Genomic DNA, 118,358 nt, shown 5'->3' with positions numbered 1-118,358 from the left:
TTTCACTATCTGTACATATTACTGTTAAGTTATCTGTTTGACAATGTATAATCAATACTGAATAAAGGAATATGAATATGAATATGAATATTGTTGTCTGACGTCACGACACGACAGAGCCACATGCCCCGCGCCCGTATGCGACATAGATGGTTGCGGACTCGCACACCACAAGATACTACACTGGAAGAAGCCTACGTCATCACAATCAGCTGACGCGGTCGTCGACCCGCCGCCCGAGCCGGCCCCAGCGCGGGCTCAACCGCCGGTCCCCGAGCCGGCACCTTCGGCCCCCGACACCGTGGCACACGTTACATCGGATTGTGGTAAACCTTCTTCTGTGGATAACGTCATGGTAAAAGTAGTGTCAATGCGATTGCGTGGACCTAAAGGTACCGTAAGTACATACGCGCTTCTGGACGATTGCTCTTCTGTGTCCATGATAGACTCTGACCTAGCAGCCGAGTTAGGTCTTAAATGTGAACAACCGCGTTCTATAAAGTTTACCGACGCGTTTGGACTAGAAGTGTACCAGTCAGCTGTACCGACCGTTATCGCTCAGATAAGTGGACAAAACAATAACAATAGTTATGACATTAAGTTGCGTAAAGTGTCTAAATTACATTTACCAGCACAAGATTTATCTGTAATTAACAGTTTAAATTGTAAACGATTATCTCATATTAAGGATTATGTGTGTAAAAGTCGTGTTATACCGCGCATTCTTATTGGGGAAGATAATTACTATTTAATCGCACCGATTGAAATCATTAATGGTAGTGAAACCGAACCCTATGGATCTCTGTGCAAGTTAGGTTGGTCAATTCATGGCAATTGTGGTCGCACTCACTCTAACGCTGCCAACGTGTTCCATCTCAGTCACACAGACAGCGAGAATATAGGTGAATTAAATGATTTAATTAAACATTCTTTTTCCCTAGACTCCATAGGAATTTCAACCTTACGCCGTGAAAATAGCGATCATTTAAGGGCGTTGCAGATACTAGAAGATACAGCACGCCTTATCGGGAATCAATGGGAGGTTGGTCTGCCGTTCAAGAAGGACGTATTCACCATGCCAGATACACGCGAAGCTGCCTTTACGCGACTACAGTCTTTAATGCGTAGATTTGCTAAAGACAACGCGTACGCAGATCGCTACCGAATGGAGGTAAACAAGCTGTTTGCCGCTGGTTATGCACGTGAGCTCAAGGAAAATGAACTTTCGGCCGACCGCATATGGTATCTCCCGCACTTCGGAATACAGAATCCCAACAAACCTGGTAAGTTGAGACTTGTTTATGATTGTGCTGCAAAAGTAAATGGGAATTGTCTTAATAGTTATTTATTAACGGGACCAGACTTATATAACTCACTTATGGGAATTATGCTCAGGTTTCGCGAGAATAAAATAGTTATAATTGGGGACATTAAAGACATGTTTTTAAGGGTGAAAATAAGGCCGGAAGATCAACACGTTCTTCGTTTTTTATGGCAGGAATCTCCGGGCGCACCCGTAAAAACATGTGTTATGCAAAGTCTATTGTTTGGTGCTACTTGCAGTCCGTTTATAGCTCAATTCATTAAGAATAAAAATGCATCTAAGTACGATGATTTATATCCGGAGGCGGTAAATGTTATTGTAAATAGTCATTATATGGATGATTGTTTATATTCAACTAGCAGTGTAGAAAATGCAGTCAAGTTGGTTGAACAAATTACTCTTATTCACAAAAGCGGGGGATTCGAGATACGAAACTGGTCCAGCAATAGTAAGGAGGTATTGAAAAATATACCTACCGATGCGCTCGCGCAATCAGCTGTTCACTTCAAAGACGGAGTCATAAATACAACTGAGCGCACATTAGGGTTAATGTTTCATCCTTCAGATGATACTTTTGGATTTAGAATTTCATTTAATCGTGTCCCACGGGAGATATTAAATGGATCTGAGGCTCCCACGAAAGCAAAAATGCTTAGTGTCATAATGTCGGTTTATGACCTTCACGGTTTTTTGTCACCTTTTATTATAAAGAGCAAAATAATATTTCAGAACGTTCACCGCAGTGGCGTAGATTGGAGCAGCCGCATCCGACCAGAGGAGCACGCGTGCTGGGTAAGGTGGCTCGACGAGCTTAAACTACTAGCATCGCTGCGCATACCACGGCACTACGCTGACGCGGGAGCATGGACGTGGTGCTATGACGATTCGGCGGATGGGGTAAGTGACCCCACCATTATAAGTACCGAAGTGCATGCGTTTTGTGACGCCAGCAGTAAGGCATATGCCGCTGTTGTTTATTGGCGTTTTGTTCGCTCAGATGGAACTCTGAATGTATGTTTTGTGGCGAGCAAAAGCAGAGTGACACCTCTTCGTCCGGTATCCATACCGCGATTGGAACTTCAAGGTTGTTTGCTGTCTGCTCGTCTTGCCGCCACAATACAGAGCGAGCACAAAGATATTAAGCCAAACAAGAGGTATTTCTGGACGGATTCTAATACCGCCCTTCAATGGATTCGCAGCGACCCTAGGGACTATAAACCATACGTCGCTCACCGCCTTGGTGAGATTGACGAGTTGACCACTGCGTCAGAGTGGCGTTACGTGCCCACGGCCTTAAACGTAGCCGATGTGGCCACTCGTGAGGATGCGCCACCTCTGCAGTTCGATGATGTATGGTTCCAGGGGCCTAAGTTCTTGCGTGAACGTGAAAGTGAGTGGCCCAAGGATCTCAAGGGTTCTAAGCAGCTCGAGGAAGCGCTCTGTGAACGTAAGATTGTTAATGTCGTGTCCTCGGCCGACTGTACTAGCACGTTGCCGGTACCTAACGAAAATAACTTTTCGTCGTGGATTCGATTACTTATGACAACTGCACGGGTATTGTTATTTATTAAAAAATGTCAACGTAAATGCAATCGAATCGACACCGAGCTGTTACAAGCGGCAGAGGACCTGTTGATTAAAAAATGTCAAAATGATTCTTTTCTTTCAGAAATTGATTGTTTAAGGAAAAATAAGCCATTATCGAAAGATAGCCGGCTACTGCAGTTAACACCTTATCTTGACGATGCGGGCCTACTACGGGTAGGAGGTCGTATCGACAAGACTGTGGGTGTCATGGAGTCTACGAAGAGGCCAGTGATTCTTGATGGCAAACATCGAATCACCAGACTGCTCGTAGAACACCACCACAGACGGGCACTGCACAGAGCTCAAGAACTAGTAGTTAATGAGCTAATGCAGCGCTATTGGATTCTGCAACTGCGATCAACTGTACGCGCAGTCGCAGCTCATTGTCTGTTATGCAGATATCGTCGTGCCACGCCGCAGCCGCAGCGCATGGGTGACCTGCCGGCTGCTCGGCTGCAGCACCACCGGCGTCCGTTTTCGTTCACCGGAATTGACTTTTTTGGCCCAATGGAGGTCACAGTAGGTCGTGGTAGGCAAAAACGCTATGGCATGTTATTTACGTGTCTGACAGTTCGAGCTGTTCACGTTGAAATAACGGAAAGCCTGACCACCGACTCGACCATTATGGGTTTAAGACGGATGATAGCACGCAGAGGTACCCCTACCGTGATATACTGCGATAATGGGACAAATCTGAAAGGTGCCGATTTAGAATTGAAACGCAGCATCGCTGAACTAGACCGCGACGTGCTGCGCAATAATGGACTCGTGAGAGGAATCGAGTGGAAGTTTATTCCGCCAGGCGCTCCAGAGATGGGAGGCGCGTGGGAGCGCATGGTACGGACTGTAAAATCAGCCCTGCGAGCAGTACTCAAGGAACGCGCACCACGCCCAGAAACGCTCTCAACATTGATGGCAGAGGTTGAAGCCCTGGTCAACAGCCGTCCAATTACGTACGTATCGACGGACCCTAATTATCCGGAAGCTCTGACACCCAATCATTTTTTGATTGGTACGTCATCAAATGGACCAGCTTTTGGTAAGTACGACAACGAGGATCTCCAGCTGAAACGGCAGTGGCGGATAGCACAACGTCTAACTGATATGTTCTGGGCACGTTGGCTTAAGGAGTACTTGCCAACACTTCTTCCGCGACAGAAGTGGACGCGCGAAAGGCGTTCCTTACAGGTAGGAGATTATGTTATTTTAGTCGAACCTAACTTAGATCGTGGATCATGGCGGCACGGAATAGTGAGTGCGACACACCCCGGTAACGATGGGCGTACTCGCGTAGTCGATGTCCGCACGCGCACGGGAATTTTACGCCGTCCCGTAACACGCGTCGCCTTACTTGCACCAGAGATGGCTCGTGATGACTATAGTCATCACTAAGGGGGTGGGATTGTAGGCGACGCATGTATGTAACGTAGACTGTATCCTAGATTTATTACTTTTAATTGGTTAAATTTGGTACATGCAATGCCATCTAGTGTAAATTATTCTAATTAAAGCTACATAAAAACAATGGAAGGTAGCGAGCCCAAGTCATGCGCTGCACCTATATGTAACTGTAAGGTAGTAGTACATTTCCAAAATTCACACCCGCCGCGTTGGCTCCTCGCTCGTACCATAGTTTTGGCCTCAGATTTTGCGAAATTACGGCTTTTATTTAACCTGTCACCTACAATCACTGATAATTATCCTATCGAACCCTGCTTTCAGGTGATGATGGTTTAGCCGAGCGTGCCATGTAGTGTTATTATACAGGGTGTCTGGTACATCGTTTGCCAAATTAAAACGGCAGATAGGTTGTCATTTGCTATCTTCTCATGCCTAGAAAATAAAATTTGCCATGGTTTTTTTACTACTGCGCAAGTAATAATTTGACAAATTTACGAAAAACTGGCATAGAGCTGATAAAAAAAACGCGTGCAAATTATGTTTTTCTAGGCATGAGACGATCGATAGCAAATGACTCAACCTATCTGCCGTTTTAATTTGGCAAAAGATGTACCAAACACTCTGTTTAGTGAAGTCCCTGTATGTATGTCTCTGTTCGGGGTATGATGTCCTAGTCTCTCGTGCCACGTAATATCATAGCTTGTCGCATGTATAGACCCTTTTGGCGGCTAGGGAGGTGGCTAAGGCACTCAAGCGTCCTCAGAAGCATCCCTGCATAAACATTTTTAAGTCCTTATTTATTGTGAGCCTACTGTGTCCCACTGCTGGGCAACCCCCCCTCTTTTTCCATTACAAAGCCCCCTCTTAAGTCCTGGATTGATCACTGGTGACGTCACATGTAGTGTGTGGTTATATAGTGATACCACAGCACCTGTCAGGTATGATGTCCTAGTCTCTCACGTCACTCGGTATCACAGCGTGTCGCAGGTGTAGTGTAACTCTAGCGAGCCGTCGGGCAGATGCGTGGCTCGCAGCGTGCAGCGCGCGGCGGGGGGGAGGGGCGCGGCGGGGGGCGGGCGCTAGGGGCGCGGGGCGGGGGGCTTGGGGGGCAGCCGCGGCGCGCCGGAGTGAGAGTTGGACCTGCGGGGGGAGACGGTTGTTACTTACATTTTTTTCTACTCGTCGACTGTAATTCTTGAATTAAGATTTCGTGTACCAAACTGCAATTGGGTACTTTTGATATATGGGCTCCCAACTCGACTATAATATTTATTTCGAAACGGTTTAGTCACCTATAATGAAATTGGCCAAATTAAATTAATTATTTGAGGTTATATAGTAGAAACAATTGCTTCATAAGTCAGAAACGCGCATGTGACACCCTTAATACAGCAACATCCATAGACTACGAAAACTACTTAGCGTCGCTCGTTAATGTACATAGGCTACGGTGTCGAAAATCGAAAAAAAAAACTCTAAAAATAGAATTTAGCGCGTGGCAAGTACCAGGGCCTCATGAGTTACTCACGTGTTGTGTCTCCGCTGCAGTATGGCGGAGTGTGCGGGGCGCAGCAGCGCGGGCGCGGGGGCGGGGCGCGGCGGCAGGGGCGGGGGCGCCGCCGAGGGGGTGGTCGCGGTGGCAGAGTCCCCTCCCCCGGGGCCCGGCGGGGTGGTGTGAGGTACTACTCACGTGTTGTGTCTCCGCTGCAGTATGGCGGAGTGCGCGGGGCGCAGCAGCGCGGGCGCGGGGGCGGGGCGCGGCGGCAGGGGCGGGGGCGCCGCCGAGGGGGTGGTCGCGGCGGCGGAGTCCCCGCCCCCGGGGCCCGGCGGGGTGGTGTGAGGTACTACTCACGTGTTGTGTCTCCGCTGCAGTATGGCGGAGTGCGCGGGGCGCAGCAGCGCGGGCGCGGGGGCGGGGCGCGGCGGCAGGGGCGGGGGCGCCGCCGAGGGGGTGGTCGCGGCGGCGGAGTCCCCGCCCCCGGGGCCCGGCGGGGTGGTGTGAGGTACTACTCACGTGTTGTGTCTCCGCTGCAGTATGGCGGAGTGCGCGGGGCGCAGCAGCGCGGGCGCGGGGGCGGGGCGCGGCGGCAGGGGCGGGGGCGCCGCCGAGGGGGTGGTCGCGGCGGCGGAGTCCCCGCCCCCGGGGCCCGGCGGGGTGGTGTGAGGTACTACTCACGTGTTGTGTCTCCGCTGCAGTATGGCGGAGTGCGCGGGGCGCAGCAGCGCGGGCGCGGGGGCGGGGCGCGGCGGCAGGGGCGGGGGCGCCGCCGAGGGGGTGGTCGCGGCGGCGGAGTCCCCGCCCCCGGGGCCCGGCGGGGTGGTGTGAGGTACTACTCACGTGTTGTGTCTCCGCTGCAGTATGGCGGAGTGCGCGGGGCGCAGCAGCGCGGGCGCGGGGGCGGGGCGCGGCGGCAGGGGCGGGGGCGCCGCCGAGGGGGTGGTCGCGGCGGCGGAGTCCCCGCCCCCGGGGCCCGGCGGGGTGGTGTGAGGTACTACTCACGTGTTGTGTCTCCGCTGCAGTATGGCGGAGTGCGCGGGGCGCAGCAGCGCGGGCGCGGGGGCGGGGCGCGGCGGCAGGGGCGGGGGCGCCGCCGAGGGGGTGGTCGCGGCGGCGGAGTCCCCGCCCCCGGGGCCCGGCGGGGTGGTGTGAGGTACTACTCACGTGTTGTGTCTCCGCTGCAGTATGGCGGAGTGCGCGGGGCGCAGCAGCGCGGGCGCGGGGGCGGGGCGCGGCGGCAGGGGCGGGGGCGCCGCCGAGGGGGTGGTCGCGGCGGCGGAGTCCCCGCCCCCGGGGCCCGGCGGGGTGGTGTGAGGTACTACTCACGTGTTGTGTCTCCGCTGCAGTATGGCGGAGTGCGCGGGGCGCAGCAGCGCGGGCGCGGGGGCGGGGCGCGGCGGCAGGGGCGGGGGCGCCGCCGAGGGGGTGGTCGCGGCGGCGGAGTCCCCGCCCCCGGGGCCCGGCGGGGTGGTGTGAGGTACTACTCACGTGTTGTGTCTCCGCTGCAGTATGGCGGAGTGCGCGGGGCGCAGCAGCGCGGGCGCGGGGGCGGGGCGCGGCGGCAGGGGCGGGGGCGCCGCCGAGGGGGTGGTCGCGGCGGCGGAGTCCCCGCCCCCGGGGCCCGGCGGGGTGGTGTGAGGTACTACTCACGTGTTGTGTCTCCGCTGCAGTATGGCGGAGTGCGCGGGGCGCAGCAGCGCGGGCGCGGGGGCGGGGCGCGGCGGCAGGGGCGGGGGCGCCGCCGAGGGGGTGGTCGCGGCGGCGGAGTCCCCGCCCCCGGGGCCCGGCGGGGTGGTGTGAGGTACTACTCACGTGTTGTGTCTCCGCTGCAGTATGGCGGAGTGCGCGGGGCGCAGCAGCGCGGGCGCGGGGGCGGGGCGCGGCGGCAGGGGCGGGGGCGCCGCCGAGGGGGTGGTCGCGGCGGCGGAGTCCCCGCCCCCGGGGCCCGGCGGGGTGGTGTGAGGTACTACTCACGTGTTGTGTCTCCGCTGCAGTATGGCGGAGTGCGCGGGGCGCAGCAGCGCGGGCGCGGGGGCGGGGCGCGGCGGCAGGGGCGGGGGCGCCGCCGAGGGGGTGGTCGCGGCGGCGGAGTCCCCGCCCCCGGGGCCCGGCGGGGTGGTGTGAGGTACTACTCACGTGTTGTGTCTCCGCTGCAGTATGGCGGAGTGCGCGGGGCGCAGCAGCGCGGGCGCGGGGGCGGGGCGCGGCGGCAGGGGCGGGGGCGCCGCCGAGGGGGTGGTCGCGGCGGCGGAGTCCCCGCCCCCGGGGCCCGGCGGGGTGGTGTGAGGTACTACTCACGTGTTGTGTCTCCGCTGCAGTATGGCGGAGTGCGCGGGGCGCAGCAGCGCGGGCGCGGGGGCGGGGCGCGGCGGCAGGGGCGGGGGCGCCGCCGAGGGGGTGGTCGCGGCGGCGGAGTCCCCGCCCCCGGGGCCCGGCGGGGTGGTGTGAGGTACTACTCACGTGTTGTGTCTCCGCTGCAGTATGGCGGAGTGCGCGGGGCGCAGCAGCGCGGGCGCGGGGGCGGGGCGCGGCGGCAGGGGCGGGGGCGCCGCCGAGGGGGTGGTCGCGGCGGCGGAGTCCCCGCCCCCGGGGCCCGGCGGGGTGGTGTGAGGTACTACTCACGTGTTGTGTCTCCGCTGCAGTATGGCGGAGTGCGCGGGGCGCAGCAGCGCGGGCGCGGGGGCGGGGCGCGGCGGCAGGGGCGGGGGCGCCGCCGAGGGGGTGGTCGCGGCGGCGGAGTCCCCGCCCCCGGGGCCCGGCGGGGTGGTGTGAGGTACTACTCACGTGTTGTGTCTCCGCTGCAGTATGGCGGAGTGCGCGGGGCGCAGCAGCGCGGGCGCGGGGGCGGGGCGCGGCGGCAGGGGCGGGGGCGCCGCCGAGGGGGTGGTCGCGGCGGCGGAGTCCCCGCCCCCGGGGCCCGGCGGGGTGGTGTGAGGTACTACTCACGTGTTGTGTCTCCGCTGCAGTATGGCGGAGTGCGCGGGGCGCAGCAGCGCGGGCGCGGGGGCGGGGCGCGGCGGCAGGGGCGGGGGCGCCGCCGAGGGGGTGCGCGCGCCGGCGGAGCCCCCGCCGCCTGGGGACGGCGCCGGCGGGGTCGTGCTCGGTATCGACGAGGATGGCTGACACAAGGGAGACATATATTAAACGGCTAAATTTTTCTTCGCGATTTCAGGGTCGGTCCCACAGTAAAAGTTGCTCAGTACAATCCCAAAACCGCCCTGGGAACAGGAATACACTTAATTTTTAGCCACCCTGTATAGTATAAAGTTATACAAATACTTTCATACGTAGAAAATCCTTACACTTACAACTTGGGAACAAATATTTACAATAAATTTATTAATTTCCGCTACCTAAAGGTTGTCTGGAAGAGATCGCTTTTTAGCGATAAGACCGCCTGTTGTTTAACCTCTTCTTCCTGTATTATCCGTATTGTTTTCTGTAATGAGGTGTGCAATAAAGAGTATTTGTATTGTATTGTATTGTAAAAACATGAATAAATGCCCTCGCTGGGGATCGAACCCGGGACCTGTCGCTTCGTAGACAGGGGTCCTTACCTGTAATAAAGGTGTGGGCAGCTGCGCTTGGTCGCGCGGGCGGCGCGGGGGCAGCGGCGGCGGCGTGCCGCACACGCCCGCCGCCGACGCAGACCCTCCCCCCGCTGTGGACAACGATCACAGATTCACGTGGAATAAGGCACGGCTCGGAAGGATAATTATCAATTATAGTCAATGTTGATAATTATCGTGACTTTTATGCCTGATAATTATCGATTTGATAATAACCAAAAATTTTAAGGTCCAAAATATAAAAAACGCCGCTATCATTATTTTTTACTATCAAATAGAAAATAAATATATCTGGGATAATTATCGCGATAGTTATCAAAGACTATAATTATCTGGATAATTTCGAACACTGAAAAAAGGTTACAATGGTAACTTCGATATATGGGTGGATCAACTATTTCTTGTTGTTATTCTGTCCGGTCAGCCAAGAGACAATAGTAGCATAGTTTGTTAGAAGACATTGTACACCACCTTCTTCTGATACGCTTGGTAGACGAACCTCATTGGAAAGGGTTCATTCATAAGACTTTTATGTGATCAGGCGAAAGCGGGTCGCATCTCTTCTAAACCGCATCCGGCGCAGCGACAACAGGATACTGAAGGTAATCGCTGACAGAGCAGATAGTTCCATCCTGTGCACTTGGGTCAAAGTTATTAATTGATAATTTATCGCCGTATTTTAATATTTTTATTTTTATTTTAGGACATTTGTTTATTTCTATTTGTACTTTTGACATGAAATCATTATTTATATGTATAACAATGTTGTGACATCCTTAAATTCAATTGTAGTCAATTTTATTTTACTTATTTATTACATATTCATGATTCCAATTAATTTTAATTTTATTATAAATCTTGATATCATTGTCAAAATGTTGTGTTATGTTAATGATTAATTTTATTGTACTTACTAACATGTAGCTGTAATGTATTACTAACAATATTGTATGGAATTTTTAATTTTCTGAAATAAAGATATTTTATTTTATTTTATTTATAAGTATCACAAAAAAGCGTGTTTAGTGAATTTAAATGCCTAAAAATCTGGTTTTAAAGAGTTACCCAGGAGAACGTAACCATGGCAACGAGTGACAAGAAAAAGTTGATTCACCCATATTCCATTTGGCAAATATTTATCTGACTGAACAAGTTTTTTAAAGTTTACACAATTTATTAATTCACATGGCGACCCTGCAGTATACTCACAGACGGGCTCGTGCGTGGGCGTGGCGGGGGCGGGCGCGGGCGCGGGGGAGGGGAAGCTGAAGGCGGAGGCAGGCGGCGACGGCGGCGCCGGCGCGGGCGACCGCTTCGGCGACATGCCCGGCAGTCTGGGGGGCACAACCGTTTACTACATGGTAACACTTTTATTAAAGAAAATAAGCATTAATACACAAATATATCAACACATTTATTAATATCATCATCATCAAAAGTTGTAATTTGTTTATTTTATACATATCAGCACTTACAGATAAACCTTACGTGCTAAATGTAATTCACCAGTAACTTCCATAGGCTACGGTGAATGCTTACCATCAGGCGGCCCGTATGCTTGTTTGCCACCAATGTGGTATAAAAAAAAAACTTGCCACCCTGAACTAAAAATGAATTCTATTCACCTATAAACAGAGTTCATTTTAGTATAAGGTGGCTAGTTATTGAAGGGTGGCCAGTTATTGAAACCTTATATACTACAATGAATTCTGTTTATAAGTGAATAGAATTCATTTTTACTTTATTGAAGAAAATAAGCATTTTTGTGACGTCCCGTCTGGCCTATAGCTCGTTTTTTTAGCATTAGAAAAAGACTACACGATCTTGACGTGTCTTTTAATTGAAAAACGCTTTTTAAAAATCAGTCTCTATTACTTATGAAAGCAAAAGAATGTAAATACCTAATCGTATATGATTCATAATTATTACATATTTGCCGTGAATTCTTTTACAAAAGTGTTTTTCAATAAACAGACACGTTAAGATTGCAACTCAGCTGAAACGTCGGAATTTAAGGTAAAAATAATGAAATTATATCGCGGTAGACCCGTTTGTGAAATTAAATATGTATACACGCCAAGATTGTTTACCTTTTCTCTAATGCTATAAAAAAAACGAACTATAATCCAGTCCTTTAATAAAAAAAAATGTAGTTTCGCTCGCAGACGTCTCTCTCTCAAAGCTGTATTTATTTGTAATTATTTGTCTGGAGGAATGTGAAACAATGTTATGCAAGCAAAAAAAAAGCAAATTGAATGTACTTTCGTCAAGCAGCAGTTTCGTAGCGTTTTGCTAGAAAAAGTTATACTTAAGTCTACAAATAATAGGGTAATTCACCAGTAACTTGCCGCCCTAAACTAAAAATGAATTCTATTTATCCATAAACAGAGTTCATTTTAGTATAAGGTGGCTAGTTATTAAAGGGTGGCCAGTTATTGAAACCTTATACTAAAATGAATTCTGTTTATAGGTGAATAGAATTCATTTTTAGTTTAGGGTGGCCAGTTACTGGCGAATTACCCTACATGATAACAACTTTATTAAAGAAAATAAGCATTAACACAGTCAGTGACGAAAACCCGACTATCGGGTATTTTATGATTTCGTTCCCAGGCCGGACGACCCGATAGTCGGGATCGTGGTACTACAGCTTTATATGACGATATTGTTGTGGTCTGGCGCGGATGTCTTGTTTGGCTGGGTGGCAATGAATGTGTTAAATGAAAGTGCGATTGCCCGTATTTATTATAAAAGTGGAACAATTTACTATCTTGGGTGAGACTTGAACTCACGGCTACTGGATCTGCACTGAGCTCTGCTTGATACAAAATTAATCTATTCAAAAAAAGAGGCATGGATGTGCTCAATATACATTAACTTGTGAATAAATATTTTCCATAATGTCTCAATATCCAGGGAGTAAAATGGGGATTACCTTTGTGTGGAAAAGCGTTCGTCCATTATCGTCTTAAATCTACTTTTATTTTACTTTCATTTAAGTATCTGGGTTATAAAGAACGTATAATTTTAATACCTTATTACGATTACCAAACTTAATAATAACAAAACAACGGACGTACCTCGAGAGCAGACAAAACGCGAAAGACAGACAGTCTGGCAGACTGTTATCATCGTAATATTATATGTGTTGTATAATCTAATACGCGCTTTCATTTTGTTACATTTTACAAGATTTTATTTAACAATGTTTGTATGTAAACTCCGAGTCGTAATTAGATTCCAAAAAAAGTAAGAGAATGTTGCCACTTTTTACTGGCGCGTCTTGGATTTATGTAAAAATAAGTAAATAAAAGTACTTTTTTAAATCGTAGGAGTAAAATTACCAATAAATAAATTATCTTGGCGTGTTTATTTATAAAAAGGAATTTACTATTTTACAATCAAATTATTGCAGTGGCAACATTCTCTTACTTTTATGTTATTTATGGTGACAATGCAATATTATGGTACCATCGAGTTGATCTGATGATGGAGACAGGAGGTGGCCATAGGAACTCTATGACCAACGCAACCTAATTGGTGTTTGGGTTAACCTGCTCAAGAGATTTAGGTAAAATTTGGTATGTAGATAGTTTGAGGCCCGGGCAAGGGGATTCTATTGTTTCCCACAAAGTTTCAAGTCATAATGTATTGTTCTGCCCGCATTGTCGTTAGTCATAATTTATTTGGTTCAGTAACGCGTCACTTTTCAGGATTGCCATAAAACAAACCTATCGTAACCTATATAGGATAACATTACGTAAATCCTGAAAAGTTAACGGTTTCAGTTTTAGGACTAATGATAATATCACAAACAATATATTAGGACTTAAAACGTCATCGGAAAAAAAGGGACCCCCGGCACAGAATAAATAATAGTACTAAGTACAGAAGACTCACTCTCTAACAAAACGCGTCTGTTACGATCAGCACAGATATGGCCGCTAGGTGGCGACAGCGCCACGCGCGGCTTATGGCTTTCCCCAAAATTGGGGCCGAACGGTACTTTTAGCTACCTGTAGCAAAGCGACGAAATCGCGGAGTGAGACACGCTTGCCCCCGGGAAGGACATATGATAGTTTTATCATCATCATACCACGCAGACAAAGTTGCGGACACAAGCTAGTATTTAATTATGTAAGTTGATACAGTTCAGTGAGAGCCAGATGGCAGCTGAGGTGCGCGTGCGCCGATAAACTATATTTTGGCTGGAACATGATACTCTCGGATGAAATGTTTTTGTTTAATAGTGATTACAATGTAGGTATGTTATTTTAATAACAATACCTCCGTGAGTCGCAGACATGGTAACTCACGTATTTTAAGTCGAAAAAGCTCGACATGTTGAGTCTGCGCCGGTCCGTCACCGTCAACGCAAGTTCCTGATGACGCTCCTCGGTATGGAGTGAAACATGTCGAGCATTTTCGACTTAAAATACGGGAGTGACCCGTTTTTAATATATTTAATAGGTATTTTATGCAATGTTTTTTTTTTAATCAAATCAAAAATCATTTATTAATTAGCCAACAAATATCCATAGATACTTAGACAAACATAAAGTAAAACCAACATAAGTCTGCAACGATTTTGATAGCACACGCAGTGCAAGTGTTATTTATACGTCATAATTTCATAAAAGTTTGACGTTTCGAATAACACTTGCACTGCGTGTGCTGTCAAAATCGTTGCAGACTTATCTTCGTCTAACTCTACCTTACCTTACTTACAGACTAACATACATACAATAATTATAACCTTAGAAACTAAAAATTATTTAGGCGGCATAACAATGTTCGATGAAGGTTATATCTCGTCACAATTATTTTTTGGTAAGGTCAACCGAGGTAAATGCGTCTTTTAAAGATTTCTTCTAAACGGAACATTTTAGAACTATAGAGAAGCGCTGGTGGCCTAGCGGTAAGAGCGTGCGACTTTCAATCCGGAGGTCGCGGGTTCGAACCCCGGCTCGTACCGATGAGTTTTTCGGAACTTATATGTACGAAATATCATTTGATATTTACCTGTCGCTTTTCGGTGAAGGAAAACATCGTGAGGAAACCGGACTAATCCCAATACGGGCCTAGTTTACCCTCTGGGTTGGAAGGTCAGATGGCAGTCGCTTTCGTAAAAATTAGTGCCCACGCCAATTCCTGGGATTAGTTGCCAAGCGGACCCCAGGCTCCCATGAGCCGTGGCAAAATGCCGGGACAACGCGAGGAAGATGGAACATTTTAGAACTATTGCAACCCTCTCTGTTTAAAGTGTGGTCACTGAACTTTTAATGCAGACGGCTATAATAGTTATAATATGTTGCGTTTCGAAGATATCTTTAAATGACGCATTTACCACAAGAGACGCATTTACCTCGGTTGACCTTAACCATAGAGAAAAAATACATAGAGTGCTCACTCCATACATCAGTTTTAGTACCAAAAAGACTATTAGCATCTAGCATCGAGTAGCGGAACTATCAGTACTGCTACTTGACAATAGATGTAGCACCGACCGGAAAGTCTTATCTCAACAGCATAAGACTTTCCGGTCGGTGCTACATCTATTGTCAAGTAGCAGTACTGATAGTTCCGCTACTCGATGCTAGATGTAGACACTGAAATTAATAGTCTGAACTGATGTATGGAGTGAGCACTCTTGTCTTACTATATTTCTCTATGCCTTAACGTACTTAATAGAATACTAAGGTGTGTGTAGGGGTAGGTGTGTCACAGTCTATAAAACAATACAGTGATTCGACGAAGTCGTCTAGGCAGGGCAATCGTGAGGGTGTACCGCGTGCACCCGAGCTGCATACATTCGCCATTGTTAGTAGCTCGGTACACGTCAGACGTCGGTCCAATGTATACTTGTGTGTGTGTGTGTGTATATGCGTGTGCGTGTGCGCGCGGGCGTGCGTGTGTGTGTGTTGTGTGACTTGTGTGTGTGTTCGTGTGTGTGTGTGTGTGTGTGTGTGTGTGTGCGCGTGTTACCTGGCGCGGTCCCGGGCGGGCAGCGGGGAAGGCGGCGGGCGCCGCTCGGGCTCCGGCGCCGCTGCGGGGACATGCATCATTAGCGACGCTCTTGTTAAACACAAAAGTTTTTCACCACATCCACACAATGAAAATACTAACTGTAATAGTAGATTGTTAACCTGTGCCTTTCACCCGAGTTAAACACTCTCATTTTCATTTAGAATACGAAGAAAGTAAAATGCATATGTTTTTATAAAAACATTAATGAGTAAGTATACATTTTTATAGTATTTCTTGAGGATACTTTCAGTTAACAATATAGGCAAGTGTCGTTATTTATGGAATGGGCAGTTAAATATCAGAATGGAAATTGTATAACAAATCCATTTAAACCCATATTTAAACCGCATATAGTAAAAAAGCTTACAAAAATCGTACTTGGAACGTAAAATGTTCAGTGCAGAAACGTATCACTTTCTGCACACCTTTCAGAACAACAATGACCCTCTTTCAGATCATGAGAAATGAAAATAAATTTACGTGTATGCGCCTCCGGTTTGGTCTTCGGCGAGTGTGACGTGTGCGTGTTGCTGGTTGTACTGTTGCGAGGCAACAATGGCGGCACCCGCTCCAGCATCTGTCACAAACAAAACTCCTGTACAATAATATGACTCACAACGAAAGCGGGAAAAATATCTGACACGATCTTATTTGTAGAGCCATAAGAGCGTGTCACATATTTTTGCGGCCTTCGAAGAGTAACATATTGCAGGTAACTGTATCCCACAGACTACACAGCAGACACCACAGTATGAGGCGTTCCACCGGATTCGAACCGGCGACTTTGCGGCTAACGTTCAGGCCGCGTAGCCAACATGCCAATCGCTTACGCTCCGTAGCGATCGAAACGCAACTGCGAACTGTCACTGTCGCACTAATATGGAAGAGTAATAGAGAGATACAAAGCGTTTCGTCGTCGAAGCCATTTTTTTTACTATATACCATTTTAGAAAGACTAGGTGTCATTGCTCAACTCTAAGATCGAGTAAGAATAGAGGACATTATTTCAGTTTACATTCAATTATTGAAGGAACGTTTAGTGTTTAGTTAAAGTAGTCAGGGCCGCTTCAGGCACAAGGGCTATTCGAGGTTTTCATCGATTTTTGACAAGTTTTGAATCGTATCTCCTACATTTGCACTACAGATAGTATTATAAGAGAAACGGCTATCGGTTCTTCAATATTTTATCTTCATTTTTGTCTACCGGATTTTGAAAGAAATGAATACTTATTTTCGTAGGATTTTTATAACATTATTTAAAAAAACACTTTTTTCGTATCTAGTTTGCTGTGAAGGATCTTAGATATACGAAACCTACATATTTGGGTTCGTCTTTGACGTCTCGAAAAACGCATCGAGGATTTTAATTTTAAACTGATTAACACAAAAGTTATGGCCAGTTTTTTGGCCTAAAATTGTTCAACTTCGATGCCAAATATCTCGAGGACTATGAACTTTGAAGTAAATATGGGATACTATATTGCTTAAAGCCGTTGCTGTTAATATTATAAGCTACAAAAAACATTAGAAAACTAAGGGATTTAGATCGAAGGTAATTGGCGTGGGGGATCCCCTTAAGTGTGCACTCACCAGGTCGGGGTGGTATATGGGCGCGGCGTCGGCGAGCGGCCCGCGCGGCGATAGCGCAGGCTTGCGCTCCGAGCCCGAGCCTGGCGGCTGCAGCGGCGTCCTGAACACACCAAACTCTTAGCGCCCCTTGCACCGTCCCACTAACCCGGGGTTAACCGGTTAAACCCTCAACCCGGTGTCTAATTGCACTGGTAACCATTGTATCTCCATGATTAACCGGTTAACGCTGGGTTAGTGAATGGTGCGAGTGGCCCTCACACCCTTCCAACATCGGCGTCGGCGTTCGCACCGTCTATCTGTCTGTCACCAGGCTGTAACTCGTGAACTGTCTAGGTACCAAGACGGTTGAAATTTTCACAGATGATGTATTTCTGTTGACGCTATAACAACAAATACTAAAAATAAAATAATAATAAATATTTAAGTGAGCAGCAAACGTGTTTTTTTTTTTGCCGTTTTTTGCGTAATGGTACGGAACCCTTCGTGCGCGAGTCCGACTCGCACTTGGCCGGTTTTGACGTAATAACGTCTTATAAATCGATGAACACCAGTAGCATGCACGAAAAAGTGTCACGTTGTGGACAGATCTCCATGGTAACGTTGTAGACAGATCTCCATGGTAACGTATAAAAGTATACAATTTTTCATCAATGTTTTTAGGGTTCCGTAGCCAAATGGCAAAAAACGGAACCCTTATAGATTCGTCATGTCTGTCTGTCTGTCCGTCTGTCTGTCCGTCCGTATGTCACAGCCACTTTTCTCCGAAACTATAAGAACTATACTGTTGAAACTTGGTAAGTAGATGTATTCTGTGAACCGCATTAAGATTTTCACACAAAAATAGAAAAAAAAACAATAAATTTTTGGGGTTCCCCATACTTCGAACTGAAACTCAAAAATTTTTTTTTCATCAAACCCATACGTGTGGGGTATCTATGGATAGGTCTTCAAAAATGATATTGAGGTTTCTAATATCATTTTTTTCTAAACTGAATAGTTTGCGCGAGAGACACTTCCAAAGTGGTAAAATGTGTGTCCCCCCCCCTGTAACTTCTAAAATAAGAGAATGATAAAACTAAAAAAAAATATATGATGTACATTACCATGTAAACTTCCACCGAAAATTGGTTTGAACGAGATCTAGTAAGTAGTTTTTTTTTTATGCGTCATAAATCGCCTAAATACGGAACCCTTCATGGGCGAGTCCGACTCGCACTTGGCCGCTTTTTTTTATGACGTTATCACGTAAAATTATCGTCCGTAAACCGACTTTACAGACAACCATATTTTTTTACAAAGTATGTTTTTATATATTTATATCCAAAGCTCACCTTTCGTGTCTGGGCGAGTGTCGTTCTATCGCTCGCGGTGAGGGCGGCTCTTCGCACCGACTACTGCTCCTATACAAATATTAATACAATATACAGGGTGGATTTTCTTTTTGGGTCAGTGAGGACAGCTACCAGATCCCGTGCTGCTACGAGAAAACGGTCTAAGAAGACCTTCCCTCGATTTCAAATTAATGAAGATTGGCTTTTACAGATTTTGGAAAAAACATACAGGGTGCGAGAAAAAGGTCATTTTTGACAAACTTTTTTTTTGATGCCAATCGATCCCATTCCTATTAAGGATCAAAAGCTTGTATGGATATAAAAAAAAATTTCCGGCTAGAAAAGCCACTAATCGAGGAAAACTTTTCCCATACAATTTGTATGAAAATGAAAACTTTTATTTTTCACATGCTGTTTTTGTATGCCAATCGATTCCATTCCTATCCAGTATCAATAGTTTCCTAGGGGTCAACTTACGGTAATGTACTAAAAAGCCACAAATCAATAAAAACTTTTTCCATACATTTACTATGGGGAAAATGTGAAATGTTATTCTCAATTTTCTATCTCGCCCATGGAATGGAATGGGGAATGGGATCGATTGGCATCAAAAAAAAAGTTTGTCAAAAATGACCTTTTTCTCGCACCCTGTATGTTTTTTCCAAAATCTGTAAAAGCCAATCTTCATTAATTTGAAATCGAGGGAAGGTCTTCTTAGACCGTTTTCTCGTAGCAGCACGGGATCTGGTAGCTGCCCTCACTGACCCAAAAAGAAAATCCACCCTGTATACACATACATATAGATTTAATATTTATTCATTGAGGAGATAACACAGAAAACATGCATAGAATGAACAATAGTTATTTGCCCCCGAGTGAAACACAAAAATTTTCACCGCACCAACTCGAAGCAAATATTAAATGTAAAATATCAAACAAAATCAAATTAATGTTATTAAATATTTATCATCCAAAATAATTTAAAAGTCAATTCTACCAGCAAACATAAGAAAACAACTCAAAATAAATATGTTTGAAAATTGTGACCTGTAATACATTATTACCAATAAATAATGTCTATGTCTATGTCAAAATTTGCATTTGATTACTTTGCCTCGCATGTGAATTACTGATAGCAAAGTGCAACTTTGCAAAAAATATTGAAAAAAAAAAAAACAAATTCAAAATATACTTTATTCATGTAGGCCTAGCAACAAGCACTTATGAATAGTTTTTATTCATGTGGAAATTTTAAGCTTATTTTTTAACCCCACATCGTTGGCGGCGCGTCATCGTGAACCTTATTTGAATGCATGAAGGTTGATATTGGTCTGTAGACGCGCGCGTCAGTTGACGTCTTTGGCGGTCAAAATTGCAAAAGTCTGAAAGAGCCACGTATTTGTATGATTCCATGTACAGTATATCTATATTTTTTTTTAATCAAATTTCTATTACACCTTATGTGTATAATTGCATGAATTCTATAGTCATTTAAATTGTATTATTTTTACTTATTTTCTCGTAATGCATGTTAATTATAAGTAATTTTTTTTTTAAAAGATGTGTCCCGCCGAGTTTGTTGCCGGTCCCATATTGGGATACCCTCCTCCAATGAGGGGGGATTTAAATCTTCTCGGGGCAGAGGTGTAGGGTTGGAGCCGGTGTAGCTTTATTTGACGTTCATAAGCGCATTGTAATATGCCTACCTGAATAATCTTTTATCTTTATCTTAAAGGTTAATCATTCAATATACTTACTTGGCCTTGTCAAACAGAGCTAGTCCTTTGTCAAACAGGCTCAGTTGACTGAACGTATTGCTCGCAGAACGTTCTAGTCTCGGCGACACCAGGGAGTTTCTACCGTCATCCCAACGCGACCCTGTTTACATACATATAAGAATAAGAATGATTTATTGCGGTACTGTGTACATTTATAGATGGTAATCATGGTATACAATTTGTTTCAACAGTTACCCATTTCGGGTATGCAATACTTAATTAACTTATGAACTAGACTCAAATAACATGCAAAGATTTACATAGGTACCAATTAATGTTCAAAATATTCTTTCAGACTATAAAATGTTTTATCTAGAAGCCAGTTTTTCAACCTTACCCTGAATCGGTTACCTTCAAGTGCCTTAATATCAGCTGGAAGGTGATTAAATACTCGAATAGCTGTTACAAACGTACTCTTTTTGTATATAGATGTGTTTGTTTTTGGTAGTACAATATGGGATAATCTTACGTAATTAAAACCAGGGATGTTGCGAATATCCGCATCCGCAACCGCGGAACTTCCGCATTATTTTCAACATCCGCATCCGCATCCGCATAAAATCGATGCGGATTTAATGCGGATGTGGATGTGGAACAGGCGGGAACGTCTTAGCATCGGCGTAAGTGCTAGACTGCTGGGTAATTTAGTAATTAACCAAAAAAACCTATTAGAAATGAGCAGTCAAGCGTGAGTGGGACTTAATGTACGGAACCCTTGGAACGCGAGTCCGACTCGCACTTGGCCGGTTTTTTGAAAAAATAATTACTAAAATGTAATATTTGACGTTTTTTATGGTACTATCTTGACATCCGCATCCGCATCTGTGAGCCTTTAAAAATCCGCATCCGCGGATGTCAAAAAATCGGCATCCGCAACATCCCTGATTAAAACTATACTCAAACACACCCAAACGGGGTTGGCAACTGTCAAAGGTTTGCATAGATGGCGCCATCATAGCTTGTCCCTTTTCCTATGAGATTTGGCTTAAAGGGCTGGCATCCAGGGCATTAAAAAAACAAAAATTTGAGACAATTCTAGGTATCATTACGCGAAACTCTGCGTAGGGGGCGTCACTACCACAATCACTCACAATTTGAGGGTCCACAGCAAACGAGAGAGTCGAAATGTTATCTAATCTCTCTATCACTCTTGCATATTCGAGCGATAAAGAGGCAGATAGCTGAGTTTCGATTTCGCGTTTCCCGGTAGACCCTTTGTAAACAAACCGCCTTGATGTGTCAATGTCATATTTTATTGTCTGTGATAACCAAAATTTAAAATTTTAGAAACCCCCGACTATAAGATTATAAGAGCTGATGATCTTCAAACGGCTGAACAGATTTTCATGAAACATGGCTAATAACACTCGGGATAACATTATCTATGACACAAAAAAACTAAACGAAAATCGGTTCATCCGTTTGGGGGCTACGATACCACAGACAGATACACAGACAGACACGATAAACTTATAACACCCCTCTCTTTTAGCGTCGGGAGTCAAAAAACAGTTTAAGGCACAGTATGTATAAGTTATAGTTTGTAGCTTTCTAATAGACCCCGAAGGCTAATCCTATTGTCTATTGTTAAGTAAAACCGCTCGTGCCACGTGCCACAACCACCTGCATAAAAAATCGGTACTTCGGTTACTGAGTGCCGGCGAGTCGAACGCTACAGAACCAGTCTAAAATGTGTCATCGAGATGCGTAACAAAGGCGTGTATCGGAGAGCGCACCTACACTGGTTGTTTGAGCGTTGGACTAGCCCGCGCTCGGGTGCCAAATAGAATAATTAGGACCCTTTTTTGTAGGTAAGTAGCACGTGCGGTTTTACTGAACAATAGACAATAGGATTAGCCTTCGGGGTCTATTAGAAAGCTACCAACTATACTCTATGGTTGACGATGGGTGCTAGTGCTGCACTCTGGCGGCAGAACATTGCAGTAATACTCCCTCTGCTTTAGAGGGGTATAGTTACCTCTGTGTTCGGAGAGCGAGAGAGACGACACGGACGCGCCGTCCCACGCGCTCACGCTACTCGTCGGCGACAGCTGCGACACGCCTGGGACACACACAAGCAACATCAATAAGGTTTCTAATTAATCACACTATAAATAAATATTATAGGACATTCTTACACAGATTAAGAGGCAACAGGAGTGGTAATTTCTCCATACAAACGTACTCGACTGTTTCCTCCGTGGGTTTTGAAGCTAGAGCAATGATTTTTTCAACACAGATTAATATTGTCAATATCTGTGTCGGACCGTTTTGCTTTTTTTGATATTTTTGTTTTTTAAGGCGCTAGAGCCCTTCAAAAATGGCCAAAATGACCTAATTGACTATGCCGCAATGAGAGGCGTGGTATTCAAAACTGATATCAATTAGCCAAAAAATCAAAACGGTCCGACACAGATAATTTCATAATCATTTAGATTTCCAAATTTGGTTACGATTGGTTAAGTTTTGGAGGAGGAAACAGTCGAGTACAAAACCTCGATTTTTGAGATTTTTACGCAGGATTTTTCGCCTTGTCCTTATCGCACTAGTTTTAGGAGCCGCTTCCGTTAGCGAGACGGGTATATTTACCTAAAATATTTAAATCTCAGCTCCTGTTTCGTCTTAAGTCCCACAGTAAGCTCGAGAAGGCGTGTGTTGTGGGTACACAGACAACGATGTATAAAATATACAAATACATAGAAAACACCCAAGACTCACGAACAAATATCTGTGTTAATCACACAAATAAATGCCCTTACCAGGATTTGAACCCAGGACAGGATCACTAGGTCAGACCAGTCGTTAAAACACACTGCCATTTAACTTTAGATAATGTAATGCATTTCAGACAAATTTTAATTTTACCAATGTATGTGTCAATTGTGAAAATATGGGTGCATACAACTTACTCAAAAATATGTCCCATTAGTTCTTAATTCGCTGACATAAGCGCTATGGGACATATTCTTGAGTATGATGTGCACTCATATTTTTACACTTGACCGTACAGAGTCTAATGGCCCGGCCACGACATTGCGCGACCGGCGGCGGTGACAACCATGGAGCGAGACACAGCGATTGGACCTTTCCCACCTGTGGTTTCGAAATGGTCGCGCAACGTCATGGCCGGGCCGTTTTTATCCTACTAAGGCCCACGGTCCTACCTATTGTACCTATTCAGTTCGATATAATTCAAACCATGTACAATTGGAACAGAGTCGCTTTTGCTTTGTTTCGTTCAATTTTCAAACAACGCAAAATCATCTCTATTTCCTACAGTTTAGGTTCAAATTTCAGTGGCAAATTTTGGATGTTACGTGTATATGGCTGGGCTAGGAAGAGGACATAGACTAGGAATCCTCTAGACGGAGTTTAGAGCAATTATTTCATGAAACCGATGCTGCCAAAAATACTGGGGTGCGGGGGACGAGGTGAGCGAGTCCCGTGCCGTGATTGGTCCGTTCAAACACACGGACGACACACAAAGACACTTTGACTCGAAAATGGAGTAAAACTACCGTATATTTGTGGCAGAGGGGGTAGCGTTACTACGCTCAGTCTAGAGCAGCGGTCGGTAACCTTTTAGCAGCATTTATGACTTTATCAGATATTGTCGTTTTTCAATTATACCATAGAGAAAAAATACATAGAGTGCTCACTCCATACATCAGTTTTAGTACCAAAAAGACTATTAGCATCTAGCATCGAGTAGCGGAACTATCAGTACTGCTACTTGACAATAGATGTAGCACCGACCGGAAAGTCTTATCTCAACAGCATAAGACTTTCCGGTCGGTGCTACATCTATTGTCAAGTAGCAGTACTGATAGTTCCGCTACTCGATGCTAGATGTAGACACTGAAATTAATAGTCTGAACTGATGTATGGAGTGAGCACTCTTGTCTTACTATATTTCTCTATGATTATACATACAAAATAGCCAGGGAGGCTCGCGGGCCGCAAGTGACAGGTTCGCGGGCCGCAGGTTGCCGACCGCTGCCTTGGGGGGTTATACAAGTGAGTGAAACAACTCACTGAGCGTGTCGTCGTTGTTGTTGTGCGCGTCGCTGTCGCGCGGCGCGTGCTGCCGCCGCGACACCTTCACGGGCTTCAGCGACAACTCCGGGTATTTACGGGGCTGCAATTAAATTCGATCCTCGATTTAACCCTTAAATGCATAGTGATGCATTTATACACACAACATAAACATCAAATGTTATGCATTATTAAACAAATTCTATTTGTTCTTGTATATTATTTCAATAGTAAAACTAATAAATTTTCCGAATTATTACATAAATTTACGCAGTATTTTAATTTATAAAAGTTACATTTGTTTATAGACGAAATGTCGGAAAACTTGGAAAAACCTGGAAGTTGATGATTTTTAGTATGTGATTTTGGGCAGATTTTTCGGGTTTTGTAATTATTTTATATTTACAAATTTTATCATAGGAACATCACAAATAGTGTACCTTTCTGTTGGCAGTTAAGATTTTTTCTATACCCCTTACTAATAGCTATATATTTCCAAAAATATGATTTAGACTATGCAACTTTTAACACTGATTTCCCAGTGAAAATCGATGATATATATTTTTTTACTATTTTTCCTAGAAACGGCAAACAATTATGTGATATATATATTAATTTCGGGCAAAACGAAAAAATCATGTATTTAAGGGTTAAAACACTCCATTGGTCGTGTATTTTTTATTTGTATTGTAATGTACTTATTTTACAGGTTGATGTTTAAATAGTACTAATATTGATACCCGTTTTCCCATAAAGTTTTAAGTCATAATGTATTGTTTGTCCGCCTAAGTAATCTATAGGAGAACCTTACGAAAATCCTGAAAAGTTAACGACAATTATAATCTGACAATCAAACAAAGGGATCCGGTTTCTAACATTGTAGTCAATAGGGATAATGACACATGTTGAATTTTATAACAAAATCCAGTAAAATAGATAGCAAACGAGCAATTTATCACAATAATGTGGATATTAAAATAAAATATGGAAATGTTACAAAGGACCTGAAAGTTTCAAAATTTAGGTTTTTTTTTAACTTCCAAAACGATAAAAGTAAGGGTACCATTCGATTCCTTACATTTCATCCAAAAAAATATTGTATAGCAATTATATACATAAACGCAATATTTCACCGACAAAAACGCAATTTTCTTGTTTTGTCAATACTACAACGTGGGCGATGACGTTTTGTATAGGGCGTTTCGCGAGTGAAGTGCGACTGTCGGCCTTTGACTACAATTTCTGACTTTTGTGTTACTTTAATGCAACGGGTCCCATATAGACATTTAATCCTAAAAACAAACCCGATCGATTGATACCATAAATGAAAATTAGTCATGTAGCCTATTGGTGGTCTAGTGGCCATAATGAAAATGTTCAATACTCACAAACTTAGGCATCTGTTTGACAGGCGGCCTAGGTTCTATCTCCAAGCTCTTCGCGTAGAGGTAGTTCGTGACTTCGTTCTCATCTAGACCTGGGAACGGGTCTAGTGCTTCTAGGAATGCCTAAAAAACAAGTACTCATTTAAAACACCTGTGTATTAAAATTAAAAATTGTTTATTCGGTTAAAGAATTACTTATGAAGTTGTAAGTTTTGGCGCCTCCTCTTAAGTAACAAATACCTGTGTTAAGAGGCACCGCTCTTCCTTAATCTTTTTTTAAACAATCGAATGAAATATTTATTCAATAAAAATCAAAATAAAGATACAAATACAAAAAACAATAGCTTAGTCAAAAAGACACACAACTAACTTCATTGTTAACAGAATACAAGCGTGTCAAGGTAATGTTCAAAATTACCTTGACACACTCTTATTCTGTTAACAGAAAAGTCGCGTCAAGATCATTTTGAACACCTGGCCCGCTTAGCAACTTCTGCTGCTGACTGTACTTATACTCACCCGTGTTTTAGGTTCAACCGTGAGACAATATGGCTGGTTCTGGTATTGCTGGATCTCTCCAGTTATTTCAGCAACTTTTCTTCGTTTCGAGAAGTTTATTAGTTTGTTGTCCGAGTCGGGAAGGAAATCTGAAACAAAAGGTATCAAATAAGACTCTTGTCGTAGTACACAGGAGGTTTTTAGGGTTCCGTAGCCAAATGGCAAAAAACGGAACCCTTATAGATTCGTCATGTCTGTCTGTCTGTCTGTCCGTCTGTCTGTCCGTCCGTATGTCACAGCCACTTTTCTCCGAAACTATAAGAACTATACTGTTGAAACTTGGTAAGTAGATGTATTCTGTGAACCGCATTAAGATTTTCACACAAAAATAGAAAAAAAACAATAAATTTTTGGGGTTCCCCATACTTCGAACTGAAACTCAAAAATTTTTTTTTCATCAAACCCATACGTGTGGGGTATCTATGGATAGGTCTTCAAAAATGATATTGAGGTTTCTAATATCATTTTTTTCTAAACTGAATAGTTTGCGCGAGAGACACTTCCAAAGTGGTAAAATGTGTGTCCCCCCCCCCCCTGTAACTTCTAAAATAAGAGAATGATAAAACAAAAAAAAATATATGATGTACATTACCATGTAAACTTCCACCGAAAATTGGTTTGAACGAGATCTAGTTAGTAGTTTTTTTTATACGCCATAAATCGCCTAAATACGGAACCCTTCATGGGCGAGTCCGACTCGCACTTGGCCGCTTTTTTTAAACGGGGACATAGCGGGAAAGTCTTATCCAGGTAATTGTCTTATCCCAACTTGCCAATTGGCAACTTTTTAACCTTTTGAACGCCAAACGGCGCATCCCTTTGCCGTGCCACTGACGCAGGGATAAAATTTAGTTTCGTGAATAAATAATGCCAACCTAAAAGTGGGGTGTTTTTCAGTAGATTTTCATCAAAAAACGATCGACGTCAAATGCCGTCTTTGGCGTCGTTGTCACGGTTTTGCGTTGACGTCAATTGCCGTCTGTATGTGGCGTTCAAAAGGTTAAATACATTTTAGCAACTTTTCGATATCCAATAGGGAAGCTTCCTCTACTAGGGAATATCACGCTAAATCTGCGTAGAGGGCGCCACTCCCACAATAAGTCACAATCTAAGGGTCTACCGCAAACGAGAGAGTCGAAATTTTGTTATCTAATCTCTCTATCACTCTTGCATATTCGAGCGAAAAAGAGGCAGATAGCTGAGTTTCGATTTCGCGTTTCCCGGTAGACCCTTTGTAAACAAACCGCCTTGATGTATCAATGTCATATTTGATTGTCTGTGAAAAGTTGTCAAAAATCAGTTTAAGGCGCAGTATGTATAAGTTACTCTATGGCAGTGGTTCCTAACCTGGGGGTAATTACCCACGTAGGGGTAAAACTGGTATTTTACGGGAGTAATAAGCTAACCTAATATAACAATACAACAAACGTACACGTTTTGCTTTTTATTACCATTGGGAGGAGGGGTAAAATCAGGTTCCCTAGTTAGTCATAGGGGTGACCGGACTGAAAAGGTTAGGAACCACTGCTCTATGGTTTACGAAAATGGTTTACTTACCTCTGTTCCCCTCCTCAATATTATAAGAGACATGAATGCCGACTTCGTGAAATGAAATACTCCATAGTTTAATATAATATATTAAGAGTAAATATAAGAGCGATTACAGCGGCAGTTAAGCCTCAGGGGGCTTTGTTCGCTGTCATAATTTTTTTAATTGTGTTAATAAATAAATGAAAAAAAAAAAAATGTGCAGTATGTTCGTGAGGTACATGCCGAAGAAAGGGACGCACGGGGGGTTGATACTTCTCAATCTTTCATTGTTACCAACTTATGTGTTCAATTTAGCAACTTTTTTAGCAACCTAGTGCTTAAACTTGCCAATCGACAACATTTTAAATAGAATTTATCAACTTTCGATCCACTATACATCTTTTAAATTTCTTTTTCTTCATAGAGAAGTCAGAGTTTAGAAAAAGGGCATTTTTATATCGGTAATTAATAATTATTGTTGAAACTTTTAATATTACTTACATAATACCCAAAACTTGCCAATTTGCAAGTTTTTAAATAGAATTTATCAACTTTCGACCCACTATACACCTTTTAAATTCCTTTTGATATATATATAAAGCTGCAACACGACTGACTGATGATCAATTGATCTCCCGGAAGGGGGTTCGGGGGGTATTTGACTATGGTACGGTCGTATAGAGGGCGGCTCGGTGACCTCCAGAAAAATCTGACATTTGGTCTACCGCTCTCGGTCAGAAAAATGTTTGACGGCCCGGCCAAACGGTCAGACCTAGGTGGGGGGTGCTCGACCAAATGTCATAGAGGGACCCTCGCAGTTTTCGAAGCCGCCATTTTTTTTCCAAACGGGCCGTCTTTTTTTTTTTAATTTTTTCAAGTTTGTCCTAGCGCGCTGAAATTTTGCTCCCGGAAATTCGCGGTCCCCTAGATTCCTATGAAGAAAAATTTTTTTGAAAAGTGTTTCAATTGCGGAAAATCTGGTCACTTTTATTTTGTATGGCAACTTTTAAACGGTGCCAGATAGGTGGGGGGTGCTCGACCAAATGTCATAGAGGGCCCCGAGACAAAACAAACTGCATTAAAAAAAATTCAAAATGGCCGACTTTTTTTTTAAATTTTTTCAAGTTGGTCCGAGCGCGCTGAGATTTGGCATGGCGGGAGATAGAGGCCTAAAGATTCGTATGATAAAAAATTTTTTTGGAAAAGTCCCAAGATGGCGGAGAAAATAGCAATTTTATTTTTGTATGGCAGCTCTAAAACGGTGCGAGATGGGTGGGGGGTGCTCGACCAAATGTCATAGAGGGCCCCGAGACAAAACAAACTGCATTAAAAAAAATTTAAAATGGCCGACTTTTTTTTTTTTTTTTTTTCAAGTTGGTCCGAGCGCACTGAGATTTGGCACGCGGCGAGCCTGGGGGCCCAAGATTACAATGTAAAAAAAATTTTTTGGAAAAGTCCAAAACGGCGCGGGCAGGGGCAAAAGTCAAATTTCCAAGTAGGTTAAGCGAGCCCGAAGGGCGAGCTTCAGGCTGGGAGGCCGGAGGCCGACCCCGCGACGGGCCGTCAGGCCCGGAGCTTCACCCCGGACGTCCAAGCGTGTCTTACCCCCAGTAATTTTGGGCGAGGCCGAAGGCCTCGCCGCGGGAATGACGAACAAAGCAAAATCCTATAAAAAAAGTGTGTTAAGCGAGCCCGAAGGGCGAGCTTCAGGCCGGGAGGCCGAAGGCCGACCCCGGCGGAGGGCCGAAGGCCCGGAGCCTTCACCCCGACTCCCAAGCGTGCAACCCTCAGTAATTTAAAGCGAGGCCGAAGGCCGAGCTGCGTGAATGCAGTGCTTCCAAGCGTTCTACCAAGTCAACTGTCTTGATAAGCGAGCCGTCGGGCCGAAGGCCCGGCGGCGAAGCGTCGAGGCTCGCGAAGGCCGAAGGCCGAGCTCCGCGTAGGGCCGAAGGCCCGAAGCGTCAAACGAGAGGGGGAAGTTGGATCTTAAACACGACCCAATAGTAAAAGTGGCTTAGACAAGCGAAACGGCGGGCCGAAGGCCGTAGGCCGTAGGCCCGACGTGAGCTTGTCAAGACACTTTTACTATTGGGTCGTGTTTAAGCTTCAACTTCCCGCTTACGCTCCCAAGCAAAACCAACCCTCCCCAAGTGTTTTAATAAGCGAAGCGGCGGGCCGAAGGCCCGACGCTGAGCTTCGAAACCCAGCGAAGGCCGAAGGCCGAGCTCCGCGTAGGGCCGAAGGCCCGGAGCGTCCCTTACGGTTTCCCAAGCACGCGAGGCCGTAGGCCGAGCTGCGGGAATGAAGTGCTCGCATGCGGATCTTTTCTTTCTAGCAAAAGTACAACTTTATTTCTTTTTCCCTTTGGAAAACAAATTACTACAGCACCAACAACAGCACCAACTACACAACAACAACAACAACAAACAGTACGCACACCGCGGGGCCCTCGGGCCCCGCGCACAGGGCAAAATCTAGTTCTTCATATAGAGAGGCCAGAGTTTAGAAAAAGTACATTTTTATGTCGGTAATTATTTTTCAAACTTTTGTTACTTATGTGCTAAGTTTAGCAACTCAGTAGGTACCCATTGCCAGTTGGTAACTTTTTGATTACAATTTAGGAACTTTTCCATGGGTCGTGTAAAAGGGGGGGAGGGGTACTTTTTAATTCAATTCAATTCAAAATATACATAATATACTTACTTACGCTTAAGTTGCTCCTGTGATGTTGCTTCTGTCCATGGGCGACGATGACCGCTTCCCATCAGGCGGCTCGTCTGCTCGTTTGCTCTGACTATTACATAAAACCTGCGCCTGTCGCCTGCGGTATTTCCGGACCGATACGACCTTCAAACCTTCAAGAAAAGAGCGTACTCCCATCTTAAAGGCCGGCAACGCGCTTGCAACCCTTCTGGTGTTGCGGGTGTCCATGGGCGGCGGTAATCGCTTACCATCAGGTGATCTGTCTGCTCGTTTGCCTCCTTTATCATAAAAAAAAAAAAAAAAAAAAAAAGTATTACCTCTGTTCCCCTCTTCAATGTGCAGTATGTTCGTGAGGTACATGCCGAAGAAAGGGACGCACGGTGGATTGATGCTTCTCAACCTCTCCTGGTACCGCCGGAAGTGGTCCGAGTTCAGTTCCCGGAACTCTTCCAGGTGCCTGAGTAACCGGGGCGGGACCATCTGTGGACAGAATACGTCATTCAGTCATTCGCAAGAATGTATTCACAGATACCGGCCAAGTGCGAGTCGGACTCGCGTTCCACGGGATAAGTACATTAAGTCCGACTCACGCTTGACATTTTGAATAGGTTTTCCTTTCATCTATAGCAGTGGTTCCTAACCTGGGGGTAATTACCCCCGTGGAGGTAAAACTGGTATTTTACGGGGGTAATAAGCTAACCTAATATAACAATACATCAAACGTACACGTTTTATTTTTTATTACCATTGGGAGGTGTAAAATCAGATTCCCTAGTTAGTCATAGGGGTAACCAGACTGAAAAGGTTAGGAACCACTGATGTATAGGTAGAATTATTTTGTGTATTTTTTTCAGAATATTAGACCCCGTAGTTTCGGAGATAAAAGGGGGGGGGGGGGGGGGCGGGGTCGGACAGACAGACGCACGAGTGATCCTATAAGGGTTCCGTTTTTCCTTTTGAGGTACGGAACCCTAATAAAAGTTGTTAAATACTATAAAAGCATGTACTCACTGCATGTGTCACTTTTTCTTTCATATATGACATCTATTTCAGTTTATAATTTATATATAGTAGTGTGACTACAAAAAAACACATCAATATATTTAATAAAATAGTTTGATTTGTTCCCAAAGTTGTGTATGTAACACAGTTTACCTAAACATGCCTAAACTAAGAGCGGTTTCGCACTACGTCCGATCCGAATCCGATCCGAACACGTGAAAATATGGGTCTAGAAAACTCGGACCGAATTCGGATATTCGCTTACGCACTAGTCCTATCCGAACCCGTGAAAACATGGGTCTAACTCGGACCGAATTCGAATATTCGGACGCAGTGCGCGAGCGTTCATACAAATAATACTAAGGCTACTTCGGTCCGTCAAAAATCTTCTCCGGAATGGAGATTCTAGAATGACGGATATCGAATGTAGTGCGTAACTTACCATAGAAATAGTTCTACGGCTACAACGGACCATATTTTCACGGGTTCGGATCGGATTCGGATCGGACGTAGTGCGAAACCGCCCTAAGGGTGACAGTGACATTTCATAAACATTATTGCAAATAAAGTCGACATAGAGCATTTAGTTAGTTGTTAGCAGTTCTAACAACTATAGTATACTGTGACTCGCCTGGAACGTGGCCCTGAGCCGGTGCACGGACGCGGAGCCGGCGGCCGCGGCCACACATAGGACTCCGTTAAAGTTGTTGAGGCCCCGTAATGCGCAGCCCAGTACTAACAACTATAGTATACTGTGACTCACCTGGAACGTGGCCCTGAGCCGGTGCACGGACGCGGAGCCGGCGGCCGCGGCCACACATAGGACTCCGTTAAAGTTGTTGAGGCCCCGCAATGCGCAGCCCAGTACTAACAACTATAGTATACTGTGACTCACCTGGAACGTGGCCCTGAGCCGGTGCACGGACGCGGAGCCGGCGGCCGCGGCCACACATAGGACTCCGTTAAAGTTGTTGAGGCCCCGCAACGCGCAGCCTGTTCTAACAACTATAGTATACTGTGACTCACCTGGAACGTGGCCCTGAGCCGGTGCACGGACGCGGAGCCGGCGGCCGCGGCCACACATAGGACTCCGTTAAAGTTGTTGAGGCCCCGCAACGCGCAGCCTGTTCTAACAACTATAGTATACTGTGACTCACCTGGAACGTGGCCCTGAGCCGGTGCACGGACGCGGAGCCGGCGGCCGCGGCCACACATAGGACTCCGTTAAAGTTGTTGAGGCCCCGCAACGCGCAGCCTGTTCTAACAACTATAGTATACTGTGACTCACCTGGAACGTGGCCCTGAGCCGGTGCACGGACGCGGAGCCGGCGGCCGCGGCCACACATAGGACTCCGTTAAAGTTGTTGAGGCCCCGCAATGCGCAGCCCAGTACTAACAACTATAGTATACTGTGACTCACCTGGAACGTGGCCCTGAGCCGGTGCACGGACGCGGAGCCGGCGGCCGCGGCCACACATAGGACTCCGTTAAAGTTGTTGAGGCCCCGCAATGCGCAGCCCAGTACTAACAACTATAGTATACTGTGACTCACCTGGAACGTGGCCCTGAGCCGGTGCACGGACGCGGAGCCGGCGGCCGCGGCCACACATAGGACTCCGTTAAAGTTGTTGAGGCCCCGCAACGCGCAGCCTGTTCTAACAACTATAGTATACTGTGACTCACCTGGAACGTGGCCCTGAGCCGGTGCACGGACGCGGAGCCGGCGGCCGCGGCCACACATAGGACTCCGTTAAAGTTGTTGAGGTCCCGCAAAGCACAACCCAGTTCTAGAAACCGACAGACAACGCCAACTCGCTCTTCTAGGTTCTCGCTCTCGACTATCCATTTCTCCATCCAGCGTGTGAACTGAGAATAAAATTATACAATTTTAAAACAAGGGACGAGAGGCAGACGTTTCTGTAGAGATATTTTGCCGATCAGAGTGAGTGTCAATGGCTCGAGGAAGACTGTACTTTTGTACACATTCTACTTTTAATTACGGATACGAGAAAAGTTAATTAGATTTATATTTAAAAAAAAATAGGAAGTATAAAGCAGGGATGTTGCGGATGCAGATTTTTTGACATCCGCGGATGCGGATGCGGATATTTAAAGGTTCACATCCGCGGATGCGGATGCGGATGTCAAGATTAGGTACTTAGAAAACGTCAAATATTACATTTTTAGTATTTTTTTTTTAAAAAAAAAAACGAAATGTTTAGTATTTGAGCAACAATATAGGTGCGTTATATTTAATAAACAGTAACTTGGCCGACTTTTCTGGATCTAGACGATTTCGTTATAGGTAATGACGAAATTACCTAGCACTTACGCCGCCGCTAAGACGTTCCTGTACCGACTTGTTCGACATCCGCATCCGCATAAGCTCCGCATCGATTTTATGCGGATGCGGATGTTGAAAATAATGCGGAAGTTCCGCAGTTGCGGATGCGGATGTTCGCAACATCCCTGGTATAAAGTTGTATGTCTGGAGCGAACTGTTATTGAATAATCGTCAAAAGTTAAGGCGACAGTAGAGGTGGGTAAATTTTCAGATTCTGTCAATTTACCCCATTTCACACACAAGCGCACTTCACGCACACTACCTCACTTTACTGGGACAGGTCATTGACCCATCAAGTTTATTTAAGATAGCGTTTTGAGTTTAGTGATAACCACTGACCTCTTTTGAGGAACAGAAACTGTAAAAACGTTCCATTGAAAGAAGAAAGAGAAACAATACATTAAATCTTGCTCTCCTTGTCTGTTCATGTCACACGTGACGTATTTAAATTCTAATTTAATTCATTTGATTGTTAACTATTTTCTGCATATTACGGCTTTGTCGAGATACGCGTTTTGTAAAGTTAAACCGAATAAACCCAGATGTCATTAAGTCAGATGTAAAATGTTACTTACTACTCTATACGGTTATTCATAAGGCGAAAAATCAATTCAATTAGAAATTTAAATAAATAAAGTTTCGGCAGGGTGGAAATTTATTTAAGGCGGACAAAATAAAATTTAATAATATATGTCGGCTGATGTACCCCTAAGATCTTTACAGATTTACTTGTACGAGTATCGTATATTCGCTATTTATTTTGCTATTAAATTTATAAAATTAAAATAAATAATTAGATATTATACTGGCATTCCACCGCTATTATTTCAGTGCTGAACTGATTATCTTCGATCGTAGCCTTGATGATGTAGTTGTACTTACACTTACGGCGGTAGGAGCGGCAATGAACCCCGCGCAGCGTAGAACGAGAGGTGCGTTGGGGTAAGTGCATATACATATAATTCTTCGTGCGTCTGTCTGTCTGTCCGTCCGTCTGTCACAGTCTATTTTCTCCGAAACTACTGGACCAATTCAGTTGAAATTTGGCACACATATGTAAATTTGGCACACTAATGTAAATTTGTGACCCAAAGATGGACGTGTAACGTAAATAAAATTTATTTTAGAGAATTTGAAATACGGCAGCCATTTTTGGGGGGGGGGGGGGGGGTAAATGAAAAAATTAAAAAATAATGTTTTTTAAACTATATAGTGTTACATATCAAATAAAAGAGCTCATTGTAAGAATCTCAAATAATTTTTTTTTTATAATTTTAGGATTAATAGTTCAGCAGTTATTCATGAAAATAGGCAAAAAATGATCATTCTCCGCCCACCTTCTCCGAAACTACTGGATCTAAAATTTTGAAAAAAATACACAAAGTAGTTCTTTACCTATATATGTCAGGAAAATCTATAAGAAATTTGCAGTCAAGCGTGAGACGGACTTAATATACGGAACCCTTGGAATGCGAGTCCGACTCGCACTTGTTTTTGTTTAGCTCTTATTAGGTTTAAGGAGTTTTATGAGTGAAAAAAGAAGTTTTTTGTTTTATGTGCCCGCGTTATTGCCGATCGATTGAGTTTTAAACGATAATTAGACAAAAAAACTTGTTTTTCACCCAACGAATGTAGATCCCCATGACACTTCTTCCAAGTCGCCTTTGAATAGGCTTAATTTTAAAAATAATTGAAATAATGTTCTATATCATACTTGCAAAAAAAATCTAAAAATAATTTACGTGACCAATGCTTATTATTAGTAAATATCTTATAATTTTATATCTGATATATCACACGATACAAAAAATGGCCGCAAAGTTAAAAGTTCATTTATTTACGTTACTAGTCCATCTTTGGATCACCGACTCTTTGTCATATGTGACAAATGTGTACCAAATTTCAATTGAATTAGTCTATTAGGGGCAGACACACGAGTGATCTTAAAAGGGATTTTTTTCTTGAATGATTTGTATGCACTTACCCCAACGCACCTCACGTTCCACGCGGCGCAGCGTAATCAGTAAGTACCTAATAATTAGTGTCCGACCGAAACACAAATTTCTGTATATATAAATATTGTTGTCCTACTTGCTCCCCAACTTTTGGTCTTTGTCACATAGTTTAGTTTCATAATACGAAGTACTATTTCGTATGTTTCGGCCAGGCCGAAAGATTCGGCCGTTTTTTGGCCGAAACCGAAATTACGGCCGAAACATGATTTTATGGCCGAAACTGGCCGAAACCGAAACCGAATCTTCGATCGGACACTACTAATAATCACAATGGTCTTAAGTACCACAGACCCTACTGCCGCTTAAGTCCTTTATGACAATCTCTGCCTATTAGAACTTATAAAAAAAAAAGAAACCGAGTAATTATATCCAACTACCGAACCTGCTTGCAAATTTTCTCGAGATATTTGAGAAATGTGATATGCAAAGGAGAACATTCGAACAAACGAAAGTATTTTTGCCCAAGCTGAAACGGAGACCTTCGCCTACGCTCGGTCAGTGATGGTTTAGGTACAGTCAGCTGCAGGTCACCCCTGCATAGAAGATTGTATGCAGGGGTGGTACCTTTTCTCTGCAGCTGACTGTACACCTATAAAAAATAGTTGTACCTGCTGTAATTTTATACCGGTACCGTACTTTATATTTCAACAGGTACAGGTACAGGCACATAGTACCTTCAAAACGAAGCGGTATTGATAAATAATAACGGTACCGTACAGCCTATAAATAATAATAATAATTCAGCCTATATACAGGGTGGTCCAAACCTTGACGTCCAAACATTTTTTTTTAGATTCCTCACGTCGTGGGCTATCAGAATATACCCCATGTATGTTAGCCGATTTTTCGTAGTTATCGAGTTATGATTTTTTTTTACTTTTAACTTTTCTTATGAAATTCCGGGGTTCCCATACAGAGTGGCTAAAAAATGACTGCATTTCCGTTGCCAGGGAGGTTTTGGGATTATACTGAGCAACTTTTACAATGGGGCCAACCTCGAAACCGCGAAAAAAAATTACCCTTCCATAGAAAATGGACTAGCCAAAATGTATAAAAAAACAAATTTTTTTTCGCGATTTCGGGGTTGGTCCAATAATAAAAGTTGCTCAGTATAATCCCAACACCTCCCTGGCAACGGAATGCAGTTATTTTTCAGCCACTCTGTATGGGAACCCCGGAATTTCATAGGAAAAGTTAAAAGCTTAAAAAATCATAACATGAAAACTACGAAAAATCGGCTAACATACATATGGGGTACATCCATCCATTCTGATGGATACATAGCAGAATGTCCAAGTCGCAAAATGTGCAGGCTACGTAAAATGAGCAAATCGCAAAATGTGCAAATCTCATAATGAGAAGATCGCAAAATGTACAGATCTCATAATGAGCAGATCGCAAAATGTGCAGATCTCATAATGAGCAGATCGCAAAATGTGCAGATCTCATAATGAGCAGATCGCAGAATGTGCAAGCAGATCGCATAATGAGCAAGTCGCAAAATGTGTAGATTTTGAAATAGAGCTCAGATTCTACAGGTCCAAAATGCGTAATCGTTGCCAATAAGGCTTCTGTTGATTACCGAATGTTAAAATATTTTGAAACAAACCTGCTATCTTTTTTATTATTTTGATACCTTATCGTGACCTTGTTTTATGAGCAAATAATTTATGAGGCAGTGCTTTGAAATATGCCCGTTGGACTTTGTACCATGCAGTTTAACTAGGGACGACACACAAAGCAAACGACATTACTATATGCACCTTTCGCGACCTGCACTTTTTACGATTTGCACATTTGGCGACCTGCGCTTTTTATGATTTGCACATTATGCGGCCTGCACTTTTTACGATTTGCACATTTCGCGACCTGCACTTTGTACGATTTGCACATTTTGCGACCTGCTCGTTTTACGATCTGCACGTTTTACTACCTGCACCTTCTGCGATTTGCACTAGTGCTCATTTTGCGACTTGCACATTCTGCTATGTATCCATTTCCACGATTTTTGGACGTCAAGGTTTGGACCACCCTGTATAGACAATAATCTCAACGCTAGCCCAATGCGGATTGGGGACTTCACACACAGCTTTGAATTTCTTCGCAAATGTATCCACTACGAGTATGCAGGTTTCCTCACGATGTTTCCTCCTTCACCGAAAAGCTAGTGGTAAATATCAAATGATATTTCGTACATAAGTTCCGAAAAACTCATTGGTACGAGCCAGGATACCAATGAGTTTTTCCTTACCGCTTATACCGTAAAGAAATAATGCAGTCTCTGCTTTGCACGATTATTGTGTGGACATAATTCTTATAATCACCGAAACATACATACCTCTACGCACAGAATGTCATTGAAATAAAACATTGTTTTTTATAGTAAATTTATATAACATTCGATTTATATTTATACACATAACAATAAGCAGGCCGGGCCGCAGCGATATTGGCCTGTAAGCTTCATCTCGGTCTCCAAATCCGCAAAACTCGCTGGTACTAAATGCTGATCTTGCCGTTATTAATTATCTTGATTCTTGAAGATTATCAGAACAGCACGTTACGTAATCGCATACATAGACGGAACGAACGTCAAGTAGGTGTAGACACTGCAAGTCTTTAGGTATTAAACGAATTACGCTTCGTATTAATAGATACTTCGATACTTCGATTTAAATGAACATATAATATTCTCTAACATAAATACAAGATTACAATTAATTGACATCAAAAGTCATTGACGTACAGAAGTCATATACATTTTTATAATGACGCAAAATTGATACCAGCATAATGAAAATCAATCCCAATCAGTAAAACGAGTCTTTAAACTTTTTTTCATTTTAAGCGGGTTTTGAAGGAACAAGTTACTTAAATTCGATTGTAATCGTATTGTTTTAGGATAATTTACTGCTGTTTTCGACCGTTACGACCCGTAAATAACAACAACTCACATTTAAAATTTGACTCGAGCTCGACGTGATTATATTTATTTACCCTATTGTATGAAATACAATTTATCTACTGGTATACATTTTCGTATGCGTATATGATGAAATGTCTATAAAAATGTCTAAAACGAGCTACAACGACGTACACGTCTGCTTCGATGCAAGGCCAACGGCCATCTGACTCGAAGAAGAGTTTTGAGTGATGTCGTCAATGTATGGAAATTATACGAAAGTTTACATTTGGGATTAAATTTCTGTGTTGTATTTGTGAGTAAAAATATAAGTAGATAATAATTTGGTAGTTTAGTTATCTAGCCTTCAAAATCCCACAACAACTCAATTACTGTCAAAGACAAAACTGTAATGCGTCTTGCTCAAACGGAACTCCATATTTTGATTTTTGGACAGTTTTAGTGTTGATTTGTAGAGAATTACAGCAAATAAAAAATATTATGGCGTGAAGATCCGGTACACGGCTTCTTCGTGAACAGATTTACGTATAATTTAATGCAGTTATTAATCATTCATTGAACAAATTGATTGCACAAAGTGAGGTCTAAATCGAAAACGTCATATACCGTCCCCTTAAATATCAAAAAGGTATTTTACGTAAAAAGTATTTATTTTTCTACGTGACAATAGATTAGTTATCTCAATATGTAGTGATGCATTAAAAAAAATCCCTGTATGTTAAATTAAGTCATTCTTGCGTCAACAGCATGACCTGTCCCGTAAATGTCACAACCTCATAACAGTCATATAACTGATCAAAAACAGTACTTACATTTGTTGTATGTTTGATAATTTTCAATAGATTTGGACTCGTCTTTTCCTTGTCTTTCTTCGTCCACACCGCGCCGACTAGCTCCGAAGGTTTTACCTAAAAAATAACATAAAGAATTACAACTAGGGAAAAAATCATAATATTTTACAATACAATACAAATACTCTTTATTGTAAACCTCAATAAAATAAAACAGCAGCACAAGCAGAAGTAAACAACAGGCGGTCTTATCGCTAAAAATGATCTCTTCCAGGCAACCTTTTACTTTATTGCCAGTTGTGTATCTCGGGATTGGCCACGTGACATCACCCGGGATGGGGTAACCAACATTACTGTTATACAGCTTGTGACCTGAAACTTGTCTCACCTGTCTATATAGCTGGAACTCCCTAAGGGTTAGTTGTCTGGCCAGTTCCAAGGGATGCAACGCCAGGGGATGCCAGTTGTGCAGCTCGGGGTTGGCCACGTGACATCACCCGGGATGGGGTAACCAACATTACTGTTATACAGCTTGTGACCTGAAACTTGTCTCACCTGTCTATATAGCTGGAACTCCCTAAGGGTTAGTTGTCTGGCCAGTTCCAAGGGATGCAACGCCAGGGGATGCCAGTTGTGCAGTTCGGGGTTGGCCACGTGACTAATGACCCGGGGTGGGGGTTTTGAGAACACGTGGGACACGCCAGCGTCGGATTCTGATTTTTCGCTCTGAAAAAAAAAAAGATGAGGTACAGTACCCTGCAGAGATAACTGACCCCCCTGCAAAAAAAGTTTCTATACAGGAGGGGTCAGTTATCTCAGCAGCTTACTGTACATTGAAGATCTGTGAAATTGATTAATTTTTACTTACAATATAATACAAATCCTCTTTATTGCACAACCTCAATAAAACATTTACAGAGAGACACACATAATACATAAATACAGAGGTAACAACAGGCGGTCTTATCGCTAAAGAGCGATCTCTTCGAGACAACCTTTAGTAGGTAGTTGAGAAATGATAATATTCATTCAACTATTTAGGAGGTGCAAAAAACTAAATAGCCCTTAAGATATGGTTACATATAAGTTTGACGTTTAAAATAATACTTGCACGGCGCAGGGTTCGAAAAGATAATTATCATTGATAGTTATTTTGACAATTATCGTGATTTTTATGCCTGATAATTATCGATTTGATAATAACCTAAAATTTCTAAAATGCGGTATCATGTTTAAGAACAAATCGCGCAAATAAACATATTATTTTTTAAGAAATATCATATATAGCACCATCCATACCTGGGATAATTACCCGATATTTATTGAATAGTTATCGCGATAATTATCAAAGAAGGGTATAATTATCTGGATAATTTAGAACCCTGGCACGGCGTGTGCTATCGAAATCGTTGCACATGCACTTTTCGCGGTCTAAGGGCCAGTTGCACCAACCACATTTGACAGACTGATCAACACACTCGGCAGAGATCTCTCATACAATAAAATTTAGCGAACGCTTTAACGGTGACAGGCGGTTTGGTGCATCCGACCCTAACTCTATTTACCTTTCTCTGCACGGTCTTGAGCACGCTCTGTATGTATGTATGTATTATATGTATGTATGTATGTATGAAGTGAACCTTACCTTTCTCTGCACGGTCTTGATCACGCTCTGAACCCACTTCCTCATGGGCCGCCCGTCTACAGACTCCAGGAAGGCCCTCAGCCTCTCTAGGAGCGGCGGCTCGCGCTCAAAGTCGTAGAAATGTATGTATGTATGTATTATATGTATGTATGTATGTATGAAGTGAACCTTACCTTTCTCTGCACGGTCTTGAGCACGCTCTGAACCCACTTCCTCATGGGCCGCCCGTCTACAGACTCCAGGAAGGCCCTCAGCCTCTCTAGGAGCGGCGGCTCACGCTCAATGTCGTAGAAATGTATGTATATATTATATGTATGTATGTATGTTACATTCCACCCCGGTCAGATGAGAATGAATATATGATCATGTTTAATTTACTGGAAACTCTCTGTGTTAAGTACAAAGGAAACATTATGGTTTTGGGTGATTTTAATTTATTTTCATGTAATACTAGCATTAATAATTACTATGACTATTTTGCAGCCTATTGCGATTTCATTCAGGGAAATAAAGTACCAAATTGTGATGGGAGACAACTCGATCTTGTGTTGAGCGGGGGGTCCGTTCCCGGCAATGTATTGGTGCATGCGGCCTGTGAGGACGATAGTTTACAACCTGTAGACATGTACCATCCACCGTTAGTGGTGTGCGTGTCAGCGACTATTCCTACTCGGGCGGCTCGGGCCGCTGCCGCCGATGCTTGCACCCGGGCGCCGCGCAATCTATGCACGATGACTCACAGCAACAATCGCTCGCTTGCGGTGCGCGAGTGGAATTTCTACAAGGCCGATTATCACACGCTATATAATAAATTAGGGTCTATTGATTGGAGTGATATTTATACTATTAGTGAGCCTGACTCAGCTCTCTTGTTTTTCTACGACAAAATTACTCAGATTTTAGATGAATGTGTTCCTATTAAAAAGCGAAAGTCTGAAAACACTAGGTATTCGTATCCTGAGTGGTACACAGCTCAAATTATTCACGACATCAAATTAAAATATAGGCTTCATAAGAAGTTTAAATCGAGTAAGTCCAAAGAGGTATACGAGGAGTTCTCTAGATGCCGAGCGCACCTAAAATTAGCCATTACAGATGCTCATGACCGTTACCAGGACCGTGTACAAAAACAGTTGACGTTAGATCCGAAGTCCTTTTGGCAATTTTTGAATTCTAAACGATCCAAAGGTTCTGCTTATAAGCTAGTAAAGGAGGGTCGGACTCTTTCGGAACAGGAATGTGCCGACGAATTTTCTATGTTTTTTTATTCCGTCTTCAATCAGGTGCCGGCCAAGCTAGACTGTATTGCGGCGGATGCGGCTGGTGGGCCGAACAGTGCACGGGTACACATCGAGCATCTAGAGGTGGGAGATGTGCGCCAGGCACTGGCGCGCCTTCCGGCCAAGCGTTCAACGGGCCCAGATGGAATACCACCATTCCTCTTGAAGGATTGTCGTTCGACACTAACCGACCCATTGTGCCATATATTTAATGTTTGCATTAGAACCCAGACATTTCCTGAAAAGTGGAAAGTGACTAGGGTGGTACCGGTGCCGAAGGGAGGGGGTGGGCTCGAGACCAGTAACTACCGGCCGGTAGCGGTACTAAATGCACCGGCCAAGGTCTTTGAGTCTGCATTACACAAGACCCTTTATTCGCAGGTGAGTTCTCAACTTTCCGAGGCTCAATATGGGTTTCGAGCAGCGCGCAGCACTACAGGAAATCTTTTGCATCTAATGACCCTAATAGTTCCGGCAGTAGACGCAGGTCACCAGGTAGACGTAGCATACTTCGATTTCCGTAAGGCATTCGACACGGTAGACAACGATATCTTGTTGACGAAGTTTGCGATTGCCGGCTGCACGCCACATACTCTTGAGTTCTTTGCCAGCTACATGCGCGACAGGCAACAGTATGTGGATTGCTCTGGCAGCAAATCTCAGCCGTACTACGTAAGATCAGGTGTAAGTCAAGGCAGTAATTTGGGGCCGTTGGGATTTATACTAATGATCAATGATCTTCCTGATGCAGTGAGGGATTCTACCTGCCTCCTATTTGCTGACGACTTAAAACTGGTCCGCGTTGTTAAGGATATCTCGGATTGTCTTAAATTGCAGGGGGACATTGACAAGGTTGTCCAATGGAGTGTAGACAATAAATTATATTTCAACGAAACCAAGTGCACGGTAATTTCGTTTAGTCGTGCGCATAGGCCAATTAACCATTTGTACGATATTGGTGGAAAGCCAATGCAGCGAGTGTCGGAGGTGCGTGATCTCGGAGTCCGCTTAGCTGCCGATTTGTCAATTCGTGATCACGTTATTAGTGTCTGCAAAAAAGCATTTCGTAACCTCGGTTTCTTGATGCGTCAAGCAAAGGACTTCACGAACATTGCAGCGATACGAGCAGTGTATGTGGCCCTCGTAAGGAGTCACCTCGAATGGAACGCGGTGATTTGGAGTCCACACGAAGCTAAATACAAAACCATGATGGAACGCATTCAAAATAAATATGTTAGGCTCCTTTACTTAAAACTATATGGTGTATATCCTGGATATCCCTTGCTGTATCCCACACTCTTCGTGCTGGGAATGGTGGGCTATAATAAGCTGGAGGTGAGGCGGGAACTTGCCCTTGCTTCATATGTAGTGAGGGTGCTAAGAGGCGAGTTGTGTAACCCTGGGGTCCTGCACGCCCTCGCGCTGTACGTGCCTGACCGGCACGTGTGGCGCCGCCGCCGGCCGCCATTGCTGGCCGTACCCGTTGCTCGCACAAAACTGTTAAAGGAAGCTCCCCTAACGAGGGCTATTCGTACTGTCAATAAAGTTGCGTTGGGGTTAGACATATTTACGTGCTCCCTGAATGACTTCACTAAGGCCACTATGTTTATATTAAGTTAAGTTTTAAGTTAAAAGTTTTATTTATATTGTCAATAACTCTTGATTATTGGTGTGTCGCTTATCTATCGCATTAGGTAAAACCTGTAATGATAGATTTAAGTTTTAATTACTAAATAAAAAAAAAAAAAAAAAAAAAAAAATGTATGAAGTGAACCTTACCTTTCTCTGCACGGTCTTGAGCACGCTCTGAACCCACTTCCTCATGGGCCGCCCGTCTACAGACTCCAGGAAGGCCCTCAGCCTCTCTAGGAGCGGCGGCTCGCGCTCAAAGTCGTAGAAATGTATGTATGTATGTATTATATGTATGTATGTATGTATGAAGTGAACCTTACCTTTCTCTGCACGGTCTTGAGCACGCTCTGCACCCACTTCCTCATGGGCCGCCCGTGACGGACTCCAGGAAGGCCCTCAGCCTCTCTAGGAGCGGCGGCTCGCGCTCAAAGTCGTAGAAATGTATGTATGTATTATATGTATGTATGTATGTATGAAGTGAACCTTACCTTTCTCTGCACGGTCTTGAGCACGCTCTGAACCCACTTCCTCATGGGCCGCCCGTGACGGACTCCAGGAAGGCCCTCAGCCTCTCTAGGAGCGGCGGCTCGCGCTCAAAGTCGTAGAAATGTATGTATGTATTATATGTATGTATGTATGAAGTGAACCTTACCTTTCTCTGCACGGTCTTGAGCACGCTCTGCACCCACTTCCTCATGGGCCGCCCGTCTACAGACTCCAGGAAGGCCCTCAGCCTCTCTAGGAGCGGCGGCTCGCGCTCAAAGTCGTAGAAATGTATGTATGTATTATATGTATGTATGTATGAAGTGAACCTTACCTTTCTCTGCACGGTCTTGAGCACGCTCTGAACCCACTTCCTCATGGGCCGCCCGTCTACAGACTCCAGGAAGGCCCTCAGCCTCTCTAGGAGCGGCGGCTCGCGCTCAAAGTCGTAGAAATGTATGTATGTATTATATGTATGTATGTATGTATGAAGTGAACCTTACCTTTCTCTGCACGGTCTTGAGCACGCTCTGAACCCACTTCCTCATGGGCCGCCCGTGACGGACTCCAGGAAGGCCCTCAGCCTCTCTAGGAGCGGCGGCTCGCGCTCAAAGTCGTAGAAATGTATGTATGTATTATATGTATGTATGTATGAAGTGAACCTTACCTTTCTCTGCACGGTCTTGAGCACGCTCTGCACCCACTTCCTCATGGGCCGCCCGTCTACAGACTCCAGGAAGGCCCTCAGCCTCTCTAGGAGCGGCGGCTCGCGCTCAAAGTCGTAGAAATGTATGTATGTATTATATGTATGTATGTATGAAGTGAACCTTACCTTTCTCTGCACGGTCTTGAGCACGCTCTGCACCCACTTCCTCATGGGCCGCCCGTCTACAGACTCCAGGAAGGCCCTCAGCCTCTCTAGGAGCGGCGGCTCGCGCTCAAAGTCGTAGAAATGTATGTATGTATTATATGTATGTATGTATGAAGTGAACCTTACCTTTCTCTGCACGGTCTTGAGCACGCTCTGCACCCACTTCCTCATGGGCCGCCCGTCTACAGACTCCAGGAAGGCCCTCAGCCTCTCTAGGAGCGGCGGCTCGCGCTCAAAGTCGTAGAAATGTATGTATGTATGTATTATATGTGTGTATGTATGTATGAAGTGAACCTTACCTTTCTCTGCACGGTCTTGAGCACGCTCTGAACCCACTTCCTCATGGGCCGCCCGTCTACAGACTCCAGGAAGGCCTTCAGCCTCTCTAGGAGCGGCGGCTCGCGCTCAAAGTCGTAGAAATGTATGTATGTATGTATTATATGTGTGTATGTATGTATGAAGTGAACCTTACCTTTCTCTGCACGGTCTTGAGCACGCTCTGAACCCACTTCCTCATGGGCCGCCCGTCTACAGACTCCAGGAAGGCCCTCAGCCTCTCTAGGAGCGGCGGCTCGCGCTCAAAGTCGTAGAAATGTATGTATGTATTATATGTATGTATGTATGAAGTGAACCTTACCTTTCTCTGCACGGTCTTGAGCACGCTCTGAACCCACTTCCTCATGGGCCGCCCGTCTACAGACTCCAGTATAAGAGGTCTAATCATTTTATTAAAACAACGGTATGTGTGATAAAAATACATTTATTTGGCACAATGAATATAATCTCTTTGAGCCTGATTAACCACACGCACGCGACAGTAGGTATACACTTAGACACATACTATAATTATTATCTCGGGTTCTCACAAAACAAAACGAACTGACCTGCTCACAATTCAAATACCTTCTACCATTTTTAATATTGATCGACCTTATCGTTCGAACGTCACCTCACGAATGATCGTTCAATATTCAAGATGGAGGGATCGATCACGTGACCATTCACGTGATCGATCATTACAAATACTTTTAAAAGTCACTTAGCTTATTTAATCTAGAAAAATGTTTTATAAGTACTAAAAATCTATATAAACCACACAGTATCCTTACAGCTCGGCCATCCTGCTAGAGCAAGTCCCTTTGCTCATCTACAATTACCATTCGATTAAATGTTAGATATACTGGTTTTATAACAGTATATTACAAAATAAAGTATATTTTAACTAAGTTATACGAATTTATATGATCACTTTATTTATTAGCATTCATTTAATTATTTTTAATGAACTCATTGAACAACGTCAAGAAAGCCTAATCAATAGCACTTATATAACACATAATAATCAAACAACATAATGTTATTATATTTTAGGATTTCTATTAGTACACACACACCTCTACCTAATTACAGATACAGATACAATTGAAAATTCGAACTTACAATAGTGCAATATTAATTAAAAAATTATCAATTTATCTAAATTACCTATGTCCTAGATCCTAGACTAACAGCCATGCAAATTAGCCATGATGATTACTCAGACCCATTTGGACTTCGGTGTCGTCACTGCCAAATTCGGAACTACTTACTTACTTTACCATGCTTGTTATCAAACACAACCAAGATTTTAATTTATTTATCGCACTTATGTTTTCATAACGATGGTTGCCCTTTTCCGTGTTAGTGGTGTATCTTCGACTACTTAGCGGTCGTTAGGAAGGCATCTAATAATCCTATACGGTCCCTGGTATTTGCTACCCAATTTTGATTTACCACCACTCGGCACTTCTCTCCTAACGCTCACTAGGTCCGTGATTAATCTAACGGGTGTTCCAAAATAGCTCATGTAGTCGCGGAAGACCTTCACCGTTGTTGAGGTCTTTGTATTTCGAACAGGCTAGATGTTAATGAATTTAGAAAAGCTGTCATTTATAACAAGGAGGTAATCACCGTGAGGGTCTCTAGTTCAAATGAATGCGAACGTTGCTTATCTGGTTTAGTTTTCCGGCTAAAGTACGAGACTGGCTTAAAAGGGCCTTCGTCACTTTTTTTTTTGGAAAAGCAACTGAGTCTTACGTTTCGGGTCATAAATATTGGGAATAGATCTAGATATTAGTTTTCCCTTTAATGAGTTGAATGCATCATCCTGGTCACTGATTCTGGTCACTTCCATTCATTGCCTTTCTTCAGCATGTCTGTCAGTGGTCTGCGTATCACAGCTAAGTCACGTACAAACCTGCTAAAGAAGCTTGCCAAGCCTATAAATAGCTTTAGAGTCAATCCACCTATCGTTATATTGACTTGTACAATATATTATAATCTTTCATAAGTAGCCATAATTTCCTTGTATTCAATCTTAATTTTTAGTGTAACCTCTGTATTTATAATTATAATTTTGTTCAATAAAGATCCTCTTCCCCATATATCTTAATTGTTATTATTTTTATTATTTTATTTTTATGACATGTTTCCCTTAAATCTAAATCTTACGTATTTTAGTAGGTAACATCTTAATTTAATCTATTCTGTATTTTTAATTTAAGTTGTAATTTTAATTTTTTTTTATGTTTCCCAGCCTTTTGAGCCATGTTGCTTGATTAATAAAATATATAATAATATAGGTAATCATAACATCAACTTTTTTTTTTTATTCCTGTACGGTCACGTTAGCTTTTGTCTTACCTAATTATCGCTTTACGCGGCCAGCTACACCTACCGTTACAGGCAGGTTGCTAGTGTCAAAATTTAATTCAATTTATTCCCGTCGGTTTTCTATTTAGAGTTAACGCACTACCCAATACCCATATTGACAAAACACAAAAGATTTGTATGTATTTTTTTTTATCAGGATATCGATAATAGTTATATTTGGAATTGTTTCTCTACTACTACCTACAGAACACTGGAAGATGACCTAGCTTCCCACAGGTCCGCTGTCTCTTTTACCCAGGAAACTTTTGTGTTCTTCCTCGTTACAATTATGACAAACAATTTCATTAGAGGGTTAATCCGATTGTTTTATAGTAGGGTTATCTAACTATTTCCTATCTTGTCCCTGCTTATCAAATTTTTGACCTATTTCTCTGTTAAACCCCACCTTAACTGTTTCTAAATACTTAAGACCCTCTTCAGGTTCACAAAAGCACGGTCCTCTATACCATCTAACAAGCAGTCAACAACAGCTTTCCAACCCTTAATACAAAATCTGTTTAATAAATATAACTTTGTCATATAATAGTGCTCAAGTGAATCTCCATATTTAGCTTTCTTGGAGAGCATAGTTGTTAAAAGTTCCGCGTAATCATCACAACATGGGAAAGATTCTACAAGTTTCTTTTTCTACTCCGACCACGTGTAGAGGACAGTGCTAGGATCCTGGTACAAAGATTTAGCAGGGCCTGTAAGTTTCGGAAGCGTAAAATGTATAATCTCTTTCTCTGTCCACCCGTAAATCTCAGCACTCCTCTACTTTGTAAGCCATGTAAGAATGGTTTAATCTTTCTACATTGGATCGGACTCGTGAACATTATTTAACGACAATTTAGAAGATAAACTGCCTTTCATATCTTTTATGGTGTTCAAAAATTTACTTATAACATTTTCACCAAATTCGGGTAGTTTACTTACGCTATCACTAGTGATGGGTAGGACATCAATTTAAAATGAGTTTGTATGAGTACCTCATTTTCTAAAATGAGGTGTTACAATGTCTTACTTCAAATGAGGTGAGGTACTAGCATATTTTCAGCGTCGACTATTCCATTAATTCCAACGGCGACAAAAATATTTAATGTATATACATATTTATGTATTCATCACTTCCTTTATAAATAAATAAATAGTAACATTTAATTGAAGTGCAATTCTGAAGGTTAAGAATAGAACTTTTAGGAGAAAGATAATTTTAGAATCAAGTAAAATGAATAGAGGAGTGAAGTAAGACATTTTTGCGGTACGATGTACTGCGACAAATTAACAAAATGAGTGGTACAAATGAGGTGCCTCACGAGTGAGCGACTCAACACTAGCTATCACGCCGTTAATTAAGACTATGTTTGGGAATTTTTTGAACCGATCGACGCTCGGAGAGTGAGAGTATATATAACCTTTTATGTCCAGAGGTTATGCGATAGTCATCATCAGAACTGTTATTATAAATATATTGCCTATTTCTCTCCATGCGTCCATACCGTCTTGGGACTCACATGATGTCGTGGGTGCTTATATATAATTATCCTCGTTGTCTTCATAAGAGGAATTCCGCGACCTCCGCAATTTCCGTCGGGCTCGTGCGTCCACATATGGTGACGTGCTTCTACTGCGCGGAATGTGGCTTGACGGTCCACCGTGGCAATCTCTAACAGATTCCCCGCGCGAGCGGCGGCGCCAAGAGGCACTACCATTGTAGCCGCCCAAATTTCGTGTTCGCGAACATGAATCTCTCTCAAGCCGTAAATCGCGATCATATGCAGCAAGTGTTTGCGGCTTTGCCTTCCTTTCAGGCTCCCTTCCGCTCCCTCACTTGGCATCGCATGCAGCAAGTGTTTGCGGCTTTGCCTACCTTTTAGGCTCCCTTCCGCTCCCTCACTTGGCATGCCAGATGACTTACGCGTCGGACGTTCCCGAATCTCACATTCGTTAACGTCCACTTCTGTGACATTAAGATCTGAACTTCGCATCTTTATGCCTGCCATTAAAAAATGGACAAACATCAAAGACGCGGCCACGCTAACAAGACTGGCCAAGAATAGAAACGACTTTGCAAAGGTGGCCACCGACGCCCGCTAGGGCATGACAACAGAAGAAGAAGATCTCTCTGCAAGTCTGCACCCACCATCGCTGACCTTATCGTCATTTACTGTCCATGTACGTACTGACTAAATAAGAACATTTTTTTAATACCATGGCTGCAATAAACGATTATGATTATGATTACGTCCATCACTGAAACTTATGGGCACGTATTTAACCGGTCATCTAATTAATCAAATTTGGGTAGTTTAAAAAATAGAAATGGGTACTAAATTAATAGATTGGCAACAAAAAGGGAGCCTTAAAATATATCAATACGAGTTGTATTTTATTACTGTTACAGCTTTTTGTTTACTTTTAGACAGGTACCAATTATTTATTTGGCATCTGGAGACCATTTTATGAAGCACATTTTTAAAAGAAAATGGCTATCTATTAATTCAAAAATGAAGTTCTTTTAAAATATTTTGTTTGGTTACTACCTTTACACTGACTACACAGTCAACCTAACATGCTCCTCCTCGCCTCGCTCGTCGTCGCACCTACTCTGGCAGAATACAGTGGTAACTATTGAAATAAGTAATTAAAAATTTAAAGACCTAATGGTACAATGGCCATTAGGTGTTTCATGATTAGGGATTTCGACTATAAGTATATCGCTTTGCAATATTTTAGTTATTATTTTAGACGCCAACCTATCACTTCAAGTTCCCTATATGTTTTTTTTGGTGGCTTGATTTTGCTGCCAGTTTTTTTTTTTAATAATTATCATGCTTATATTTGAGACTAATATAAACTTATTGGCTCTAAACTATTAATGCACAGCCAAATAATATTATTGTATGCCCAATGAAAGTTCCTGTTTAATATTTCAGTTGCCCCGTTAATAATAAGCCAAACTTATATTTGTACGGTTAATTATCGCCGCTCCTTCCAATTTTTAACCGTCCTTACAAACATTACGAGTGTTGTAGCGTCATCTTGCACTATATGGTTAAAAATATGATTAGAATAGTACACGTTGTTTTTTTAAAAGAGCTCTATCAGCTGACAAAGTACCTTGATGTCAGTTAAGTACCTTGATGTCTAACACGATTTAAACCCGTAATATCAGCATTTCCAACAGGTTCTAACAACCCGAAATATTATCATCCCTGCCAATTTATTAAATTTTCACTAAGTTCAGGGAGTTTTCAGGGGCCTGAAAGATCTTTACAGGTTGTTTCTAATGAAGTTCTACACAATATCAAAAGAAATGCGTTCGTGCATTGGTGGGTATCCAAGAACCCGATAGCTGCAAGCCACATTTTTTGAGCATGGCATACTTACGCTGCCATGTCTTTATATTTTAGAATTATGTATTTATGTCAAAAAAAACATACACTTGTTCAAACAGCTGCCAAATCGAAGGCTAAAATACAAACTTGAGCTACCCGCGCCTAAATTACAAATATATAGGAAAAAGCCCTCTTTATGCAGCAGCTAAATGCTACAATCATATTCCAGACTTTATAAAGGCAGAGGAAAGGGATACAACATACGCAAAAAGATTGAAATGGTTCCTTGCGAGAAAAGTGTATTATTCTATTAATGATTTCTTCGCAGATAGCTTTAATATGTAATTTATTAGTTCTATTTATATAATTTAATACGATGCTACTTTTTGTGCTTTATTGCATGACATATGTAAATATTATAAATCTTAGTTTAAGGAAATGTTTGTCATACCCTTTTAGGGTCCATGAGGTACTTACTTGTATAAATGTTGTAACATCTCTTGTTGTAACCATGGTGCAATAAATAAATGATTGATTGATTGATTGATTTGTAGTTATAACAAGTTTCAGCTGCTTTCAGCAGCCTGAAATATCGTTTCACGTCGTTTCTAATGAAGCTCTACACAATATCAAAACATTTGAAATATTCACAAGTTCAGTCACTTTCAGCAGGCTGAAATATCGTTTCAGGCCGTTTTGAATGAGGCTCTACATTAATGTAGAATTGAAACTTTTACAAATTTCAGTTATTTTCATCAACCAGACATATTTCAGGCCGATTCTAATAATTATCTTCACTGTATCAAAAATTCTAAATTTTCATCAATTATCAGTGTTTTTCAGCAGCCTGAAGCAACGTCGCGTCGCAGGGCGCGTCGAAACGGGTTCATTATTTATTTTATAAAAATGATTTTAAATTCTCCTCATCATGGTTACATTAAAATTTAATTATCCGTACCATTTACGAAGTATTTAAGCATGAATCTATTATAAGGATTTATTTCTTCATTTACCATATCGTTTAGTTTCTTTATACTTATAATCTGGTCATTATTTGAATAAACAACTATTATAAATATAGACTTGTTCACATGAATGTAACACGTGCATACTCAAACTCAATGTAATTCGAAGAATAAAAGAAAAACGAAATGGGAAAGAGAATGGGAAGTTATATTGCATTGCCTTATTAGCATATCATCACGCATCTAGTTTTAGGCAAAACTTGAAAATATAATTATATTTACAAGTACCTACACTAAGATAAGAATAAACACTTAATTGCGAACCAATCAAAACATTATTAAATCTGACCGTCGCAATTGAAATACATTGTATAGGTAATAAAGTAAATAGGTATTTAATAGAATGCAACACCCAACCTTAGGTATTGGAAATTATAATTATCTTTGTAGTGTAAAACTTGTAACCGTTGTTTTTTGTCAAAACAGCTCAGAACAGGACAATACGTTTTAACGTATGCATGCACTCGTTTCATAATATATTTATCACGTAAACAAATTTGAGATCACGAAATCAAAACGACTCAAATTGTTATTACATTACATTATTTTATTATTTCGTTTACTTTCCTAGTTGTATTAAGCTATCATTATTTAAGTGTGAGCACGAACCTCACACTAAAAAAATATTTAGTCAAAATAAGTGGTCAACAAAAACAATATCATTTAATTGTTATGTGTCATTATTGTATTCATTGTGCCAGGGCCGATTAATTAACTTTTGCAGGCGGGATAAACGAGTGATTTGTAAAAATACTCGCCTATCCTCACTTCTGAGATATAAGAGGTCTAATCATTTTATTAAAACAACGGTATGTGTGATAAAAATACATTTATTTGGCACAATGAATATAATCTCTTTGAGCCTGATTAACCACACGCACGCGACAGTAGGTATACACTTAGACACATACTATAATTATTATCTCGGGTTCTCACAAAACAAAACGAACTGACCTGCTCACAATTCAAATACCTTCTACCATTTTTAATATTGATCGACCTTATCGTTCGAACGTCACCTCACGAATGATCGTTCAATATTCAAGATGGAGGGATCGATCACGTGACCATTCACGTGATCGATCATTACAAATACTTTTAAAAGTCACTTAGCTTATTTAATCTAGAAAAATGTTTTATAAGTACTAAAAATCTATATAAACCACACAGTATCCTTACACCAGGAAGGCCTTCAGCCTCTCTAGAAGCGGCGGCTCGCGCTCAATGTCGTAGAAATGTATGTATATATTATATGTATGTATGTATGAAGTGAACCTTACCTTTCTCTGCACGGTCTTGAGCACGCTCTGAACCCACTTCCTCATGGGCCGCCCGTCTACAGACTCCAGGAAGGCCCTGAGCCTCTCTAGGAGCGGCGGCTCGCGCTCAAAGTCGTAGAAATGCTGATCCACCCAGTGCCGTAGCACGTTTATTACTCTGCAACAATAAATCTTATGTAAATCACTACATAGTATAAAACAAAGTCGCTTCCCGCTGTCTGTATCTATGCTTAGATCATTAAAACTACGTCCCGCTACGCGAGGAGAAAATCTCACTTCCTGGCCAAGGCAAGACGTAAAACTTCAGACAAACCACGGGCGGTAATTCGTAAAGCCCCAGGTCGCATATTTTAACAAACACCCGCATCTGGAGCATTCACGAATTCACCTCCCTAGGTATGTAATGTACTATTACAGTACATATGGTGCTAATTTACCGCCCTAGTGCGGTAACTGGCGCGACTAATAGAACCTTCGACGTACCTGAATTTGACGGGCTGTTGGAATTCTTTCCTATACCTCTTCCAGTCTTCCCGGGCCGTGTTTTTGCTAAGTTTTTCCGCGTCACTCGCTACGCTCTCTATGCTTTCTGTAAAAATAAACGGTATGGTAATTCGCCAGTAACTGGTCACTGTTAGTAATTGGCCACCAAATGAATTCTATTCAGTATTCACCTATATACAGAATTGATTTTATTATAAGGTTTCAATAAAGCTGGCCAGCCTTCAATAACTAGCCGCCTTATACTAAAATGAATTCTGTTTATAGGTGAATAGAATTCATTTTTAGTTTAGGGCGGCCAGTTACTAAAAGTGACCAGTTACTGGCGAATTACCCCATAAAAGGACTTGGTACGTTTATTTTATGTTTTTTAATTAATTAATAAAATGATTAAAATAAATACAATAACATTAATAATACGAAATATTGAAATAAGCACCAAAAAAATCTATTAAACAAAAATACATTAAAAAATCATAAATAAATTTCCACAAAAAAGCGCTTAAGCAACCCTATTGGACTTAAAATTATGTGCTTATTGTTTCTTTTTTCTTTTTCCTTTTGTTTTATTTTGTTACTGTGTTTAGCGACAATAAATGACTTTTTATTTATTTATTTATTTTATTTAAATTACAAATAATATGTGTCGTTTCCCAACAAACACTAGACTTCACTAGACTTACGACACATATGTACAGTGTACAGTCAGCAGCAGAAGTTGCTAGCGGGCGAGGTGTTCAAAATTACCTTGACACGGTCTTATTCTCTTAACAATAAAGTCGCGTCAAGATCATTTTGAACACCTCGCCCGCTAAGCAACTATTGCTGCTGACTGTACAGATGTACTGCATACATTGTTTTCCATCGTATTTTCTCGGAAATGTTCGCATTTGTCATGCTACTTCAGTCAACCTCACTACTTTTGTACCGAGACTGACTGAAATAGCAAGACACGTTCGTACGTTACCGCGAAAAAACGATGGCAAATAATTATGCACTACATCTGTAGATAGTTTCGGAAAACAACAGACATAAACTACGAAACGAAACTCCACCAATATTTGTTTTTTTTTAGCATTAGAAAAATGGTAAACAAAATTGAAGTGTCTTTTTATTGAATAACAAGTTACGGCAAATATGTAACAATCATGAATCATATACGATTACGAGTATTTACATTATTTCGCTTTCATAAGTAACAGTTACTGATTTTTCAAAAGCGTTTTTCTATTAAAAGACATTTCAAGATCGCGTAGTCTTTTTCTAATACTAAAAAAACGAACTTAAGGTTCCGTCACACATGCGCGTTTTCCGGGCGGGGCGTGAGCGTTTTATATGTTAAAAGCGGCGCGTCCCGCTCACGCTCCGTCCAGAAAACGCGCCTGTGTGACGGAACCTTTAGATATTTTCGCAAGACAACAGAATAAACTAGGAAACGAAACTCCATCGATATCTGTATTAAATATACGTCACCCATAATGCTATCGAGCGATGTGGCCGGCTGAATGGTCCTGTGTTGATTTGGCGTCCGTATCCTTACGACTGGTAAGCGTGCGTGCATACAAGTCCGTTTTATAAATAGTTACATAAGGCGGGGTTCGAAAGGATAATTATCAATGATAGTTATCTTGATAATTATCGTGATTTTTATGCCTGATAATAACCTAAATAAAATATAAAAATAGCAAAAAACGCCCCAATGTTTTTTTACTATCAAAGAATTCAAAGTAAATATAGCACCATCAATACCTGGGATAATTAACCGATATTTATCGGATAACTATCGCGATAATTATCGGCATAATTTCGAACCCTGACATAAGGTTTAGAATAAATATGATTCTTTCGGAAAAGATGGAACATGTCCTTAGAGAAATAAGTAAAGATAGAGTGCTAACTCCATACATCAGTTTTCTTAGCAATTCGATGATTTCGTAGTCGACATCTACGTCAACAACCGGATTAATCAGTACCGCTACTTGATACCAGATGTCTAAGTGTATTGCTCAACAATTTACAACTAAATATTACAAGCAGAAGGACTTATAAATAGAGTTCCGGTTAATCCGGTTATAATATTAGCTGAAAACGTCGTTTCGTTTGTCGCGACATCTAGTCTAATAACTCACAAAACCAGTGAAACCTGTATCGAAATGTCGGTGAATAGATAAATAATAAAATAAATTTCGCGATAGACCCGTCTATAAATGTGGGTTAATATGTGTTCAAAAAGCGAAAGTTTTAAATATCTAGTCTATCGTCTAAATAATTGCTTGGCGCCTTTTTCCAGCCATGAGGGGAAATTTACTCGTTTGGGACAAATCTTTTTCATCCAGCCGCACTTCACTCGCGAAACGCCCTTAACAAAACGATAAAGGAACGTGACGTCAAGGTCTCTGAGAGCCCATCTTGTAGTATGGAGAAAACAAGAAAATTGCGTTTTTGTCGGTGAAATATTGCGTTTATGTATATAGATGCCATACAATATTTTTTTGGTTAAAATGTAAGGAATCGAATGGTACCCTTACTTTTATCGTTTAAAAAAAACTTAAATTTTGAAACTTTCAGGTCCTGTATTTTTGTAACATTTCCATATTTTATTTTAATATCCACATTATTGTGATAAATTGCTCGTTTGCTATCTATTTTACTAGATTTTATTATAAAATTGAACATATGTCATCATCCCTATTAGCAGAGCTCGGATTTTTCACGGCAAAACAAAACACTATCGGAATCTAGCCAGTGATAGAAACATTATTTTATCGATATCGATAATTCAGTACTAGAAGAAAATACGTCACCAAATAAAATAAATATGTAATAAAAACATTTGTATGAAGTTATATATTAGAAACAGACGCAATTTCTAACTTCGTTCTAAGTTGTACAAAACATTTTTTTTAGATTTTATTGTACCACTTTTTCGGCGTGGAAAATATACATACTCATACCAAATTTCAGCGTTGTAGCACTAACGGTCACTGAGATTATCCGCGGACGGATGGACGGACAGATATGGCGAAACTATAAGGGTTCCTAGTTGACTACGGAACCCTAAAAATGTATTGAGGCAATACCTGTCATATACTCCAGTAATACTCGATATCGATAAAATAATATTTCAAGCACTGGCTAGATTACGCTAGTGTTTTGTTTTGCTGTCGAGCTCTGCCTATAAGCATAGAGAAAAAAATACATAGAGTGCTCACTCCACACATCAGTTCAGACTATTAATTTCAGTGTCTACATCTAGCATCGAGTAGCGGAACTATCAATACTGCTACTTGACAATAGATGTAGCACCGACCGGAGTCTTATCTCAACAGCATAAGACTTTCCGGTCGGTGGCGACATCTATTGTCAAGTAGCAGTACTGATAGTTCCGCTACTCGATGCTAGATGCTAATAGTCTTTTTAGTACGAAAACTGATGTATGGAGTGAGCACTCTATGTATTTTTTTCTCTATGCCATTAGTTACATACCTGGTATGTGTGTCTCGTAGACCTCGCTCGGGTCCGGTATGTGGAACCTCTCGATGAGCAGCCCCAGCAACTCCGAGGGTAAACAGAACGACCTGTACGTCGTCAGGAACGTCCGTACGAGGTTTAAATCCGCGTAAATGTGGTACGTTAGCCGTTCTACTAGTTTAAGAAGAGTTGCGCCCTGTGAAGAAAAAACAGTTGCACTCAGGAAGTGCCGGTAGAAGTGTAAACTCAATCACTATTGCAAAATGTCTGCAGCACTATGTGTAATTGAGGTTAACGCCATCTAGCGTTATTTCGTCGCATTACTTGAAACCCCTAAGCACATCACTGTTAGTACTCGAGTTATATTAATACCTGTTAGAGCGAAACTCACTAGATGGCATTTAAATCAGTAAAGAAAAACTCAATGACAACGAAGTAACAGTTTTTCGATCAGGTCACGTGTCCGTCTTACGTCTTACGGTCACGTGACACCTGTTACGAGTTTAACATTTTTTCCCCATCTCAAAAAGTGCATAGCACCGCTAAAGAAATTTTCACTTCAAAAATTACATTAAAATTGTTTATATAATTATTTGTTTTACAAAGGGGCAAAGTTATTGTTTGACTGCTCGTGCTAATATTGATACCCGAGCAAGCGAAAGATTCCAAAATTGAACCACGAGCGTAGCGAGTCGCCGGTCCCCGGTTCGAATCCACCCTCCGCCACTTGGGCTTAGTCACTTTTTTACAAGCTTTTATTTACTTTCACCTGTCCCGTTGTCTGTCAGTCTGTAATCAAATCTTGCAAGTTAAATTTGATCTACTTCCCGGTTTCCGATTGAGCTGAAATTTTGCATGCATGTATAAATCGGATGACAATGCAATATTATGGTACCATCGAGTTGATCTGATGATGGAGACAGGAGGTGGCCATAGGAACTCTGTGATGAACAAACGCAACCTAATTGTGTTTGGGGTTTTTCAAATTGTCTCGATGAGTATTAGTTGTCTGTCGTAAGAAAAGTACAGTCAGCGATAAAAGCTTGTACCAAAAATGAAATTTTTGCCAAAAACTTATCTTTAAAAATAATAGCTTGTAAAAGTGCTTACCTTTATTAAAGGGGCGGGCGCGTTCCCCTGTCTCTCTTCTAACCGGATGTTGTCAGACGAGTCCGGGACGGCGAACCTGTATAGTTCCGGTGGGGGTAGTTTAAGGGGGTGACGTTTTTCTAGGTCTAGGAGTATGCTGTAACAAAAAAAGTTATGTTAGAAGATGAATAAAATTTCCCCACAACAGTATTCCATAGAAGAAAATTAACAGTGCATAACTATAGTAAAGAACAAATTTAAAATCTGTATTTTTATATCAGAGATACTACAAATGACATTTCGATTCTCCAATTTGCCCGATCAATCTGTCATTTTTAGGATTCCCTACCCAAAGGGTAAAAACGGGACCCTAGCTATTACTAAGACTTCTTGTCCGTCCGTCTGTCTGACCGTTACCAGGCTGTATCTCATGAACCGTGATAGCTAGACAGTTGAAATTTTCTTAGACGATGTGTTTCTGTTGCCGTTATAACAACATATACTAAAAAGTACGGAACCCTCGGTGGGCAAGTCTGACTCGCACTTCCGGTTTTTTTGTACAAAATCAGGATGAATGGGAAGTAAATTAAATAATCGAAGCGTCATTTTAATATACAGGATAAAACAGACATGAAAACATTCAGAGATGACCCCATAATAACATTCCATAGAGGGAATACAACAGTACAGGGGCGTAGTAAGTAGATAAGTAACAGAAATATAGTTGGTTAAACCATAGAGAAAAAAATACATAGAGTGCTCACTCCATACATCAGTTTTAGTACCAAAAAGACTATTAGCATCTAGCATCGAGTAGCGGAACTATCAGTACTGCTACTTGACAATAGATGTAGCACCGACCGGAAAGTCTTATGCTGTTGAGATAAGACTTTCCGGTCGGTGCTACATCTATTGTCAAATAGCAGTACTGATAGTTCCGCTACTCGATGCTAGATGTAGATACTGAAATTAATAGTCTGAACTGATGTATGGAGTGAGCACTCTTGTCTTACTTATTTCTCTATGGTAAATAAGAACAAAAAAAACTATACTCATCCATTTCTTTGCATCCATTGCTTTAAGATTACCCTTTCCAGCTCTTAAGAATTACTTAAAAAAGTCATTGATGTTAAAAGCTTATTACAGAGTCGAGGACTACTTGACAGACAAACATGCATGGTCCAAACCAGAAACTAACTAATAAAAAGTAGTAGCAATTAAAAACATTGTATTATGTATAGAGTTATAGGTGACACAGCTCAGGTAAGCAGGAAAGCACATCAAATATTATATGTTGGTAATTAATAATAATCAATCAGATTTATATAATATGTTTTCCCATTTCTTTTAATAACTTTATTTTCTTTTCCTTTTGTAAGAATTTGATATGTTTTCTGAAAGAGCTACGATTTTGTATGATTCCATGTACATATGTATATTTTCTAAATCAAATTTCTATTACACCTTATGTGTATAATTGCATGAATTCTATAGTAATTTAAATTGTATTTTTTCCCTTATTTTCTCGTAATGCATGTTAATTATAAGATGTAATTATTTTTGAAAAGATGTGTCCCGCCGAGTTTGTTGCCGGTCCCATATTCGGATACCCTCCTCCAATTGAGGGGGGATTTAAATCTTCTCGGGGCAGAGGTGTAGGGTTGGAGCCGGTCTACCTAGCTTTATTTGACGTTCATAAGCGCATTGTAATTATGCCTACTTGAATAAACTATCTTTTATCTTTATCTTTATCTTTGGGTGCTAGTATTAGTGTAAGACAAAGATAGTATGATTTTCTCTGTCTATGTTTGAAATGAGACAGTCCTTTGACAAATTATAAAATTACCGGCCGGACCACGCATAATGAAAGATTACATGTTTATTGAACATACCTGTCTAGAGAGCGGTCTAGCATGGGCTTGGTGTTGAGCATGACTAGGTCGCACATCCAGTTCCGCTTCTCCTGACAGGAGGCGCATGCTAGGATGACGGGCGGACCCGCGCGCGGCAACAGCTCCAAGCAGTGCTTCGCTTCTGTACCAGAAAAACACGGTTATTAGACTTATTAGTTTTCACACCTGCTATTCAGAAAAGAGCTTTTTCTTCCCCGCTAGGAGGGATCAAAGTGGCACTTTTCCTCCCTGCTAGGAGGGATCAAAGTGGCACTTTTCTGTTCAAGCACACTATTTTTTACATTTTTTTGCACATTATTTATTTAGCTTAAATAATCTGTTTAAGCATCAGATTATTCAGATTGGGTCAACACTAACATTTTTTTATTTTCCTCATAGTTGATGTGAAAAGCAGTATGTGTCACACGGTATCAAAATTATTTCGTCTTGGGCGTTAACACTTGAATCCCTCATTACGCTCGGGATTCTATTCTATGCTATGCTATGGATTCTATTGTAGAATCCATCGCTTCATTCAGGATTAAATGTACGCCCTTGACGGAAATATATCATTTTGATCCCTTGTAACACAAACTACTATTATGTGATATTAGATGTTTAGATGATAGCGTATGATACGATTTCCTATTTTCTCTTGATATTTTCACTTCGCCGTATACGGCAAGGATGACGGATGGAGACGGATTCCACTTTTACTTACTTTCGCTATCAGGTCAAGTTCTCAAGTAAATGTATTTTACAATATTTAAACTTACCCCATAATAGCGTCCCATACGGTATCTCAAAGTAAACGAAGTCGTAATAAGTAAGCTCGCTTTTGTCTCGATCTTCCATACTAATTTGAAATGTCGTTGGCTAAGAGTGTAAGCCTGCTAAGTAAATCAATTTTTGTGATTTTTTAATCTACTTTGATAGATATTAAAGTTAAAATAAATTAATATCAAAATGGATTTAGCAAGTTAATTACACTCTTAACCAACGAATTATGCTGCCTATTTGTACTAAAGAGAGTATAATTGGTGGGCTTGTTACCGTCGCTGTCGGGTCGGTCGACAAGTTCCAGTTTCCGCACGTGCAGCTTCTCCTTGAGCTTGAGCTGCTGCACGCCCCCCGCGCCGCCCGCGCCCGCGCCCGCCACGCCCACCTGCGTACAAACACGCGCCACTCTAACATTCTCGGATAGAATAGAATAGAATTGCAATCCGGAGGTCGCGGGTTCAAACCCCGGCTCGTACCAATGAGTTATTCGGAACTTATGTACGAAATATCATTTGATATTTACCAGTCGCTTTTCGGTGAAGGAAAACATCGTGAGGAAACCGGACTAATCCCAATACGGGCCTAGTTTACCCTCTGGGTTGGAAGGTCAGATGGCAGTCGCTTTCGTAAAAACTAGTGCCCACGCCAATTACTGGGATTAGTTGCCAAGCGGACCCCAGGCTCCCATGAGCCGTGGCAAAATGCCGGGACAACGCGAGGAAGATGATGAGAATAGAATAGAATTTATTCGTAAGCACAGACAATACATAATATGAAGAAAAACACAAAATAAGATTAAAGTGCCACGAAATAGCCTCATCTCAGCATGTTGCTGGTGGCTTCCAGCGCTGGTCTTCAAAATCAAATGAGAAGAACCACATGATATGCCCACATTTACATAGTATAGTTGGTCAAACGAATTAGTCAGTAAACAGGAACCAAAAAAGCGGCCAAGTGCGAGTCGGACTCGCCCATGAAGGGTTCCGTATTTAGGCGATTTATGACGTATAAAAAAAAAACTACTTACTAGATCTCGTTCAAACCAATTTTCGGTGGAAGTTTACATGGTAATGTACATCATATATTTTTTTTAGTTTTATCATTCTCTTATTTTAGAAGTTACAGGGGGGGGGACACACATTTTACCACTTTGGAAGTGTCTCTCGCGCAAACTATTCAGTTTAGAAAAAAATGATATTAGAAACCTCAATATCATTTTTGAAGACCTATCCATAGATACCCCACACGTATGGGTTTGATGAAAAAAAATTTTTTGAGTTTCAGTTCGAAGTATGGGGAACCCCAAAAATTTATTGTTTTTTTTCTATTTTTGTGTGAAAATCTTAATGCGGTTCACAGAATACATCTACTTACCAAGTTTCAACAGTATAGTTCTTATAGTTTCGGAGAAAAGTGGCTGTGACATACGGACGGACAGACAGACGGACAGACGGACAGACAGACAGACAGACATGACGAATCTATAAGGGTTCCGTTTTTTGCCATTTGGCTACGGAACCCTAAAAACGATACTCGTCCTTTTCTTTTGAGGCTAGTACTAGTGTAAGACAAAGATAGTATGATTCTCTCAGTCTACGTTTGAAATGAGACAGTCCTTTGACAAACTATATTAATGAAACACAAGAGTATCTCTTATCTTTTTAAATTTAAAAAGTAAAACTAATAGCACAGTGGAGTGGACAAAACTGTTGCGAATATATTTATAATACTCTTTTGAGTGAAATTTTTTAAACTCTTGGTCACCAAAAAACTAGTTATAAGAAATTTCTACCAAACTAGTCTGGGTATCTGGCGACCTACGAGCTGGCGCATTATTTGCTCAAAAACCCAGCCTCACTGTGCAGAGAGGGAACGCGGCCAGCGTCCTGGGAACAATGCCTCAGGCTAATCTAGACTTATGATCTTTTGTTATAATCTCTGTTTTAATATTAATTATTCTTTTAGTTGACTTGAATTTTTCAAATGAGCTAACTATACTTCGTTTTTTTTAGCATCAGAAATAATTTGAGATAAACAATCTTGATGTGTCTTTTAATTGAAAAACACATTTTAAAAATAAGTTACGGTAAATATGTAACAATTATGAATCTAATACGATCTTTTATTTCATAAGTAATAGTTATTGATTTTAAAACAGTGTTTATCAATTAAAAGACATGTCAAAATCGCTTACCTTCTTTCAAGTTCTTTCTAATGCTAAAAAAAACCAACTATATGTGAAAATACATATACTTACTATACTAGTGATTGGCTTGCACAGAAGTAATAGGCCATCAAAAAGGTACGCTCTTCTTTCAGCTATCCGTTTGCCAGGACCGATTTTTGATAATGTGTCCTCTGTAAATAAACATTGTCACATTAAATACAAAATAAACTTGTAACATAAACTTTTCGTGAAAATTCAAAGTCAGTTAAAAAAAATGTAGCCTCATCTAGTTAGATGAACTTGATTTGCCCCACGATAGGGTCCCATACGGCGTGGTAAACTGCAGATAAGCAACTGGCTAAACTTGACATCAACATCTCGATGTTGTTTTGTCTTCTCCGATACCACGGGGACAATGCCGTCCTCGAAACGTCGGAGGTAGTTTTAAAAACCTTATTATTTATTATTTTATTTCAAAACAAGTAATACAGCATAACAGTATAAATACCAAACCACTGCTAACTTACACAGAATATTATAAGAAAAAGAAAACAGTATACAATTAATCACAAATTACACAATATTAACACACGATAATGTACCATTTTAAACTGTAGAAGGACGTGCATCCATCTTCTCACAAAACCTCAAACATTCATCACGCACAACCACCTGTCTGCCTGCAAACAAATCACACTGAGAGGCTGATGCAAGGAGCGCATTCAAAAGGAGCAAAGAACTAACCAGAGGGGAATTCCTACGTGCTACAGTACGCGAAGACGGGACTGCCAGGAGACAACGGTCACGAGGTCTGAACTCGATTCTGGTCCGTGAGGGAACGTACAGACGTACTAGTTGCCCCGCCAGCTCAGTACAGTCCGACTCTCCGCGCAAGATACCGCAAGCAGTAGTGAGAAGTCCAAAATTACGTCTTACCTCCAGAGAGTTGAAACCCAGTATTCCTAGCAAAAATTTGGTTGGGTATAGGAACGGATAGTACCCATACATTTTTTTATAGAGGAACCGTAAAAATACCTTTTTCTCAAAAATGGACGGCAAAGTCGACGTTGCCGGTTAAAAAATTGGTCGCGAAGTGCGTAGTTTATGGTCAGTCAAAAAATTAAAAAGTTAAAAACATTGCAGTCTCGATTTCGGGACTGCAAAGTTGCATACAAATTCCATTATTTAACGAGTTCCAAACTTTTTAAAAGTTGAAATGGCCATATCAAATGAAGGCATAGGTCCAATTAAACAGCCAAACAGATGATCAGCACTTATTATTATAATGTTGGTACCGCGACTATTTAGGTGTCTCAAATAGGTTGGCGTATTTTCAGCAGAAAAATACACTTCTTTTTTTTTAAAGGCGGTAAAGCAAATATTTTCAATGGTTTTACTTACTGTGATACCTAATTAGACGGTTGCTAAGTAAATAATTTCTATTTCTTGCACCATTTTTGAGAAAAGCACTATATATGACTCGGCTGGAAGGCTACTTGCTGGCTTCGGATTCAATTAAACGGACTCCCAAGGTCGTCCGTTTAAAACGAATCCTCAGCCAGCAAGTAGCTACTTCCGAACCTCGACAATAATGTACTATTGCACTCTCTCCAGAAGCAAGACATAAGATGCCTCATAAGGATCCCAAACAACGGAGGCGGACTCGAGTTTGCTTCTTACTAGGGCACTGTACAGGAGCTTTATAGTACCAGTGTCATGAAAATCCCTAGAATTATACGCTATTAAGTCCCGTTTATTTAATAATAATAGCTACAACACTTTTCTTAACATATTTATTTGCCCCACAGTTGTGTCCCATACGGCGTGTCAAACTAAACATAGCCGTAATAACCCGTGACCCTACCTACGAAGCCGAAGGACCTGGGGTCAAATACCGGTAAGGGTATTTATTTGTGTGTTTATCACAAATGTTTGGCCCTGAGTTAAGGGTGTTTTCTATCTAAGTACTTATGTTTATCGTCGCCTTATACCCAAGTCCAAGAATTTGCTTAACTTTGGGCTATTATCGACCAGCCAGTTTTCATATCACATATTCACGTGCCCCACAATAGCATGCCATAAGGCATCTTAAATTAAACAAAGCCGTAATACGTCCTTTACTAACCTCTGATAAATTCGTTGCAGCACTGTCCCGTTTCGCTTTTGTCCCAGTTGTCCACTAGCCTGGCCAATTCGTTACATTTCTCTATTGCTAATTGCCGTCGCGCTCTCGCCGCCATTCGAAGTGCCATGTCACTGTGAGGGAAAAATCTAGGTTTAAGAACAGGCTAGGTTGTTTTATTTTGTTACAATTTCAAAGCGGAGTTCGAAATTATCCAGATAATTATAGTCATTGATAATTATTGATTATCCCATAAATATCGGATAATTATAGTTTTTTTTATATTTTAGGTTTTAAATTTTAGGTTATTATCTAATCGATAATTATCAGGCATAAAAATCACGATAATTATCAAGATAACTATCATTGTTAATTATCCTTTCGAACCCTGTTTCAAGGGTCGCTTATCACTTAATCATAGACAGAGGGACTGCTGTATTTTTGTTACAGGGTCACCCCGCAAAAGGTATGAATATAGAGTTTAATTTCTAACGCAAACATTTCACATGACATGACATTAGAACAAGGAATCTTAATAATAAAATAATACTTAATTTTGTATTGTTTTTGTACGTGTTTTTGTATTTAATTTTTATATCCATATTATAAAATAACCTAACTTAAGTTTGAAGAGAAATAAAGGAAAAAATAACACTTACATTTTCGGTCCGTTTCCTAGCGCTTTCATGAGTAATTTTTTTATAGGATGAAGGTTACATTCGACCTGAAAATAAAACATAATTATAACGAGATTTTTGTGCATCAAATTATTACAAGATGATATTTTTTTACATAACTCTTTGCGAAGAATATACTACATTTTAAACGAAATAAGTGTTAACTAGGTAAAATTTAGTGTCCGACCGAAACATGTTTTTTTGCCGAAACCGAAACCGAAACCGAATGTTCGGCTTTGGCTCTAGTTTCGGCCGAAACCGAAACCGAAACCGAAACTTTTGTAGACTTGTTAAAATCGTTGAAAAAATGTCATAAAACCGCTTTAACACACATATTATGGGGCTGTCAACACCCAATGTCCTTGAAATTGATGTTACTTAAGCAGTTTTTTATGAAAATTACTAGAGTTAGACCAAGATAATTCTGCAACGATTTTGATAAGTTGATAACACACGCAGTGCAAGTGTTATTTTAAACGTCAAAACTTCTATGAAATTATGACGTATAAATAACATTTGCACTAGTTGCACTGCGTATGCTATCAAAATCATTGCAGAATTTTCTTGGTCTAACTCTATTCATTCACCAGTCAAGCTAACATGTAGACACAGGGTCAACCAAAAACGCGAGCGCAGCGAGCGCGAAATTTTTTGTTAACAATATCGCAAGGCCGGGTACCGATCTTCACCTGGGCCGAAAAGTCCGAAGTGCCCCATTGAGGCGAACTTTCATGCGAAGTCAAAGCCGTGCTTAAGGCTTCAGGATAAGTAGTTGAGCACAGACTCCAACCAATGTCCATTGTATTCAAAAGCGAGACCGCAGGCCGAGCATGGCGCAGCGAGGCCAAAGGCTAAGCTGAAGTAGAGGACATGTGGAACACAAACCAATGGTAAATTGAGGTAAAAAGTAATGCTAGTTTTCTTATTATTATCTTGCCCAGGGCCCAGTAACATGCGACAGTGCTATCTCATTCACTTATAGGTATTGACAGCCTCTTAAGACTGCGTCAACCGTCCAGTGGCGCCCTCATTAGTGGAATTGTGTTTTATAATAAACCAATTAATGCCTGTACCTAATATACATGAATCAGTATATGTAGGTATTAATATTGTTGTCCTACTTATTCCCCAACTTTTGGTCTTTGTCCGAAGTACCATTTCGTAAGTTTCGGCCCGGCCGAAAGGTTCGGCCGTTTTTTGGCCGAAACCGAAACTACAGCCGAAACATGATTTTTTGGCCGAAACTGGCCGAAACCGAAACCGAAACCGAACCTTCGGTCGGACACTAGTAAAATTACACATACTGCCCACTATCGTGTTTTTACTTTCGAGTGTCTATTCGTGAGTGACCGGGTTACACGCATGAGTAACCGTGCTTACCGCATGAGTCACACGTGAGTGACACGCAAGTCGAGTGAGTGACCTTCACCTGTTTAAAAAGCTCTCCCTATCATCGGTAGCCCCGAGAACTGCCAGAATGGGGCTATGGGGCTAACAGCAGGGAGGGAGGTAGCATTATACATAGTGGCTCTCACCTGTCTGTGTCCAGTGTGTGAGTGACCGGGTCTCGCTTGTCAGTGACGAGGTCTAATTTGTGAGTGACCGGCAAGGTTCGTGAGTGACCCTCGCCGGGTCAGTGAGTGACCGGTGGTTCTAATTTGTGAGGGACCATGGCTCACCTGAGAGCGACCGTGCCTAGGTTGTCAGTGACAGTGAGTGACTCGCCTGTTTAAAGCTCTCCCTGTCGTCGGTAGCGGGCGCCACTTGCAGCATGGCCAGCACGTAGCTGTGGTACAGGAAGACATGGGCCACCTGTTTGAGTGTCCCACGTGTGAGTGACTGGGTCTCGCGTGTGAATGACGAGGTCTAATTAGTGAGTGACCACATTTAACGAGTAACAGACACGATTCATGAGTGACCCTCGCCGGGTCAGTGAGTGACCCTCTCCTGGTCAGTGAGTGACCCTCGCCGGGTCAGTGAGTGACCGGTGGGTCTAATTTGTGAGCGACCATGGCTCACCTGAGAGCGACCGTGCCTAGGTTGTGAGTGACCGTGAGTGACTCGCCTGTTTAAAGCTCTCCCTGTCGTCGGTAGCGGGCGCCACTTGCAGCATGGCCAGCACGTAGCTGTGGTACAGGAAGACGTGGGCCACCTGTTTGAGTGTCCCACGTGTGAGTGACTGGGTCTCGCGTGTGAATCACGAGGTCTAATTAGTGAGTGACCACATTTAACGAGTGAGTAACCGACACGATTCGTGAGTGACCCTCGCCGGGTCAGTAAGTGACCGTTGGTTCTAATTTGTGAGTGACCATGGCTCATCTGTGAGCGACCGTGCCCAGCTTGTGAGTGACTCGCCTGTTTAAAGCTCTCCCTGTCGTCGGTAGCGGGCGCCACTTGCAGCATGGCCAGCACGTAGCTGTGGTACAGGAAGACATGGGCCACCTGTTCGAGTGTCCCACGTGTGAGTGACTGGGTCTCGCGTGTGAATGACGAGGTCTAATTAGTGAGTGACCACATTTAACGAGTAAGTAACCGACACGATTCGTGAGTGACCCTCGCCGGGTCCGTGAGTGGCTCTCGCCGGGTCAGTGAGTGACCCTCGCCGGGTCAGTGAGTGACCCTCGCCGGGTCAGTGAGTGACCGGTGGTTCTGATTTGTGAGGGACCATGGCTCACCTGAGAGCGACCGTGCCTAGGTTGTGAGTGACCCTCACCTGTTTAAAGCTCTCCCTGTCGTCGGTAGCGGGCGCCACTTGCAGCATGGCCAGCACGTAGCTGTGGTACAGGAAGACGTGTGCCACCGGGGCCAGCAGCAGTTTCGGGAGGTAGTACTTGACGGCGAGACGGAACCCGTGCCCGGCGGTGTCCAGCCGCTCCGAGAACTAGTAGAAAGGAAATACTTTGAAAATAATGGTATAATAAAAGGCGTAGAAAAAAAGAGGTAACACGGCTTTGAATATTAAAGAGGTTAGAATGGCTATCGCGCACAGTTAGTATCGGAACCGGTGTCGCCGCTCGTTCCTCTCCACATTTATATTAATAATTAGTGTACCTAATTTAGCTTAAGATTACTCTAGAGCGCACCGCCAACAAACTGTCTCACAGTTTGGCGAAACATTAGATTAAGGTACTAAAATGCTGTATTTTTATGTAAAATTTTCAATAAAAAAAAAAAAAAAAATTTACTAACACTCGCGCAACGGTAGTAAAAAAAACTAGCTAGCGCCTTGTATGCGTGGTGAATGGATACGCCTCCTTTAAACAGATTTGACGTCTGGCTTCTTAATCTGAACGTTATTGTGGCGCAAAAAGGCATGTTTACTTCGTTTTCGGTCAGCGCGGGCGAGTAGCATGCGAGCGTTTGCTCAAAACCCCGCGGCGACACGTACCCTGCTCGCATCGCCATTCTACTTGTTCTGTGGCTTTGAAACATCAAGGTCACCCTCAATTGTGATTGGGAAAGTGACATCAACTTTTGGTTCACACTCATTTTGGGATTTTTCCCAAAGATATTTTTTTCCAGGCCAGTTTTTAGGGTTCCGTAGCCAAATGGCAAAAAACGGAACCCTTATAGATTCGTCATGTCTGTCTGTCTGTCCGTCTGTCTGTCCGTCTGTCTGTCCGTCTGTCTGTCCGTCTGTCTGTCCGTCCGTATGTCACAGCCACTTTTCTCCGAAACTATAAGAACTATACTGTTGAAACTTGGTAAGTAGATGTATTCTGTGAACCGCATTAAGATTTTCACACAAAAATAGAAAAAAAACAATTTTTGGGGTTCCCCATACTTCGAACTGAAACTCAAAATTTTTTTTTTCATCAAACCCATACGTGTGGGGTATCTATGGATAGGTCTTCAAAAATGATATTGAGGTTCCTAATATCATTTTTTTCTAAACTAAATAGTTTGCGCGAGAGACACTTCCAAAAGTGGTAAAATGTGTGTCCCCCCCCCCTAACTTCTAATATAAGAGAATGATAAAACTAAAAAAAATATATGATGTACATTACCATGTAAACTTCCACCGAAAATTGGTTTGAACGAGATCTAGCAAGTAGTTTTTTTTTAATACGTCATAAATCGCCTAAATACGGAACCCTTCATGGGCGAGTCCGACTCGCACTTGGCCGCTTTTTTATCAGATATGTGTTTGCCGAAATGGTTTCCGAGATATATTTTTTTTATACTGAATGATGACTATTCTAAACCAGGGATGTTGCGATTATCCGCATCCGCAACCGCGGAACTTCCGCATTATTTTCAACATCCGCATCTGCATCCGCATCCGCATAAAATCGATGCGGATTTAATGCGGATGTGAACCAGGTCGGTACAGGAACGTCTTAGCATCGGCGTAAGTGCTAGACTGCTAAGTAATTCAGCCATTAGCCAAAAAAACCTATTAGAAATTAGCAGTCAAGCGTGAGTGGGACTTAATGTACGGAACCCTTGGAACGCGAGTCCGACTCGCACTTCTCCGATTTTTTGAAATCAGAATTACTAAAATGTAATATTTGACGTTTTTTATGTACCTAGTCATGACATCCGCATCCGCGGATGGTGAGCCTTTAAAAATCCGCATCCGCATCCGCGGATGTCAAAAAATTGGCATCCGCAACATCCCTGTTCTAAACCTAATTTACTGGTTACTTACAGCGGGCTCAGCGACAATATTCTCCAGCGCGTCCCTCGATTCCTTTCTCGTGACTATGTTGGCGTATCTTACGTAAACTGATTAATTTGTCTATATTTCTATTGTATAGTTGCTTTATATCTTTCTAATTCTTTCTAATTTTTAGTGTATTTTCCCCATTCCTTTTTGTGTAATATATGTATGTTTATCCTATACATTTTGTATGTATTTATATCCTTTATCTTTCTGGTACCTTGTTGTACATTTTGCTGCATTTGTCACCCTCTTTTCACTTTCTCCACTCATCTACTCAAAGGTTAACTGGAAGAGATCCCTCAAAGGGATAAGTTCGCCTTTGTACTTCTTACTAATTGTATGTTATTTTTAATATGTCTTTTTGTACAATAAAGAGTTTACTACTACTACTACTATAAACTCGGAACTACTCCACTTCAGCTAATTATAACTTGTGAGTGACCGTGTCCATCCCCTAATGTGAGTGACCGTGCCCCCTCATGTGAATGACCGCGTATAATTTCTTTAAAATTACTTACAGAGGGCTCAGCGACGATATTCTGCAGCGCGTCCCTCGATTCCTTTCTCGTGACGATATTCCCGTATCTTACGTAAACTCGGAACTATTCCACTTGAGCTAATGAATTTACTTCTGAGTGACCGTGTCCCTCTCGTGAGTAACCATCCCCTTTACTTTTGTGAGTGACCGTATAAGTTCTATATAGTTACAGCGGGTTCAGCGTCTATATTATGTAGCGCATCCCTCGATTCCTTTCTCGTGACGATGTTGGCGTATCTTACTTACGTAAGCTCGGAACTCCCCCAGTTCAGCTAATTATTACTTGTGAGTGACCGTGCCCCTCTCGTGAGTGACCATCCCCTTTTCTTTTGTGAGTGACCGTATAATTTCTTTAAAGTTACTTACAGCGGGCTCAGCGACAATATTCTGCAGCGCGTCCCTCGATTCTTTCCTCGTGACGATATTGGCGTATCTTACGTAAGCTCTGAATTCCTCCACTTCGGCTAATTCTGTTAACAAATAAAAATGAATTTAGAAACTTGACTAGATAATTCTTATTTCAGGTTACATGTTCAAACAAAACTTATGAATTATAATTACAGAATGGTTAAATTTTGATTTACAACCTTATGTACGCGGGGATTTAATAATTGATCGAGCGTTAGCGCATGTCTCCGTTTCAGCTTGCGGAAACAAATACACTTAGGTTTAGTAGTCGTAGTAAAACACTTTATTGTACAGTCGACTACAAAGAGATGTATCCACTTTTTCACCTTACAGCATTGTAATAAAGTGAAAAAGTGGATACATCTCTTTACAGTGGATACAACAGGAAAAATAACATTCGTCATTAGTACAAAGGCGAACTTATCCCTTTAAGGGATCTCTTCCAGTTAAGCTTAAAATATGGATCCATTACAAAATATTAACACAGATTTTAGTCCCTATGACGTTGACTGTATGTTGTCTGTCTGTCTGTCTTACCTTCGAAACAGCTGCCTATGTACGGCGTGGGTGAATCTTGCGACATTTCCATGGCGTCCTCCAGGTTGCCCAAAAGTGTCTGTCTGTCTGTCTTACCCTCGAAACAGCTGCCTATGTACGGCGTGGGTGAATCTTGCGACATTTCCATGGCGTCCTCCAGGTTGCCCAAAAGTGTCTGTCTGTCTGTCTTACCCTCGAAACAGCTGCCTATGTACGGCGTGGGTGAATCTTGCGACATTTCCATGGCGTCCTCCAGGTTGCCTCAAAGTGTCTGTCTGTCTGTCTTACCCTCGAAACAGCTGCCTATGTACGGCGTGGGTGAATCATGCGACATATTATCTCCATAGCGTGCTCCAGGTTGCCTAAAAGTGTATGTCTGTCAGTCTTACCCTCGAAACAGCTGCCTATGTACGGCGTGGGTGAATCTTGCGACATTTCCATGGCGTGCTCCAGGTTGCCCAAAAGTGTCTGTCTGTCTGTCTTACCCTCGAAACAGCTGCCTATGTACGGCGTGGGTGAATCTTGCGACATTTCCATGGCGTCCTCCAGGTTGCCTCAAAGTGTCTGTCTGTCTGTCTTACCCTCGAAACAGCTGCCTATGTACGGCGTGGGTGAATCATGCGACATATTATCTCCATAGCGTGCTCCAGGTTGCCTAAAAGTGTATGTCTGTCAGTCTTACCCTCGAAACAGCTGCCTATGTACGGCGTGGGTGAATCTTGCGACATTTCCATGGCGTGCTCCAGGTTGCCCAAAAGTGTCTGTCTGTCTGTCTTACCCTCGAAACAGCTGCCTATGTACGGCGTGGGTGAATCTTGCGACATTTCCATTGCGTGCTCCAGGTTGCCCAAAAGTGTCTGTCTGTCTGTCTTACCCTCGAAACAGCTGCCTATGTACGGCGTGGGTGAATCTTGCGACATTTCCATGGCGTCTTCTAGGTTGCCCAGTAATGTCACCGTTAGCTCGTATATGTCCACAATGTTGCCGAAAATTAGAGAGATCGTCTGAAACAAATTAAATGATGTTTTTATTTACTAATATTTGTCAATTGCTAACACAGTCATATAAAATAAACTAGCGACACGCCCCGGCTTCGCACGGGTCAACAAATTATACATAAACCTTCCTCTTGAATCACTCTATCTATTTAAAAAAAACCGCATCAAAATCCGTTGCGTAGTTTTAAAGATCTAAGCATACATAGGGACATGTAGTGATAAATAAATATTAGACAACTTATAAATATATATGTTCGCGTGTCAGTCGCCATCAGTTATATTGGAGCGGCTAAGGTGCTCAAAAATATCTGAACAAGCATTTTAACGCCTTGACAATAGAGGCGTGTTTAGATATTTGTGAGCGCCTCGCCTTAGCCGCTCCGATATAGCTGATGGCGACTGTGCAGTACAGAAAGCTGCAGAGATAACTGACCCGACCTGCATAGAAACTTGTTTGCAAGGGGGGCAGTTATCTCTGCAGTTTACTGTACATGGTGTTTTTTTTCACCCTAGGCTGGAAAACTTGTAAGAATAGTTATTTGTACAACAAGTGATCAAAGTTTGATATTTCTTCGAGTGCTTATTTTGAGTCCCGTGCAAGCGAAAGATTCTATAATAGATTCACGAGCGTAGCGAGTGAATCTAATTTAGAATCTTGAGCGTAGTAAGGGACTCAAAAGCGCACGAGATGTAAATAACTTTGATCTCGTGTAGTACACAACATTTTTCACCTCAGCGCAGTGAGAACATACCTATTAGACAACTTGAAAAATGTAATCCTTCTTCATCACTTAATACCTGCACTCATGTTTTCTTAAGATATACAAACAATTAAGTTTAATTACCGCAATGGAACACAAAAACAAAACGTAATAATAAATTCCAGTAAAATAATATAGAAATAACAAACATTAACTGACACTTCAATCGCCAACTTTGACAACAAAAAAAATCTTTGTAAGATACGGTCCGAATTGCGGATACGTACTATTTGTCAACTATGGTAGAAATTCTTAAAAGTAAAATAATTAATTTTGCGTGATGATCTGTGTATTTTTTGAGTTCGTTATTTTAATTGTACAATAAAATACCTAAAATATAGTATTTTATCAGGTTTTATGAAATCTTAAACTTTATTTTTATTTATTAATTATTAAGAATTCATACTCGTACGTGGTTTGGAACGATGCGGTCTGAAGTTTTTCGGGGGTCTATTATAAACCGTGAATATACCGTTGAATGTCGTTTTAACTTTTTTTTGTCTGTTTCTTTGCTAACAGTGTGAAAGGGACAGAGATAATAGAACCAGGGATCGGAACCGGTTTTTTGCAAAAACATAGAAATAACCATATTTTTGGAATTATTTTATACTCGAAATGTAGGACTCAGTTGTGTTTTTAGGTTACGACTTCGTATTATTAGATTGCTCAATTAGAAATGAAGTAATTAGCAAAGAACGAAAAAATACCGTTTCCGTTCCCATACAAAAAATACCGGTATCCGATCCCTGAATAGAACCCAAGTATTTCGAACTTTTATTAGACCCCGCATGTTGAAATGACATTTGACAATAAAGGTCACTTGAATGTCATTTTGTCTCACTCAGTGAGCAAAATCGCATTTTGCTCACTGTTTTTAAGAATCAAAGTACCCTTGTTCGAGCTGCTGAGGTGAAAATATCTTTCTCGAGGGATTACAATAATGGTACCCAAAGGAGACTTAAACAATTAGGACTGTCTTACTTACCAACTAGTAAGCGGTGGGTGTAGCCTATGGACGCTTGAAATCTCAAGAGCTGTCACATGAGCGTTGCCCATATACAATTAGGAATGTTTTATTTACCAACTAGTAAGTGGTGACTACAGCCTATGGACGCTTGCAATCTCAAGAGCTGTCACACGCGCGTTGTCCATATACAATTAGGTAGGAGTGGTAGGATTGTTTTACTTACCAACAAGGAAAAAGTCAGTTTGACAGTAAGCGGTGGCTTTAGCTTTAGCCTATGGACGCTCAAGCAGTGTGACACGCGCGTTGCTTGTTTAAAGATGGCTAAAACTGTGAATAGTTGTTGTTGTGTGTGTTGTGTGTGTTTTTGTTGTTGTCTTTGTTGTTGTTGTTGTTGTCGTCGTGTGTGTGTGTGTGTTGTGTGCGTGCGTGTGTGTGTGTGTGTGTGTGTTGTTGTGTGCGTCGTGTTGTTGTCGTGTGCCTCACCCTCGTGTCCTTGTCCAGTATCTTCTCGAGCTCGTCCTTGAACACGCGTATGATGAGGTGCAGGTCGCGGAGGAAGTGTTTCTCGTCGGCGAGCAGGTCCCGCGCCAGCTCCGCGTAGGATAGCGACACTAACTAGTGTCACATGCGCGTTGCTCATGTACAATTAGGACTGTTTTACTTACCAACTAGGAAGCGGTGGCTGTAGCCTATGGACGCTTGACATTACAGTGTCTCATGCGCGTTGCCCATATACAATTAGGACTGTTTTACTTACCAACTACGAAGCGGTGGATTTAGCCTATGGATTGCTTGAAATTACAGTGTCACATGCGCGTTGCCCATATAAAATTAGGTAGGAGTGGTAGGACTGTCTTACTTACCAACGAGGAAAAAGTCAGTTTGACAGTAAGCGGTGGCTTTAGCTTTAGCCTATGGACGCTCAAGCAGTGTGACACGCGCGTTGCTTGTTTAAAGATGGCTAAAACTGTAAATAGTTGTTGTTGTGTGTTGTGTTGTTGTTGTTGTGTGTGTGTGTGTTGTGTTGTTGTGTGTGTGTGTTGTTGTGTGTGTTGTGTGTTGTGTGCGTCGTGTTGTTGTCGTGTGCCTCACCCTCGTGTCCTTGTCCAGTATCTTCTCGAGCTCGTCCTTGAACACGCGTATGATGAGGTGCAGGTCGCGCAGGAAGTGTTTCTCGTCGGCGAGCAGGTCGCGCGCCAGCTCCGCGTACGATAGCGACACTAACTAGTGTCACATGCGCGTTGCTCATGTACAATTAAGACTGTTTTACTTACCAACTAGGAAGCGGTGGCTGTAGCCTATGGACGCTTGACATTACAGTGTCTCATGCGCGTTGCCCATATACAATTAGGACTGTTTTACTTACCAACTACGAAGCGGTGGATTTAGCCTATGGATTGCTTGAAATTACAGTGTCACATGCGCGTTGCCCATATAAAATTAGGTAGGAGTGGTAGGACTGTCTTACTTACCAACGAGGAAAAAGTCAGTTTGACAGTAAGCGGTGGCTTTAGCTTTAGCCTATGGACGCTCAAGCAGTGTGACACGCGCGTTGCTTGTTTAAAGATGGCTAAAACTGTAAATTGTTGTTGTTGTGTGTGTGTGTGTGTGTTGTGTGTGCGTGTGTGTGTGTGTGTTGTTGTTGTGTGTTGTGTGCGTCGTGTTGTTGTCGTGTGCCTCACCCTCGTGTCCTTGTCCAGTATCTTCTCGAGCTCGTCCTTGAACACGCGTATGATGAGGTGCAGGTCCCTGAGGAAGTGTTTCTCGTCGGCGAGCAGGTCCCGCGCGAGCTCCGCGTACGATAGCGAGCCGCGCCGGCCGCCGCGCCGGTCCGCGGTCACCGCACCCGCTAGCGACTCCTGGTAGAACATGTCCAGGAGGACCTACGGACCAACAGACAATTTTTAGGGTTCCGTACCCAAAGGGTAAAAAGCTGCCAAGTGCGAGTCGGACTCGCCCATGAAGGGTTCCGTATTTAGGCGATTTATGACGTATAAAAAAAAACTACTTAGTAGATCTCGTTCAAACCAATTTTCGGTGGAAGTTTACATGGTAATGTACATCATATATTTTTTTTAGTTTTATCTATCTCTTATTTTAGAAGTTACAGGGGGGGGACACATTTTACCACAAGTTCCTTACTTACTCCTATTCTGCTTTCGTCACGCATTCTACATTGAAAGCCACCGACGATTGTGACGAATGTAGAATGGGTAACGAAAGCGGAATAGGACTAATTTAGGAATTTGACGAAAAGCGAATGGGACGACCCAAGACGATACCAAAGAGAGACATGTTGCAGCAAATAAATGGACATGTTGCAGGAAATAAATGGACCTGTTACAGGAAATAAATGGACATTATGTATTATTATTAAGATTTTCTTTTAATAAATATTATTCCCGCATATGACCGTTATAATATTAACTCTAATGACAGCTATTAATGTTCAAACTTTAACTAATAATCCTATGTATGATAATCCTATCTATATGTATTACTGGGGGCTGTTCATAAATTACGTCATCTATTTATGACGATTTTTGACCCCCCCTCCCCCTAAAATCATCCAAAAATCATGCTTCGTATGACCCCGTTTCCTCTTATGTCTTGCTACCATCATCCGATGTCCAGACCCCCCCCCCCCCATTTGAAATGACGTAATTTATGAATAGCCCCTGGCTATAAACGCATTTCGTTCCAATTCTACCGTAGCCCAGATTTTAGAACGCCAAACGTAGCGAGTGTTTTCTTGAACTTTGATCTAAATCAATACTGACCTTATCCGCACACATGGCCGTCTTTATATCGCCGCTAGTGATAGTCTCGTAACCGGACTTGGCCGATATCTTTTTCACGAAATGCCCCGCCAGCCGCAATATGTCCGTGCTCACGTATTCCAATATGGCCGTCATGAACACGGACACGGACGTGTCGATCTTGTACATTAGCACCTCCTGGAAATAAAAAAATAAATTAATATAAATATATTATACTTATATTAACAAAAAAAAAATTAACGACATTAGTAATAAACGTATATGTTAGTGTTATTGACGTTATATGTTTTATAGATCAGTTGTGACAACCCTAGCCACATATTATACATATAATAGTTCTTACGAACAGACACGTATCTCTCATTGAAAAAACGAATACCTACCAGTTTAAATAAGTACGCAATAATACAATGAAGCCGCATTATATGCGCAGGCGAAATACGCTAGGTAGGTAGGGTTGACTAAGCTTAGAAATGATTCCGTGATAAGGGTGTGACAGCCTCCTGGCTTTTGCACCTTCTGCGGTGCGCGACGCGTAGGCGTAAATCCGAGGTCACGCGGAGTGTTTCTTAGGCCTACTCTAGCCTATACAGTGACGTTAAAGTGACGTCACAGAGTTTGTGCGCACCCTAATCGTGTGACGTAATTAATGGACGAGCCCAAGGGTTCTACCTTCTGCAGCATCTGATGCAAGCGGTCCTGCGGTAGTAACAACTTCCGCCGCTTGGTGGCGCTGGCGGCGGCGTCGCGAGCGTCGCAGAGCGCCCACTTGTCTATGGGCGTGGGGAAGGTGCGCGCCACACGCTCCTCTACGTCCTGAAATAAGGTTTACATAATAAATAATAGTACTAGGTACAGAAGGTTCACTCTTTAACAAAACGCGTCTATTACGACAGATATGACCGCTAGGTGGCGTAAGCGCGAGCAGGCGTTTTTCCGTAGCGGTGCGCAGCAACTACTATGGCTAGACACCAAAATTGGTGTGGACCGCATGTACTTGTAGCGACGCGACAAAATCGCGGAGTGAGCCACGCCTGGTTCTGGTTAGTATTTTATTAACAGAGTTCAAAGTTCCGAAGGTAGGAGTTCTCTATCTGTCTATTATGCCCTTTTATTCTGAGTTAGAGTATGTCTCTTAACTCAGTATGCCGCTTGGCAAAGGCCTTATCCAGCTCGTTCCATTGGGGTCTGTTGTGGGCACTGACAATCCAACCTCTAGACTGAGCTTAGGCCAATTCTTTCATGAAACCGATGCTGCCAAAAATACGGGGGTGCGGGGGGACGAGGAGAGCGAATCCCGCGCCGTGATTGGTCCGTTCAAAGACACGGACCAATCACGGCACGGGATTGACTCGAAGATGGAGTAACGCTACCGTATGTGTGGCAGAGGGGGTAGCGCGACTATGCTATGGTCTAGAGGTTGGATTGTCTGTGGTTGTGGGCCACTCTTCTCCAGTTCGGGCCCGCTGAGAGTTTGAGTTCATCCTCCCATCTTGTTTGCGGTTTCCAAAGGTGTTCTCAATTCATCATAATCTTATTCTTTTTATATAATATGTTTTCCCATTTCTTTTAATAACTTTATTTTCTTTTCCTTTTGTAAGAATTTGATATGTTTTCTGAAAGAGCTACGAATTTGTATGATTCCATGTACATATGTATATTTTCTAAATCAAATTTCTATTACACCTTATGTGTATAATTGCATGAATTCTATAGTAATTTAAATTGTATTTTTTTTTTCCTTATTTTCTCGTAATGCATGTTAATTATAAGATGTAATTATTTTTGAAAAGATGTGTCCCGCCGAGTTTGTTGCCGGTCCCATAATGGGATACCCTCCTCCAATTGAGGGGGGATTTAAATCTTCTCGGGGCAGAGGTGTAGGGTTGGAGCCGGTCTACCTAGCTTTATTTGACGTTCATAAGCGCATTGTAATTATGCCTACTTGAATAAACTATCTTTTATCTTTATTTTATCTTTATTCTAATCTTGTCCTACCTGTACGCAGAGCGGTGAAGGGTGAGCGCAGAGCGTAGCGAGGAGTCTCAGACAGAGGGACTCCACGAACTCCAGGGCACTCTCCTCGGCGGTCAGTGACGGATGCACCTGCTCCAGCACCTGAGGACACATGGGCATGACAATAAACAAAATAGACAAAATTGACCATCTTACACAAACTTTCAGTAAAAACTACTAAACTATGCCGCGGTTTTTTTGACGCGCGGTCGACGCGCGTTTTTTAACCGACGAAAAAAACGGAGGAGGTTCTCAAGTCGACGCAAATATTTTTTTTTTTATGTATGACCACGCGTAACTTTTTACAGAGTAGTTCGATTTTGCTAATTATTTTTTTATTGGAAAGGGTATACCCCGAAGTTGGTCCCATATAAATTTGGAAAAACAAATCCAACCTTAAGGGTAGGAAAATAGGGGATGATTGATTTTTCACTCACCTATTGAAACTAAAAATGGAAAAATAAAAACTTTTTACAAAAAAAATAAAACCGACTTCAAAAAGGATGAAATAAAATATTATCCTTTTTGAAGTCTACGCGTTACCAACTGATATGTTTGAAGTCGGTGCCAAGCCAAGTAGTAACAATACCAGTCAAAAATAATCAGCTTTATGGCTATAGATCCCATTTTTGACTCGTATTGTTATTATCGATACACACGCGATACGCTCGCGAGTCAGTACTACAGTAGTCACAACTACTATACAAACGCGCGTTTGTAAAAAGACGCATTATTACACAAATTGGCTAACGGCATTTAAGGCTCAAGAAGGCTTATGTTGGGGGTACTCAGACAACAATATATATGATATATTATAACGTAAACACATACTCAGGAACAAATATCTGTGTCATCACATAAATAAATACCCTTACCCCAAAAAACTCAAAAACTACTGAACGGATTTTCATGCAGTTTTCACCTACCAATAGAGTGATTCTTGAAGGTTTAGGTGAGTAATTTATTTAGGTTTTATGTAAACCGTGTGAAGCCGGGGCGGGTCACTAGTACATAGATAAAGATAAACATACATAACTCACTAACAAATATCTGTGATGAACTGATGAACACCCGTAAAAATGCCCTTACCAGGATTTGAACCCGTGACCTCCAGCTTTCTAGACAGGGTTATCCAACTAAGAGATGAAGCCAGAAGTAGGTAATTTGAAATGTCACTACTGGATTTGAGTCATGTTGTGAAATGTTGTGTTCCAAGAAATGATTAGTCATTTTAAATTTTAGGCATTTTGTTACACAATTACACATGGTTATTTTGCCATATAATCATGTAAATAACTTATTCAATAGAACAGCCCATTTATTCATTGATGTATTTCCAATATGACATAAAATTTCCAAATTGGAAACTCAAATAGATGCAGGGTTCCAAAGGATAATTATCAATGATAATCTTAATAATTATCGTGATTTTTATGCCTGATAATTATCGATTTGATAATAACCTAAAATTTAAAACCCTAAAATAGAAAAAAAACCCCCAATCATTATTTAATTTACTATCTACGAATTCAAAGAAAATAAATATAGCACCATCCATACCCGGGATAATGATACAATATTTATCGGATTATCAAAGACTATAATTATCTGGATAATTTTAAACCCTGAATAGATGTCATACTACAGAAAAAGAGACCAAGCCCTGCATTGGCTGAAGCTTGAATTGAACTGGCATCTTTAAGTTAATCACCTAACACTATGGCTAACTAATGCACTTTTTTTAGCCTTGAGTGTCCCACTGCTGGGCAAAGCCCTGCCCTCTCCCTTTCCAATCCTCCCTGTACTGAGCAAGGTCCCGCCAATCCCGCTGGACCGCACTTTAAAATTCAATTACATATTATAGTTGGTCAAACCAAATCATCAGTAAATAAGAACAAAAAAATATATACTCATCCTTTTCTTTTGGGTGCTAGTACTAGTGTAAGACGAAGATAATATGATTCTCTCTGTCTATGTTTGAAATGAGACAGTCCTTTGACAAACTATATATTTCATGTTTTTAGGCTGGGGTCTCCATTGGTGAGTCATAGGAGCAAGATCAAAGTCCATGTTTCATAAGTTTTTAATGACTTAACTTGGTTAATCTAATTTAGTATTTTATTGAGATAGACATTTATTTACATGTGAGATCACCTTTATGCCATTTTTGAAATATTGTGTACAAATTGTCCACAAACTTTGTATGATTATTTTGAATAGTTCTATGAACCTATGAACCAATTAACTTTAAATGAAATAAAAATTTGCCGTTTCTTTTAAGACACTTTTTGTTTATAAGTATGAAATTTAAATTCTCAGACACCTACCCTTGAATTACGAATGAGACCTCCAAAATGTATAAACCAAATACAACATCTGTTACTTAAATAAACGCTTAAACCAATTAAGAAACTGTTTTAAAACCCTCACAATTAAATAAAAAAGGTTCTTTAATATATTTATAGGAGTTTTTTCGACTATTTCGTAACAAAAACTAACTTTTATCAATCTATGTTTTTGTATACAAACCTTTCGGAGTGAGCCAACGAAGAGCCCGCGCCATTTCTTGGCGTTCTCCGGGTCCTGGAAGTCGTAGCCCCGGCTCTCCTCCACCGTCGATAACATCTCGCCCTCGAGATCCAAGATAAATTCATGTAAACGTGATTTAAAACACTCAACACAAAATACAACACATTTTTCCACTACTTTTTACAATTAACAACTGAATTAAGCCACTTAAACACTGACGCCGTTTAAATATTATGTTCCGAATAATATAAAACTTAATTGAGAGAGAAATAGTCGAAAACATATGATCAGAAGAATTTTTGATGAAAAGATTAAAATATTTTATTTGATCGGCAAAACGACGCCATTTTCAATCTATTTACTGTTAGCATGTTCTCGTTGTACAAATAATTTTTTGAATTTTTGTTCCGAATTGCACAAAAAGTACCCAGGAAGCGCAGTGTTGCCCTACTATCAAAACGAAACTCTGACTTTTATGAAATTTTAGTTAGGCTTGGACCGCATATCGTGATGTGTTTGTTCTCGTTGACGGTATTTTCGATACAAATCTAGAAAATTGACAAGTGAAGGAACTTTGCGCAAGTTCGATAAGTGAAAATCAATAATTTTTATGCATTATATTATTGTTACCTTGATACTAACCTATTGTTCTTTGTTCGGCGATCAGTTTTGTTACTATACATATGCCTACTTGTATACATAACATGGACCAAACAAAAAATCTGCCACAAAACAAATGTAGACGAGTTTCCTGGATTCAACTGTTTTTACCCATGCTATTTTCAAATTATAATTTACCTCTTCAGTTACATAAAATACTACCCTAGTAAAATTATAAACAAGGGTACTTTGTGTAGTATTATCAGAGTTTCTGCATTTATTAATCAATTTACGAACGTTCCCTTGACATTACCTGTCACATATACTTACTTACATAGATGTATTATTTTTAAAGATGGAGCGTAAGCCATCTGTCACCGTAGCCTCACACACACAGACACATTTTATGTACGATTTACAGTGAGGAACCAGAGGCATGTGGCCACGACGATAAAGTCATATCGATAAACTATACGGCCTTTTTACAATTTAAATTTTACTTGAAAGGATCTAAACTATCTAAAATGAACAGATAACCATTATAACATAACTTTATATTCAGTGTGTAAATCCAATACGGGCGATAAATTAAACCAGATATAGAATTTATCGGTGTAATAATTAATTTAGAAGTTCTTTACTTATCAAACGAATTTTCTTTGATTTCAGTAAAGGACCGAGGAGGTCTGAACAAGCCTTCTCAAGACGTCACGATAACTTGCAAAACAACGGAAAAAACGCTTAGAGAATTTCAAGTTAGATTTAGCAAAAATTCTGTTGGCAAGCCTATTTATATGTTAAAAATGTTAAACCAGATTTCAACCAAAATATTACCCACTAATATATTCCAAAACTTACATGGACATTCTTTGGAGAATAATTTCATAGATGATTACAGAAATCTGTTAATTAAAGCGATAGCCCTGTCATACTTAAAACTACGCATACATCACATGACAAAAAAATGACCGAACCTGTTGAAAGAGTACGTTCTTTTTTAAACAAAACTATTTTGTTTAAAGGCCAGTAGTAGTGCAATTGGGCTTTTCTATAAGAGAAGCTCATTTCTAGTTACGGACAAAATATAAGTAAATAACATAACATAACATATCTATTCTCGTAATTACTTTATATACAGTCTGTAAATCCAATACGGCCGATAAATTAAACCAGATAGAGTCGGACCAAGAAAAGTCTGCAGCGGATTTGATAGCCCACGCAGTGCAAGTGTCATTTATGCGTCATCATTTCATAGAAGTTTGACGTTTAAAATAACACGTGCACTGCGTGGGCTATCAAATCCGCTGCAGACTTTACATGGACTGACTCTATAGAATTTATCCTTGTAATCATTAATTCAGAAGTTTTTTAAGTTACTCTTAATTATGACCCCGTTATAATTATTTGAATTATTGTCTAAAGGAGGCATGGAACGCCACATATATAAATATTACATTAAAACCAAATAAAATATGTTTTTCGCAATAATAGAGTTCATTATTATATTATAAAATTTATAAAGTATTCATTATCCATTAGCATTTCCGGTTGTTTATTTTTAGTGAAGATATCGAAGCTTCAATTAATCGCTATTCCGTTCCGCTGTGTAGAGAGTATCGATATATAACATGATTAAAATCGACAAATCCTCATCCTTAAAAACGTGCAATAAACTCACACATACACATTTTAACGCACACATACACAGCTTGCCCACCACCAAAATGGCTACGGCTTGACGGATAAATTTTGTACTGAGAACCGAGAACGTTGGGGCCTTGCTTACTTACTTTACTCTTTGCCTGTCACTGTCACGATGACAATGACATTGACATGACATCTCTATCCTCCAGTTATTCCAGTGTTGCCAGATCGTACCTTTTAGTACGGTTTTGCGTACTATTTTGGATCCTTGCGTACCTTTTTTGTACGCAGCGTACATCGTACTAAATTCGTACCTTTTGAAGTACGATAGTTTAAAAAAAAAATCGGTATGTTGGTTAATTCGGGGCAAAATTTCTAATTTGAAAATAATGGCCAACATAAAAAAGTACCATGTACATGTAGGTACATACTATAAGGAAATTAAAATTATAGACAATATACGTCCAAACAATGTACTTACGTAATTACAAGTAGCAGTTGCAGTCGGCAGTTGTGTCTTAACAAAACTCAGATAGTCAAAATTCGGTCGGCCATAAATTTTTCATGTATATCAATTTAACTCTGTTTATGTTAAAATGTATTTACTGAGAGAAATACTTAAAATAAATGAGTTGTATTGTGTACTTTAAAATACTCAGTTCTTTTTTTTATTGCAAATTGCAATCGCAAAATGATAGCAAAATGTAGGCAAACGCTGATGCTGTTTTATAATATAACCTTTTTGAATCTGAGGGCCTACCGCGAAAACCGAAATAAGCAAATTCGGGGATCTTTCTTTTTTACTCCAATGAAGGCGTAATTAGAATGAAAGACAAAGATGCCTGCTATTTGCGAACTTGGATTTTTGCGGTTATAGACCTGAGGGTCAACCGCGAACCACTTTTGACTTGTAACCTCTCTGTCTCACTTATTAATTCGTACGTAAGTGTGACAGGGAGGCAGGCAACACGTCGAAGGTGGTTCGCGGTACTCTGGACTATTCAAGTTATTTTTTTTCCAAACAGGGCTATAACCGCGAAAATCGATGTTCACAAATTGCGGACATCTGTCTCTGTCACTCTAATTACGCCTTCATTGGAGTAAAAGAGAAAGATCGAAGAATTTAGGAATTTGCGGTAGACCCCCAGATTCTTCAGAAATAATATTTCTGTAAGAAATTTATCCTAAAAAAATCCGTACTTTTTTTACCCAAATCGTACCTTTTTTGACGTACCTACGTACAAAAGCTGGGAGCGCTCTGGCAACACTGAGTTATTCGCAAACAGTTCGCAAAAGGCGAAGGCGTTGAGCGGTGTATTTTGCGACTCTTTATCTTTAATAAATAAGCAATAACATAGTTTAAGTGCAAGAAATGCTTACAAAATCGTTACTTGTGAGTGTAGTTTTATGTGGATTACTAAACTGTACAGTTCAGAGTAGTTTTATCGCTGAAAATGGGACGAATAGGAATTTTGTTTACAATGTGTGAGTAGCTTCTTATAATTGTTGCAGCTAGGGATTCCCCGTACTATGCCAGTATAGTCAACTTGGAACGCGTTACGATTATTTGTGAGCCCTAGAAAACGATGAGTCAGTGAAATAACTTTGTTATTTAATGTCAGTATCATATTGCTTGATAGTATCAAAACAAAACATTTTTATCAGCCGATAGATAGTAAAGACTTTCACAATAACTAGATATATAATATAGATATATGTACTAAAACAATTTGTATTAATAAAACAGACATTAAATAAGTCATAAATCTAGCCCTAAATTAGCCTATTAAACTGCACACAGTCTTTAACTGTCTAACTTTTACTTTATTTAATAAACTACTGTCTATAATAAATTAGGGTTCGAAAGGATAATTATCAATGATAATTATCTTGATCATTATCGTGATTTTTATGCCTGATAATTATCGATAATAACATTAATAACGTAATAAAATTTATAAGAAATGTCAGAAAATGCCCCAATTATTTTTTACTATCAAAGAATTCAATGAAAATAAACCACCATCCATACCTGGGGTAATTATCAAATATTATAATTATCTGGATAATTTCGAACCCTGTAATAAATAAAATAAATATGTATTGAACTAGTTCTGTTGCAGTAGCTAGCATACCAAATTGACATCATTCAACTGAGGAGTTTTGTTAGCAAAGTTGAGAAACAGTTTAGTAATGTTGCCACAAGTATTGTGTAACATTGCTTCTGGTATTTACTTTTACTTTATATTTAGGCGGCTTCATTGATTAAAGTATGATTCCCACTGAACGGGTGTTAGTTGATTTATAATTTAATTTTAAATGATTAACCTTAATTAAAAAAATAATAGTTATTAAACCTGCTCTTTATCCTTTTCACTGTATGAAATTTTTTTGGCAGATTTGTAACACATTTTATATATATTTGGTCGGACAGACAGACAGACAGACTCACGAGTGATCCTATAAGGCAGCGGTCGGCATCCTGCGGCCCGTGGACCTGTAACTTGCGGCCCGCGAACCTCCCTAGCTATTTTGTATGTAATATTGACAATATGAAAAGGGACCTTATTATCGATGGCGCTTACGCCATTATTAACGATGCTCCGATATAAATACAATGCCGCGCGACGCTGTGCGGCGTAAGCGCCATCGACAATAAGGTCCCTTTTCATAGATAAGGCCCCATTTTCAGGTACGAATATGACACCCTCATCAGCATCACTGTGAACTCAACGACTGAACAAATCTTGGACTTCAATGAGGCAAGTGCACAGATAACTGCAACTGGGTAATGGTACATTTTCGGAGTATGCACTTTATATCCGATGCAAAATGGAATAAATCTTAGGCTAACTTATCAGTGTGTGATACCTTAAGATACTAATATGTATTTTATATCCACATCCAGGCATCTCAACAGTTTAGCACTGGCATAAACGCTATCGAGAAAGTAACTTACTTTCTATGCATCTCGCTCGTACTCGCATATTGGTGCAAGTGAGATGTATAAAAAGTAAATTACGTAGACGTTAGCGTATAATATGTCAGGCCCCTATTTCACCATGGCGACAGGTGCGACAATTCGACAAATGTCACTGTTGCTGACGTCACAGGTATCCATGGGCTACGGTTACCGCTTACCATCGGGCGGGCCGTATTCCTGTTTGCCACCATCATTGTATTATTTAAAAAAACTCTATTATATCGGCAAAAAACAGGTACTTCTCTTGCGAAGTTCATGATGATGATGATGTCAATTGTCACAAGATTTAAAAGAACTTTCGGTAATTCTTGACAGGAAATGAGTTCTGTGTCGGTATTTCTTGACAATTATCGTGTTTCTTGTGACAATTGTCATTAGCTTCGCAAAATAAGTACTTATTTATTGGCGATATAATGGAGTTCTTTAAAATTAATATGTTGGTGGCGAACAAGCACACCGCCTGTCCGATGGTAAGCGGTTACCGTAGTCTATGGAGGCCTGTGACGTCAGTAACAGTGATGTCGACAATTGTCGCACCTGTCACCGTGGTGAAATAGGGGCCAGGTTTGACACTGTCAGTGACTCATGTAATTTGTAATTTAGTTACATGGTACTTAACATAAAATATTATAGTATCTTTGCCGTGTGTGACGTCCTTAAATCCTGTCGTGGAATGCCCTAACCCAGTGGTGGGCAAAGTACGGCCCGCGGGCCAGCTCCGGCCCGCGAATGGTTTTATCCGGCCCGCCGCCGGTCCTATGAAATAATTAATATATGGCATTGGCCCACGCTTCAAAAATTAATCGCAAGTCAAAATAAATTTTGGCTACATTTCTGGCCCTCCACTTAAATACCCTAAACTTTCTGGCCCCCTTTGAAGAAAGTTTGCCCACCACTGCCCTAACCTAATGGTTCTTAAATGTACAACGGGACTTAATCGCGTATCTAAGTAAAAACAAAGTAAAACACATAGTAAAAAATATAGTAATTTCAATCGGCACGAGGGTTTCAAGATCTCATCCACATGGAATCCAGTCATTAGTAAATGTAAGCGTAAACGAATATCGACAGTCGATAAATCGAATATCGTTAGTGTTGTGTGTCGACAGAGTGACATCCCTAGTGCGCAAAACGTTCAAGCGGATAAACAAGACCAAGTGCGGGTAGTTCGAAAAACTCGCGCGGTTAGAATATGCTGATGTCAACTTAAGCCAGTCTTCTCCGAGACCACGGGGACAACGCCGTCCTCGAAACGTCGGAGGTAAATGTTAAAACTTAGATACGCGATTAAGTCCCGTTGTACAATTTAATAATGTGTAAAAATCGTGAAAGCTTAAATCAGTGTTAATGGTTCTTTTTAATGAATTCAGACGTCAGACAAATGGCGCCACCTACCGACACGAGTACACGTCTCCACCACCGACATCGTCGACGGTGACCACCCCGTGTTCGTCACCGCCACGCAGCAGAAAGGTTAGATCAGGCCCCTATTTCACTACGGTGACATGTGCGACAATTGTAAAACATCACTGTTGCTGACGTCACAGGCATCCATGGGCTACGGTTACCGCTTACCATCGGGCGGGCCGTATTCCTGTTTGCCACCATCATTGTATTGTAGCAGCACACACACTACAGTATTATTAAAAAAAAACTTTATTGTATCGGCAAAAAACAGGTATTTCTTTCTCTTTCGAAATTCGAAGTTTATGACGATGATGATGACAATTGTCACATGATTTAATAGAACTTTCGGTAATTCTTGACACGAAAAGAGTTCTGTGTCGGAATTTCGTGACAATTGTCGTGTTTCTTGTGACAATTGTCATTAGCTTCGCAAAATAAGTACTTATTTATTGGCGATATAATGGAGTTTTTTTGATTAATATGTTGGTTGCAAACAAGCACACCGCCCGTCCGATAGTAAGCGGTTACCGTAGTCTATGGAGGCCTGTGACGTCAGTAACAGTGATGTTGACAATTTTCGCACCTGTCACCGTGGTGAAATAGGGGCCTGGTGAGTGGTGACATGTACACTCATTGTCAGATATGTACACTCATTGTCAGATATGTAATTATGTATATCGGAACGGCCAAGGTGCTCACAAATATCTGAACCCCCTCCCCCATCGTGATCATGCGTCATATTTTCCTTACTTACCCCAAATGATCATATGATTTCTGGATGACCGTGACCCCTTAACACATTACAGGGTTCTAAAGGATAATTATCAATTATAGTTATCTTGATAATTATACTCGGTTTCGTCCTCTATATTAGCATAAGAGACACATGTAGTATCGCGTAGCGCATGCCATTTCACACTATTTTGAGAACTTGAGAATCATAAAGTACTTTTTTTTTGAAGTGAAAACTTCTTTAGCGGCGCTGGGCACTTTTCGAGGTGGGGAAAAAATGATAAACTCGAGACAGCGCAAGGCGATCACGTGACCGTAAGGGGCGTAAGGCGATCACGTGACCGTAAGGTTTAGATGGCCACTCATTTAGATGGCATTTAAATCAATAAAGAAAAACTCAATGACATTACATGAAAAAGGTTCTAATCTTGTACGGGCTGAAATACGAGGATCTCACAGTTAAAGTGTCATTCAATAGAACTTGCTAACTATGTAAACAAACCGCCATACTAAAATTGACACTGAATGTCAATTTAGTTGTAACTTTTGTTTACACAGTTAAAGTGTCATCCAATAGAACTTGCTAACTGTGTAAACAAATAGTAGTTTATGCAACAGTGATATAATAAGGGTTCTTAAAATTCAAGGGTCGAAGTTACAAAACGAGACGTAGTCGAGTTTTGTAAAAAAAGACCCGAGAATTTTAAGAACCAATTATGAGCTGTTGCATACATTACTTTTTCTATGACAGCTGCACCCGACACAAAACAGTTGAGACTAAGAAAATGGGTTACTTTGTATGAATTATTATGCACACAGCAAAAAAAAAAAAATATTGTAAATGAAAACACCTCTTTCAATCAAGATGATCGGAAGTTGAATCTTTAAAAAAAATAAAGCAGTTGTATTATACTCATAAGATGACTGCTAGCAGTCATCTTATGAGCCTATAGACAAATCATTCAAATGACATTGCTTTAGATATCACTGTCAGTCATTTAATTGACACATTTAAGTGCTGGAGTAGAAAAAGTTACTAGTAATTTGACATTCAGTGTCAATTTTAGTATGGCGGTTTGTTTACATAGCAAGTTCTATTGAATGACACTTTAGCAAGTTCTATTGAATGACACTTTACATTCTAACTTTATATCACTCAAATATAATTCAATAAACCATAAAGCTACATCTTGATGAAATCGCTAATAAAAGTGAACTCTAGTACTGGTGAATAAAATTCAAAATATCATGACCAAAATATATTTAGATGCGAGGTCTGCAAGGTAACTAGAATTTCTGTTCTAATTTTAAACAATTAACGCTACAAATTTAAGCTCACTGGCCAGCCATTTCGGAACTAAAGTTTTTCAATACAAAGCTGCCGTCTACCCGTACTTCATTCGCTTTTTAGTGCCCCGCCGTTTCATATCGCGCTCCCATGTTAAAGTAATAAAATATCAGTGATTAACGTGTTAAAAGACGTGTTAACGTGTAAACGTGAAAACGTGAAAAGGATAAAGATAGTTACGATTATATTGCTCATGAATAGCAGATTAAATTGATGTTTTTTAAAAAACACTCTTTAAATCTTAAACGTTTCAGTAAATAGTTAGTTATATTACCAGTTTACATGGTACCTTATACCTAATACCTACTTATGTTTGAGTTGCGGGCAGTACAATGGGACTGTTTCTTCTTGAATAAAGTAGATAATTACTTCACTCGTAAATATATAGACCAGGGGCCGATTTTTGATATTCGACTACTCGATTTCGTGTATTTCGTTCAGTAAAATCTCCACTACTGGGCATGTAAATTCTACTAATAGAATTGAAAACGAGTGGTCAATACCACTAGATTCCCGATTTATTTCGCTCGTGTTTCAAGGATCAGCATTTCGCCGTTTTCCACCGATTTTCGAGTGACGAAATCGAGCGATCGAAATTCAAAACTCTGCCTCCAGGTGCAGGTATATAAATCAGGGATGTTGCGAATATCCGCATCCGCATCTGCAAAACTGCAAAAAGGGTTCCGTACATTAAGTCCCACTCACGCTTGACTGCTCATTTCTAATAGGTTTTTTGGCTAATGACTAAATTACCTAGCAGTCTAGCACTTACGCCGATGCTAAGATGTTCCTGTACCGACCTGTTCCACATCCGCATCCGCATTAAACTCCGCATCGATTTTATGCGGATGCGGATGCAGATGCGGATGTTGAAAATAATGCGGAAGTTCCGCGGTTGCGGATGCGGATATTCGCAACATCCCTGATACATATGTATAATCCGAAGTCGATAAACGAGGTCCCTATAACAGCTCACAAATACTACGAGAATTCCGGGCTCAGCCGGCGTATTATGGATAGCTTTATCCATCTTTATCCACGTGATAAAATAACTGTCACTGTTTAACACCGTGGGATAGAAAGTGACGGACACCGTTTTATCACGCTGTCACGTAGACAAGAACCACCATCATATCCGTACTGATCATGATTAACTTCTGTCCGCAGGCGTGTCATCATGGGAGCTCCCTCTAGTGGTGCAAACTAGTAACTGGCGATGGCGAACTAATGACATGGCGCGCACGCTCTGTCCACATGACGCCGGGCCTAGTAAGTAAAGGGGTGCCACTGAAAGTTTTTGGAATAATATAAACAGATATTTAATTACACAAACGGGTCTACCGCGATATAATTTCATTGTTCTTACATAAGTAAATAAATATTAAACTATGACGGGTAGCTGCAATTTCTTTGTCTACCCCGACCATTTTCATTAACTAATTTCGGGTAGTTTAGTGGTGTTTTATTAATATCTCCGTTGACATTTGTTGGGACGTCAGTCTTTCCGTGACCACAGCTGGTGCAACTCAGCTGAATCGTAGGGATTAAAGGTAAAAACAATGAAATTATATCGCGGTAGACCCGTTTGTGTAATTAAATATGTGTACAAAACGCGAGAGTTTAAAGTGTATAATATAAACAGTATTAATAAGGCACTTAATTAGGGTAATTCGCCAGTAACTGGCCACCTGTTAGTAACTGGCCACCCTAAACTAAAAATGAATTCTATTCACCTATAAACAGAATTCATTTTAGTATAAGTGGCTAGTTATTGAAGGCTGGCCAGTTATTGAAACCTTATACTGAAATGAATTCTGTTTATAGAATTGATTTTTAGCTTAGGGTGGCCAGTGATTGGCCGGTGGCCAGTTACTGGCGAATTACTCTACTACCATTGAATAACTAGCACTGTTCGTGCTTGAGAAAGGACACCTAGGCTCTCCGAAACATGTCGCGGGCGTGACTAAACACAAGAGAGTCCGAACCGTCTTTCCACACTGAGTGAAATATTTAGATTTTATGTATTTTCACCACACCAGCTCGGAAAGGCTTACTTTGCACTTCAAAAACTGATAGCAAAGTTGCATTTTATTCACATGTGAGGCAAACTAATCAAATGCAAATTTTAAGTTGTTTTCTTATGTTTAATGGTAGAATTGACTTTTAAATGATGATTTTGGATGATAAATATTTAATAACATTCATTTGGATTTGATTTTGTTTGATATTTTACATTTAATATTTGCTTCGGGTTGGTGTGGTGAAAAATTTTGTGTTTCACTCGGGGGCAAATTTTGTTTAACCCTCGTGCTTTGAAACCCTCGCAATGCTCAAGATTCCATTTTTCGAACCACGAGCGTAGCGAGTGGTTCAATTTTAGAATCTTTCGCTTGCTCGGGTATCAATATTAGCACGAGCAATATTGTTTCAGACATAACGACGGTGAATCGGCCGACGATACAAATAACCACGTCTAATCCTACCGACGTGCCCGTCGCCATCAAACTTCGGCGGGTCACAGACTTCTTCATACAAGTGGATAAGGTTAGTACTTAGTACCCATTGAATAACAAATAAGATTTGGATTTCATTACAGCTTCCAGTAATAGCGTCCACATTTATTAAAAAAAAACCGGCCAAGTGCGAGTCGGACTCGCGCACGGAGGGTTCCGCACCATCAACAAAGAACAAGCAAACAAACGGTCTCCCATCCAAGTACTGACCCCGCCCGACGTTGCTTAACTTCGGTCAAAAATCACGTTTGTTGTATGGGAGCCCCACTTAAATCTTTATTTTATTCTGTTTTTAGTAATTTCCACCGCTTATACACAAAATGTATGCAATCTTAATTTGGATAAGATGATAATTTTACTCTATTATCCTATTTATCCTGCAGTGGTGGACATGTTAACCAGTAGTGGACACGGTACCCAGTGGTGGACAAAGGTTTTACAAAAAAAATTACCCTCTAACATTGCATTTATGTTTCAGTGTTATTTCACCCTAAACTTGTTAATTTTTTAGGGTTCCGCACCCAAAGGATAAAAACGGGACCCTATAACTAAGACTGCACTATCCGTGTGTCTGTTTGTCTGTCTATCTGTCACCAGGGTGTATCTCATGAACCGTGACAGCTAGACAGTTGAAACGTTCGCAGATGATGTATTTTTGCTGCCGCTATATACAACAAACCTGATTTTTTTGCCGTTTTTTGCTCGATATTACGGAATGGTACGAAACCCTTCGTTTATTTAAGTCCGACTCCCACTTGGCCGGTTTTTTTTTCTTTCTGACATTGCATTTACGTTTCAGTGTTGTTTCAGCCTAAACTTGTTCATTTTGTACATCTTGTATGTATATATTTATCATTATCACGCACTCGTTTAATTAAAGTCGGATGTTGGAAACATGTTGAGCGAAATTCGACTTTAATTACACGATAACACTTTAAACTCTCGCGTTTTGTACACATATTTAATTACACAAACGGGTCTACCGCGATATAATTTAATTGTTTTTACCTTTAATTCCGACGTTTCAGCTGAGTTGCACCAGCTGTGGTCACGGAAAGACCACAGCTGGAGGCACTGTACAAATACTCCATACATTTTCCTTAACTTTCTCACTATCGACTGTCATTCACGGAACTCATGGTAGTGCTTCTGGTGCAACTCAGCTGAAACGTCGGATTTAAAGGTAAAAACAATTAAATTATATCGCGGTAGACCCGTTTGTGTAATTAAATATGTTTAATTACATGAGTTGCCCGTTATAAAATGTGAATAAGTTCATAAAAGTCTAGAGCTTGTTTTTGGTGTTGATACAGGAAGTGTACTTGAACGTGACTCCGAGCTCACCCAAGTATTACTACTTCTCGTTCAACAGCGACCCGCCACACAATAATACTAGAACTACAGATCTCCACATACCCTCACTAAGGTACATGCAATCTATGGTACAGTCATTGACGTATAAATAAATATTATAGGACATTCTTACACAAATTGACTAAGTCCCACAGTAAGCTCAAGAAGGCTTGTGTTGTGGGTACTCAGACAACGATATACATAATATATAAATACATAGAAAACACCCAAGACTCAGGAACAAATATCTGTGTTAATCACACAAATAAATGCCCTTACTAGGATTCGAACCCAGGACCGCGGCTTAACAGGCAGGCAGGCTTATAATATCTAAGGACCGGCTAATGGGGCACTAAAAATGGTACTAGTTCAGCGGTGTTACTCACGAATTCCAGCCAATCGTGCAGTCTAACGCAACTAGTTGCGACCAATAGCGCGCGTAATGCGAACTCATGAACCAATCGGCTTGTAGCGGTTTCACACCGCTGTACTGGCCCCTGTCATGCCTCATTATTATTGCCCGTAAAGCCAGTCCCTAGATATCTATGTCAATGGGCACAGTCACCACGCGGGATTGTTACGCCATTTAGGGTCCTAGCTAAATTGGTTGTTCCATACTTACGCTATGGAGGGTGGGGCCAGTACAGCGGTGTGAGTGTGACACCGCTGCAACACGATTGGTTGTTGAGTTCGCATCACGCGCGCGATTAGTCGCAACTAGTTAGCTTTGCTTAGTTAGCTCTAATTCTTGAGTGACACCGCTGAACTAGTACCATTTTAGTGCCCGTAAGGCCCGTCCTGAGATATACGTCAATGACACACAATTAAAAGATTTATACCTATAGGTAAATTACTTCTAACAAAACTAGTGTTGTGAATAACGCTCATTTCGAGGCTTAAAGACTCGAACCCTTAAGACTTACGAGGCCTCAAAGGCGGCAAAGAAGATTTCTTACATCCGTACGCGTAAAACCCAAGTTTTATTTATAGAAAAACTAAAAGTAAATTACACCCAAAATATAACTAACACGTACCTATATCTTTATCACGCGTATGTTTTACACGAGTCGTGTATTTTTACTACCCGTATATTTTCATCCGTACGCGTAAAATAAATAAATACAATTCTCAAATATAGTCGAGTCTTCAAGACTTACGAGTCTTGAGGGCTCGAGTCTTTAAGCCTAAAAATAAGCGTTATTCACAACACTGAATTTAAACCACAACCCTTTAATTAAAATAACCCATATTTTGTAACTGTTGCAGGTTTAATTACACAATTCCGAAGAGTGTGATTCTGATCGTAGAGTCGGATGATGACATCTGTGCTGTCATCTCCATACAAAACAACTCGGTAAGTTTAATTTCTCGCGCGTGTTCAACTTTATTTAATTTGGTTTAAATCAGGGGCCCATTTCCCGAACAATAACACAATATTAGGCTAATATTATGAGTGTGTTGTCATGGTAACCCATACGATTTGACAGTTCGAGAAATGGGCCCCTGTAGGTTTTTAATCAATGAAATTAAGTGCTTAACTGGGAATTGAACCCGCAGTCAATTATCTAATCCAAATTTACCATTAGGTGCTTCCATGGCATCTGAACCTTTTAAAATAATTAAAAATAAAATTAAAGTCGTTTATTTCTGACAAGTCTATCGATTCGGGTTTAGTAACATTAGTACTACAGTCACCTGCAATAATATGTTACACAACGAAGGCCGCAAAAATATCTGACACGATCTTATTTGTAGAACCATAAGAGCGTGTCACATATTTTTGCGGCCTTCAAAGAGCTTAGTAAGAGTATAGCAAGTGACTGTACTTAGAATTAGGTTTTACTTAATACTAGCGACTCGCCCCGGCTTCGCACGGGTTAACGAATTATACATAAACCTTCCTCTTGAATCACTCTATTTAAAAAAAAAACGCATCAAAATCCGTTGCGTAGTTTTAAAGATCTAAGCGTACATACAGACAGACAGACAGCGGGAAGCGACTTTGTTTTATACTAATTATGTAGTGATACGATTTTTATTTAGCAACTCATACCTATAAATTATACAGTTGTATGTAAACTAAACAAGAGAAATATGTAAAAAATAACTTTTTTTTACAGTGTCCAGTGTTTGATAACGAACAAGATGTCAACTACCAGGGCTACCATCTTACCATGATGAATAAAGGAGGGATCACACTTACTGTAAGTTATATTACATACTTACTGTAGTATGTATCAGGATATTTTGAATATATGCTCTTATTCTCTTAATAATCAGGATCGTTATAGAGATCGTTATAAGATAACTATTATTGATAATAATCGAAAGGATAATTATCAATAATAGTTATCTTGATAATTATCGCGATTTTTATGCCTGATAATTATCGATTTAAAAATAACGTAAAATATAAAAATCATTATTTTATTATATCAAAGACTTCAAAGAAAATAATCCATACCTAGGATAATTATCCGACGTTTATCGGATAATTATCGCGATAATTATCTGGATAATTTCGAACCCTGTTAATAATAAAGTCGTGTGTGTGTGGGGTGTTTATTATGTAATATGAATTATTATGAATATACGAATATGAATATTAAGAACCAAGCGCAACTGCAGTCTTGTTTTTAAAAAACATTTGTATTAAGGGGGGGGGGGGGGGGATCGCGGAACGAGTTTTTCGGCTAATTTAGACTAAGTGTAATTTATTGTGTTTTATTTGTTAAGATTCCTTTAGTCATTAGTTAATTTATATCGTGTGCTTTTTTAAGTTACTTTTATTGATGTCTAAATCTCTCACATGGACATGTACTATCGATTTGACGACAGGTCTGGCCTAGTGGGTAGTGACCCTGCCTGTGAAGCCGCGGTCCTGGGTTCGAATCCCAGTAAGGGCATTTATTTGTGTGATTAACACAGATATTTGTTCCTGAGTCTTGTTTGTTTTCTATGTATTTATGTATTTGTATATTATATATATCGTTGTCTGAGTACCCACAACACAAGCCTTGAGCTGTGGGACTTAGTCAATCTGTGTAAGAATGTCCTATAATATTTATTTAATATTTTACGTAAATAACAATAAAAATTAACATTTTAAAAATAATGTATTTGTATGAACAGCAATCCATGTTCCCCGTCGGTTTCTACGTGGTATTCATAGTGAAACAGGGCGATGAGGACTGCACGGGTGCGAGCGAGACGACGCTAAAGGAATACAGCATGGGAACTGAGAGGGTTAAGAGTTTCAGGTATACAGTTGTAGTTTTAATCTATATAAACGTGAAAGACCTGATTGACTGACTGACTTAAATCAACGCACAGCCCAAACCGCTGGGACTAGAAAGTTCAAATTTGGCAAGTAGGTTCCTTATAAGGTCTAGGGGTCCACTAAGAAAGGATTTTTCAAAATTCATCCCCTAAAGGGGTGAAATGGGGGTCCAAAGTTTGTATGGGGAAAATATACTAATCCACGGGTACGAAGTCGCGGGCAACAGCTATAAATGTATAAAAGCAGTCTAATGACATTTCTGCAACGATTTTAATAAGTCTACAAAAGTTTCGGTTTCGGCCGAAACTAGAGCCAAAGCCGAACCTTCGGTTTCGGTTTCGGCAAAAAAACATGTTTCGGTCGGACACTATGTTTTTATATCTAGTATATAAAGTAGTATTTTTTTCCTTATTTTCTCGTAATGCATGTTAATTATAAGATATTTTTTTAAGTATTTTTTTTGAAAAGATGTGTCCCGCTGAGTTTGTTGCCGGTCCCATATTGGGATACCCTCCTCCAATTGAGGAGGGATTTAAATCCTCTCGGGGCAGAGGCGATGGTTGGAGCCGGTGTAGCTTTATTTGACGTTCATAAGCGCATTGTAATATGCCTACTTGAATAAACTATCTTTTATCTTATCTAAATGTCTATCTTAGTTGTTTTTTAGGGTATCGTACCCAAAGGAAAGGGTAAAAACGGGACCCTATTACTAAGACGCCACTGTCAGTCTGTCTGTCTGTCTGTCACCAGGCTGTAAGTACCTCATGAGCCGTGATAGCTAGACAATTAAATTTCTTACATTAAAGATGACGTATTTCATACAACAAACGTGATTTTTTTTAACCGTTTTTTGCGTAATGGTACGGAACCCTTCGTGCGCGAGTCCGAATCGCACTTTGCCGGTTTTTCTTGTTACGTTGTGTTAAATAATGATGTGAGCGTAAGTATGGTGGAACAGCGCGTATTTTCAAAATGGCTTATCTCTACCTACATAGATTTCAAATAATTTGTATACTTACTACAATTTGCGAACGCAACCTTTATATTTGTATAAAATCTCAATACCTATATTCCTAATGCAGTAGCTAAACGCGGCCGTCGGGCTCGGCTAGTGTTCGGAAGCTTTTTCTTAAGCACCAATAGGAGCGCTCCACATACTTTGTATCGCAGCCAATTAGAGGCACCTAAATTTAAACCACCTTTTGTACTGATCAAATATTGCAAATCACTCTCTCATCAGCCTTCATACAATAACTACACCACTTCTACATTTAACCGTTGTGGCAAGAACCCCTTGTAACCAGTACTTTGGAAGATTACATCAGTTTACTTTAACCCTTAAATGCATAGTGATGCATTTATACACACAACATAAACATCAAATGTTATGCATTATTAAACAAATTCTATTTGTTTTTGTATATTATTTCAATAGTAAAACTAATAAATTTTCCGAATTATTACATAAATTTACGCAGTATTTTAATTCATAAAAATTACATTTGTTTATAGACGAAATGTCGGAAAATTTGGAAAAACCTGGAAGTTGATGATTTTTAGTATGTGATTTTGGGCAGATTTTTCGGGGTTTGTAATTATTTTATATTTACAAACTTTATCATAGGAACATCATAAATAGTGTACCTTTCTGATGGCAGTTAAGATTTTTCCTATACCCTTTACAAATACCTATATATTTCCAAAAATATGATTTAGCCTATGCAACTTTTAACACTGATTTCGCAGTGAAAATCGATGATATAATTTTTTTTACTATTTTTCCTAGAAACGGCAAACAATTATGTGATACATATATCAATTTCGGCCAAAAAGAAAAAATCATGCATTTAAGGGTTAAATCGAAGCTTTTTATTTGAGTCGTCGAGATCCTGACCTGCACGGCGGCTACACTACTTATCTTGTTACTACAGGTTCCGTATAATAGCCACCATTTCATACGCGGAATACGTGGTGGCTGCCCTCGTCGTGTTGGCAGTCCTCGTGCTGCTTCTGGCGCTAACTGCCCTCATTTCCTGCTTCACCACCAAGTGTACAGGTCAGTTTTCAGGGCGCTTGGGGTTGTGCACAAATCACGCCAGGTGTTTTAGGTTACTTTTTGACCACCAATTGGTGATATTTGGTGAGGTTTTTGGTTACCCTACCCTCCCCCACATGACCTCACGTGTATTTTTTTTAATTTTTTTCATTCGACCTATTTAATTTTAAGTTACGCACTCCAAAATTCCGTAAAATAAGATAATAGCGAGCTATATTGAAGTGCGCAGTGGTATGTTTAACGAAACCGAGAAAAAGTATCTTCTCATGATGTGGTAGGTATTTTTAGGGTTCCGTAGCCAAATGGCAAAAAACGGAACCCTTATAGATTCGTCATGTCTGTCTGTCTGTCTGTCCGTCCGTATGTCACAGCCACTTTTTTCCGAAACTATAAGAACTATACTGTTGAAACTTGGTAAGTAGATGTATTCTGTGAACCGTATTAAGATTTTCATACAAAAATAGAAAAAACATTTTTTCATTCAACCCATACGTGTGGGGTATCTATGGATAGGTCTTCAAAAATGATATTGAGGTTTCTAATATATTTTTTTTCTAAACTGAATAGTTTGCGCGAGAGACACTTCCAAAGTGGTAAAATGTGTGTCCCCCCCCCCCTGTAACTTCTAAAATAAGAGAATGACAGAACTAAAAAAAATATATACTATACATTACCATGCAAACTTCCACCGAAAATTGGTTTGAACGAGATCTAGTAAGTAGTTTTTTTTAATACGTTATAAACCCCTAAATACGGAACCCTTCATGGGCGAGTCCGACTCGCAGTTGGCCGCTTTTTTCTTAGTTTCGTTCACTGTAGAAAAATACACGTGAGGTCTCCTTATACCCCCCCCCCCCCCCCCCCAACGTGATCTGTCGTGATATTTTCGTGCCCCCCCCCCCCCTATCGAACCTCGCGTGATTTGTGCACAAGCCCTTTGCTACAATCAGTTCGAAATCGATTTGGCATTTAAATTGGAACGAAGTGTCGATTACTGGTGCTTGTCATGTCGGTGTCCAACAATAGCGTCGTTACCTTTGTTGTATTTACTTGGCACCAATGTAGTTATAGTCTGTCAAGCTGGATATGTCAGTAGCAATGCAAAGCAAACTAAAGTATGGTGTCCCTAGGAAACGAACAAAAAGCAGCAATGTACATCGAACAACGATGAAATGTAAACAAAACAGTTCCATAGATAAGATATACCTATAAATGACACGCGATTTTCGATCAATTCAAACGTAGTGTTGCTAACCCGCGATTTTTCAAATTTGCCGCCTTTTTCTACTGACAAGATTTGCATGACCAAGTATAATGCCGCCTGTTGTTTAACCTCTTCTGTATTATTTGTACTGTCTTCTGTAATGAGGTGTGCAATAAAGTGTATTAGTTCAATAATTGTATTGTATAATTGTTAATTTAGTATCAATTTATTAAAACATTGAAATATAAATTTTGGGATTATGATAGTACACATATCTTACATCTGTATTTAGTGTCTAATCCAACCGTCGATTATTTTAATTTTTTTGTTGGTAAAATTAATACCAAACTAGATAAACTGAAAATGGGAAGTTAGTCATTTTTGTAGGACGGTTCTTTGATATAAAGTTGAAGGTTTCAGTCGCCATCAGATATACCGGAGCGGCCAAGGTGTTCACAATATCTGAACACGCACTCTAACGCCCTGACAACAGAGGCGTGTTCAGATATTTGTGAGCGCCTCGGCCGCTCTGATATATCTGATGGTGATTGTACCTTCCCTGGGTGTCAACAATAGGACAGATTAGTTTAGACAGTGGCACAGAATAAATAATAGTACTAAGTACAGAAGACTCACTCTCTAACAAAACGCGTCTGTTACGATCAGCACAGATATGGCCGCTAGGTGGCGACAGCGCCACGCGCGGCTTATGGCTTTCCCCAAAATTGGGGCCGAACGGTACTTTTAGCTACCTGTAGCAAAGCGACGAAATCGCGGAGTGAGACACGCCTGGCAGTGGTTTGTTATTATTACAGAGCAAGTGGTCGTCATAGACGAAGCGGCGCCATCTACATCCCGAGGGCCCGGCGACGAAACTCCACTGTTTGATGACAAATTACCCAGATGTAAGTATTCATTCAAACCAAAGAGAATAGATTGTGTAGAGAGTTATTGTCATAGTACATTTTGTAGTCACAGTAAACTTACTGCCATCTTTCGACAGATGATTAAAACTTTCAGAACGCCATTTGACTTTGATCCTTATTATTTCACTGATATGTATTAAATTGGTTACATATCAAAAAGTGTCGCAATCTACATGAGAATAGGCCAAAGGTATGGCGCCATCCCTCGAAAAGATGACACCAACACCATACCTTATTGGCCTCTACTCGATGGCAGCATAGAGAAATATAAGTAAAGAAAGAGTGGTAACTCCATGCATCAGTTTTCTTACAAAAACGCGAGTTATTTCGAAGGCGACATCTATCGTCACGGAATTTATCAGTACTGCTAGTTGACAATAGATATCGCGACGAACGAAAACTTTAATGCTCAACAATTTTCAGCTAATATTATAACCGGATTAACCGGACACTCTATTTTCAACTTTTTCAGCTTGTAATATTAGTTGTGACTTGTCTTAGCAATATATTTTTCGTCAGTAGCGACATTTGTGACATCTGGTGTCAAGTAGCGGTACTGATAATTCCACTACTTTACGTTAGATGTTAGATTAGATATCATATCGACTACGAAATAACTCGCGTTTTGGTAAGAAAACTGATGTATGGAGTTACCACTCTTTCTTTAGGTACTTATATTTCTCTTATGTACGAAATATCGTTTGATATTTACCAATAGCTTTTCGGTGAAGGAAAACATCGTGAGGAAACCTGCATACATCTGCGAAGAAATTCAAAGGTGTATGTGAAGTCCCCAATCCGCATTGGGCTAGCGTGGGGACTATAGCCCAAGCCCTCTCGCGCATGAGAGGAGGCCTGTGCACAGCAGTGGGACGTATATAGGCTGAATTATTATTATTAGAAAGAAAGAAAATACATTTATTTACGTCAAACCGAATCCAGTTAATTACATAGGTAGTATAAATATAAGAGATAGACGTTAAAAAGGACCCCCACTCAGCGTAATGCTACGGTAAACCGCAGCGCTGATTTTCAGTAGGGACCTAACTTATAACTAACTTAAGGCTTAAAAGACAAGAATAGGGAATAAAGACAAAAATTAATGCGCAGGAAAAAAAATAAATGTAATAGGTAACACAGTAATTAAAATATGACAATTAAAAGATGAAAGTTGTGAGCCATTAAATTAAACATAAAACAAATCAAAAGAACTTTGGGTTGGAACGATGTATAAATGATATGTACTGAAATGCTATAAAATTAAGAAAATAAAAAGTTAAATATTTCAATTTGCCATGATTTACAAATATGCTCAGCTGGTTAGAAAGAAAGAAAGAAAGAAAATACATTTATTTACGTCAAACTAAACCAGTTAATTACATAAGATATATAAAAGAGGTAGACGTTAAAAAGGACCCCCACTCAGCGTAATGCTACGCTAAGCCGCAGCGCTGATTTTCAGTGGGGACCTAACTTATAACTAACTTAAGGCTAAGGAATAAAGACAAGAATAAGGAATAAAGACAAAAATTAATGCGCAGGAAAATAAATAAATGTAATAGGTAACACAGTAATTAAAATATGACAATTAAAAGATGAGAGTTGTGAGCCATTAAATTAAACATAAAACAAATCAAAAGAACTTTGGGTTGGAACGATGTATAAATGATATGTACTGAAATGCTATAAAATTAAGAAAATAAAAAGTTAAATATTTCAATTTGCCATGATTTACAAATATGCTCAGCTGGTTACAAACCAGGGATGTTGCGGATGCAGATTTTTTTGACATCCGCGGATGCGGATGCGGATATTTAAAGGCACATATCCGCGGATGCGGATGTCAAGATTCAGGTACTTAGAAAACGTGAAATATTAAATTTTTAGTATTTTTTTATTAAAAAAACGAAACGTTTAGTATTTGAGCAAGAATACCTATAGGTGCGTTTATATTTAATAAACAGTAACTTGGCCGACTTTTCTGAATCTAGACGATTTCGTTATAGGTATACCTAATGACGAAATTACCTAGCACTTACGCCGCCGTTAAGACGTTCCCGTACCGACTTGTTCGACATCCGCATCCGCATAAGCTCCGCATCGATTTTATGCGGATGCGGATGCAGATGCGGATGTTGAAAATAATACGGAAGTTCCGCGGTTGCGGATGCGGATGTTCGCAACATCCCTGTTACAAACCTACCCTTCCTTGCAGCGGACTCGTTTTCGTCGGACGGGTCGGAGCCCCGCGAGTTGGTGTTAGCGCAGCCCCTGACGGTTGCGGGGCTTAATCGACGCCCCACGTACGCGCGCCGCTCTGACAGGTAACATGGCTATAAAGGTACGATGCCACAGACACACAGATAGACAGACGGATATTGGCGTCAAACATACAACGCCCATCTTTTTGCTTCGGTGGTTAAACAGAAACATAACCTTAAGGTGGATGTGTAGGGATGTCCTGCCGACTAGCCGCCAAAAGATGGCGTGATTGTGCACAAATTGCGGATTATCACTATTTGTTTCAAAACCGAAACAATTTTCTAAGATGTGTTAATATTGGCGCAAACAATAAAAAATATTGCAATCTAAATCGAAATATATTCCACTCAACAGTGTCATTTCATCAAAATCTGACAAAACTGCAAAATATTGCAATTTCTTGCATTCACGCACACTACCATATCTACGGCCAATCCCCCGGTGAATAACTGTGCATTATTTGTAATTTGGCGCAGACAAAAAAATATGTTCTACCTAAACATCGAGGTTTAAAGTGCAGAAAATCTACGTATTACCAGAAAATATGCCAATAAAGTTGTATGAAATTCACGCAAGGAGAACCACCTTAAAATAGGACAATACCACCTCGTACAAAGAAATAATTATTATTCTTTTAAATGTTTCAGTACCATTTCGTACCTTGTCACAGTGACAATATTATGAGGTCCCTAGTGACTCATGTTGATGGTCAGTGTGACAAGGTACGAAATGGTACTGAAATTAAATTATTTGACTGTACTTGTCAAAATTGTAGGGTCGCAATGATGTCCAATTTTTTGTGCAGATATTTCTGGAGCGCGCTGACGGTGGCGGTAGTGTACGCTCTTCCGGTCGTACAACTGCTCTTCATGTATCAAAGGGTGAGTGCTGAAAACTAAATGGACCCGTGACCTGTGTGAAGAGGGGGGGGGGGCGAGGGGAAGGACTTTTGTAGGACAAAATGGCGTAACATTGTAGAATTACGCCGTATAAGAGCGCTGATGGCCTGGCGGTAAGAGCGTGCGACTTTCAATCCGGAGGTCGCAGTTTCAAACCCCGGCTCGCACCAATGAGTTTTTCGGAACTTATGAACGAAATATCATTTGATATTTACCAGTCGCTTTTCGGTGAATTAAAACATCGCGAGGAAACCGGACTAAGGCCTAGTTTCCCCTCTAGGTTGGAAGGTCAGATGGCAGTCGCTTTCGTAAAAAGTAGTGTCTACGTCAATTCTTGGGATTAGTTGTCAAGCGGACCCCATGGTCCCATGAGTAGAGACAAAATACCGGGCTAACATAAGGAAGAAGGAGCAGAAGTGTTATTATCTTACGATAGATGTTGCTAGGCGCCTTCCTAAAGGGGCCCACTGATTACCAGTCCGCCGGACAATATCGACCTGTCAGTTAGAACAAAAAAGCGGCCAAGTGCGAGTCGGACTCGCCCATGAAGGGTTCCGTATTTAGGCGATTTATGACGTATTAAAAAAAAACTAGCTAGATCTCGTTCAAACCAATTTTCGGTGGAAGTTTACATGGTAATGTACATCATATATTTTTTTTAGTTTTATCATTCTCTTATTTTAGAAGTTACAGGGGGGGGACACACATTTTACCACTTTGGAAGTGTCTCTCGCGCAAACTATTCAGTTTAGAAAAAAATGATATTAGAAACCTCAATATCATTTTTGAAGACCTATCCATAGATACCCCACACGTATGGGTTTGATGAAAAAAAATTTTTTGAGTTTCAGTTCGAAGTATGGGGAACCCCAAAAATTTATTGTTTTTTTTTCTATTTTTGTGTGAAAATCTTAATGCGGTTCACAGAATACATCTACTTACCAAGTTTCAACAGTATAGTTCTTATAGTTTCGGAGAAAAGTGGCTGTGACATACGGACGGACAGACAGACGGACAGACAGACAGACAGACAGACATGACGAATCTATAAGGTTTCCGTTTTTTGCCATTTGGCTACGGAACCCTAAAAATTGACAGTTCCGAACAACTGAAGGCGCGCATATGAGTGGTGGATATATTCGCTGTCATCAAGTGAAGTCTCGGTGGCTCAGTTAATTTTTCCACTTTTCGTTTAGTTCTGACCTTTGTGGTATAATTTCTACCTAATACAAGTTTCATAAGGTTCATTTTAGACTGTCTTGGCCTGCCTGTTGACTGTGGCGGTCATGGGTCTCCTTAAAATACTTTTCTTTACAGATGGTCTTCCAGACAGGCAACCAAGACCTGTGCTACTACAACTTTTTCTGCGCGCACCCGCTAGGCCCCCTCGCGGACTTTAACCACGTCTACTCGAACATTGGCTACGTCCTACTAGGCCTCGCCTTCATGGCCCAAGTGAGGATACGGCAGGTCGCGCAGAGGAAAAAACAGGTATTTGTTATAGCATAGAGAAATAAGTAAGACAAGAGTGCTCACTCCATACATCAGTTCAGACTATTAATTTCAGTGTCTACATCTAGCATCGAGTAGCGGAACTATCAGTACTGCTACTTAACAATAGATGTAGCACCGACCGGAAAGTCTTATCTCAACAGCATAAGGCTTTCCGGTCGGTGCTACATCTATTGTCAAGTAGCAGTACTGATAGTTCCGCTACTCGATGCTAGATGCTAATAGTCTTTTTGGTACTAAAACTGATGTATGGAGTGAGCACTCTATGTATTTTTTTCTCTATGGTTATAGTGTGTCAAAAGACTGTCTCATTTCAAACATATACAGAGAGAATCATACTATCTTTGTTTTACACTAGTACTAGCACCCAAAAGAAAAGGATGAATATAGTTTTTTAGTTCCTATTTACTGCCAAATTGGTTTGGCCTTGAAAAAATTTGATAGTGGAAAAAGTACTGCCTTGGGTGACACTTATAACCACCTTATAACTCACGGCGTTTGTATCGATACTCCAGCGCTCTGCCATCTGAGTCACCAAAACCTCATCTATAGCCAGCGAATCTTTCCACCATATGACAGTTGGTAGAGTGTCAATCCAGAGGCTGTGAGTTCAAGCCAAGGCAGTAATTTTTCCACTTAAATTTATTCTGAGTTCAATAGCATCGTTCGCAGATGTTTCTGCTTGTTAATAAATAATTTTGACCTTGAACTGGTTTTTTTTAGTTTTTTTTCTTTATTTAGAAACAAACAGTCTCTTATAGTAATACATTATTACAATGAAGGGTTATAGACCTACAGACTTATAGACCTACAGTTTCCTTAATTAGAATATATTTTAACCATATAACTTATATAAGTAGTACTAAACTAAATGGATTTCAAAGTAGAAATGAAATTGAAGTTACAATAATAACAAACTAAAAGTGCACTTAGAGTTAACTAATAACTATCTAATTAAAGCCCATTAAAACACTTCAAGGTCAGTCGTTTGAAACTACTAAACTTTACATTGAAAATATCTAAATTTTGAAATTTATCATCATACATCCTGCATGATCTTCTAATGAAACCGTTTCTCGCGTAAGAAGTTCGACTACGGGGAGTTTTTAAAATTATAAAATGTATACAGGGTGCGGAGTTGGGCATCCCTCCCCACCACGGCATTTTCTACTCGATGGGGCTGGCCCTCAGCATGGAAGGCATACTGTCCGCCTGTTACCATCTGTGCCCCAATAAGATGAACTTCCAGTTTGGTAAGCGGCAGGCTGTAACAATCAGGGATGTTGCGGACGCCGATTTTTTGACATCCACGGATGCGGATGCGGATGCGGATTTTTTAAGGCTCACATCCGCGGATGCGGATGTCAAGACAGCACCATAAAAAACGTCAAATATTACATTTTAGTAATTTTTATTTCAAAAAACCTGCCAAGTGCGAGTCGGACTCGCGTTCCAAGGGTTCCGTACATTAAGTCCCACTCACGCTTGACTGCTCATTTCTAATAGGTTTTTTTGGTTAATGTTTAAATTACCTAGCAGTCTAGCACTTATGCCGATGCTAAGACGTTTCTGTACCGACCTGTTCCACATCCGCATCCGCATTAAATCCGCATCGATTTTATGCGGATGCGGATGCGGATGTTGAAAATAATGCGGAAGTTCCGCGGTTGCGGATGCGGATATTCGCAACATCCCTGGTATCAATCAGCTATGAAATCCCACTCCTCCATCTGTTACACACATGACACTGACTTTGCTTAAGAATTTTATGGCCTAAGTCATATCATAAGCTAATTTTGTATTAGCTATAAGCTATGAATTGTTTTGTAAAAAAGTTAAAGGGAACATCTACCAAACTGCCAAATTCGTCAACCGGGCCTCAACGTTAATGCTACTTACTTTGGTTATGCACTGTTTATATCCTTCTAAGGGATGCGTTTATGGGGCAATTACTAATAAAAATTCCTGTTCATGCATAGATTCGTCGTTCATGTATGTGATAGCGGTGCTGTGCATGATCAAGCTGTACCAGAACCGTCACCCGGACGTCAACGCGAACGCGCACTCCACGTTTATGCTGTTGGCTGTCGTTATGACTATTGGTGAGTGCATGTTTCCATAATACAACGAAATTAAGGTGTCGTTTTGTTTTTTTATTTTAATATTTATAACATGGGGGTGTTACAATTTGGTGCCTATGGCCAGGATTTTTATATAAAGATTGATCTAAATCCATGCAAATGTCTAAGGGCCACGTGCACCATCTCACTAACCCGCGGTTAAACGGCTAAACCGTTAACCCAGTGTCAAATTTTATTGATAACCATGTTAACTCCAGATTCAACGTGTTAACCCCGGGTTAGTAGAATGATGCAAGTGGCCCTAAGCTATATTTATTCCTTTTTATACTTGTAATTTTGTGATTATCGTTGATTCTTTATATCCAGTCGACGTTAAAGATACGTTTACATTTTGCGCCGTATTACCCTTTGTAATAAGGTGCAAAATGTAAAGTAAGTAGGTGTAAAATTGTAAACATATCTTTGACGTGGACTGTATAGTTTGTAGCTTTCTAATAGACCCCGAAGGCTAATCCTATTGTCTATTGTTAAGAAAAACCGCTCGTGCCACGTGCCACAAACACCTGCATAAAAAATCGGTACTTCGGTTACTGAGTGCCGGCGAGTCGAACGCTACAGAACCAGTCTAAAATGTGTCATCGAGATGCGTAACAAAGGCGCGTTATCGGAGAGCGCACCTACACTGGTTTTTTGAGCGTCGGACTAGCCCGCGCTCAGGTGCCAAATAGAATAATTAGGACCCTTTTTTGCAGGTAAGTAGCACGTGCGGTTTTACTGAACAATAGACAATAGGATAAGCCTTCGGGGTCTACTGGAAAGCTACAAACTATACAATAGTGCTGTTTGCAGGTCTGTTCGGGATCATGTACCCGAGCGTATATTTCTGGGTGTTGTTCACCATCCTTCACCTCACCACCTGTTTCATGTTGACCATGAAGATATACTATGTCGGTCAATTTAAATTCGGTGAGTATTGCTTCTGGTAACCATAGATAAAACAATACTTAGCTGGTTAGCTGGAAGAGATCCCTTACAGGGATAAGTTCGCCTTTGTACCTTTATTTCTGTAAATATGATGTACACATATTTAATTACACAAACGGGTCTACCGCGATATAATTTAATTGCGGTAGACCCGTTTGTGTAATTAAATATGTGTACAAAACGCGAGTTTAAATATTATGTAAACCTGTGTTGTGTGCAATAAAGTGATTACTACTAGGTACTAATTAGTGGTGTAAAATAGTTTAGTCTATTCTACACTTTTATTGCAATTACAAATTGCAATTTATGTATGTGTTTAGTTAGGAAATCATTCACCTTCAGAATCACACGAACCCGCTGCCGAAAAGCCGCTTCCATACAATACGCTTAAGTTAAAATGACATTCTGAAATAATACGAAATTTGACTTGAACATTCAAGTAATTAGCATATTTATATCTATGTGTACTAAATTTCGTTGCCAGAAATTGAAGTTTTACATACTAAATTATTTCACATAAAGTAGGTACCAGACATAGACATACACTTGAATGATTATATTATAAAATTTAATGTAATTTAAGAATGCCGTTTTAAAATGAGATTGCTCCTGCCAGTCCTTATTATACTGAAGTTATCGTATTATATTAGAACCTTTATTTAAAAACAAGTGTTTTTAGGGTTCCGTACCCAAAGGGTAAAAATGGGACCCTATTACTAAGACTCCGCTGTCCGTCCGTCCGTCCGTCCGTCCTTCCGTCCGTCCGACTGTCACCAGCCTGTATCTCACGAACCGTGATAGCTAGACAGTTGAAATTTTCACAGATGATGTATTTCTGTTGCCGCTATAACAACAAATACTAGAAACAGAATAAAATAAAGATTTAAGTGGGGCTCCCATACAACAAACGTGATTTTTGACCGAAGTTAAGCAACGTCGGGCGGGGTCAGTACTTGGATGGGTGACCGTTTTTTTGCTTGTTTTGCTCTATTTTTTGTTGATGGTGCGGAACCCTCCGTGCGCGAGTCCGACTCGCACTTGGCCGGTTTTTTATTTAACTTTGTGTACAGAGCGAGCGATATTCGGACGAGCTATAGACGCCTTCAAGTCTCGGGATGGCAGCATAATAACATTTCTGCGGCCATCTTATGGTGCGCGTGCGATTCTGCTCGCCGTGGCCAATGTCGCCAACTGGGCGTTGGCCGCTTATGGGTAATTTTAAAATAATTTCTACACTAACTGAACTGATATTTTCATTATAAAACGATTTAGTGAGCTATAATATTAATTTCATACCTCACGCGTTGAATGATGGTCCCCTATGACAGTTCATTTTGATATGGAATAACTGTCACGTAAAATATTTGTAGACCTTTTTAGGGTTCCGTACCCTCTATTACTAAGACTCCGCTGTCCGTCCGTCCGTCTGTCTGTCACCAGGCTGTAACTGATGAACCGTAATAGCTAGAGTGTTAAAATTTTCACAGATGATGAATTTCTGTTGCCGCTATAACAACACATACTAAAAACTTAATAGAATAAAATGTAAGTGGGGCTCCCATACAGCAAACTTTTTTTTTTTAAGTTTATTCAGAAATTTAAGTCATAAAAATACGACAGAAGACAGAATGATACTTTTTCAATTATTTTATAAATTAAGCCCAACCAAAAGATACGTTTTATAATATAAAGATATGTGATGAAGGAACTGTCATAGGGACCATATGTGTGTGTATGACATAGTTTTCTATATAATTATTATTAAATTATTTTCTCAGCATGTACGAGCATAATAAGGACTTGGCGCGCCATCTACTCGCCATCCTCATGGGCAACACCGTGCTTTACCTCCTCGGCTATGTCATCATGAAACTTGTCAACAAAGAAAAGGTAATTTCCTTAAGAAAACCTAAAAAAAACATGTAAGTAATCATAATAATTGTACAAAATTAGGTAAGTATCTCAGTAGATAAAAAAACAACGGGTTGCACTCAGGGAGTGGCGGCAGAAGTGAAAACTCAATGACTAGTGCAAAATGTCTGTATAATTGAGGTTAACGCCATCTAGCGTTATTTCGTCGCATTACTTGAAACCCCTAAGCACATCACTGTTAGTACTCGAGTTATATTAATACCAGTTAGAGGGAAACTCACTAAATGGCATTTAAATCAATAAAGAAAAACTCAATGATATTGTAACATTTTTTCGATCAGGTCACGTGTCCGTCTTACGGTCACGTGATCTGTCGCGAGTTTAACATTTTTTCCCCACCTCAAAAAGTGCACAGCGCCGCTAAAGAAGTTTTCACTTCAAAAAGTAATCTAAATCATTGTACAAAATTAGGTACCTAAGTATCTCAGTAGATAAAAAGAAGTGCAGTCAAGTTTTCGTCAGTAGCGAAACTTGTGACATCTGGTGTCAAGTAGCGGTACTGATAGTTCCACTACTTGACGCTAGATGTCGACTACGAAATAACTCGCGTTTTGGTAAGAAAACTGATGTATGAAGTTACCACTCTTTCTTCACTCTCACTACATAGTATAAAACAAAGTCGCTTCCCACTGTATGTCTGTATGAATGCTTAGGTCTTTAAAACTGCGCAACGGATTTTGATGCGGTTTTTTGAAGTGAAAACTTTTTTAGCGGCGCTGGGCACAAACTCGAGACAGCGTAAGGCGATCACGTGACCGTAAGGGGCGTAAGGCGATCACGTGACCGTAAGCCCCGTAAGGTGGCCACTCGTAATTTAAATCAATAAAGAAAAACTCAATGTTATTTGACATTTATGTTGCGGACTCCTTTTCAAGACTCTTTACCTATGTTCAAATAATTTGACGTTGTCATGGCAGTATGTAAATAAACATGTCAATGAAAAAGTGTGATCTTATTTGAGAATGATAATAATATATAATAAATAAATAGAATACCTCCGCTAAACGTATGTATCGTGTTACCGGGCGTCGGTAACATAGTGAGGTGAGTTTTCACTTCTATCGGCACTCCCGGAGTGCAACCGTTGTTGCTTGTTTTAATAGATAGTGATTCAAGAGGAAGGTTCATGTATAATTTGTTAACCCGTGCCATAGAGAAATATAGTAAGACAAGAGTGCTCACTCCATACATCAGTTCAGACTATTAATATCAGTGTCTACATCTAGCATCGAGTAGCGGAACTATCAGTACTGCTACTTGACAATAGATGTAGCACCGACCGGAAAGTCTTATCTCAACAGCATAAGACTTTCCGGTCGGTGCTACATCTATTGTCAAGTAGCAGTACTGATAGTTCCGCTACTCGATGCTAGATGCTAATAGTCTTTTTGGCACTAAAACTGATGTATGGAGTGAGCACTCTATGTATTTTTTTCTCTATGCCCGTGCGAAGCCGGGGCGGGTCGCTAGTTACTTATATTTCTGTATGGTTTCCTCGCAGGTGCCGGTGCGGGCGTGGATGTTCTGTGCTCTAGCTCACCTCTGCTGGATCGTGGCCATATATTTATTCCTCGACGGACATACGAGATGGGCGGTGAGTATTACTATACTACGTTTATAGCAGTTTTTTTTCTCTTTCACACTTTTATTTCGTTGGTATTCACACGCACATAATTAATTTATACATATATACTCACATACATACATACATTCAAATACACACGTCATTTACTTACACCTTTTTAACTTACTGAGACCTTGTAAGGTTAACTGGAAGAGATCCCTTAAAGGGATAAGTTCACCTTTGTACTAATGACGAATGTTATTTTTCCTGTTTTGTTCTGATTTTTGTACAATAAAGTGTTTTACTACTACTACTTTTTAGCACTTTAGTTAGGATAATAGATAAAAAAATCTTATTTACCTAAAATGTAATTGCTTTGATATTTTTTATAGCGGCAACATCGTTATTCGATATTTCTCTAAGATTCCCACGATACAGGCTGTACCTAGTGTGGGGATCACTGTACTGCTTTTATTGAAATGTCTGTATTTCTTGAAATAAATATTTTTTTGAATTATCCTGTTATTTCAGTATTTTTTCTCAAATAATTGGTAAAACGGAACTGCATATTAATAATAATACCATAAAATTATGGCATTAAAAACGGTATAATTATCATTTGTACAGTCAGCAGCAGAAGTTGCTAAGCGAGCGAGATTCTCAAATCGACCTTGACACGCTCTTATTCTCTTAACAATAAAGTCGCGTCAAGATCTCTCATCAAAAAAATGTACGTAGGTAGTTATAGTTCTTGTACCTACACAGTTTACACAATAAATATTTCTGATTACTGACACAGAATAAATAATAGTACTAAGTACAGAAGACTCACTCTCTAACAGGGATGTTGCGGATGCCGATTTTTTGACATCCGCGGATGCGGATGCGGATGCGGATTTTTAAAGGCTCACATCCGCGGATGCGGATGCGGATGCGGATGTCAAGATAGGTACATAAAAAACGTCAAATATTACATTTTAGTAATTTTTATTTTAAAAAACCGGCCAAGTGCGAGTCGGACTCGCGTTCCAAGGGTTCCGTACAATAAGTCCCACTCACGCTTGACTGCTAATTTCTAATAGGTATTTTTGGCTAATTACTAAATTACCTAGCAGTCTAGCACTTCCGCCGATGCTAAGACGTTCCTGTACCGAACTGTTCCACATCCGCATCCGCATTAAATCCGCATCGATTTTATGCGGATGCGGATGCGGATGTTGAAAATAATGCGGAAGTTCCGCGGTTGCGGATGCGGATGCGGATGTTCGCAACATCCCTGCTCTCTAACAAAACGCGTCTGTTACGATCAGCACAGATATGGCCGCTAGGTGGCGACAGTGCCATGCGGCTTATGGTTTTCCCCAAAATTGGGGCCGAACGGATGTACTTTTAGCTACCTGTAGCAAAGCGACGAAATCGCGGAGTGAGACACGCCTGTTACTGATCATTTTGAATTCCTGGCCCGCTTAGCAACTTCTGCTGCTGACTGTACGTAAATATTATTAATAATTGATGTCCCCAGGACACGCCAGCGCAGTCCCGCCGCCGCAACGCTGTCTGCTCGTCGCTGCAGTTCTTCGACAGTCACGATCTGTGGCACGCTGCTTCCGCGGCCGCGCTGTACCTGTCCTTCAACATGTTGCTGACGATAGACGACCCGTTAGCTGACACCCCTAGGGAACTCATACCTGTATTTTAATTGAGATTTCAACTAGCGGTGACAAAGTTTGTTACACGATATCTTGAGTATTTTTCAACCGATATTCATGAAATTTTGCAGGTACGTAGCTCGAATAAATACTATTTTTAAGTTCTAATTTGAAGAAAATCGGCCTAGTGGTTAGGGAGTTAGAGAGAAAAATATACATGTGTCGCGAAGTGTCTATTTGTATGTTTGACAGCCACGATCTGTGGCACGCGGCGTCCGCGGCCGCGCTGTACCTGTCCTTCAACATGTTGCTGACTATAGACGACCCGTTAGCTGACACCCCTAGGGAACTCATACCTGTGTTTTAATGTACCTATACTTGTCAATATGTTCCTATAGATGACCTATTAGCTGACACCCCTAGAGAACGAATCAAGATTTTAAGTGGGAAGGACAAAGTTTGTCACACGATATCTTGAGTATTTTTCGTTCGATCCTTATGAAATTTAGTAAGAACGTAGTTTATAGAAATACTATTTTTAAGTTCGAATTTGAAGAAAATCGGCCTGGTGGTTAGGAAGTTAGAGATAAAAATATGTATATAGAGGGACAGCGGAGTCTTAGTAACAGAGGGTCCCGTTTTTACCCTTTGGGTACGGAACTCTAAAATGTACGGAACCCTCGGTGGGCGAGTCCGACTCGCGCTTGTCCGATTTTTTTTAATATGTGCGAAATATCCTATGAATCTATTGTGCCATTTTGGCCTGATGATGGAGACCGGAGGCCTTATGGTAAAGTATTTTAGGTGCTTAAAAATGTTGCTCATAGTACGTATTGTTTTTGTACACAGACAAGACATCCTCCAGACTGAGCATAGTAGCGCTACCCCCTCTGCCACAAATATACGGTAGTTTTACTCCATTTTCGAGTCAAAGTGTCTTTGTGTGTCGTCCGTGTGTTTGAACGGACCAATCACGGCACGGGACTCGCTCACCTCGTCCCCCGCACCCCAGTATTTTTGGCAGCATCGGTTTCATGAAATAATTGCTCTAAACTCCGTCTAGAGGATTCCTAGTCTATGGTTTTTATTTAGTTTTATAGTTTAAAGTGATCGATCGTTTCAACTGAGACTAACTTAAGATTAAATAGTGTCATATTCCTATAACAGGTGAAGTAGATGGCGCCATAGTGTTTTGTGGTCACTGAATTGTTATGGTGGTTCCACACTGGGTGTTTAACGTTATATACCTAACATCGTGTGACAGAGACAACATGATGATATTGATAGTCTTTTGTCCCTGTCTCACGCTGTTATTTAACGTTATAATATCTGGGTGACCGAGCTTTGCTCGGAAAACATACATAAACTAAAAATTCGCGTTTCCCCAGAGATAAGACCGATTTTTTACCCCTGAAAACCCCCTTATAACACATTTCAACGAAATCGTTAGAGCCGTTCCCGAGATCCCCGAAATATATATTAAATTATTAAATCAATAAATATATATACAATCAGCAGCAGAAGTTGCTAGCGGGCGAGGTGTTCAAAATTACCTTGACACGGTCTTATTCTCTTAACAATAAAGTCGCGTCAAGATCATTTTGAACACCTCGCCCGATTAGCAACTTTTGCTGCTGACTGTACAAGAATTGCTCGTTTAAAGGTATAAGCACAGATTAATAAATGTATAAGATAAGAGACAGTGTAGGACCACAATTAAACGTCGAAAGTTTGACAACCAGAGTTACCGTCTTACAGCGCCATCTACATCTAGGTACTGTCAAATTCTGTCTTAAGGAGCCCACTGATTAACAGTCCGTCGGACGGTATCGGCCTGTCAGTTAGAACAAAAATTTGTCAGTTCCGAACAACTGACAGGCCGATACCGTCTGGCGGACTGTTAATCAGTGGGCCCCTTTAGACTTCACACATTTGTGGCTTTCTGTCAGAAAAGGGATATGCGTCATGTGAATAAGGACCTTTTCATCAGATAAGGACCCTTTTCTGATGGACAGACACATTTTATGCTTTCAATGAATCTTTGGTAGGTAGTTGTAAGTTTTTTATACCTATATACTTTGTACTCAATGAATTTATAATATGTATTTATAGTAGTTACCAAAAATTGGCTAAACATTTCGATATAAAAATGGCTAAATCCGTATGATCATGGAGAAAAAAATACATAGATTGCTCACTCCATACATCAGTTTTGGTACCAAAAAGACTATTAATTTCAGTGTCTACATCTAGCATCGAGTAGCGGAACTATCAGTACTGCTACTTGACAATAGATGTAGCACCGACCGGAAAGTCTTATGCTCAAGCTAGAGTGAGCACTCTTGTCTTACTATATTTCTCTATATGGTATGATAGACCCGGACCACGCTAAGTTTCATGCCAAGTGCTACGTCAAGTATCTATGCAGCTTAGAGTATATGTAGTTTATAGGGATAATAATTATATGTATTTGTACCGCCAAGTTTGTGCAAAGTTAGCGTGGTCAGAGCCTATGTGTTAACGTATTTTCGGTGCCTATGTTATTATTAACGCACGCGTCTCTGGTGTGTGAGCGAGACGGCACTATGCACGTATATAGCGATGTCCCTCGCACACCGGAGCGACAAGAGGATCTGCATGCAATGTTATGACCGCCTCTGTTGTACAGTCGCCATCAAATATATCGGAACGGCCAAGGTGTTCACAATATCTGAACACGCACTCTAACGCCCTGACAAAAGAGGCGTGTTCAGATATTTGTGAGCGCCTTAGCCGCTCCGATATATCTGATGGCGACTGTAATTACACTTTTCTGAAGCAGCAATAACAAATGTATCATACAAATATCGAATGTAAAATTATTTTTGTATGAAGTAAACGCTTATTAAAATTAA

The 118,358-nt window shown here is 40.9% G+C and overlaps 2 protein-coding genes across 2 annotated transcripts; one reads left to right on the top strand and one right to left on the bottom strand.

The window, feature by feature from the left end:
- Positions 1–8,752: 8,752 nt before the first annotated feature.
- Positions 8,753–83,223, bottom strand: LOC134660442 (protein son of sevenless-like). Its single transcript, XM_063516186.1, has 36 exons — positions 82,536–83,223; positions 79,989–80,108; positions 78,663–78,806; positions 77,991–78,167; positions 76,868–77,093; positions 76,303–76,430; positions 73,167–73,488; positions 72,485–72,712; positions 71,906–72,009; positions 69,049–69,216; positions 66,318–66,382; positions 65,662–65,792; positions 63,627–63,727; positions 61,643–61,754; positions 60,590–60,731; positions 58,719–58,854; positions 57,624–57,804; positions 55,611–55,679; positions 54,120–54,225; positions 53,637–53,793; positions 39,947–40,117; positions 39,413–39,508; positions 33,002–33,184; positions 30,634–30,796; positions 26,045–26,172; positions 25,529–25,648; positions 24,141–24,243; positions 22,084–22,167; positions 20,085–20,205; positions 18,328–18,396; positions 16,997–17,096; positions 15,887–15,983; positions 15,365–15,425; positions 10,589–10,713; positions 9,368–9,471; positions 8,753–8,929 (listed from the first exon to the last, which is right to left on the bottom strand). Exons 1-36 carry the CDS (start codon positions 82,629–82,631, stop codon positions 8,753–8,755), a joined length of 4,815 nt encoding a protein of 1,604 aa, XP_063372256.1. The 5' UTR covers positions 82,632–83,223.
- A 2,861-nt stretch (positions 83,224–86,084) lies between these two features.
- LOC134660441 (SID1 transmembrane family member 1-like) lies at positions 86,085–115,670 on the top strand. The gene is made up of 21 exons (XM_063516185.1): positions 86,085–86,264; positions 87,472–87,541; positions 89,133–89,235; positions 92,417–92,518; positions 93,681–93,793; positions 95,076–95,188; positions 96,382–96,469; positions 97,236–97,319; positions 98,248–98,375; positions 100,327–100,451; positions 102,471–102,560; positions 104,797–104,905; positions 105,649–105,724; positions 107,060–107,233; positions 108,393–108,507; positions 109,234–109,356; positions 110,185–110,301; positions 111,390–111,531; positions 112,098–112,209; positions 113,753–113,845; positions 115,338–115,670. Exons 1-21 carry the CDS (start codon positions 86,152–86,154, stop codon positions 115,512–115,514), a joined length of 2,367 nt encoding a protein of 788 aa, XP_063372255.1. The 5' UTR covers positions 86,085–86,151; the 3' UTR covers positions 115,515–115,670.
- Positions 115,671–118,358: the final 2,688 nt, after the last annotated feature.

The sequence above is a fragment of the Cydia amplana genome, chromosome 27, assembly GCF_948474715.1.
Source record: "Cydia amplana chromosome 27, ilCydAmpl1.1, whole genome shotgun sequence".
NCBI classification, from domain to species: Eukaryota; Metazoa; Arthropoda; class Insecta; order Lepidoptera; family Tortricidae; genus Cydia; species Cydia amplana.
Note: the sequence above shows the minus strand (reverse complement) of the source record. Positions and strands in the feature narration are given on the sequence as shown.

Excerpts from the sequence above, each read along its gene's own strand:
- LOC134660441 (XM_063516185.1), top strand. The coding sequence starts at position 86,152 with ATGCTTACAAAATCGTTACTTGTGAGTGTAGTTTTATGTGGATTACTA. Across the intron at positions 105,725-107,059 it reads TGCTCTTCATGTATCAAAGG|ATGGTCTTCCAGACAGGCAA; the intron begins GTGAGTGCTGAA and ends TTTTCTTTACAG. Across the intron at positions 112,210-113,752 it reads AACTTGTCAACAAAGAAAAG|GTGCCGGTGCGGGCGTGGAT; the intron begins GTAATTTCCTTA and ends GTTTCCTCGCAG.
- LOC134660442 (XM_063516186.1), bottom strand. The coding sequence starts at position 82,631 with ATGTTATCGACGGTGGAGGAGAGCCGGGGCTACGACTTCCAGGACCCG. Across the intron at positions 73,489-76,302 it reads TACTGGACAAGGACACGAGG|ACGATCTCTCTAATTTTCGG; the intron begins GTGAGGCACACG and ends AATTTGTTTCAG. Across the intron at positions 57,805-58,718 it reads CGCCCGCCCCTTTAATAAAG|GGCGCAACTCTTCTTAAACT; the intron begins GTAAGCACTTTT and ends TTTTCTTCACAG.